Below are 133,957 nucleotides of genomic sequence, written 5' to 3' on the forward strand. Positions count from 1 at the left end.
TTGTAATAAATGAAAAATAAATATGACATCACCTTGTTTTGGTCTCGCTATCGGAGATTATACCATCAACTTCTCTTCATCCAAATAAAGGACAGAGTGAGACGGGGATGGGAATGAGAGGCCAGGGTTGTCAAATTTGTACATATTCAAAGTTAAACATGCTTTTTTTAAAGTATATATCAAAAGGTCAATAGTCATGAACATCTTTAATTTAATTAGAAACACTACTACTTCTTTACACCCCCTATTTAGCACTTACAATATATTTTATAATAATTTCATGAATTGTTTATAAGACACTAATTTGCGAATGTATTTGTCAACAATTACAACGTCTCCTTTGGGCACCAGTAAGTGGCCGGTGTACAGTTGGCTGGTGTGTAGGTAATGGCAACATCGTAAAACACAGTTGTGTAATAATATAAAATTTGTCTTCATAGGAGAAGTTAAAATCACTGGCAAATACTGAATACTAACAAACACTTAATTGTCCTTATATCTGCTTATAAATACAGTATAGGGTGTTAAAATCCATCAATTGAATATTATACTGTTTATAAATGCAAAAAAAGAGACTTTAAGTTCAAGCTTTTCAATGAAAAACACCAAACATGCACTTTTTCCTGTACAAAAGAAAAAGCATGCATTTCAGATGCAGGATGAGCTGCTGTATAATAATTTACAGTTATGATGCGAGTTTGCTCATCAAAGTAATTTTGCTGACCGAGTGAACACTTTTTTAAGTGGCTTTGAGAATGTCTCCCTCTGGTGGAGAACTGTCAACTATGATCCACACAGCCATCCAAAGTCTCTCTTTACCTACTCGTATGTACATAATAGTTCAATGTTTACGTCTTTGTTAGGCTTTTTTCTCCTTGTTTTTAGCTGCATGTCTATTTCTGTGTAAGTACATTGACAGCAACGAAATACCCGCATTCCTTATATGTGTACACGGAATTGGCCGACAAAGCTGATCCGGATTGTAAAATGAACCGTAGACACAAATAAACGAGTATTATTTTCCATAGTCTTGTAATTGTTACTACTTTGCTGCCACAGCAACTAAAAACTACAGCGATGTGTCTTATAAATGAGGATGAACGGCATTTAAATCACAGTTCAACATTCATGCTGTTTTAATCCCTCTTATGAATTTCTGTAGGACTGATTAATCAATTTGGTATTTGGTGGCTTCCTCTCTGGTACAATTTGTGTGAAACAGAATAATATACTGTTATTAAGTAAAGAGTTAAAAAGCTGCTTTCATGAGAGACTTGTTTAATGTGCCACGAAGGAACCATATGTTTATGAAAATATAGAATAAAAAAAAAAACGTGCATTTTCAAAAATGAACACAAACTCATATATCATACAAAAATAAACATCTGTGAATGACATGACAGGCATATAGTACATTTTGTTTAAATAAAAAAAGCGAACCCCTTCAATATTTACACCTGACAGTAAGTATTTAAACCCACCCCCTTAAATATTCCAGTCAAAGTCTGTTCTCTCTCGCGCTGGTTTCCTCTTCCTGTTCCTCTTGGATCCTCCGCCTGTTTGAGGTGGAGGTTCCTTATGGTGCTCACCTGAGCCTGTATCCAGACTGTCCTGGTCGTCCCGCCAGCTGTCAGGGACCGCAGGAAAGTCCCCTGGAGAGTGCATCGGTCGACCGTACACCTGGCTCTGCAGGTCAGCGATGTCGTTCCGGATGTCTGCCATCAGCAGAAGCAGGAAGTCAAAGGAGCCTGGAGGGCCCTGGGGGGGGGGGGGGGGGGGGGGGGGGGGGGTAAAAAAAAACAAAAAACACTGTAATTATTTACCAAATATTCAGTTTATTGTCTGACAAATTCTTTATGGAGATATAATTAAGGTTAGTCTACTTTTAAATGGACATAATACATTTCTTCTGTGTCTCTATATTCATTCCCAAACCACAGAGATCATCACAACAGAACACCAGCTGTCGGCTACTGGTCACTGGCTACTGAGCCGTTTCTCATGATCTGTTAACATTAGCACCATCAGTGTTTATCTAAGAGGACAATGCTTACTCTGTGCTGGATACTATTTAGCTTGAGTTTGACAGTTTCATTAACTGTGTTGTCTAATGTCCAGAGTCCCCAGTGGTCTGTTTCTCAGTCATGCTTTAGTTGAACTGTATTGTTCTGGATAATGGTGACAAGTTACACTAGTGTGGCATCAAAATAGAGAGAATCTTACTGGTGGTCCGACAGGCCCAGAAGCTCCTCTATTACCCTGGGGAAACAAAACAAATATTTATCTTATATGAATTACAGTTGTGAGGAAAGCACGAGAATAATTCCTATAGTTCTAGTTGGGGAACTTTTTTAAAGAGCAAGAGGAAGGGAGAGAAATCTGAGCTCAGGATGAGACTAACCACAAGTAAGCATATCATTTTAAGGACGTGTATTGTGGAAGAATAAATCATTTTAGATTTTGTATTAATGCTTCAGCAACTGCAAAATGGGAAAATGGTTCGACAGTGATGACACTCATGTCTGTGTGTTACGAATAGCACAAGCTGGTAGGTGATTATGTTAGCTTAGCATAAACACTGGGAGCAGGGGGAAACAGCTAGCCTGGCTCTCCCCAAATTCTAGAACTATTCCTGAAACTGTGCCCTGTTCTTATAGCACTAGATATACTGTACATGAGGCTCAACAAGTACCATGGCAGCCTGTTGGCCTACGGTAGCACACGCACAGACCCGACTACTGCGGGTGTTAGCCGGTCAGGGTCACACTGGGGCTGCGAGTGTTTTGGCAGATGGTTTGGATTTGTTACTCAGAGAGACAGATTACCATCAACCTCCAATCTATCCACACAAACATCCCAGCTGTAGTGAAAGAATACCAAGGTAATATGTCAATAAAGCGGATGCACCTAAGTTGTTCCATACGTGATCCACAAGTTAAGCAAACACTGGCTCTTGGATCTTGTTGTAACACTAACAGACAAAAATCTCTTCAGCTTTTATACCTCGTACGTCTCTCAGTCAGTGTGACATGGACGACTCACCTAAAAAGGGACGGTGATTTCAATTCTAGTGTTCTTACACCATCAAAACCAGATTCCTGTCTGACTACAATTACTAAGGCCTGATAATGTCTCATATATATATATATATATATATATATATATATATATATATATATATATATATATATATATATATATATATATATATATATATATATATATATATATATATATATATATATATATATATATATATATATATATATAGTGAGTGGTAAGGTTTCCCTTCTCTGTGCAGTGGTGAGTTGAAACTCAACTTAGACTGAGAGCAGCCAGTTGAGGTAGTTTGGGCTGCTAATAAATATATATATACACTGTGTGAATTGCGAGTGTATATATATATATATATATATATATATATATATATATATATTTATTTATTAGCAGCCCAAACTACCTCAACTGGCTGCTCTCAGTCTAAGTTGAGTTTCAACTCACCACTGCACAGAGAAGGGAAACCTTACCACTGTCACTGCACAACCAATCTACCGACAAAGATTTACAGGAAATTGACTTTTCATTTTTTTTAAAGTGGCTAACCTTTGTACCACTATCGTCTCTAATGATGTTCATGTTTGCTTTATCTATACTATCGACAATAACGGCTAAACTTCTCCATTTGGGAGAGCAACAAAGCACACTGCAGAAGTCTGAAGGCCAAAACATCATCACCTGCTAACAGCAAAGATGCCATTGTGTTTTCCTGACTGCAGCTGCTCTTTGATTTTCTTTTCTAGGAATCTCACAAAATGCAAAGACAAATCTCACCGTAACCAGGGTGGAATCTGCATTGTGCCTCTTTAATCTGAGGCTTAACCATCAGCGGAAGCCTCGTTCTTTAAACACTTTGCCTTGGGCTTCGTGGGGAGGCGAAGCAAAAAAAAACAAAAGCATTCCAGTTATCCTTTTGAAAGATGGTTACTACCTCTCGACAGCTGATCCAAAGGCACCGTTCACAAAATCCATGTGATATTCCAGACAACCGCAATAGCCCAGAGGTAGAGTCCTCACACCGGTGGTCAGGAGCAAGTTACTGGGTTGCCACTTGAACAGACTTGCTGTTGGCCTCGTGTGAATTGGGTCAAATCTTACTGAGAGACTTGTACGCAGGTGAGAGATTATATCACTTTAAACCAGTTTACCAAACTTTTTTCTTCTGTGGACCCAATTCACAACAGGCTTTATCTATAAATTCCGAACAGGATGTATGCGCAAGCCTTTCAAATTAGATTCAATGTTATAGGCAACAATTATCAGCACAAAACAAACATTCAGGGCCCCTCATGTGGCTCAAAGGTGTGCAAATATAAATGTTGAATAAAAGACCGGTCGTGACTGCTCTAAACAAACAGTGATCCTTTGATAATCTTAAATCCGATTAAGCAACTACAAATTGTCCGAGATGCTCGTGTGCCGGGGTACAATTATTTGAACACATACATGGCCACTCAGATACCAAGTAAAAACATTCTGCTTGTGTTCACATTGAGAAGCTTTCCCACCAAAGAAATGCTCCTTCCCAACAAGAGCATCACAATAGTGCCTATTGCCATTTGGCACACCAGTCTTCCTCTCTCAACTTGTAGCAACTTGTAGTGATCCTATCATCCGCACGGACAAACGCTGCCTGTGAAGCATTGAGCTGACGATTCGTGAGAATCCTGGCACACACACACCCCTCCCCCCTGTAGAAATTTGCATATTGAGAGACATTTTGGCTATTGAGAAATATCTTTTGATAGACAAGTAGTGTTGGCAGATGACCCAAATGTATCAAGTTGGTATTTGGGAACCTTCTGCAAGTCTTTCTCGTCTTTTCTTTGAGAGAGGCCAAGAGTCAAATTCTGCTGCCAACATGAATGACTCCTCTGCTTTAGGGGCAACATGCTAGACCCCTGTTCTACAATGTGCTCTCATCTAGAATAGTTGCCTCTTACAGCAAAGTTACGTTACACAGATGGGTCAAGATTATGTGACAAAATATTATCTGACCTCACCTTTGGGCCGTCTTTTCCCGGTGCTCCTGGAGGCCCCTGTTAAATGTAGAAAAAAAGCTTTTCATATCAGTTTGCTTTCACTCTCCAAAGACATACAACTGGATTCTGTGAGGGGAATTCGCATGCGACTATCTATCTGATCGTGTTTCCCACACTGAAATGTGTTCAAGTCAATATTTCCACAGAAAACTAATTAATTCTTAATCATTTTAAAGTCAAAACTGACAGCTTCATCGTGCTCCACCAACATTGATTATCTGAGATTAACTTTTTGAGTGAGATCAGCTCGATAGCAGTAAGAGCTTTGATCTCTTTCGTGCAATAACCGTCAATAAAGAAGTGTGGAGACATTGTATAGGGAGTAGGGCCAACATTCAGATCAGTACCAAGCCTGTGAGTTACACAATCTACCGCATTCATCATCTCTGAAATGCTGACATGCAGACACATGTGACCTGGTGGCCAAACCCCCTAACTGTGCTCAGAATCTAATCGAGGTTGTTTTTGTGGAGAGAAGAACGACTCTCTTTAATTCAGACCTCACCAGTGTGTGCACTGATTAAATGTATTAACAGGTCATGAATATAAAGAGATGTGAATTAAAACAGATCGAAATGTCAGACACACACACAAAGCAATAGATCACTTCCTACTATGAAAACAGTGTTCCAGACTTCTGAGCTTGGCATCATGCAACTCGTGTTATAACTAATTGCAAGTGTTTATGGTGTGATTTATCAATAATGAGATTGCATAAATACCCAAGCTTTAAAAACTAGAAATGTGTCTCTATGGCCACTTCCTGCACATTCTTGAATTCGATCCCACACTTTAACACCAAGGGTTCACACTTGCAGGCAAGACCGAGCGTTGCACAAAAACACCGTAAGCCAAAGAAAACAACCAACGCTGTAAATGGATTCAGACTTCTTTGTTGTTACTGCCATTAAGTGTTTCATCCTTTTCCACCTTGTGGGTTTCTTTAAGAGCGTGAGTAATGGGATGTTTTTTTGTGAAATGCGTCAGTTGAAACACAATAGATACTTGGTTGCACTCTACTTACGCTCCCTTTTTAAAAGACAAATTAATCCCAGCTCTCCTGGGGCTTGTCTCACGTTGCAGGATTACAAAATTACCTGGATAATTTTGGTGAAAAATTTCAATCTGCAACATAAATGAAATTAAAAAGAGCTTTTCATGGTTTTACTGCATTCATTGCTCTCATCCAGATTCATTTGGTAACTGTGAAGTGAGGAACTAAACCAACAGAACATGAGGACAATGGAAGAGACTGGTATCCAAGAAATACTCAGAGCAGTAGAGGCCACCGTCACACACACACATTCATAATGATTCAGAAGCCTATGTTGTTAAATCTGAGGAATAAAACCAATTATATTGTACATAACATGCTGAGTAAAGGAATCTATTGTATCTGCGATAAACCACTGTGTAGCAGAGTTGGTTAAAACACAATTATTTATAATAATTGAGAAGAAAAAGTATAGTAACTGACCACAGCTCCTCTGGGACCCCGTTTGATATGAGACAGGTCTGGTGTGGGTCCAATGGGTCCCATCAAGCCCCTGGGACCGGGAGACCCAGGGACCCCCAACAGCCCTGTGAGTCCTGGAGCGCCCTCTGGTCCTGGATCTCCTAAAACAATCCAGACTCATATTAGTGAACTAAAGACAACTGATCACAAGAAAAGGTCAGACATAGAGTAGATGCTTTTTAGCCAGGCAAGGGCTCTCGAAATGTTGGTCAGTCCTGCCATGAAATACCTGTAATTCAAACTAATGACATTCCCATCAGTCTCAGTTGTAGTTCATATTTATTTCTTATTAGCACATATTAGCATGCTCACATGGCAAACATAAAAAACGTTACGTCAATGTTAGCATGCTGATGTTAGCATTTATCTTAAAGCACAGCTGTGTCTCACAGAGCCGCTGTCATGGCCGTGGACTCATGGTCTTGCTTCAGACTGAACTGTCCCTGCTGGATTCAGGCCAGTTTCCTTATGCAGAGTCTGACATCGTTTTATTTTCTTTAGCTTTATGCGTTTACCTGGAGGACCGGGGAGACCTGGAGGCCCTGGCAAAAATATTGGCGACGTCAGGATTTTCTCGCTGGTCATCTGCTCGGGGACGTCTGCACTGTTTGACAGCATGGCCATCTTGAACAGAGATGAAGAAAATCATGACTTAATGGACGGGTCAATGACAAGTCAACTACAAATAACTGAATGAGTGACAAATGAAATAAAGAACATAGCCAACTGAAATACATATTCTTTTGTAGGATGAAAGTCTTTGTTTCCTCAATTTGAAAGTGATGTCAAACATCCAAATGTGTCATTTTCTACATATGATTCATAAAGTCATGCAGTGTCACACAAGACAGGGCAATTACACACTGAAGGACCAACTTCAAGTAAAATTACGTTAAAATGATACACCCAGCCAAAGATGAAAGCTGATATTCCATCTGCTACAAGCTGTAACCCAGACAGACAGAGGGCCAGGCAACCCCTCTGCATTATTCAGCAAGACCAGGAGAGTTCCTGGTCTGTATGCTAAGCGACGGACTCGGGAAAAGTTATCTTTGATCTCTGTAGAACATCATGTGGATATGGCAGTCCCAGAGGGACATACGCGAAAGACCTCGCTATGCAGCAAAGGGCCTACAAATCAGAAGTTATGCGCACAGACATATGTCTGTCTGTCCACACACACACACACAGGTCGTGGTTCACCTGCTGATCAGAGAGCATTATGCTGTGGTTTGGGCACAGGGGTTTGAACCACAGTGTGACCCTATATTCACCCTCTAACCTTCCTATGATACGAGTAAATGACAATATACGTTCTCATATACTGCAATAATATACCGTATTTTTGTTTAGTTGTCTTAATATATTAACATTAAGAAAGAAGAGGCTTATATTGTATAGCCAACACAGCTGGAAGTGATATATAGTGCGTTACAGCCGAAGGTGTTGAGTGCCACTGTCGACAGACTCGTGCTCAGATAGCTTCAGACGCCCGTGATTACAAACAGGGAAACGTAACCCAACTGTTGAGTTTCACACAAACTGTGTGAAATATTTCACACTTATGGAATAAATCTACCAGCTACAGTGAGGGAAGTTTGTTCAGACTTTTTTTTATTAGGAAATAAAGTGCTATAATAAATCTCAACAAAGTTGTAAAAATGTGCCTGCTGCTGTTTCTGAAATACTGTCCGATATGGATTCTTTAGAGTCAGGTGGTCATAAAGAAACAGAGCAGTTCTGCAGATATTTACATTCAGCTGAATATAGACGGTGAGTCTAATGCTCACTGGGGCCTTTTTGAGGTCAAGAATAGATTACTAAAAAAAAGCTGCAGGAGTATGATTTAAGATAAAAGTGGTGTAGCATTGCAGGTAAATTGCATAGATTCAATTTCATATTTGTAAGATGTATATTTTTCATTTTGTTTTCTGACCCTCTGTTTAAGCTGCAAGACAGACATCCTGATGTGGTGGAAATCGTCACATGTGGCTGAGCAAGTCCCAGCGTTCATCACGTTGTCAGACTTCTCAAAGAGATGCACCGCTGGGAATTGGGGGAAAAAAGGAATCCGTCACAAACGTTACCAGGAAATCAGCAGAAAAGGGAAAAACACTAAATATGTGGAAGAATTTAATATGATTTGAGCAAGTATGTCTTAACAATTTGAACAATTTGAAATGTGTTAAAGCAATCCAATTAGAAGAAAATTCAAAAACAGTAAGGTTGATGAGTCACACAGTGATAGTTTGATGGGTTGTTGCTAACTGTGTGAGCTAACTAGGGTGGTAAAACTGCTGGGGGTAAAACAATGCAATATAATTACATATTTGCATGTTTGAACATTTTGACAAAAAGATGGTGTTCCAAGGACATTTCTCTCTACGATCAACAACTCTTTATTCAGAAACCACCTAAAAAATAATAACAAATGTACAGAGCTATGGCGCCTGGTTTTGTCTCTGACCTGTAGGAAAATGGCCCCTTCTCTACAAATGTATATTTTATGGAAGAGTGAAAGTGTCTGGACACTATTTTCCCCGCTACGTTACGAAGCAGCAGGACATAAAGCAAGAGCAAGACTATATGAACCATCGCTTCTCACTCTCCAGCTTCTCCTTAAATATTGTAGTAGGTAATGGAAGATAAACTCATGGGAGGAAGTAGCAAATCTGCAGCGCCTGAACGCTTCATTTGCAACTGAATCTGGGGCAAAGAATACTTTATTATTGCCTGGACCTTTTGTCATGTTTTCCTTATATGCATCCAGCAAAAAGACCAGGAGTCACGGGGGCAGCGGTATGTTTGGGAGACAGAAAAATTCTGACATGCACATGCTGTGATGTGTAATGATTACCAGGTGTCCCCCCCCCCCCCCCCCCCATCATCTGCCTTTCTCCCACCAAATACTGTGTGGTCAACTCCACATCAGTCACATGTGCCCTTGAATAAAGAGAAAATGTCTGAGTAAAAATACTATTCTCACCTCTCTCCCCCTTGGTGCATGTTTTCCCATCTTCTTCCAGGAAATAGCCTTTCTCACACTCACACCTGTAGCCCCCCACAGAATTGACGCAGATCTGAGAGCATGTAGTCGTGTTTTTGTCTGCACATTCGTTGATGTCTATACGTTTTAGAGGCCGACAGAGAAAAGGAAAACGAGACAAAGAACATATATATTTTACATATACGACTATAATTGACAATGTGTAATAGGATACATAAAAAAACAATTTATCCATTCCTCAAAATCAATTCATCCATTTAACCTTTATGTGCACTTTGGTCCAATGACAGTTGTTAGGGTAATGAATTGTATGTGATCATGGATTAAAAGCCAAATAAAACCCAAATTAATTACAATCTCTTTCCAATTGCAGTGTGTTCGTATAACAGAGCACTTAATTCATATTTGAATTAAGTGCTCTTAACTTGTTGTACTTGTTGTACTTTAAAGATTGCTATTAGATAGAAGAGTTCAGGTTTGTACTAACTGACAGGTTACAAATATGAGAGTGTAAAGCATATCCTTGTTTTTAAAGAGGAATTATATTCATGAGTTGCTCTACAAGGTCTCACCCAGACAGTACGGCTTCTCTCGGTTTCTGTGACGCTCACGGTCGTAGCGATATCCGGGGTAACAGGTGCACACCACTCGACCAAAGTGGTCGGTACACTGTTGCTCACAGGGGGCGCCAGCACACACGTCATAGTCTACAGACATAAACGAGGCATTTCATCACACACAAGACAACACAAGGGGGGGATCTCTCAGTTTTAGGCAACATGCCTGTCATGGGTTAGTAAACACTCAGTGAGGTTAAACACATGAGAATGTTAAGTGGACATCAAACAATAAAGGACTAAAGACCTTATTGAACATGATAGGAGAGAATTCCAACAATAATCATAACAAAAAGTTTCCCCTACCTTCAGGAATGCACTGGCCCAACACAAACTTGAAGCCCGTGCAACATTTCTTTCTGTAAAACATCAAATGGACAAACATAAGCAGGCAGATCCAAAACACTTCTAACAATCACAGAACAGGTCCCATATTCCCATACGACGTGCATGTTTGACAAGTAACATCTGCAGAATGTGTTCTGATCCAGTGATTGTGTGTTTACATTTGTGTTCGTTAATGTGGGAAACATCTTCCTAAAGATTATGTGGCCAGACTACACACACACACACACACACACACTGAATTCCACTCGTCATCTTTTCTGTCACATCAATTTCTTTCTGCTCACTTGTACTTCTTTTCTTTCCGATTCTCATAAAGGCCGTGATGAATGAACAGATGAATTACTCTTTATCCAAACAGTGTTTGTGTGTAGGTGAGAACTAATGAGCTTTCCTTTAGCATCTTCTATGTTGCATCATTTCCTCATCCGTGTTAAGTTTTATTGATACCATCTCCATGATAACATATTGTTGCAATATCCTATCAGCACGATCCACATCATCATGAGGTAATATTCAGCCCCGACTCCCACTCAGCTCTAAGGAAAAGTGCAACCAGGTGTAAAAAAATCCAATTATAGCATGAAGTCATGGCAATATAGTGCAGTCACACTCACTTTGATAGTGGTCCTGAAAAACAATTACACTGTAATGCTTTACAGCTTTTATTCAGGAGCTGTTATGATAATGGAGCATTCCTATGGGCCTGTGTGGTTCTCCCTCCTCTGCTCAGCAGCATTAAAAAACAATTTAAGAAGTTTATTTGAGGTTGTTGCAATGACAACAAAATCAAAATGTTTTGGGAGAGTAAGAAATGATGTTGTCTGAAGACAGTTAAACAGATTTTAGATTGATTTCTGAGATCTCTGTAAAATGGCCTGTTAGAGACTTGGAACGGAGCATCACAGAGCCTCTTAATTTTAGTTTCTCATCTTATTAAAGTAAGATTTTCTATTTGCTAACTGTAATTTCATTCATGAATCAAATGACGCGTTAAAAAAAAAAAAAGTCATTCTTTTTGCAATAACACCATCACAGAAACATAATCCTGGTAAAACAAAGTATATGACTGACTCTCCACCACTGCAATCCAGTGGGTCTACCTTCTACAGTCGAGTGGATTTACAGTCATTTTCATGGGTACAGGATACAGAGCAGCCAAGCACTTATTTCACTCACACAATTGAATATTTACTACCTAAAGAGGGCAACTATTGCAACTCATGAGGCCCTCTATGAGGTGGGGGCAGGCCGCATCTAGTTTGTGCATCTACATGTACCGTCTGTGTGCAATTTTTCATTTAGTGCTAATGTGTTTATTGTGGGCTTGCGTTGTGTGATTGTACACATGACGGCAGGTATGGGGGAATCATAAATTGAAGGTTGATATTTAATCTGATTGATCAAATTGACATCCACTGGTGATTTACTGGCCTTATAAATATGTTAGCATACTATAAAGCGCAGTAGTTGCTGATGTGCAGTTACATTTTTGAGGCATGCATCAGCTATAGTGTAGCTTTGTGCAAATGCTCTGTAAATGTAACACGCACTTCTAGCCTCAGCTGTACTTTGTGTTTGCCAAACTGTGGAAAGTGTTGGTGTTGAGGAGAGAGAGAGCTCTGATCCGAGGATGGTTTCCTGTGTGACCCAATATTTCATGTCACAATAACATCCCCATGAAGACAGAAGGTACTTATAGCAAATAACCAGCTTAGCAAAATAACCAGGGTTGGTTGAACAACCATGTGAAAACAAACATCTATGTCCGTCTCCAGAAGAGCATGAGAAAGGCAACATCCCATGGAAACTGGGTTCATATCTGTGTTGAAGTTCATTTTCTACTGAACTGTATCTTTATTAAATTATCATTCAGGGAAATGCTCATTAGCCCAATAATATTCTACCTTATTGTACTTTATCTCATTATATCACCAAATCTGATATTTGGTTACTTTGCAGGTTGAAGCACTTTTAAAAACTAAATGAAAGTATTATCTGGAATTGTCCTTTCAGACAAATTGATTCAATTTAAAAATAGTTGAATTCTTGTGTTGTCCCTTTGATAACCTTTTTCTATTTTGACACTTGGACATGAAAACAGGCAGACCAGGGGAGAGGTTGACACGCAAAACCAAGATGGTAACGATGTGACCTGTCTGCAAGTTAAAACAACATGCCGAGCAAAGACACCGGCTGATAGATACTGGGCAGAAGGTCAATGCACTAAAGCAATAAAATAACCTCAAACCAACTACAGGATTTATAGTGTGGGGGGGGGGGGGGGGGGGGGGGATCTGTTAGGTCTCAGAGATAAACTGCTGATGCATACAAATAACATTCTCATCACATACCAGACGTATAGCTATGTTAGCGCTGACATTCACTTAAAAGTTGTTTTTAAGTGTTATTCTTTGCCAAACACACCTTTCCAAAATGGTAAGTGTTTAAGTAGCTTGAAGTAAAATTGTAATGTTTTCCCACAATGAGGGCCAGCTTAAGAAACACTTTCGATAAATGCAGTGTGTATGAAGGGTGTGGATGAACTCTTACCTCTTGCTACAGCACGCCAATACTAAATCAAAAAGGATATAAATATTTCCAAACAGCTTCGTCTAAAGCTGTTTTGGCATTGCTTTCTCAAAAGGCTGTAATAGTCCACCTCAGCTCCTCTCACTGTGTTTGAACAGCAGAAACCGCTCGGATCTAAATCACCGTCCACAGTGACACACTAGGGGACAGTCAAAGAGCGCGATATGAATGTGCCTTTGTTGTTTTGGCACCGAATAGAATAAATCCTATCCAAAAGATTAAGCACGGGTAATTAGAGATGAAGCTCTTCATTATATTCAGCACACGACAAGAGCATGCTGAGTATTATGCACGGAGCAGCTAAGAATACAATGCTGTGCAGACTTGTTCGGTGCTCATGTACGTTATGCAAAGCAGGAAACAAATTCAAAACACATGTGGATTTCATTCATATTCATGAGTGAGAGAACAAAGGGGGGGGGGGGGGGGGGGGGGGGGGGAGATATCCCCAAAGCATTCATGACACTTTTCTACAAGAATATCAATGAGTTTCCAGAGTCACATGCCCACACACACACATAACACCAGCTTTCTGTCTGACATTTAACTTCAGGCGCACTAGACCTGCACTTGTTCAGAATACGCACATCACAGACAATCGGATTGTTTTGCCACCTGTGCCTTTTTTTTTTTTTCATCAACAAGGTTATTTCATTTTACCAGTGATGCATATCATTTTACAGGGGCCTCCCTGAAATCTAGACAGAGATTAGTCTGACCTCAGTTACCCTGGTTGAACCACAAGCACTCTAATTACCTTATAAACAGCGGACCTCCCCTGAACCAACATGGTGGACTGACCTGGCCTGGCTTTGTCTTGTAATGAAACACACTAATTCACACCGACGTGTGTGAAACATGATCGCGTGAGCTAAAAATTGCACAAGCATACAGTACATGCACCGTCGCATGAGAGGCCCTCTTCATCGCATCCCAGCATGCTCTTCTTTCTTACAGGGATAACAATGACAAAACTAAAGGGTATCCCACATAAACACACACACAGCTGTGAGACAACACATGCAGTCCGCTCAGTGGAGGCTTGTTTGTCTAGCAGCGATATACGATAACATGTCTGCATTCCACTCGAGAAGATGTTTGTCAAAGTGGAGAGGACACAACCTCGACACTCATCCTTATTGGCCTGTTCATGCTGAATAGTGTGGATTAAGAAGAGGGATATAAAAGAAACACAAATCAACTAATAATTCAATAATTTTGTAAGTTGTGCTTTACATGTTTCACTACGTTTTGGACATTTTAGAGACATGATTTATATAAAAATATGAATCCTTAGTTGCAGCCCTAATTATTCTAGTTGTCCGTATACTGTAGACGTATATTTAGAAGTGTTGTTTAGCTTGTAAGAGTATTCCGCTTGATATACATATTTTGGGAATTATGAAAAAAGGCTTCTTACCTAAAATGTTTATTAAACTTTCAGTCTCCAGGTAAGTGTTTGGCCTTGTTATCGCATGCTAAAACTTGTTTTCATTGATTGCTATGCTCATTATAATCAACTCTTCTTTCGCGCTCTCACCTTCCTTTATTGTTACATCTTGCATCATTGCCACGTTACACTTCGTCCCAGATGAAGAAGCTTCACTTGTTTTCCAGGAAAATCGTAACCTCTAAAAGATGTCGATATTGTCAGGACACAGTAGCTCCTGTTTGCACTGCCAAACATTCGGTACGAGTGTTAGCCAATTGATTCTTCTGCAAAACATGCATCAAAGGCACAACCCATTCAGCATTTTGCAGACAACCATCTGTTAAATCAGACATTTCCTCAATAACTCAAAGACAGCAGCAGTTCCCTCCAGCCTCCGGTTCCTTCAGCTCCTCCAGATGCAGCCTCCTCCAGATGGATTCTTCCTCTCTTTTTAGCCGCTAATTTCACATCAAAAACCCGAACACTGGCATTCTAGACTGTAGAGTAATCCACAAGGCAACTGTTCATCCTTCAAGTATTTTTGCAGATACACTGCCTACTTAGTATTCAGTGCTTTACACGTATCACAACTCACTCTGCTGTCTAAAAAAGACTTTCCAAATAATCAAGTCATCATGGATAAACCAGTTTAACTGTGAACCCTCTCAGTTAGGGGCGCACGCGCACACACACACCTCCTGGTTTATGCGTTTGTTCTGGACATTATGTCATTTGGAAATAAAACTCCAGCATGTCAAAATGTGTTTTATTTCTGTGAGCACACACTGGTTGCCATGACAAACAGGAGATAAAGTTAAGCAATTCCAGAATAGACAAATACTGTATATTAAGAGGGACAGTTAACTTCTGCCAGTGTTCCTATAAAAACAACCCCCGAGGAGACGCATTAAAAAAACAAAGAACAGAGAGTCCATCCTCAGAGTTCATGGATACCTTTGTGTTTTCCAAAAATGTCCAAATTAAAAAAAAAAAAAAAAAACACTCTTGGAAAGGTTTTTTATTCTGCTAAAAAAAAAAAAAAAAAATACTACACCGAGAAGAAGGAAGGAATCAGACATCAGGGATTGTTGCAGACCATAATTCTTTCAATAGTGGCTGACTTTTAGTCATGATTGTTAATGCACCGACATTCCTCTTTTAAACGTGTTGCTGTTACTTCAGATATGCTGCATTATGTCCCATTATTGTCAGTAATTATAATGTAATTACAGGCGATTGTTTGGAGATGCCATAAAAGGTAAACGATGTTGGAGAAATATGTTTTTCCACAAAGCTGATACGAGTCTGTTGGAGGCAGCTGTAGAACGATAACCTCACAGCACTTCGTAGTATAACTCAGTGTAAAGACTAAAGGAACATTTCATAGACTGAAGGGTCCAACAATAACTCAGCTGTTTAAGAGCTTCATGCAAGCTCTGAAATTTACGAGGACGGAATAGAGACGGTTGTTACTGGCACAATACCTCGACAACAAAACATACGGGTCTAATATATAACAGTGTGTTGTACTTAGATAACACCAGACAGAATATGTGATAGAAGCTAAAAGGTAATTGTGCAAAGGTGATTATTGCAGAGAATATTATACCTACATACCTTACAACATAGCTCACATGCACCTTCCAGTTTTTCCAGTTGCTGTTAAAGAATTTACGAGGACAAACTCAATGTGTTTGTCAAGTTGAATTAAAACATTTCTAGCCAACAGTGGGCAGAAGAACTCCAAGACAAGCTGCCAGACACACAGCGCCGACATATTATCACGTTACACAACAACAGAGTACTACCACATCCAGCAGGCACACAGCAACAGCAACCTATTGGAGTCCACAAAACCCAAACTGGGAGTGTAATGAGGCTAAAAGGCTCAATAGAGCAGCACTATGTGAAACACCCCGTCATGAATCCTGTACTTACTGGATGGCCCAACTCTGCTGCAGTCCTGACCAACAAAGGGGGCAGTATCAAAAACTAAATGCTGTTGATTCGACAGAAATGTATCTAATTGATAGAATAGCCTGCAGAAAGTAATCCTCATGCAAATGTAGATAATAATACAGTAATTTAAATGCAATGAGGAAGCCACAAACAGAGCAACTGGAAAAGGAAAGGCATGATATTAGAAAGTGATATCTTGTGTCGGCCTTTTACATTACACATATCTTCTTAAATAAAACCCCCTCTCTTCCATTCAAAATGAATTGCTCTCTGCAATGCTGTTTCTTCTGTATGCAGCGGGGGAAGCGCATACGTCTGCCCGGAGAAATAATGGCGCCCCATTTGATCACTAACATGGTACATTAGCACAACCTATTGGTTAATGACTGTTTGAACTCTGTGTTCACGGCCCATGACAGTCACACTGCTTTGCTACAATAGCCCTGGGAAAGGCCCCTCGTTTTAAAACAAACCAGCAGTCCGTTCAGAAAATTGTCCAAAAGCGTCGCTCAATTTAATGTCACTAATTCAAAACTCTGCTTTTAATTCTTGCCCTTTTATTTTCATTTTCTCTCTTGTGACACAACTCTAACGGGAAGGCCTGGTAGTTGTAAAAAAAAGTCTGTCATTATAGTCTATTAAAGGAATAGTTCATATTTTGAGAAATACACTAATTTGCATTCTTGCAGAAACCTCAATGGAAAGATAGATTCCACTCTCACATCTGTACGTTCAATATGAAGCTGCAGCCAGCAGCCGGTTAGCTTAGCTTAGCATGAAGATAGGAAACCGGGCGAAACAACTTGTCTGGCTCCGTCCAAAGGTAACTAAATCCGTCTACCAGCACCCTGAAAGCTCACTACTAATTAACATGTTAAATCTCATTTGTTTAAAGCATACAAAGTGTAAAAAGAAGCTGCTCCAGCTTCATATATCGTATCCGTCAGAGTGGTAGCAATCTCATCTTACTCTTGGCAATAAAGCAAATAAGTGTATTTCGCAAAATGCATAACTATTCATTTAAAACAAATTTATACCTCATGAATCAGTTCTGACTCAGTGTCTGCATGTGCCAGCTTGGCTTGGATGTGTGGTTCACGACAGCCAACATTAACGTCCCAAATCGGAAAAAAACAGTGAACAAGTGTCCCTGGCTGCCTGACCAATATGCAGCCATAAATAGAATGAATCATTGTTATACATGGCAACTAAACAATAACTACTTTTTGTGTTGCAGAATCAGGGTCACTTGAAATAAGGACCTCTCTCTATATTAACTCTGCAATCCATCTGCTGTTAACAGACACTTTGGCCATGTACTGCACTCCTGCTGTGCTGGCATCTGCAGCATAATCCAACAAAACCGGCAGTTTTTCAATGAGACTTACTGCCGCAAAGCACTTCAGCTTGGCTCGGCTTCGGCGGACAGCTGGAGCCAAAATACAACCAGTCAGCTATAACAGAGGCAGCCTGAGCAACTGCCTTTCTTTGCTGCGTCTCCTCAGTGGCGTTCCAGGCTCAAAGAAATGAGATTTGACTCCGGCCACGCGTTATAAAATGAAATCTGTCTTCATTTACGTCACGTTGTTTTTAGTTGAGAAAGTCAAAGTTTAATTTATATCAACTTTCACTTAAAAAGCCGAGGTGTAGAGGTGTGTGTGTGATGTCTCTGATGCTGACACTTCAGGAAATTGTACATAGCACGGCTGTCTGTCGCCTGTTACCGTAAACCGTCATTAGCCTTTCCATGTGTTTCTAACTCAAACCCATTCTACTGGACACAAGCCAGATATCACCAATCCCCTTCAAACACTGATGCTACTGTGAAAGCGTGCAACCTACCACTTCAGGGAAATGTTAAAAGAATCTTGATGGGATTATTAGTAATTTAATTCATTTGACAGATTTAAGAGTGGGGAAAAAGAAGCCCTGGCTGCAATATGAATGGTGATACTATGCAAATGGATTTAAAGAAAACTGCTCCCTGAAGAAGTGGCCTCCTGAAAGCTAAACTTAAATCAACAATATCTTATGAGGGATTATTTGCCTTTTTAAAACTAATATCTTTCATCACAATATAGAAATGTTAGGTTCACTCCAACAATATCCAAAAAGATTAAGATGTAAAAAGCAGATGTGCTTCTTTTTTCTCTCAGCTAAGATCTTACAGTAGTTAGAGTTTATTATGTCACTTCCTCCTAATGATTCAACAAGAAACATATAAAGTACAAAAAAAAAAAAATCTATCAATCGATCAATATACAATCCATTCAAGCCACATAACAATGAGGCTTCAGCCAGTAGGTGAGAGAGAAATCAATAGTTATTTACTGAGGAGCTAGAAGAGGCTTAACAGCAATCACACTTGGGAGCTTACATTAAGGTTCACACAGCGATGCCAAGTGACTGGTGCCTCTCGGTGGCCAGAAGAACAGTTTTTGTCACGTGTTTGACCAGTAGTGTGCTCCGAGGTGATTCCCTGACGTTTGTATAAGTGCAATCAGCAGGTTAAAATGTTCACTTATCCTGTGAAATATCTCAACATCTACTCGATGGATTGGGACAACATTTTGTACAGAGAAGTTACAGAATTACTTGAAATGTCAACAATCATTTTCAACAGCTCCTCGATGGATTTCCATGAACATTGAAATGTAGGATATCTGCTAGAGGCCACTTGAGGCTTCGTGGTTTTCATGTTATTTTAATACTTGTGTGTAGTGAAACTTAATATTATGTCGAGGGATTGAGTTAGCTGGCATTGACCAACTCAGATTATGATTTAAAATATCGCTTATTAATGTGCATGTTTCCTTACAAATGAAACCTCTCCGGCCTTCTTAAATGTAGAGAGGAGGGCACATCAAGAGAGAAGATAAACGGTGTAGCTCTATAACTGCTCTGTAACATGGTCTCGACAGGTGGACGGACACACACACACACACGGACACACACACACACACGGACACACACACACACACGGACACACACACACGGTGGTGGTGAATATCACTCAATTAAAATACAAGCAAAACACTCAATGGAAGGGGCAACATCTGCGCGGTCAAAAGCCCCCAAACAAGAAGCCATTTTTCCAAAATGCGTTATTAACGTTGAATGGTGCAGCTGTTTACAATTTAACATGACTGGACTTGTGTGTGCGTGCGTGCGTGCGTGCGTTCACTGGTGCTGGCGGACATTTTCTTTGGCTAGCTGCTGTCCTTTAGGGCTGATAAATTAGCAGTTTATTCCTTTCACTTATGGGAGAATAAATTAAGGCTACACATGGCCCAACAATCTGCTATGATACAAATGCACATGAAGTTTAAACACACACCCACTTGCTTTCAATTAGCTGATTCAAGAGGATCCTGCTTCACAGTAGGGGGTGCACAAATACTGGTATTATGCAAAGTGATGCTATAACATTATTTGAATATATTTTCTCTGCGATAACACGTTGAATACAACTAGAGCAGTCTTGAATATACAGAGCGAAAGTCATGGAGGCAGTAAAACCCACAGCCTGTGGTTTCCATATCACCACATCTCCTAACCATCGCAGAACCACAGCGTGACCGAAGCGTGACCACGCTACAGTTCTCCGTGGAAAGAAACAGATGGGCGAGCGAGCAACAGCCAAAGGAAACAAGACTGTGATTTTAAAAAACCAAAATATCAGAAAAAATAAAAATAAAAGTTGCTACATGGGTTAAAGAGGGAAAAATGTCTGATCTGAAAATGTGAAGTTGACTCAAAGCTCACCACACAAAATAAATCCTGTAATTCATTTGGTTTAGGATCTAATACCATTTAGCATGTACTTAAAATGATACTTAAAGTCAGAACATGTAGAGAATAATAAAATGTGTGAACACCAGCAGTCATTCATAAATGAACACAGATTTTTCAGGTTTTTCATGTACTTTTGCCATATGAAATTACTCTGATTCAGAATTACACTATAGGTGCAAAGAGGCCAAATGGATGCCCGGTAGTTATATATACATTTGATATAAAGTAATTTATTTTCACATTTAGTCCTCATTTCCTTGTACAGTAGATTTCCAGCGAGCTGACCCCACACCCTGTCCATGAGAACATCCGTCTCCCTTTACAGCCTGTCCTCCACAGTACTGGTTCACTACTGTATAGTGCTGAAGAATGTGTACTCTGGGCAACAGGTCAAAAACCATCCAAAACAACAGTTGTCAAACTATCCGGATTAAACAACTCTTTAGGAGACATTATAAAGTAAGAGCTCTCAAAGTCATGGGCTTTCCAGTAAAGGCACGTTTCAGATTAGTTTCTTCTTTCAAATGAAAACAGATGGTAAAATACAAAGGAACCAAATCACTCCGACAGTAATACTGAAAATGTTTAAATGATACGTTTCAATAATTAGAAACGCATATTCCTTTCCAATTATAATGAAAGAAAGAAAAATTACACAAAGATATGAAGAAAGAAAGAAGGCAAAGAAATGTCTTATTTGTAAGTGAGAAATGTAACGATGTGGGATTATATTAGTTGTCCGGGTGTTTTTAATGGTCAAATAAATATGAATTAGTGAATCCAATAGCACATTTATGAACACCTGTTTATCCATCACACCACTTTAACTCATGAAGTGCAATGCAGCAGAGAAATAAGAGAGGAGATAGAGAGGATGTTTGCTGCTGCTGGTGCTGTACGTCCGTCACTAAGGAATGCTCCTTAACACCAACACGTCCTCCCCTGCTCCCACTATGATAACCTACACTTCACATCTTCCTCAGTGTTGTTAGGGAACAGGAAGGGGATTCATCCTTTCCCTTATAGGGAATATCACCACTTAAAACAGCTCGTTTACATCTCATCTAAAATGAAACAATAACTATATGCTTTTAATGTTTCGCAAAATATCACTCCTTACAGGCTCAAAGATGAAAGACGAATGTATGTCAGACTTGAAAAACCACAGTTAATTAATGACAGGACCTGCAGAAATGACTCACGACCAATTGGCTCGACGTCTATAACATTATTATTCATGATATGGTGCAAAGTGTGACACCATTAAAGTGACACACAACAATGGCTGGCTCCAGCGTATGTGCTCTTTGACACATGACAGATAATCATGTTATGATGTCAGTACAAAATATGAACTGCACCATGTTTTGTTAAAAAGGAAAATAAAATAATAATAAGCAAGGCCTGTTTCTGAATAATGATGCATTTCAAATGAGGTCTATAGGCCCAGAGCTGCACACGCAGGTGCAACTAACCTCACCTGTGCAGGGTATCTACTAAAGTGGGACATGAGCACACGGGCACACAATAAATCAAACGTGTGAATGAGAAATAATAACCAAACAATCAAGTAGTGTACACAATAACCCGGTTGTTACATTTCCCCCCTGTAGGCAACAACTGGCACAAGCCAAGTTATTTCCTGTGTGGAGCAGAAGACTTGAAATTATTTAAAACCCAATTAGTGGCTTTAAAGAAGGCTTGTTTTACAAGCACATACACCCTGGACTTGGTGGTTATTAGAGGGCTTTCATACAGCCTGTACATAGACCACAGGATCACCCACTCCTTTTAAAAGAACGTGATATGCTGGAAAAAGGGACACCGTCTTCCCAAGAAATATCACAGTATCAGTTATTTCAGAAGTTGTCCCGAAACCAAAAGACAAAACCCTCTGTCGGCCCGAGTATCAATTACGAGTCTTGCCCAAGTGGGTCAACAAAACACTTCGCTACAGGAGACCACAGAGTGTTTCCCATTTCCTACAGACAGTAAATTGTGTTTTTTTTAACAACAACAACAACAGCGGTCATTCCTCGACTTTGAACAAGACGACGGTACCCAAACTTAACAATGTAGTCATTTTAATCCAAACCATGCTGTTGCCTTAACTCTATTCAAGTTGTTTTCATTTCTAAACCAAATCCAACTCCAGGTCTAAAAAAAAAAAGGTAATGATTTTTGGAAGGCGCAGACGAATGCTGTTGTCCTGCCGAAAATGGCACCAGATCAGAAAACACTTATTACGCACATGTGTTGTTCTGGAGCGCAATTGCAACATATTTTGGGGACTTGTTGAAATAGAAAATGTGAAGATTTACCCCCCCCCACACTGACTCTATGCTCAATTTATTCTGCTCTCCATCTGGGAGAATTTGTCCATCACAGACATAAAGCACCGTTATCAGACTTTGCACCTGGTCGACACTAAGGGTAAAGTTACGGACATGTCTGTGAGTCAATCAAAGAAAATAATAATATTAAAGTAACAATAGAGTATTTAATTGCATTTTGTAATGTGTTTTATATCAGACAGACTAGGATCATCAGCTTAATCAGACAGCTGACCTCCTCCTGTGCGCCATTTAGATCTTCTTAACGTTCAACTGTGCAGAGCGATACCAAATGCTCATGTCAGCTCTTTGAATCCACAGTGCAGCCTCTGTAATACAGCAGTCTGCAGTCGACAGGCTACACATTCTCTTTCTGAAGAGTGATAGAAAACACATGTTGATGTCTTTTCTTTGACAGGACATTATGTATCATTTCAGGGCCTTGGGACACGGGATACATCAATCCCATCTTGTCATTTGTGTCGGTTATTTAGCACAAAGATTCAGCAAGAATAGCAATAAGAGTTTACTGCCTTTAATAAATAGACTTTATTGTGTAGATTATAGCAGCAGTTTTCACTCTAACCTTTTCTCTGATTACTCCGTAGTAATCAGAGATCACAATGCTGGGGAACAGTGCCAGGAACTGTATATCATTTCAGGCATTTTTGATTGGCATGATTTCCAGTGGTGTTATCTCATTCTGCATCTACTGAGGTTAATTCCAGTAAACTCAAAAGGCCTGTTGAGAAACAGCTTGGCCTTATTCCATGCTCCTTCCTCAGACAGCTTATTTACATGATTATGATGCATTTCGGTCTTCTAAACTGCAATAGCTCATAATGTTGTCATTCCTAAAAAATTATTTTCAGTTTCACATTGAAACATGTTTTTGTTCGTTATTCCAGATTTGGTTTCAATAAATCTGAACTATTCCTGCTTTGGCACTTAGCCTCTGTGTGTTTGGAAGCACTTAAACCATTAAAACATTGTTTACAACAGAATAACAGTTAGTGCATTATAGGTTTGCTGTTTTGCTTGAGAGTTATCTGCCAAAATCTTTTGACATGAACTGTGCTGCTCTTTTTTATCCTGTACAAACAAGAAGACAAGACAAGACAAGTATACTTATCGAGTCTACTAACTGGTTCTCTGACGCATATCCAGCAGCACACGAGGTAGCTGATAATTGGATTTGTAAGAAATAAAAGAGACATCAAACGCCTGAGAGTCATTTTAAATTACCTTATTTTTTCCATCCCCCTCAAGGGCAATCATCAGTTTTCATGCTTCCATTCTGGAATATTCTCTGTGCTTAGTGACTAATCATACTGTACCAGTTTATGTGTAATTGTATCAGCAACCTCAGTATGAGCAGAAATTTAAGATTGACAACGATTTTTTTAAAAAGGACTCCAAACTATACATACGTAACATTATAACATTTGGGGCTTAACTGAGTTACATGTTCTCCTGAAAGATGCTACAGTACCTGTTTATTGTCCATAAAATCTACACTCATTCTACTTTTTAAAGAGGAATATTTAGAGTAGTATCATAAATGTAGCAGCCCAAAAGGAGAAAACATGACTAACTGTGGTCTTCTGAACTCCTCCAGCTATGATCACTGGAGGGATGACAACATGGCAGCAGAAAACTCACAAGGGTATTTCTCTTGTTGAAAGCTATTTGAATTGGGAGAAGGAAAAACAGTCCAGCTGAGAGGATTATTCCAAGGTGTAGAACACATTTTAAAATTTGATGCGAAAACCAGATTTGAAAACTAAGGAAACAAGAGAGACTTGAAGCTTTGTAGCCAAGTTGAACAATCAGACTGTCTGGGAATCAAAATATAAATCAACTACTCAACGGAAAATCAACCCAATTTCTTTTTTTACACACAAAAAAAATTCAAGACACGAAATCAAATACCTCCGAAAAGATTCCAATGCATTTCATTGGAATGAATTGACGGGGAAGTTCACGAGACACAAACAATGCTGTTTGGATCAGCCAAGTGCAGGAGAAGTATCATGACTATCACGTCTCACAGGGGGGGGGAGCTGAAGAAATGTTATCTGCCGTTTCCATACTGCGTGAACCAGTTTCCCCTGAATTCCAGAGCAGAGGAGGACGGGAGCAGAGGACGAGGGGGGGAGAGAACGCAGCGAAACGCTTAGTACCACCAGAATTATTTGGAAAAATAACAAAGCAACAATTACAAATGCCACACATGAATTACGTGTAACTGTTACAGCTGTGGAGTGGAAAGACTCACTCTCACTGTGTTCTGCTTATTTTCCAGAGAAGCATTTCCTTTAGAGGGTAGGTAAGGCCGACATCCTCTGCACAATAAATCAAGCCAATGTAATCACGGTTTCATGTACCCTCTTGTCACCTAAGAGAAGTTATAAACAAAGATTATTAATGTGCCTCTACCCGCTATGATAGTTAACACATTGGATCTGGCTCTCATCGTGGATTGTCAGAGATGTCATACGATACTTAATCTCAGCAGCTGAAGAAACGTGGACATTCTGAGTAAACTACAATTACTATGTTCGATTGAACAGCATAAAAACAATCAATCTTTAGTGCGTAACCTTTCATAAATATCTGTCACTTTCTGCTGCCGACTGATAAAGTGAATCAGCTTTAAGTAGCTCACGAAAGCTCAAAAATGTGCTGTTTGCTAACAGCCGCCCTCAGGTATGTTTTCCCCGGGGGGGGTCCGTCTCACAGAGCAGGATTATGAAGTTAGCTGGATAACTGCTGAGTAAAACCTGGAAGGCCCTCAAATCTGCAACATGGACTCAAATAAAGACCTCCTCTGGGTTATGCTCAGCGCATTTGTCCAGCTGAGTCGGTAATCTTGCTTTGTGTGACACGAGGACACAGGAAGTGATCGGTTTCAGCAGCAACAACTGTGGTTTGGAAAGAATACACTGAGGATAAAGAGAACGAGTCACATGACCAATGATGACCACAACGGCTAGGCTAACAAACAACAACAACAACAACAAAAAAAGACAACCTAATAAAGATTTTAATACTACTGCTGTCAATGGAGGTACATTGAAAAAAGCAACAGTAGTGACCGCCGCCTCACACTAAAGTTGCTGCCATATTGGAACAAACAGCACACACCTTATCATTTTAATCAAACACTTTTTGGCCTTTAGTAAAGCATTTGTGCTGCAACCCAACGGCAGTCATGATTTAAGTGCAACTTCTGGAACAAAAAAAAAAAAACTCTGCACAACCTCTCACATCCTATTTTGAGCCAAGCATATTTAACCCTACACCTTGTAAAACTACAAATATAAGCATTTATATTAAAGCTTGAAGGTACTGAATCCTTGAGAGAAGAATGTGCCTGCACTGTCGGGCCGAGGCCCTGGTACTTCTCTTGCACTGTGACATGTGCTCATGGTGTCTCCTCTGAAGTCGTTTCACAATATGATGAACGCCCCAACGATGAATGTTTAACTGTGCACACGGTGGAATGCCGCAGTCAAAGGGGGACTGTTTAAAACCCTCTCCTCTCCACTAGACCTACACAGAAGACTTTAATTTCAATGGCTCTAAATACGCTCGTTTGCTTTCTTGCAGAGAGTTAGATGAGAAGAGCGATGGCACTCTCAAATTCTTCTGTTCGATATGATGCCAGCAGCTGATTATTTTTGCTTATCATAAACACTTAAAAACAGGGGTTAACAGCTAGCCTGGCTCAGTCCGAGCGCAACAAAATCCACCTCTAAAGCTCATTAATTTACGGCTTACATCTTCTTTGTTTATTTCGTCCAAAAAACTAAATGTGAAAACCAAAACTTGCTGTGTTCTTGAAGAAATCTGATATGCATTGAAGGGCTCTTTGAAGATTATTATAAAAATGCGGGGGCCTTTATTTGCCAATGCACTGAAAATTACCTTCGCAGTTTACCCCAAATGAGAACTCGTTTCATCCCATTTACTTTGTGAAATATGACGAAGCTGTTTGTGTCCTCGTAGTTCAGTATTTGTACGTTGTTGTTTTGTCTACTGCACTACCATTACATGACAGTGTCTCTCACAAGCTCTTCAACATTATGTATGTTTTGTATGAAAAATAAAGTTCAGCATTGTTGTTGTTACAGGGGGTTATAGATATGAGAGTGGCATTGATTTTCTCTGTCTGTAATGTACAGTGTTTCTATTCATTTTACAAACTGGGGAAAACTGCATCGTCAAATGCAACAAATTACCAAATAAGACAAAAAAAAAATCCAGGATGAAGATCAGTATGCAAACTGAAGCTAATCTGACGTCTGCAGTTCTACGGATAAGATAAAACTAAAGCTGAAGTATACAAAGTAAAATAAAAACGCGTGTCCCGTGGCCTTCTGGCCATCAAACTGCTATAGCACACCCGTGTGTACAAGCAACAACTTTTACATTAATAATATGACGGTGTTAAAAAACAACAAAAAAGACAGTGACTGAATGTTCCGGGATGTGCCGACACACTGATACTCTAGAGAGAGCCTAATGACTGCCATATTTTTCTTTGGCAACAGAGTCTTGCCAACTTAAATCACGCTTGGTTCTCTTTGAACTACATCTCAGTCACGCCAAGGCGCAATTGCAGTGGTGAGTGACGCAAAAATCCGCATTCATCTTATCAAATTGAGGTCATTAATCTGAATCTTTGGCACTACAAGAAGACTTCTTTATTAACCCTTCGAGGGCTGATGGGCAGTCATCGGCTCACTCCGTGCAGGTGAACTCAAATGCACCCAGGGCACAATATCTAGGCTTCTTAGCTGAAACACTTTTTTTCCTTCCTTAAATAAACATTGTGGGGAAACAACTGTGGCCGCAGCCAATAACCACAAACCAACATAATTATGTTAAGAATGTGTTTGGGATTTGAGGATCAAACAGGATGTCACTGAGTGCTGGTACAACGCCCAGCAGTTTTGTCACGTGACGCAGAGATGAAACCTTTCAAAGTCTACATTTGGAAAGGCTTCTCGGAGGAGACGTTCAACGATCTGGCGTTACTTTAGTTCTCGATACACTCCCAGATAAGGACGTACAGAAACAGATTTGCTATGAATCAAGATGATTGACAAAATGTTTGAAAGGAGTTCCCAAATGAACTTGTTTTGTCAAACTTTTTTGTTGTAAACTAAACCTATTCTATACCAAAATGAACGAATTGGCATCTAGGGAAGATGTTTGAATATTTGACTTGATTATTTTGACTTCTTTCAGTTTTTTCATTATGTCCGTGAGGTGGCCCCTCGCAATGAAGACAGATTAGGTTCTAACAACTTAATCCGTAGCATCTGACAGGAGTTTTGCTGCGAGTGGACGCTGTGTCCACAGTATCTGAACTGCAATAATTAAAGCCAGTGTCAAGAGTATAACAGTCCAATCCGGAGGCTTGTGGATATTTTAGATTGCTATGATCACTTAAATTCACAAAGAGATGATTAAGAGGAAGATCTACCCACGTCTCCCCAGAAATCCCTTGATTTCCACTTCATGATATAATATCTAAAAAGGTTCATGGAGTTTTGTAATATCTGTCGTGAGAGACTGCAGGAAGCAGACATTTTACAACTCACATAAACATACGACTGACAGTAGATTCATTGAAAATAAATAAATCACATGCATCGTCAGGAGGAACACTAGAGGATGTTTAACAGCCTGCTCATTTTTCTTTTAAAGCTATAAGCAGCCTCAGGCAACACAACGTTTCCATGCAATGTTACACAAAGTGCATACGAGTTTGCACTTACATTTAAAACAAGCACCATTTAAACAACATTATTGCTCTGAATAATGAAAGAAAGTCGGTTTGAGCTACATTTTGCAATCACTTCCATGGGAACAAAACCCACTGGACTGCAGCTTGATAATGTCACAATATTATTACTCAATTTCAAACAGAATCCAACCGCATGAATCTCTCCTACCTGTAACACGTTGTAACTTCTCCGGTCGACTTCATACAGGGGTACTTTGTTGTAGAAATGTTATTCTCTGAGCACTCTTCACTGCGAAACAAGAACATTTCAAAGTTTAGCATTTTTTCCCCCCCCCTTCATCTCATGCATGCGAGTCCTCGTGTCATTTTGTTGTTACAGAAGTCACACAGTTACCCGTGGCTGGCATCCTCTTCTTGGTAGGACCACAGCAAACCTCCCGAGAAGTACATGCAGGTGACGGCGAGCAGAAGAGGACTCCTGTGGTGCGTTAGTGTCATCTCATCGGTCCAGTCACCTGGGCGCTGACAGTAATGCACACGTGTAATGATTACCTCCACCTCACTGCTACAACTTCAGGGACTAAAGTGGTGGAGCCCAAACGTACAGACCCTCCCACTCTCCCCCCCCCCCCTCCTCTTGCTTCTGAGTAGTAAACTGAATGAACTGTCACTACGGCGGCTAACGTTAGCTTAATGGTAACTTTCCCTTGCTTACCCCATCCTTCACCCCCACACAGGCGCGAGCGCATGAGCACCTGAGGCACACGCGCACACACGCGTATACGCGCGCACACACGTTTCAGTAGCGCGCTCTCTGTGCGTCATGACGTCTGCTTCTTTGCTACCACCGCGTGGCTGTTTGTGAAATAACTACTGCTCAATAAGGGATTTAATAAGTGGGATGAGTTCGTCATCAATTAGACAGAATTATATTCAATTCTGTCTGACACTTGAGTGGATGCTCATTAAACCAACACATTGAAATGCATTAGAGACATCAGCACAAATACATTTCAAGTAATTCATTTATTGCACCTCTATTTGAAGTTGTAAGCATACATTATTCATTAATTGATTTACATTTAAAAGGGGCTTGCCAGACATGAAATTCAGCGAAATACAGAATGAGAAAACACAAGTTGCATTTCTTCTGTGGCCACTGAAGGAGCTTTCTGAAGTTTAAAAGATAACCCTGATTATGTCATCATCCTTACTGAAATGTTTAATGAAAGACTAATATATGTTTTTGGAGCTTGATATGAGGAGTTAAAGTCAGGATAGCTCTGCCTCTGTTGCTTCAATTTTTGACCAATAAAAAAAAAGTCTCAGCAAACTTCATGAAAGTGCAATACGAAATTGCTGGAGCATCCCATTCATAACTTAATTTAGATTTACTGAATCGGATCTGATGCATTTTAAATACATGAACTCCACCAAATATTTCAAAAATAATTTTGAAAGCAACCAATTATGTTTTTGGCATGTGATGTCCAAACAAACAATAGTAGGCTTTTATCTTGTTTGTTTTCTCAGCTAAACAAACACAGAATAAATTGTTTACAAGTTAGCATTATGTCAACAAGGAGAACTAAATATTCAACGAGAAAGTGTTGTATTTACTTATATTCACCTAGACCACTGAGTCAAATCCTCCATCACAAACCAGGGGGCATCTTTTCTGTAGTTTCTATAAACAAATCAGTTTAATGTCTGTATTTGTGTCAAAGCTCGGGATTTATGATGCAAAATATCAGCTATCGTCACAAAGCAGCTCGTTGAAAGACAGTTTGTGAATTAATTGAGCACCTAGAATAAAATATCAACTAGGATTGCAGGACAAACATTTACAGCCTGGAGTCCAGTGGCAAAATATGGGTTTTATTATTATGTCTAAACATTAAAACTCAAGCATTAAACCAAGACCACTAAGGAACTTGTAAAATTCAAATAAGAACTTATCATGGAAGAAGTATTCAGCTCCTCTACTTCAGTAAAGGAGCAATAATACAGCATTAAATAGCTCTATTACAAGTATTATCAACAAAATGTACCTAAAACTATATCAAAAGTGGAAAAAAAACATATTGAGACAGATCAGACTCATCAGCGTTTTACAATTGTTCATTACACTGTTGGCTCAGCAATGATGTATTAATATATGACCAGCACTGAGATTCATATGCTCATTTTGGGTTTTAAACTCTGCAATCAGTACTTGTCAGATAAAAGTATGGAAATAAAAAGTACAATATTTCCCTTTAAAACACGAGTGTATGACGAAGCATACAATTCAAACACTCAAATAAATTAACAGTAGTTATTACTGTTAATTAGTAGAATTGCACTTAAGCATTTACTCAGTACCACTGGATTCCAATCAGCACTATATATAACATGAAGCATGTCAACCATGGCCATCAGCAGGAATGCATTTCATGCTCCAGGCTCACCTCACTATCTTCACTCTTTGGGTCAAGTGATTCAAAGGGAGTTGATGACACGATGGTGACTTTAATTCCTCATGACCCTGACCTCTACCAGCAGGCCCGATCTGAGCACAAACGCTGTCCACCGGCATCTGCAGAACCCAAGAGGTCTTCAGTTTCTCAGCAATGCAGTGTGGCGTTACAGGGAGTTGGATAGCGGGGCTACTGAGGAGCCTGTAAGGGATATCCCAGTGAAAAGAGAGGACTGCGGTGTCACATACAGCCACTATATGGGAGCTTTTCAATCCGTGAGGTCAGACAGGTATGATTTAACTTTATTCAGAATATGACATTAGTCAGAATGTCTGTTCAGGTGAAACCTAATAAAATAGTTCCTATTACGATCATGTTTTTTTTCCCCAATTGAAAGGGAACCGTGCCTTTTACAGTATCACTGAGCAGAAAAATAGCACCTTGAGTCTGCTTCAAAGGGCCTGCTCAAGCATGCCCACTTCAGTTCAAGGGAAAGCAGTGGTCCACCTGCTTCATTACAACAGAGCCTCTATGGCTCACCAACCGCCTGACGGTGCAGTTCAATTTCCCACCACTTGATGGCCCTTTCAACCAAGAGATCCCACCCCCACCCCTCTTTCGCCACTATCGTCATCATTGCCCACAAAATGGATGACAGCTTTTAGAAATACCAGGGTGCGTCACGACTCTGAGGTGCACATGCTGTGCCATTTATGTTCCACCTGTTTTGATGCCTCAGCAGCCCCGAGAGGCAGAGAATGATCATGTCTGCAACAGCACAAGTAGCCAATTAATGTTGCAGCCTGATACTGAATCAAATCTACAGGGCCAATAACCTCACTATAATGTTTGGCAACATCCTCTGCCTTAGAGATATGAAATAATTATCTGTGACTTTTTTGCCTTGTCATTAATTTCCAGAAAACAATGCAGAACAACAAAGGAAGCATTACCCTTTAGTCTGTTTATGTACTTTATTGTCTCTTTCAAATAAACTACGTTTATTGTGTTGTTTTGGTTTCTGAGTTTAGTTAAAGCTGGTTTGCCGGGACTTTTGGCATCCTTGCTTTAATCAGTCCTCTCTCTCGGTTTGTGTTCATCTAGTTGCCACATTCCAAACTTACATTTTGAGATTATCTCACTATATATTTCCTGTTCCCACTGTTTACCAAATTACCATCAGTTTTGTATGTTTGAGCTGGGTTTTTCCTCAGCAGGAAAGATGATTTGGAGCACAGGTGGACTGTTTTTCCCCCCCAGTTAACAGTGCCACACAGGTAAAACTCTTATTCATACTGCTTCGACGGGGAAAGAATCCATACCACAAAGAGAACAAATGGACTAAAGATTAAATAGATTAAATCAGAGCAAAGCAAAGTGATCCAGGGAGAAAGGAAACAGTTGGAAGAGTTTATGTGGGAACAAACAGACAGGAAAGACTAAAAGCGTCTGTGATGGAACTTGTTCCCCTTGATTGAGGAGCTGTCCTTGAGATGTAAGAGGCTGTAACGGCCTGAGTTGAACTGGAGAAAGGTGGAGCAGAACTACACTGCTAATCCAAGGTTTAAAGGTTGCATTGCACCAAATTGACTTGGTTTGGTGGTTTGGCAAGACAAAATCTGAAAAGAAACAAGTTATAGCACGCAGACAAGCTGTCCAATGAGAGTATGTGCTGAGAAAAACCTATTCAGTGCCTTGAAAGTCACTGACATTGACATTAGCATTAACCTTCTCGTGCTTAATGGTTGCTTCATAATGCGGGGCTGCAGCAGTGGACTATACACACACCTCTTATCCTCTAAATGCTCTCAACACATGGGATAACAACGACAATATATTGCAGGGCACGAGCACCCCACTGTCAAAACTCCTCTCTCTCTCTCTCTGTCTTTCTCTCTTTCCACAGTGCAGCACTGCAGTGCCTCTCTGCACATGCCCAGACTGACTGGGAGAGAGCCACAGCAAGTTTGAGCGCACTAGAAATATTAACAGGCTGCCTCACAGACACATTCATGTACTCCTGCAAGCTGGGTTTGCATCGTGAACAAAAAGTCTCATTTGACACAACTGGAAATGAATCCCTCAACATTTTGAAAGGTTAATATGCATCGACGGGGACACATTTTGCTGTTACAAGAATTAAACCTGTGACTTCCTCTTTATAGAGATTTCTTTTGTCTCAAGGTCACTCTGCCTCCCACAAGCTTTTTATGCAAGCTGTTATATAGTCGGTGCAGCTTTAATATACAGTCTCACAGTACCTCTCTATATTGTCTGTTTCGTTCATTACAGTCATTTATTTTTACTACAATGCTTTAGCTTAATACTATATTTACCTTGTAACACTCTCTTTGCTAAGTATCTACTTAAATCTCAGCATGATTTCTTTATGTATATATATATTAAATTAATTGTTATAATAATGCCATAGCAAGCTACATCAAACCATTACTAATTCAATCAGAGAATAAATATTGCCAGTTGTCTAATTTTCAAACCGAGCGGTGGCTTAGTAACTTTGATGGTCAGACTTCTCACTTTTAGTAATCTTGGTGGTTGCATATTTTACTCTATTCTGCCTCTCTGCCATGGCAATAGATCATTATTCATTTTGCTTGTTGAAACAGAAATAGACCAATGATGCAGTCAGGGAGGATACAAAGATGTGATTCATAACTCACCAAAAGGCTTAATGAATGGGAGAATAGCAGAAGAAAGGGGAGCTCAAGTTAAAATAAAATAAAGGAGATGCTGGGTGTGTTGTTTGGGCTTGAAAATCATGGGAATATGTATCTTTTTTGCACTATTTTAAGATGCTTTTGCTGCATCGAACATAATGGAGTGGAGGCCAGGTAGTGGAGTCTGCATATGGTCTTAAAGGATAGGTTCACATATTTCCAAGTCAGTCTTAAAACAACATTCACAAGCACAAATAAACTGTGTTTGGTTGCTGTTATACTGTTCTTCCTCTCCATACTGACCATGAAGAGATCCCTTCCCAATGCAATTTCAAAATAAGATGGCGGATACTTCAATTCACAATCAAACCCAAAGTAAAAGCTGTTTAAGTCCATTATTAGTTCATTTTTGGAGGGTTTCCAATCATTTGCAAGTAAGCCAATCAGGAAAGCAAAGCAGAGCGAGCACAGCCATCATCACTTTGGCTCTCACTCCTCCACTATTGTGGCAGCAGGTTAATACAGAGTTTTCTTCCTGACGTGTCAGTGAGAGCGTCACTGTGACTCTATCTCTCCCTTCAAATGCACCAGCTGTTCAAAGGTTCACTGGTGACTCACATAAGGTGTAATGTGATGTGTCAGGAAGTCTTGCTTTTCAGTTGCTGTATACACGTACACACAGAAGTGCGGCATGGATATAAGGAAGATGACAAACATGATGATTGTCCTTAGCCACAAGTGCATCTTTAATAACTCATCCAAAAATGCTGTTTTATTTATTTATATTTCTTATAATCCTAAAAATTCAATCTTACAGATACCCTGTGGAAACAATCAAAATCTGGACTAAGCCGATTGAAAGCCCCCCCCCCCCCCTCCCGTTGATTAATACACAAAAAAACTGTAACAATAATGGTGAGATTGTCATTTACTTCTACTACAGTACATGTCACATACGTATGTCCCCTCAACGGTGCTGCGATCAATAAATCAACCTCAGTGTAGTGTCCTTGGGATGCTCACATTTCACTGCCCCTCCCTGCCATTATGTCTCTCCCTCCTCTGGATCTCCTGGCTCAGTTTTACTGCCCCTGATACACATGCACACACAGGCACACAGGCACACACGCACACACACACACACACACACACACACACACACACACACACACACACGTACAGCCCACTTGGTCCCTCCTTGAATTCATCCTTCCTCGTCTTCCTCCTCCCAGATCCAGATACTCATTGATAAAGAAACGTATTGGTCTGTTTCGACCGCCCTCTTTGACTATGGTGTGTGTGTGTGTGTGTGTGTGTGTGTGTGTGTGTGTGTGTGTGTGTGTGTGTGTGTGTGCGTGCGTGTGCAGCAAAAACAAGTTAGAAAACCTGTTAAGAGTGAAGTGGACATTGCTGATTGGCTTAACCTTCAGTAAAATGTGTGACAGGACTGTTGGATGGTTTATTTATTTACACATGGAGAATGTGCTGTAAATGTCTTGATCTGGATGCACTGAGACGTACAGCCAGCGAACACATGGTTGGACCCATGCAGAAAAAGAGGGTATCTAAAATAATGCATTAAGACTTCACCCAAAAATAGGAAAACATAGTATTTCTAAGCAAAGTTCTACAGTCACAACTTTTACTTAAGATGGTAACAAATTAGCTTCCTTCCTCATATCCTCTTCATGTCCTCCCATGCTTTTCTTTACCTCTTCCACTCATCTCTCCTGGCCTGCTTTTTCTCAACTCTTAGGATATTAGCTCCTCTGGGCTGTGGTGGTGATCAGGACTAGCACAGGTCTGGTTGTACGGCTCAACATCATTTAAATTAGTTCTGAAGCATTAGGCAGAATTGGTCCCGGGTATCAGCGAATTCATGGCCTGGTTGTGGCAACATGCACCAGTACACCGAGACATGCTATGTAGCTCGGGAAGCCATTATCATACCCATTTGTTTCCTTTCACTGTCACAGGATAGTGACACAGTTTTCAGCAGTGACAGTCATCATCGATTTTCCACTCTAGCAGTCGTTACTTTAGGATTAAACAACTATACATATATGTCAATTCAAGCTTTGCTTTTAGGCTTTACTGCTGAGATGCTTTGCATTTTCTGCTTTTTCCATCAAATGTTTGTAGGAGAGATGTTAATAAAACCACAAGCCATCACTGGTCTGCTTTTATAGAAAGCTTGAAATCTCAGCAGCAACTGGCAGATTTCGTCAATAACACTTCCAAACAATAATTAGATAATATAATATAAAAGATAATATAATTACTGCCAAAACCCTGTGACAGGTTTGCACTTTACAACATACTGAGTCAGATCGTTCCCCATTAGATATTGGTCTTTCTGTCCAACATTATTTATAGTCTCCTTTGGGCTAATAAAACACTCTCCGTCCTCCAGCTCATGCAGATTACTGCTACACCGTCCAAATGACGTGTCTCAGAGGTCATTAGCTGATTGTATCAGCTAATTGTATTTCATGTCAACTGTTCAAGGTGTCAATCATACAGGCCACAGCCAGCAAAAGTACTCACAGCTCTCTTATTCTAATTGATTTATCCTTTAGAAATGTCATAATTGGTTAGTCACATTTTAAATGTCGGTACGGTGGCAACAGTTGGGCGAGAAGTAAACAGAAAGTCAAACTGACTACGTAGGTGGTGGCCACAGCTCAAAATGACTGTGGGTCTCACACTGTGGGCTTCCGTCCAGCTATTCACAGTCTTGGGGCGCTCACGATCAGTACAAAAGCTGCTTGGATTCAAGTAGAGAGCATCCTCAAGTGCATAGCCTTTTTCATCAAATACGTACAACTGTATGCTGTTTTTATATGTTGCAACAAACAGCCCAAATTCAAAAGTTGTGATGATCTACCGTCTTTTCTTATACTATCTAGACACATAAACACACACACACACACACACACACACACACACACACACACACACACACACACACACACACACACACACACACACACACACACACACACACACACACACACACAAACCTCCCTGCGACATGCTGATAAGGTTTCCCCATCAGTCAGCTGCAGCACTTTCTCTACTGTGGGATGCAAAATGTCCATCCTTGAGGACACCTAAACTGTAAATAATCTCTGGCATACATAGCACATATGCACTGATATTTAAAGCAAAAGAAAGAAAGCTAACGTTGATCAGTTACGATATGTGGCCCCAATGCAGCTTTAATGTGTCCCAATGAGAAACGGGATGAAAATGAAAAGGCAAACTTGTTTCCTCATGCTCACACTGATTTCTCTCATTAAAATCCCGTCTTTCCCCATTTTAGCGGTTTATTATGTTCTTAACGCTTGAATCGTACCTGATCATTCTGTTTCTAAAATAGTATTCACATTTTTACAATTCATATGACTCTAAGAATTCATATAAGCATAGATATGCACACATATACTATATGGGGCTGATCTTCACCATAGCAAACTAACATGAAATCATAAATACTAAATCAAATTTAATAAATTAAGCAAATTTAGAAATCAAAGCCATTATAAATGCACATGGCATACAGGGAATACAGGGAATGAGCTTTGGGGCACACCTCTGGTCAACTAATAGATTGTTACAACAACTAGAGCATAATGACGAAAAGCAGTCTTATGAGTCACGGAGCGAAGACTTGGATCTACCACTTTACATTGCCATTGTTAAACTCCTCGGGATTGCATACAATTACTGTTGATACTTCGTCATCCGCAAAGGACAAACATTGCCTTTACACTTCAACTGTTTATGTGCAAATGAGTGTACTGTACACAGGCCACGAAAGTAAAATTAACCTTCTGAGTCTGATGTGCAGTGATGCATTGTGCTCCTGAGGAGACATGAACAACACCATTAGCAGAGAGGCACACAGCGTGACACATGGTTAACTAACTGGCTGCTTACTCAACGCGCATGAACATCATTCTGAAACGGTTTTCACACTTCACACATGGTTCTCCATGGATACTTGTATTGTACAATACGTGCCATTTCAGTAAGCGTTGGCACTCCCGGCATTCTGTCTCTCTACTGAATGAGCACCTGTAAAGAAAGGGTACCAGTGTTGACGAGCTAATAAATATGCGTGTAAATGCATGCATATACTGTAAGCATTGCATATCAAACTCCTCTCATACTCTATGTATTGCTCAGAACAGTTGAAGCCCTCAAGCCTTTTAAATAATGCATCAAACAGTGGCGTTCAGGTCAAAGCTGGGAGGCGGCGGTGGTAAATACAGCATCAATATGGATAAGTCTCATGCAGCCTCGTCACTGGAGTCTTGGCCACTTCGCTCCCTCTCTCTCACCTCAGCCACCTGGTCATCTCACTCTCTCTCTTTCTTTCTCTCACATATACTGTGCACGCACACACACACACACACACACACAGAAACACACTGACATACACACACATTACTTGTAGGGCGTGATTGCATAACACTGACGCTCACAGCTGCTGGTTTATCATTTATTAATACTTCTTTCAGTAGCATAATTTGCTGTGCTCTGCATAGGACAGTAATAATTCAGGTGATATGCTGAAAACTGCGAGATGAGATCAGGAAATGGATCTAACTGAATTTGGAGCGAGTAGGGTGTTTTTTCTCTCTCACTACACATCGAGGGGTCATTCAACAACCCAAATGCATCAGTATATGGTGAAATAATCTGCTGAAACCATGAGAGAAAGGTTACAAAAACATATTGAATATATGAGGACATGTTCAGCTTGTAAATTCATGAGTCTCTGACACTACTGTCGTATGTGTAATGTGCTGTTTACATGCACTGACGGCCAGGAAACACGCAACTACCATCGCCATGTAGACATGTGGGGCTGTGCATGTTCCAGGCCCTGTACAGAGTTGATGAGCAAAGAGTGTCGGTCAACTGGAGGGCTGTTAACTATATGAAATGAAATATATGAATTGGTTTAAGCACCTGCACATTTCATCCTGCTAATTAAATTACCAGGGAGCCAGGCTCAAGGACAGAGGATGGTGGGGGTGACAAACTTGAAATTCAGAACATGACAGAACGAGACAGAGAGGGGAGGGGCGCACTCTGAGACATGACAGAATGAGGGACGAATTTGTTCTTCTCAGTCCTTCATAGCACTAAAACACTGTTGCAGGTAGGAAACATAGTAGAAGTGCAAAATCAAAGCTCTACTGCAGCATTTTGCACAAACTGCAAGCACGCGCCTTGATTTTGACTGAGGCAACGGTACAGAGTGTTTCAGTAAATCAGCCGTTAAGAGATGAATGCACGAATGACTTTCACCAGGTCAGCAAAAAAAACTCTTTTCATCTGTTCATCAGAATTCAATTTGGCATCATACGTTGACTTATGGCGAGGATGAACTGAGGGCACATGCTCTCTTCATGGTACTATGGATGACTGATGTATGAAGGACAGGAGTTTATGGTCCAGAGTATTCAGCCTGAGGGGAGTTTCTCTTAGTGCAGCATTTTCCACATCATGATGGTGATAAACCCTCAGAATTTAGAAACTGTTCTCTTGATTCATAATACAACAAAAAAAAAAAAAAAAAAAAAAATATATATATATATATATATATATATATATATATATATATATATAATCTATTGTAAAATGAATTCCAAAATCAAAAAATAAAAGATTATAACTTCATATAAGAGATGGACTTATTTAATAGATGATGCAGATTTCTTCAACTTTTCTAGCTTTTTATGGTCTGATGAATTTAGGTCCTGGTTTGCCCCTTTTCTCTTTTTTGTGGGGCAATAGATTGGTGCACTATTGCACTTAACATACAGCACAGTAGTTGTAGCATTAACCTGGCATGATATCTGTCAGAATTACAACCAGGGTTGTGTGCTTCAAATAATATGCCTACAGTCTTTAGCGTGACAGAACAGTGCTGAGAAAAATCCAAATAGAGCATTTAAGTGCTCAAACGAAAGAAGCCTGCAGAGCAACATCAGCCTGACAACTTAAGTGGCTCTGTGTTTTGACCTGCCCGTGTCTTGGCTGAATTTGTGCAGCGCTATTATCAACTGGAAAGTCTATTTAAGGTGTCAAATAGACTTGCTCAATCTCTGCTGATGCCGCTTCCTGTGCAATCACACCGCAACAGCTTGCTGCCATCCACCTGTGGATGGATTCCCAGTCGGTGACTGCTGATTTTCTGCACGGCAGGGAAAAAGAGAATGATGCCAAAATTAAATCTGTATGTATTCTAAACGAGACACAACAACAACAACAAGGTTTCAAGCTAAAAAGGCAAATAAAAAATCTTCCTCGAGCCAGAAGTGATAATGTACCAGCATGTGACTTCATCCAGGAATCAATCAAGTCAAGTGAACCTGAAGGATTACAAAATTAAAGAATTGATGTGTGTGACTGCAGATACAGTAAGGGCGTATTATAAAGATGAGAATGGTGGGAAATGATAGATTAGGACCAATCACACTAGTGATCAAAGTTGGTCTTTTGCTCGAATTAGATATAAGTTAATTACATGGATAAGAGGCATTATAAACTCCGAGCTATACATACCACACTATCAATAATCCCATGCTCTGTCCAAGGACATATGTCGTATGTGTTGCCGCACACTTGCGACTTGCTGGACTCAGCATTACAGGACTAAAAGGCCTTAACAGACCTCAAGGGTCTTCAGTTTCCCCTGCAATGTTTCATAATGACCCATCTCCACCTCTGTACTCATTGGGCTCAGGGTTCTGTCCTGTCCACACTACTGTTTAATATCTACACGAGTTAATACAACATCAGGCAATTTCTTAAATTTGCAGGTGAGTTGTTGTCAATCTGCTTCAAGGGAATGAGTCAATACTTGAAGCCTGTGGGCAGTGATCTACCGATGTAATGTGATGAACACTCTCAAAGACACAGTTATTGACTTAACGCAAACATCACGTCCACCTTCTCAGACAAGTGTTACAATATATTGGAGTATTGATTGAAGTAATTGAGGCAACATGCAACGAGGTTGCAAGGGCAACGAACCCAGTGTTTTCTCCAGAGGTTACTATGTTTTATTGTGTCCTGGTATGGGGATTCAAAGGATTCTACTGGACAACAATAACAAGTTAAATAATTGGTCAGTAGCAGACTTCTTTGTCAGAGTTTTCTAGCGACCTAATACCACGAAAAGCTAAATAGCAAATCCAGACATTACTCTCTTTAAGGACTTTAACATCCCTTCCCATCTGGTTAGAGTTAAAAATTAGAAACCGTTATATATGTGCAGTAAATCAATTTTGATAGACCATAACCTGCCTCTTAGTTCACCGTACAGCTTAGCACTTTGTCTTCTAACTGCTCTCACTGTTTTTCTTTGCTTTTATCACCTAAGCCTTTGTTCTATTCTGCTTCGCGTGCCTATTGCATCGGTCCTTTTAATGTCTTCATTTCTCATTGCGTTCTCTTTTTTTTATTGTGTTTTTATGCTGCCGTGCTGCAAAAAGAATTTCCTCTTGAGGGACAATGAAGACCTGAACTAAGAGTCTTACACATGTTATAGTCACCACTTTGTCGGGCAGAGAATCAACAAAGAGAAGAAGAAAGTGATTGTCAGTGATTGAAGTGGAGCGATTTGAAATGTGCAGTGTCCTCTCAGAGGTCAGTCCTCAGTAAAGTCGAAACTAGACTTTATCCTTATTTCATCTGTACAAAACAAACCACTAAATCAGTGCAGTATGTTGGCTTTAAGTCAGGCAAATATGGAATAGAGATGGTTTACAAAAAGAATGAGACAATATATTATAAATAACATCATTTTCTCTGTTTATCTCCTTAAAAATAAGAATCTGCCGTCCGTGAAATGATTCGCATGTCTAATGATAATCGATGATGTTTTTCCTCTGCGATTGTTGTGTTCATGTCATTTGAGGTTTGGCCAGTGGTGTATGTCAAGTAACCCAACAGTTTCCCTCTCGTCAATAAAACCTCTGGGATGCTGCAACGGAGTCAAAAGTAAACACTGATCCAGAAATAGCTTTTCCTCCAATGTCAGGATGACAAATAGAAACTTTCCAGAGCAACATCTGAGCACAGAATACACAAAAACACACACAAAACAAACTCACATCGAAACAGAGAGAGAAAGCTCACCTGGTCTTTTAGTTATGTAAATCAATTGAATCAATATGACAAATGTACTGTAAAGGGAAAAAAATACAATGTGTTTCATCCCCACCGGCATTCACCCTCAGTCTTATCACCACTCCCAGACACAAGCAAATACCCGATTAATGGCTGCAACGTGTCGGCTACGTAAATCCTCATGGCACGCTTGGGTGCATATAAATGGACCAGTGTGTGAACAAGATGACAACACACAGAAACGAGAGCTCACAGTTTCCACTTTTGCATCCAAAGAAGCCCTGAGGCACCATCGCTGATGATTAATTAGTTTATCTTTTCACTTCACATAAATGGAACAAATTTAGTCTCAATTTAAAATTTAAAAAATCTAAAAGATGATTATGTTTCGTCAGTGTGACTGAAACAAGCACTTCACAAAGAAGAGACTAATATCAGTATGCTAACATGCTCTCATTGGGTTGATTGTGGTGAATTTCCATTATCGGGATAATCCTGAATATCTTAACAATTGACTTGTAAAAGCTGCCTATAAGTTTTATGATTATTATTGGGAAAATTAATACAAGACAGAAAGTGTTAGTTATCCAGGTATTTTGTCATAAAATAAAGTATTGGATAAGTTAAAATGTTTTGCCTGATGATGGTGTGAGATAAAATGTCAGGGGATCACTGAAGTGATTACAATTCATCTTGAGGGGAACATGAACTTCTGGAACAAATTTCTTGGCAAACATTCAATCGAGGTTGAAATATTTCCCTAAAATCCATTTATGTAAACCTCATGCTAGAGAAAAGGTCAAGGGGTCACCAAAGTAATTTCGGACACAACGTTGGTGAATGAAGAACGTCTGTCCAACATTTCATGGCGATCCATCTGATAGTTTTTGAGATATTGGATGGATTTGCATGATGCAAACAGACTGTCGCAGCCCTCTCAAGGTTGGTGATTGTGCAACCTTGCTGATGTGGCCTGACTGACTGCGTAACAGCCACATGGCCACTTATTACTTCAGGCTGATCATCAGTGCCTGGTTGGTCACTTTCACACCACATCTGTACATGTCCCATCATTCTGTGATGTAACACTTCCCCCTGATGACACAGGAAACCATTTGATTATTGCATAGCTTCTGTCGGAGCAGCGACGTCCTGAGGAGGGATGGCAGGTCACGCAGATGGCTTTTTGTTTTGTTTTTAATATATAGGGCTTTCCCTTCTATGGCGAGGATCCACTCATATTTTATGTAGTATTCATGATTCTCCCAAAAATGAAATGATACTCTTGACACCACAATTTCCTTGAACATTTGTTCTTGTTTGAAGAGTGCACTCTATTTGATTCGGGCATGCATATAGTCAGAAATCTCATGAATACGTAAAATGCTGCTTTGTGGCAGCAAGATTGTAGCATCTTCATGTGGGCCCAGAGAATACACTCTCATTCATATTGTTTCTTTATAAAATGTCAAAAATATGTCCCAGTGTTTTTATGAAATATGTATAACTATTATAAATGTGTGTAAGATCATTTGAAATAAAACTATAGACCTTAGAATGGACAGAAAAATAGTGTTGGTTGTATTTCAGCGTACGGCCATCTGAGGAATTGCACAGAACATCCAAATAAAACCATAGTTAAATAGTACTTTAAATGACATTAGAAGCAGTAGAATTACTAGTACTAGCCCTTGCAGAGGAAATAGCAGCAGTAGCAGTGCCATAATGGAATTACATCAGATCACTTTCATATTTTATTTTGGGAAAAAAAAGAAAGAAGCTTATGTCGTCTAACAGACGGTTCAGGATTCCACAGCTTAGACTTAACAGGCTGCAGAGGTCATTTACTTCTCAATCCATTAAATTACAAATGCATGTTTTGCACATCTGAACGTGCCAGCCTGAGTTTCATAAACTGAGGTTTTTCCCTGCGGTGCGACGGGCCTGACTCCGCTCTCTGTATGCACCGACCGCAACAGCTCTGAACAATCTGTTCACTTCCTTATTCGGAAGACGTACGGAAGAGAAAACGAAGGGGAGAATCACAATATTATCATTAATATGGTTATGAAAACTACGACAAAAAAATCAATTCATAAGGGATTTTCTTTAATCTTGGTGGGTTTAACGATGACAGGATTATTTACTGTTACGCAGGAGGCTTTAGGTGTCACATGTCCGTGGAGTCTGGGATAGGTCTCTACATCAGAGGGAAACCTCTTACATCCTTTTGCCCTCCAACTGACCAGATTACAGTTTATTTTGGTGATGACTAACTGATACTGAATGACCAGGCTTTGAGTCCATCTAGGCACACAACGTGCTCTTGCAAACCTACAGCAGCCATGCTCAGACTATGCATATATAAGCAGGTACAAAGTGCCCACGCTTTCACATTTTCTAATATGACATCACTTTGCTAACATAACGGCACTGCTATCTGCATGGAAATAAGACGAGCTGATCAGCACACCCTTGTGGAACAAAATGTCCAAAATAAGGTCTGCAGATTATTGTTTTATTAACCGTGTCATTATGTCTGGAAGAGACGCTGCTGTTGCATGTATCAAATACTCGACACACCAGGAAAATGTGTTTGGGTGATATGACTGGTGGTAAGTAAGACTAAACATTGACAGATTTTAAAAATATTTTGCTGAATAAGTTATTAAAATGAACGTGACCTTTCATCGGTACACAGCGTTAAAATTGGATGCCCTCGCATGTGAGATTTGTTCATTCTCAGTTCATTCATGCTCGAAAACAATGCAGACGTCATTCCCTCAGATCAAATTTAATCCAACGATATTGCACTGCAGTTGTTTATTATTGTTGGCAGTTCTCTGGAAGAAAAGATTTATCACAAAAGACCTTAACAACTGGCTGCTCCTTTCCTTTGTAAATTGATGATGTAACACAATGTCGTAATCTGTGGTGAATTTACGTAATCATATATCATCTGCTTTCACTACATTAGAATTTAATACGTGTATATTGTAAACATCAATGTGAGGATTCATGCCAGCGGTGTAAAGTATATTCACTCAGTTATTCAAGCAGTAACTGTAGAGACGCTTTTGAGATACTTACTTGAACATTTCCACTTAAAACTTCTGCACAACCACATTTCAGAGGCTGCGTCATACTTTTTACTCTTCTACTTTACCTGACAGCTACAGTAAATGTAATACAGATACAGACAGGTTTGTCTTGCACAAAAAATGAATTCATTAATTAATTTCAATTCACCTGCGTTGCTTGGAGGTACTTTGTTGCAGTAGATTTTGTTGACATATTCGTGCTCTGACGTCCCACCACACAGTTAGTTCCACTGCTCCACTCAGAAGAATCCTATAACAGCTGCTTCTTCGAGGGAGTCAGCATAGTTAGCGAGGTGTGTTATTACTGTGAGGAACGTGGTAAGAGCCAGAATAAATCCCTTCTGTGAGTCGGTTGACTGAAATATATTTACTTTTTCATACTTATACAAGAGGTACAGCTCCATTCTACTGTGCAGTGTAATCTACGCTGAAACCTTTTCAGAAATAAAAAGGCTATACGTATGTATCTATGTGCAAATATTAGTTTCTCATACAAATTCAACCTTTGAGCATCAAGGCATTAGTTGTTGGTCATTATTCTACCGATTATTCATTTGGTCTATAACACATAGTGAATAGTGAAAATAGACCATTACAACACCCTAAAGGGCAAGGGAATGTTCTGTATAGATACTCAGTTTATGATTACATAAGTCAAGAAAATTCTAGATTTATTGAAGAAGCTGGAACTATCTTTTTTCCCTTTTTGCTTGAAAATGTACTAGTTCATTTATCAAATAATGAATTCATTGATTAATCGACTAGTTAGCTTTGTTTGCTTATTTCACATGACAGATTTTTCTTTTTCACTATCAATCAAATCAGATCAAACTGCATTCTCACAGTCCTGATGAAGCATGTAAGCTGAGTTTTGTTTTACTTTTAAACTCCTAATAAATACAAATATAGCATCCACTTCAATAATATTCAGTGCTATAGAGAAGATTATGAATTGATTTTAAATCTCCCGACCTCTTTGGAATGTCTTTCTTAGTTTGATATGAAATCCTGTAGATTAGTTCAGTGTACGACGGATTCAGACTCGGTGCACATTTGTCAACAATATCTGTTGTGTGCGAGGCCTTGACCTTAAGTGGATCAGTAGGATGATGTCATTTCTCCCTTTGCCCCTTCACTTGTTCATATTCTAGGCTGCCATTCGGACAGATTAACGTTGGAGAGCGGAACAGTGGGTCTGGTAAGGGGATATTGTAAGTCGTCCTTGATGTAGTCATAAAATAATCTGCTGATCGAGACCCCTGAAGAGGACCCCTGCTACATGTGGGATCAAAGCCACGAGTCAGTTGGAGGGAGGGATTCACATGAGAGGCTGAAGATATAGAGCTACGCTTCCACATGTGTTTGATTGGAACTTTGGATGACATGTATAAATGTATGGCGTTCCAAAAACCAGCAGAAGAAGATGTCTAAATCGCATTTGCGCCTGCAAATGAAGATAAATGGTTATTAGAGGGAACACATAATGAACTTTTTTCAGTAGATTTAATAACATCCCACACTTAGTGTTTCTGATCTAATATCCTTCTCCCTGCAGTTAATCAGCAGTTGATACAGCCATTATCTCTAGATTGTGAAGCTCAATTGGATTGAGGTAAACCTGTGGTGCTCTGTGCCTTTCTAATCATTTTAGTCCTCTAATGTGTGCGTACTGGCACTTTAGATTGAGCAGATATTGGCAGAATTTAATTTTGTTGTTTATGTTGCTGTGTATAGTAATGCAAGCGAATAGATCCTACTGATAAACAAATCCGGGCTGTAAAATAATTATGGTCATTCTAAAGAGGTGGTCCCATTGGGATTTACATACAGTTTTTTACCATAGTTATAAAAGAACCTCTATTTTAACATTATTTGTCTCTCTGAAAAGATGTAATAATTTCCACATATGCAATGTTGTTTGTTATGGGCTGTCATCAATAAAATAAATCACACTTATAAAAGCTTCTTTACTCCACAGACTATTTTTTTCTGTTTTGATGGCAAATTTTGGGGGAAGAGAGGAGAAACTCGTTTAATGGGGAAAATCCTTTAGGTGTAACGGATGGAAAGATGTGTTCCATGAAGGAGATGACAAACACCATCTGCTGACAGTTCATCAATAGTTGTGTGAGTGGTAAAGGGCTGGTAGATAAAGAGACAAAGTGACTAATATTCACATTTAATTTTACCTCACGTCACCCTCATGTTGCTCAGTTTATCTTTCAGTTCTTTGTGTTTGCCCCCCCCCCTCGTTCCCGGTCACGTTTTCTTCTCAAAATGCTTTAGCTGATATTTTGATAATACAGGAAATAGAAAGGCTGTTGCTCAGTTAGAAACAGACTGTGTGAGTGTGTGTGTAGGAGACAGAGCAAGTGAGTAACGAGATAACAAGAAGCCTCTAACCTCTACCGTGAGGTCAGCGGAGAAGTCCAGCACTCATATCTAAGGTTAAATGTTATGTGACAGCAAGGTGCTTGGGAAAGGTTAAAGCGACTCACAGCACATCTGGGTACCACACGCAAGTAACAACACAGAAAAGTTCATGTTGCATGATGCAAAGATCAATTGATCAATCAACAGAAAATGATCAATGATTTAATGATTTAATAATTACCAATCACTTGCTGGTTACTGTATTTTCTTAAATGTGTGAAAGATTTTTTTCTGCTCCATGTCATCCAACTGAAGTTCAAATCTAAACTAACTTACCAGAAAATAGGCAAAATAAAATGCATATGAATGTGTGTTTATTTCCACTATGACGTTATATTAATATTAGAAGTTGTGTTCATCGAGATAAATAGCAAAATAAACAGTGGAGCTAATTCTTCAGTCAGAAGAAGATGCACCTAAGGTGGAAAACAATTCATTATGATGACTGATTATAGCTATTAAGGGTTGTCTGTTGTTCTGTGTTGTCCTTTTTGATGGATTGAAAAATTCAGAGCAGGCAGAAGTTTTGGGCTCTGGCAGATGCAAATGTTAGTTTAACAAATAAACGGCACAAAAAGAATTTAAATCTACCATGACACAAAACCTTATTTCAGTTTTTCACCACAAAATTTATTTTTCAGAATCGCAGGTTGCAGCCTCGTCAAGACTTCATTCATCATAGTGAGCGGCAAAATATGGCGGGTTGGGACGAGATCATGTTGAATGAGTACTACAGAGAGCACCTTATACAGAAAATATGTTTTTGAGAAGACACTATAGTGGAAGTGGAGTTGTATTCCCACCTAGTTCAAAGGTTTCAAAAGGTCATAAACCTGACCAACTGGTGTGTTTGTGTGTGTGTGTGTGTGTGTGTGTGTGTATAATCTTCAGGCGAATGAGTTGGGCAGGTGCAGACAAAGCAGCAGAGGAAGGCTACTCTTGCATTCTAATCAGAGTCCCCTGTTTTGGCTCCCAGGAGGCTCTCGGCCAAAAGGCCAGGACATTTGTGCATCTCATCAATGCTTGCACAGATATCAAACACATTCACACACACACACACACACACACACACACACACACACACACACACACACACACACACACACACACACACACACACACACTGTTCGAGGGAAATTAGTCTGACTCAGGACAGTGGGGGAACATTGGATGTGGAAGGAAGCGGTGGGCCGTGGGACAAACCAGAAAATGAGGTGACTTCTCTAAATTCCTCGACTCTCTGTATAAATATGACCAGATCAGGCCCCGTCAGAAATCACCTTGTGGATTACCACGGTCGTCTCTCCTGGTGGGTGTGACCTTACGCGAGCAAGGACAGCTGCTTAGTTCTTTGATGTTATAAATGTCTTGAGGCGATTGTTTAAATATGAATTGCGGCGGAGAGAAGGAAGTCACGCTGACACTGATTCGACTGGCCTGATGGAATTCGATCACGGGGACAAACAGGACAAAAACTGAAGGGGCTGCCTGCCTGTTTGTAAGCTGACAAGTGTTAATGTGCATGTAGTAATAAAATGCATGGAGAAGGATAACAGAGGAGCATTTGTGCAGTTTGTAACATTGTATTAACCTCTTAAAACCACAGAACTTTATTTTGATTTCTAGCGGTGATAACAAAGTTTGTAAACTGAATTTTGGGGAACGTCACATGTAGAATATTCTCACATTCATACTACAGTAGCTATACTTCTTTTTCTGTTATATTTGTAGGCTTTTTGCAGCATGATTTGGTTTTCCAAATCACTGAAATATGGTATCATAATGCACAGCACAGAGATGCCACCAAAGCCATTAAAATACTTGGTGTGGGGTAAGCACAGTAGCTCATTAAGCCCTTGATAAATGGTAAACCGCAGCCATATACATCGTACGTTATGACCGTTTGTTCTTCAGACTCAATAAAATATATCTGAATTGGAAAGTAATTCAATTTGAAATCATTATTTCTCAGGAGAAGGCTCTGCACTGTACATGGAAGTCTATGGCTGTTGGTCTCCAATGACATGCTTTAGCACACACTTCTGTGGTCTTTCCCCTACAGCGTACTGTACTATAATGTCCTTGGTGTGATTTAACTTACATGATTGTTGACCCCCAGTGCTGCAGGATTAATTAGATGCTTTGATATGCAATCCTAAGTAATTGAATATAGGCTAACATCATTCTAAAGTACAAGCTAATTCAGTTGGACGTTACAAGTCACTTCATGGTCATACCAAAGTTAAAGCGCATGTTCTGTCAGGTTAATGCTGAAAACATCACAGGACTGATGCACAGATGGTTTCACGCAGGGACCTCAACCTGAAAACATTTCAGCAGTCAATTTAGGTAATTTAAGTAGATACGATCAGTAGTGCAGCATTATTGATAGCTATTTCGTACAGAGATCATTTCTGGATACCGTAAAAACATGTGACGTTCTTGGTTACTTTCTAAGGGACTTCACATACTATATAATGATTGTAAAATTGTCTACATATTATTACCGTCTCTCAAACGCATGTCAACCTTAGGTTTCTGCTGGATCAGTGAGGGTCAAGCTTAAGCCCGTAACCTTATTTTAGTCTTATTTCAAAGGAGATAACCCCCACTAATCATCACGGTTTACGTACAGGCCTGGAAGAGAGGGCAACGATGTATGAAAGGGAGGGACAGGTGATGGGATGCTCCGGTGACAAACTTTTGGTTTTAACGATGTTGACAGGAGTAACCTGGGAGTTAAACCTAGTACTCATGTATGCATAACAACCTGGTTTGACGTCACAGTTCCCTGGAAAGAACCCAAACCAGCAATGAACTGACTAATGAAGCCTGCAATTAAGAACAAGACTGTACTGTTGCTAAAATAGTATACAAGTAAACGTTGTAGCCAACTATTGGCAGCTTTTTTCCACTTCCCTAAAATGAATATTAAACAAGAACAAAACAGAAATGATTGATGATTGTCTACATATCCAAAGTAACAACCAGCAAATAGATGATAGCTTGTTCTAGAGCACTAAGGAAGTGTTGTGTTATTGATTTCACTCACCCTGGTTGGCTCTTCTCTCATCCTCTCGGATGGACTTCGACAGCTTGGCGGTCCTGGATGTTTCATTCAGAGCAACCTCCCAACTCTTCTACCCCCTTAATTTCAAAATAGAAAAGGTTATTCCAGCCACGAATTGTCTCTTTCTTGGTGTCGCTCAGGACCAAAATAATGCCAATAGAAAGTCAAATAGGATCCATTTTTGTGGTGGACACATAAATGAAATGCATCCACGTTTCCAAGCAACAGTCAGAGATAGTGACGTAGTATTTGGTAGGCACTTCAATTACCTAAAGATATGTGCACAAGCACTGAAACGTTTTTTTTTTCACGATATGTCCCCTTTAAAAGAGTTAAACACAATGCAACATCTTGTTTTAAGGGTTCTCTGTAAAATCATGTCCATGTCACAAAAACAAATTCTGATAGAATAGAACCATAAACCTTGACTCTGGGTCAGTTTCTTTATTTTCTTTGTAAAGGGGGTAATGATGTTGGCTGAAGTTCTATTAGCAGCGTTTAAAGCATGCTAATCAGGCCATTCATTCATCCCATTAAGCCTGACTATCTCTATAATTAAACAGAAGTTGAACAGTTTTACCAGCTGAATGGAAGATGAGTGGTCGTGCTTTGTTCCTGGAACGCACTGTAACTCGCAGAGCGGTAACACAGATTTAGATTTGGGTCCACAGCTTTTTCCAGAGATTTCAACCAAATCCCATCAGCACATCTTTTAACAGATTTAAATACAAGTGTGAGACTTTAAGTTTCATATTTCAGTCAAGGTTGATACCTGAGGAAACTCCAATAGCTGAAGATGGAAAATGCCAGTAAATGGATAAAGGGACAAAAAAATAAATCATATCAATAAATTCTCAATTTCTATTCATATTACATTACTGTGAAGGGGCTCTGATCATTAACGATGCTCCTGTGATGATGGCTTTAGTAAACAAACTTTGGTTGTCACCTTAAGTCACATCACACAAGATGAAAAATTAATTTCCCCTGAACACAATTACTCACATTTAATGAAGCATAAATGCCTAATTGAGGGCAGCGTGTCTCTGATAACAGAGCTACTGATCAACTGAAGCATGCGTCACCCTGGTGTAACCCCTGTGAGCCCGGCTTTCAAAGGGTAACCGCAAACCACCTTTGCAATTTGAGCTGTGCTCAATTTCAAATTGGGAGAGAGGAAACCTACCACCTCACAGTTTACACAGATCTCATTCATGAGACTTTATTAAAAGCGTTAAAAAGCTACTGACAAATATTTGGAAATGTCACAGCCTTGGACATTAAAGCTGAAGAATAATCAGCTATTCGTTTTGACATTTCCGAGTTGACATCTTGAAGTGCATGTATGTATGAAAAGATATTCAGTTTACGAACATATATGACACAAGAAATAATCAAATCCAGATATCTGAGAGGTCAGAAAATGACTAAAACAATCATTCTATTCTCAAAATAGTTGCAGAATAATTGATTAATCGACTAATCTTTGCATCTCTATCTAGTTCTAAATCAATTTACCTTTAAAAAAGAAGGTTCAGCTAGTAATAGAAAGAGACAAATTAACATTTATTTTCTTGTCCCATCTATGAGAAACCTGTCTTTTGTATGACTTTAAGTGACCTTAAGTGATAACTGGACTTGAAGGTAATAAACAGAAATCCTCGCCATCACCTTGCCTGTAACTAACAGACACTATTCCTGAATACTCTTAAGATCTTCTCCATCTCGGCTTCCTCTCCGAAATCTTCTCCACTTTCTCCTTCTAACAAAATAAATGAGCAAAAAGTGCTTCCGTCTCCATCACAACACAAACTGTTCCACAATAGAATGACACACACGCGTTGTTTTTTAAATGACAATATGTCTTTTATTTTCTATATTTTAAAGGTTTATTATTTACAAACAAAATAAACAAAAAAAAAAAAAAATCAAAAAGATTTTTTGACAAACACTGTTTGTCTGCATATTGTTGTAAGAAAGTTTACATTTAATCTTTCTTTCATCTGTGTCAAGTAACCAACTGATATTTTCTTTTGTCTAAGCCTTGGATTACATTAATGAGCTGAACAATGACCATGTGAGTGGCGTTCAAGAGGACCGAGCAGCTCGTCTGCCTCTCTCTCTCTCTCTCCACTGCGCATATCATCAGTAAACATATGAAACTTGTGGTCATCAAAAACCAAATCAACATTTTGTCCTCTCTGGGCATTATTAGTCTCAGTTCCTTTTTGCATCTCTTCCTTTATTTTTCTCAAAACAAACAAACTAAAAAGAAATATACAAATATATGTGCTGGTTTGTTGAGAGTCTCTATACTGCTAATATGTAAGCTTGTTAGTTTGTGTTGTACATCACCATTAATGCCCATTCCGGTATGTTAGCTGTGATTGGAATAGTGAAAAAAGCACATAGATGGGAAGCTCTCCCTTCCAAAGGCAAGTATCAAAAACAGCACAAAGCAACAGTGCTGCTATCCATCTTGACTGTGTACTAGTTCCTATACACTATGGCATATTCACGATTAAGCGCTTTCCGTTGGATGTGGAACATCTCCCCCCCTCATTTAGAACCTCGTACAGGATCAGGGCAGCACAAATTCCCGGGGATACTGGTCCCTCACTAACTCATTCGACGCCGAACCTAGCTGAAAGAATCTGTACCTTGTTGTTTATTCGTAAATCAGAAAGTGCAATTCAAAACAAAGACAATGACTTAGAATGTTTCGCTTTGGCCAGTTTCCTTCCACGCATCAGTATTCAACCCAAACGTCAGTGGCTAGCTACAACGAAAGGTATAAAGGTGCTCCAAATGTCTCGTTGAGCGTGATATTACTGCTAAAGATTGCACTTTTTTTTTTTTTCATTTTAACTGTACATGACCTCTTTAAATATTCTATATAGCTTGACCGAGAATGTTAGAAAAAAAACCTGCCTCTAGGAGTTCACATTGTAAGTAAAGATACCAATTGGATAAACGGAGACATTTGGCCATCGTTGCTTACTCCTTTTCCTGTCTAAACACACTGAGACATAGAACACAGAGTATAGTAAGAATGAACACGCAGTTGTGTGCAGAAGTATCCCCTCCCCTCCCCTCCCGCGTACACACCGCGCTCATACTCTTAACAGAAAGGATGGAACATGGCTATAGTTTAGGGACAAATACTTAAGAATGTCCATGTGAAAAGTCAATGCTCCTGTTCACACACAGATAACGTCTAGGCAGACGGACAATGAACAAAACATAACATTACATTTAACGTCAACATTTTTGAGATAGTATCTTTTTAAGTATTTGTGACAGTGCATGCTTTCATGACATTGGTGGGTTGACTGCATTGGTACACTATCGACACAATCTGTAGCGAGGACTAGTAATCTTTTTTTTAAAACGGCATCTCGGAGGGCTTAGTCACTTTGAACTGATGGGATGTTTGGTGCCGTGAAAACTGTGACTCTAAATAGTGATTCTGCACGACTGACAGCAGAATGCATTTTACCCGCTGTTTGTGGAGACCATCTAATGTGCGTGTAGGGAAATGGCCTGTAAGCCGCAAAACGGCCGGCCTATTTTAGTTAAGTCATCAAATACTTTTTATTATTGCAAGATTAAAATAGCTCTTTTTTTTGATAGAGTCACAATATCCTGGCGTGACCTTGCTTCCCTGGCTCAGTTTAGAGTACCTAAGCCCACATAATGGATTTACATGAGAAAGAAACCTTAATGCAAACCAGCATTTCTATTCTCTGAATGTCTCCCCTTCACACTTGAGTCACTGGATCGCGTTGGATACGAGTTGAAAACGCCGGGCCAGGCTCTTGAACTACAGTTAGTGTGATACGACAGCGTACGGTACAGTTTTACTCAAGAAACAGATCAAATTTAAAAAAAATAAGTGTGATGAATACAAAAAAAGCTTAATTTCCGTCCCCGAACAATACATTTCATAAAATGATCAGTCTGACCGTAGTATAATAATCATTCTTAAAATGATCTTCTGCAGATTTTGGGAAATGAGGCGATAAGAAAAAGACACATTTACTTTCAATAGGATGACTTTCAAATGAAGTCGTGTATTGTAGGTAAATATATGTTCGCTTGATGTGAAAACAATACGAGTGCTACGAATAGAATACAGAGAAAACCCTCCTCGTCCTCGAACCGGCCGTTTCTCAGCGTCACGTCGTGCTAGCTTTTGCATTAAGGTTTGCTTATCTCTTATGAAACATGTATTTTGTCACTAAACCTTTTTCGCGTATAGATGATATCCAGGTTCCTGATAGAAGTAAGACATTGTTATGATAGAGAATGCACCACACAGTATCTGTAAATACTAGTTCTACAAAACTATGTACAGCACACATATAGGTAATCTTTATGTCACAGTCTATTGCATAATGGTGATAATCTTTAGTTTATAAATATTATAAATATACACAGAATTTTTAAGCAACAATACGTAACATCTCAGCCATCTGAAATTAGAAATAGAAAACAACAGCATCCATCCATGTCTTTCTCCACACTCCATTCTCCTCGAAAATAAACAAAGAAAGCAGCATTTCTATGATCTATTCCCTTTGGACCCATAACACTGTCATGGTTTGTACGTGAGCCGCTGTGGGGATATAGTGGCTCAGCATACAGTTATTTTGTCGCCGAGAGCGACATAACACTTAGTTCCGTATCTTGTGTTGGTTTCTGGAATGAGGGTTCAGGAAACTGGTATGAGATTCATTTCATGAGTGTGTGCTTTTTGAGATTATTTGTCAGAGTTGCTTGCATGTATTGTTCCACAGTGGTGCCTAAAGCTGCTTAATAGGAGAAGATATACAGTTTCTCTTCCTCGATGGTAAAAAAAAAAAAGCAAAAAGAAAGAAAAAGTCGTCAGAATTCACAATGCATTTCAGTTAAAAAAAAAAAAAAAGGACGCAAGAAGAAAATAAATTAAAAAAAAATAAACTTCATACATTGTATATAATTCTTTATATTTCTCAGAAAGGAAGACTCATGTTTATACTACAGCTTTTAAATTGCCATTGCCAAATATTCTAGTTGGATTTTACAGACACGGTCACATGCACGCACGCACACACTCTTACACACCCATACACACAGCGGTATATATACAGTATATATATGTATATATATATATATACACACACACATATACATATGTATATATATATATATATATATATATATATATATATATATGGCGTAAAAGAAAGGAGAGATGTATCTGTATAATATACATTCTTAAGTTAAGGGAGACAATGTGTCTAAAATATAATACAAGGGATTGTATGTACAGGGTTTCTATGAGGTTATCTTAGAAGAAAATAGGAGAGAAACAAAAACGCTGAAGTTCCTCATCTTTATCTCTTTTGTTGTATCTCCATTTTAAAAAATGAATTGAAACTTTAAAAAATGAAAAGGAAAAAATGGGATCATAAATTTGATGCGAAACGCATTTTGTCTTGCTCAGTCTCTGTACTGCTCAGGACAGAATCTCTCCTAGATCCGGGGGGTTCCCTGTGCTGGGTGGAGGATGATGATGATGATGCTGCTGCCGCCGCCGCTGCCGCTGCCGCTGCTGCTGCCGCCGCGGCCGAGCGCACCGGGGGCAAAGCTCCTGACGACATCTGCCGGAATAAATTGACTCGCTGGGGCACTGTGGTGCGGATGCCGCTCTGCAGACTCATTCCCTGGATCGCTGCCGCCGTCGGCACGATGGAGGCCAGAGAGTCTCCCGAGGCTGGGTGCACTCGGGGCCCCAGAGATGTGTCATGTGGCAATGACGGTTGGGAGGCCGATAAATGTCTGATGTCTCGACTCAAGCTGCCCGACTGCAGAGCCTGTGCGGTCTTGTGGATGTCTCCCCGCTGCGGTGAAGGGACCAGCTGCTGCTGAGCAGACGGCTGCTGCTGCTGCGCTGCAGAGGCTGCGGCCGCAGTCAACGCAGCGGGCAGCTGGGCGAGCTGCTGCTGCTGCTGTGTGGAGAGGGACGGCTGAGCGATGGGCTGCTGGATGAGCGACAGCTGGGAGGCTGTGCGCGAGCTGTACTGGAAGCTCCGGTTAGCCAGAGGGGTCTGCACGGGCGGACTACACATAGCAGCAGTGAAGGAGCAGGGCGACATGATCGCTCCTTGCTGCTGGAGTGGGACCTGTGCATTGATGGAGGGTGAATTCAGGCTGCCGTGGGAAAGACTGGGAACAGAATAGACCCCCTGCACCGCAGCAGCGGCAGCGGCTGGCAGCATGCGGGCAGCAGAGGCATTGGCAATAGCTGAAGCACTGTAGGTCAGGGGAACAGAGGACTGCTGGAGCTGACTGGTGCCGAAGGCACTGGGGAAGGGAGGCTGGGCAGGTGAGTTAATGATGGAGTTTCCTGACATTGGCGTTGAGTTCATCCCGGTGACTGACTGCTTGCGGTCCACCATCATCACCATCTCCCTGTCCTGACGGATAATCTGCTTCAATATCTCGTTCTCCTGCGTGTTGAAAACGCCGGCGTTCAGATCCTTCTGGAACTTCTGCAGCAGCAAGGAGTTCTTCTTCCCTGTTGGGGTGCAGTCAGGAGAGGTGAGCACATACAGCAGTGGCAAACTCTGGTTGCCCTAAACCACAGGAAGAGGGCAGGATACAGGACAGTAATAACAAAGATGCAGCTTGTATGTTTTAGTAAGAAAACACATTTGAAAGCGCATTTTGCATTTTTTTGTCACCACATCTTCAATAGAGGAGCTTCATCCACTAAATGTATGAATTCACTACTAATTTAAAGTCTTTCAATCTTACAAGCTGCATCTTTTCACGTCCACTAACTTTTCTCACATTAAATATAAAGTGTGAAGGACACACAATGGTAATGACTATGGGAAATATACAGTTTGAGAGGAATGAAGGACACATGAGGAGACAAAGATTACTGAAAGTGTGACGTGACAGCGTAGACTGTGAAGGTGCTGATGTTGACGATGAAACACAGAAGAATACTGATGAGTTGTACCCACACATCACGTCACTGGACAGTATTGTGTCGAAGCAAAGACAATAAGTCTAAACTAAGAATATTAAAAGCCACGTTCTATTTAAATCACAATAACAACTCTGCTAAAACACACCACAAGGACGATTAGAATAACCTTTAAAAAAATAAAAAAGTATAAACAAAGTGACAATAAAAACAAGCAAAGAAAGCGACACAGATCTATTCCTAACACACTACCACAGTGGGTACAGATTGTGAATATAATTATACATTAATTACATTTATGGAAAACTAAACTTTACTCATCTCACCACAGAATGCCATGTTATCTTGCATGGAATTGACTGAAGATTTAGATTAGTTTTCATGACTAAAAATGTTCAAAATACAGTTTTTTTTTATACTTTAGTATAAATTTGTATGCAAAATTAAATAATAATAAAACATTTCCCTTAATACAGTAAAAAAAAGTACTTAATTTCTGCTCTGTAAAGGCCATTTTGTGCCCACAGGCCTGGGAATCTTTCCCAGCCAGTCACAAATCACAGACCGAGATAATATAAACTTGACGGATGGCTTCTTTAAACACAGACCAACTTTTGGGGCTTTGGGAGCAACACTGTGGTAAAATGGTAAAGCATGAAGGATGTCTTGAAACTGGTCTTTTGTAGAAAGAATTGCCACATTTGACAATGATACTAATACAGATTTAACATCTTTACTTTGAATGACTGTGTACAAATGTGTTTAGAGGATGTTTTTCCTGCAATTACTGTTGACCTTGTGCATCGACAGGCTGTGAAGCGTTATTTGTCAGTAAAGAAGACAGAGTTGACTGAAGGCTTTAGCCACAGTCCATCAATCGTTAAGCCCCGTCCTTGAGGGCAGAAGACTTCTACACCGAGTTTACAGTTGAGCAGCATTTTCTGGACGGCTTTCTCCGCTCAAGGCTGCCAACAAGCCGTGCATTCGGCTATCAGACAGGATTGATGTTTTGTTTTGCAGCCATTGAACAGCCGCTATGGGTCGGGTTGAAGGCTAAAACTAGCACCACGTACTGACTATGACACTACTGTTCACTTACAAGGCTGCCGTCATTGCATTTTTAAAGGCGGCGCAGTTAAACTCTGTAGATTGGAAGGACAACACATATTTATTATTCCTGCAAAAATAGAACATGAGACGTTTGCTGGCAGTCAGACAAAAAGGGCTTCCGTTAGGATTTCAGGGCAACAAGCATCCGTGTCATCCCGCTGCCCCTTTTCTTCTTATTTCTCTCCTCCTCTAATCTCTCTTTGACATTTTATCCTGTTCTCTTTCAGTCAAAGGTGTGCAAAAGATAAATGGACACTTATCAAACAATATAACGGCCGTTTAAGTCAGTTATTTTAAGAAGATAATCATTTAATTTCACGTCTTCTCCAGAAAGCTGCTATTTCATACGCTACATTATAGCTCCAACAACGGAGAGAAAATGATCCGAATGGCTGAGGAAGTCTATTGTACCTTGGTAGAATAGGTTTATAGGCACTTTAAAAATTCTAAGTCAAGGTTAAACTTTAATACATTTCATTTTTATCAGCCCTGAACTAAAGAATGTGACGAACTAACCAGCTGCCAGGCTGGAAACATTTTAGTGCTACTTAAACTACATCACGGTAAATGTCAGAGTCCTTCTATGGAATATACTGTATACACTCAGACTTATAGTGATACCCGAGTTTGATTTGTACCTAATAAACACCTTATTTTTATAAAAAACACTGGCCTGCTCTGACCGTTAAAATATATTTGTTACAGTGCAAATGTCTACAGACAGATCTCCTAATAAACACTTTAAACTTGTACTGTATATTATCTCATTTCCAAAATATCCTGGACAGCGTTCCCAGTGAATGCCAGAACTCACTTATGAGCATGTCTGCAAAACGCACTTTACCTGATCTATGAACTGACTTTGAAACACTATCAGAAGATTGTAAAAAAAAAAAAAAAAAATGGTATCCTCAAAATGAAAACAAACAAACAAAAACGTAAACAAAACATTAACATCACTCATGGGTAAATAAATGTTTCTTTTTTTTTTTTTACATACAAAACTTTGAAACAGAAAATGTTTCAGCTATGGGTCAAGTCACCGTTTGAGAATAACATAATTACAGTATTGTGTTAGTGATTCTTCTTTTCTGGCACAATGGAACCAGTGATATTAGATCAATATACATCACCAATCAATGTGATCTCCATAAATAATAATAATGAGTAATTAACCCATATCTGACAACAAAAACATACTTGTGTAAAACTCTGAAAGCCAAACAAACAGATAAAAACGAGCAGAACACAAACATCGTAATGTCCACAAAAATCATATAAATAATGAAGGCTGTATTTGTTAAAAAATAAAATACACACATTTTGTGACGCATTCAAGGCTTTATAGAGACATTTTTCATTCTGACTCTTAAGGCAATTTGATAAATAATTTGTGATAAATTGTTCTTTTATGAGTCACTGCAGGAAATGTTTTTACTTTTTGTTGAGGGCTATTGATAGAACTTATTTTAGAGAGGCTAAGTGTCGTAAATGTGTGTGATTTAATGGATTACATAAACGTTTGCCCTCCACATGTAGTCAACATGACATTACTGTACCTCTGTCCAAATACTTTCTTTTGTTTAGTGTCAGAAAAGTTAAAATTTTCCCCCAAGTCATTTACACAAAAGACATAATTCATATTTCAAGCCAGACAATCAGAAACAAACGTTTTTATTATATTGGTGAAAACATGAATAGATAATGAAATGGGATATCTGCATGTAACAAAAGGTGTGTGTGGCATTGCATTAGTAAAGTGTTTACTAATCTGCAGACATGAGTTTGTTTGTGAATTTACTTTGAACAAAAGGTTCAAAGAATAAATACAAATGTCACACCAATAGAGCTGAGCATGTGGTCATAATTCAGTTAATTATTCTGTGAAGATCTCTTACAAAAATAAACATGGCATGTGACACTGAATGGGTTATCTTTTGTTTCATTGATTGTCTTAGTTGTTGACATTTTGAATGTGTCCATCAAAACATCTGCAGGACTGGTGTGGGTGGCTTGACTTATGTGTCACTGATGCAGGAACTAAACAGATGATGCAAACCTCCAGCAAGAGGTCAAACTCTTGGAGGATGAATTTGAGACCGGATCCATTTAGCAAGCCTTTATAGGTCAATTTGTCCCTGTTCGAATATTGGAATTGGAATAAAGTGTTTACCTGATGCCTACTCGTCGGCCAGGACACTCTTGAAAACGAGATGTGCTCGTCTCAAGACGGACTCCTGGTCAAATAATTTTTAGATAGATAAAAAATAATGTCAAATGTGCAACACGTTATTGGTTTCAAAGCATGGTTACTTTTCTTTCCTTTTTAGAGCAAGACAAGCATGTAACCAAATGCAGTTCATATATAGAAACGATACAACCAGCACGGATCATGACAGAGTATCTTCCCTCGTATGAGACAAAACCCCCTTGATGGTTAGTCTGAAAGGATGGGTCAAATCTATATCACTCTGAGCAGTGTCAGTCAGAGTGGGCAGCTTTTATTTTGTAACGTTTGGTGTGAAGCTAACTCAGCTGGTCATAAAAAGGGCAAATGTAGATTTAGACTGTTGAGGCCAAAAGGCATGTTGTGAAGGGACTTCACCACAGGGCAAATTAAGATTATTTTATTTTATGCTAGCCCAAAAAATAATGCAACCTTGTCTCCTGTGAATTACGTTCAAATGCAGCTTCTTCACAATTAGTTATTAGTGTTATAATGTGAGAAGGAGGTGGACATTCGTGTAGCACATGGGGGGGAAGTGCGGGCGTTGGCTTCCGGAATGGATTAAAGCACAAAGCTCGAGATGGAGGTTTGTGTCCCGTATTAAACCAAAAATCTGTGTGGTCATTTGAAAAATTGAAACATGACCACATTCTTTCTCGAAACTCTGCCATCTAGTCTCATTTGCGTCAGTTGTCATGAGCAGACATTGCAGGATGAACACTGATGGTGAACATTTAGCTCATTTGTTTGATGTAAATTTGCAGGTTAGTATGATTTAACAGATGTATTTGATATAATCCAGTCATCCAGGAGCCATCATGTTCCCCCCCCTAAAAACAGATTATATATGAACGTAATTCTGAGGAGAAAAGGTTGTCTCAACAGTAACAGTGGTTGTTTTTTCTTGATTGGCTCTGAGCGGCCTTGTTCATAATCTGTTGCTCATTGCTTGTTGCTGACTTGCCTGACACTACAGTATTTCAATGTTGAGTCAACACTAGGGTTGCAAAGCAATTCAATATTGACGTGCCTGTGTCCGGCAAAATAACACACAAATACAAAGCCATGGCAAAGAAAAACAACAATAACAGATAGAGAAGTAGATACAGACTGCAAGCTTTAACCACCGATATGAGACAACATTGGCACACTGCCACTATGCAAATTCAACTCTAGTTTTGTATTGAGGTGATATTGTTTTTCTGGTTAATGTAATTGGGAAACAAAGCACCAAACATTATGGCCTCTAGCGTTGGCGGCAGCCATAACAGTTTGTTTTTGTTTGTTTGATCATTTTTGATGATGAGCTGCTCGGGTTGTCCGCATAGCAGCAATCATATCATTTTTAAAAGTGGTCTACTTTCACAAATTCCGTTTCTTCCTGCATACGAAATAATATAGGCCATCAAATTCATTATCAAATTTTTATATTTCCGTGTTACAAAGGAGGAAGGTGGATCGAGGCATTGTATAAAACATAAAAATGTTTTATTTTATTCACCATCAGTAACCTTCTGCCTTACGAGCTAATATTCATTTACTTAGAGAGCATCCACCTGCAATTTTAATTTCAGTTTTGTTTTTAGTTGTAACAGGTGGACATACACTAGTCAAACTTCTACACTAATGGCAGATATTCGTAGCACGCCAACATTAGGATTGCCACACGCATTGCAGCCGTAATGTACAAACTCTACTGTAGCGCCTCGACTACAAAGAAAACCAAATTAAGAATCAAACACGCGCTATTCACACCGGCCTTTTTAAGGATTTGACAAATTGCCATTTTACTTTCTTATAAACAGGGGTTGGGTACCAGATCTTAAAATATGTGCAGTAGCATCTGAGATATCAACACACGATGCAAATAAGCCTCAAAGTATACTCGCTAAATCCTTCTTATCACTTAAATGTGACAGTGAAAACGTGCCGTTTTATTATTGTCAACTTATTCATATATCAAAAGTAATATAGGAGAAAAATTATATTTCAACAAATACATATTTCTAATGCAGCAAAACATAAGCGATGACAAAGACATACGTTCTACTACTTCCGTTGTGGACAACACTTTCACATTATCCTCCACAAGTTTGATTTGTCGGTGTCTTAGTTTCAATTAAAGTATTAGAGCAGACTGAACACATTTGACGAAGGAGTTGGAAAACATAAGGGTCAATGCAACCAATTATTGCCCTGTTTGTATTCCATACATGTGCCCCTTTTTTAACTGTAAGAAATATATGTGTGTCTGAACCATTATCACTTATCCTATTTCAACTCTAATCTGTCAAGGCCAGGTTCTTCTACCAATCAGACAGTGAATATAAGGAAGCATTGTTGACGAGGAGCTGAATGAATCCCTGATGTCACCTGGCCCTGCTCTTTGTTTTTACAGGGTCTGGTTGATTTGGAGAACTCTGATATGGGGTGGGGTGCTGCTCATACCCAGGAGTGCAGATGAGTGGAAAGAGGGCCAGACACGCATGCATGTGAGGTTAGCGTCCATCCACTCGCTGACATCCAGCGGGGGGGTCAACACCAAACCAACGAGGGGGCGAAGTGACTCCCTCCCGGACAGCGACATGCACTGCCTTCCAGTTAATCCAACCACAAAACTCTACTTTGGTTCGTTGGAAGGATTAATGCTGGTTACAACAAATTCTCTTTAATGTTATTTAAGACAAAGAAAGAGACGGAAGTAAAAAACAACAACAGGAAAAAAAACAAGATAGCATACAAGTCATGCAGCACAAGATGGCAGACACAATGCTGTGATGAAGAAAGAAGGCAAACAAATACTGATAAAGACAAGACAACAAGGCACGATGACAGGCAAGAGATTCGACCAATCAGACAGGACAGGAATTAGATGTAGGCAGGTCTTACCGATGCGGTCCAATCGGTCGATGGCGACCGTTTCGAAAGCGCGTCGCATCATGGGGTACTCCTCCAGCACCTCATTGAAATGATCGACAGAGAGGGAGAAGAGTCGACAGTAGGTGTCTGCACGCACGCTCGCCGTTCGTCTGCCCTTGGTGAGCAGACAGATCTCTGTGTGGCGGGAACACGGAGAGACAAGGGAGGACAGAGAGTGAGAGCAGGGAAACAAAACAAAAAAAAGAGTGCAGAGGGACAGAAAGGGAATCAGCCCAGCAATTGCAGCGCAGATTACCATACAGATGAATCTCGAGTACAAAAGGGTACAGGAGCAGAATGTGAATGTACATAAAAATGAGAAGCCCATCAGCGGTGCTGTCACCTGCATTATACTAAGATAATTCCTCATTCTGCAGAGAGCTAATGGTCCCATAACACCATACAGTAGTCAGCTTTACAAAAAATGAAAAGTCTGAGCATCACTGGTCGTTTAGCCCTGTGGTAATCAACCCTGGGGGCGTGCCCTTCCAAAGGGTCATGAGATGATTAATGGGGCTGAAAATCTGCCACGTAAATTTGTATGCATTCAAAAAATGCATTGTTTATGTGAAATATTGGATCATTTTACAAATAAATGAAACCACCTCAGAGCTCAGAGACATCTGAAACCGGAGGGGGTCCAATTAGAAACTGCTTTTCTCCGGGAGGTCACAATAAAAACAACTGGTGATTATAACTCTCAGATTTATGGAGTAAAAATTACACATTTTGCCTCTGAAATGTAGTGGAGTAGAAGTAAAAAGTAGGATGAAGTGGAAATACTAATACGTAAGGTACCTCAAAGCTGTAATTAAGTAGAGTGCTTGAGTAAATGTATAGTAGCTAATAAATCAAGAGTCACATCACTTTCACTTAGTAGGACGCTTATTATTGCTTGCAGTCGCTAAAGTACTAGAGAGCAATTGGACGATTGCATGAACTCATGTTAAGGGTGAATGTCATGCTGTTTGATACATTCTAAAGCAAAGGGACCGAAGAATAAAAATGACCAAAAGATATGTTTTACTTCTGATATCTGTGTTCTCTCTGTGCTGTTAAAGACGTGCAAACCAATCTGAACTTCCTCACCTAACTAGCAGTAAATACATGAATATGTGTGCTACTGTAGGTGATAGGGGGTTGGTAAAAACCTGACATTCACAGCGCCTTATCTCCTCCGTGTCTTCATGAATCATTGACACAAGGCAGAAAGTCTATCCAGCCACCCCCCCATTCCTTCAGCCTACATCTTCTCTTCTCTTTATAAGCTTGTAAAACAAAAGCCGTCTTCTAAGCATCGACTTCCCTTAGCTTTCGTTCAACCACCGACACCGCTCAACCTCCACCCACATTTGCCCTTCTTTTCCAATCTACAGCACAACTTCCATCTCGATTAAATGTTAACTTGTCGTGATGACTTGGCCGCGCCATGAGCTGTCGTGAAAATAGAGCGCAGAGCGTGTGCACAAGATGTGAGAGCAACACTCTCAAGCTGTGGGTGTAAATAAGGTGTTAGTGCTGTTATGGTGGGAAAGAAAAGCTCCCTTTAAGTGGTACCTCTGTTAACACAGGAAGATGCAAAAAAAAAAAGGAGACGGAGAGGGAGAAAGAAAAACCTTTGTCTTGTTAAATGTAATTTCACTAATGGTGGAGAAACAGAGGCAGACACAAAGGCAGGTAGCGAGGGGTTCGATTCACGAGCCTGCATAGTTACATCCAGAGGTAAAAGTATTACCTGACAATGGGATGTACGGTGATAATTAATTGGCTGGTAGGCAGCTTGTTTTTTAACGTTTGGATAGAGCCCGGCTAGCTGTTTCCTCCTGCTGCTAGTCTTTATGCTAAACTAACAAGTTGCATATTCGGCGTACACACTTCAGAGTGGTATCAATCTTCCCATCGACCTTTAACAAGAAGGAGAATAAGCGTGTTCTAAAAGTTTTATTGGCGGTAAACACGTCAAATTGGACAATAATACAGTAAAAAAATAACCACAATTCTATCCTTTGTCGCCTGTGAGGATATCACACAAAAATCACACAGTTTCTTTATTTTTTTTAGGAGAAACTATGTAGACTTTGTGTAACACCGTCTACGACAAATTCTTAATTATTCGTGCCTTGTTGTAAAATCGTCAAAGGAAACATTTAGGTATTTCCCAGACATCACAATATTGGGACTCAGACCACAGGCCAATGTGGTGGTGCCCTTCATTTATGTTCCGCTTATTCATCAGTGAGACGGACAACGTGCTAGCTAGCTCCGCTTTGATCCTGTTGTCAAGTAGCCACACCTCCCCCATAACTGCATTTTATAATGAAGCAGGCAACAGTGGGAGACAAAACTATTTTGCTCCTCCTCCCAGTTTTCCTCTGTTGGAGTAGCGCTTTCCAACTGTACTAATTCATTTTGTCAGACTACAATGAACTCCAGCTGTGAGTGACTGTTTGAGAACATGACAGTTGATAATCGGCTGACGGAGCGCAGGAAGAGTCTGTATTTTTAGACGGCGCTTATGTTCACTGTTTGAACACTGGTATATACATTCATCATACATCAAAATGTGCAGCTACACTCCAGACATCTCCCAAAACACAAACATCCATGTGTGCATATTTGTGTATTTAGGTGGGACTCAACTAAAGTAGTCGACTAGCCTCTCTTACTCAACTACTTTTGATGACTACTTGATCCATGTTTTAATACATTAACGGCCTTTAAGCACAACTTTTAGAGTAGACAAATATTTAAAAAGTCTTTTGAAGGGAAATATTCTCTCTGTCACCTGAAAGACATTTTGTCTGTGTACATGTGTATTCCAAGGTGTGTGTGGGTGTGTGTGTCTGTATGTTTGTGTGTGTGAGGCATGGCCCTGTTAACGCTTCACACGATGCACGTGTCCGTCACCTAGCAACAAATCATCACAGTTGACCCCAGGAGCATTTGTGGAAAGTTGCCATCACTTCATGTGTCACATACTCCAATGGCAACCCCCCCCCCCCCCCCCCCCTTACCCTTACCCTTCTCCTTAAACGGATGTGACCGAGGAGAGAGGGAGTCCCATGCGACTAAGACATTTAAGCCCAATAGGGAGTTCCATGCACTGTCTGTCTGTCAATGACTACATTACACTCTACTAGTCCCTTTGCCTCAGAGCGACTGTGGAGCTGTGTGCTACCAATATGTAATCCTATTCACAGAGGTCCAGGAGTGATTACTATGATACCTGTGCAGCACGCATTGACCGTTGCAGGGGGGGGGGGGGTGCTTTGTGACCTGCTGTCCTCATCGATGTCCTGCTCATTAGTATGCTAATAGTTTCCTGTGGCTGGGCCCGGTTTCGTTACTCGCTCTGCCTCCCTCTGTGTCTGTCTCAGTCCCCCCTTTACCGATTTCTCATTCTAGCCACGGTTCGGCCTGGTTTGTAAGGGGAGCGTGAATCCTCGGAGGAAAGGGGGAAGAGTGAGGTGCCCGGTACAGCCAGCTGCTCCCAGAGCAGGTGGGCTGGCACGGACTGAACACGGCAAAAAGAACAGTGGGCCCTTCATTATTTGGACAGATGCAACACATATATTTTAATTAAAAGATTAAATGGGAACATGGACTGCATGTTCTCCATGTTCTCTGTATGGTTTTTTCTCTTTTCACTTAACAGATTTTAGATGCTGATGTTTCACTGAACGGATTTTAGATGCTGATGTTTCACTGAACATTCTCCTTCAGCTTCCTGCACTACTTATTGCACTTAAAGTATGAACTCTTTTGCATTCTGCTGAATCAATCTGGACTGTTATTTGTGAGTCTCTGCACACCAGAAAGGAAGCACAACACAAGTAGAGTTAATACTTTAGTGGTACAAAATAATCTTCAAAATGTCCTGTATTTCAAAATTTGGTCTTTTTCAGCATCTAAAAAGTGAGGATTTTGCTGGATTTTGGGTTATATTATATATACCTGCGTTTTTTGGACACAACTTGAGGACATGACATTGACCTATCAAGACTTCTGAAGTTGATATGGGATGTTACTTGTAAGTCCAATATTATTCTTTCTTTCAGCTGTTTTTTTGTTTTCTAGCATCTCCTTGGTGAAATGCTAAATACTCCAACCGCTACCTGTGTGGTGCTGAGCAGGTAGCATACAGAGAGTGTTTTGAGCTTTTTGGCAGAAAACGGCCAAAAATGCCGGCATGAGAGCCGTGAGAGTGAACCAAAAGGATGCGGCTGGAAAACTATAAACAATAAACTGAAACTCACTGTAAAGCTGTTGAGGGGAGCTGCAGATTCAGGTGATAACTAATCACAATGAGCCATCCTCGTTCACATTGTCATTTGATACACGTTTAGCATAAGAATATTGATTGTAGCCGCTGTAAATTAATTATATGTTAGAGTCACCAGAGGGCCCAGCAGGGGATACACAAGACTGAACAGTTTTAGCTTCCTGGGTGTCACCAGGACATTATGCTCTGCAGAGCAAGCATAGTTGTTATAACACAGATCTTTAGAATTTAACTGATGATATGCGAGCGTCTAACCATCAAAGTATAGCATTGCCCGCCACTGTTCAGTCGACTTAGAACTACCATTATTACTTTTCATCCTCTGACTGGAAGCAGTGGCCAGTTAAGCTGCTGCAGTTTCATTGTTTTAATCTGAAGTTGTTTGATAAATGCCCTCCGCTCACCGCCATTACGATCCATTTGTCAGAGCCTTATTGGCTTAAGGTTTTATCCTGACATTTCAGCTTAGGTTCTTAATCAAGATCTTCTTGTTCTGTGCCACAATGATTCTTTAGCAGAATATCTCTTGAGCTGCAGCCCCAGAGGATTAACTGTATGAACTGCACTGCAACTGCCACGTATCTTACCGTATGTCCACTCTAAACGCACCCTCTCCTCTGGCAATCCCATATATACTGTGGAGTTTTGCACTCTTAGTGGCATGACAACAATCCTGTGGTTTGAACAAGCAGGGAAAAAAGACGACTCGTTTCTTTTTTTGATTCGCTGCCTTCCTTAGCTCGCCTGTGAGACATGAACGGCATGCAGCAAGACACACCAAAGCGAAGGTATTCTTAGACTCCTCAGCCTCCTTCCATAGTGGGGATGAACTCACGAGATAAAATATGCAAGATCCTCTAAAAACGGAAACTTTACTTTGCTTTCACATTGACAAAATCCGCAGGCAGATATTGTCGTGTTTGAGTAAACAACGTGCAATGAAATTACATTTGACATTTAAAAAATGAATGATAACTGTAATGTTTTGCAGAGGGGATAAGACTCGTGCCAAGAGAAAGAGAAAGGAAGACAGAGAACAGAACGAGGGAATAGCTCATGATTTTACACTGGCTGCTCTTGTTAGTGCCAAGTATATGCAGCAGGAACTTATGGAGGGGGAGAATAGTTATGCACATGTGTGTATGTGAGGGTTAGGGTGGGGGAGGAACCTCTGTGTGTCCTAAGGGAAACCTGATCCATGCTTTGGCCTACTCCAACAACCAGATGAGTGGTTACGTAACTGCAGAAGCTGACTAACGTCCAACACTGGTTAATGAGAATCTACATCTACAATAACTTAAAACAGCATCAAACGCAAGACCTCAGGCTAGAGTCGTGTCTCAATACATTACCGTATGAACATACTGTGGGAATGCATTCGTGACTGGTTTTCTTGCATGGCAGTACCCACGTATACAATTAATGTATGTATCCTCATGTGTCAATCTATGGAAGAAAGTATTTCAAAAACGGATTTCCATTTGTCACGATTTTGTTCTAACCTCCAAAGTAGGATCCGTCGGTCAGCTTCATCTCCTTGTTGAACTTGGTGATGACACTCGCAACACCATGCTGAATGAAGTACATCTTCTTCCCGACAGTGCCCTCTCGGATTATGTAGTCGTTGGGTTGAAAGACCTCAAACTTCAACTTGCTCAGCATCCCCGTCACGAAGTTGGGGTCCGCGTTGGCAAACAAAGGCATGGTGGCCACAAGCTTACGGCAATTGAAGTTGACAATTTCCTGGTGGAGAACAAGAAAAAGAAACAATTGAGATCATGTCATTATAATTTCCACCTACAACTTAAAAAAATGAGCATCAGTTGGGTCGTCTGACACACCACCACAAATCCTTCATTTCTGCTGCTTTTCTCTGCCGGCATAAATGATTTGGATGCGTATTGCTGCTTTATCCCTAATACTTCCAAAGCACTTCCCATCCCTCCTGAGAAGAAACTTTTTGGCACACGAGTCAGACCCTGATGAGTTTGCTCTCTGGTGCCGGCTGCAGGCCATCTCTCTGGTCTCATCCTGTCCCCTCAGACCCAGCAGGAGATTAGGAGCTTGTTGTCTGTTTACCCATACATCTTTGTCGCTGTGCAGACGGGAAGCCGTGGCACTTGGCATCTGCGTCGGTGTGTCGTTGACCCCCGGTGAGGGATAACTCTCCTCCAGTGACAACAGGACATTGACAGAGAGATAACCAATTTCTGGGACGCTCGCAAAGAGATGTAAGCTCAGCCTCAGATGCCGGTGTCAGCTAATGCCACGGGGCTCTGACCTCAATCATGCACCAGAACTAATGAATTAGATAGTAAGCAATTTTCATGCCCAGCCAGGAGTCTTCTTGGGGAAACAATCTTTGGCTATGCCTATTTAAAGATTTGTCATATGGCGGAGAATAAGAGACGAGTGTGAGACAGAGGAAAGGAAACAGGGTGGGAGGGGGGGGGGAATAGAGAGAACAGCGAAACAGTCTGACTGTTATGTTATATTTTTGACCATTAATGACAAACTGCATGGATTTCACATGGTTATATTTGACATTTTTTGTGTTACTAGTCTGAAAATCTTTCACTTTTTATGGCAGAACAGTTTGTTTGCACAATTATCTGTTGGTGCATTCATGGACATCTGAGACATCAGCATTTTTATACACACAGTAAAACTAAAATATATATTAAAAAAACATCAATGAGAAGTCTGACGTCTCAGCAGATGAATTTGAAATTTATTTTACCACTATCCATAGCTGCACACCAGGATGATTAACTGAAGGCTTTCCTTTAAGCATCATTACCTTTGACCTACACATCAAACCCAAAGCTATTTCATCCACTGAAAAAGAGTTGTCATGTGAGTCCCAGGTGGTCAGAATTGCTTGAGTAGCCTCAATCTGGCACACCTGGTTGGCAAGACTCATGAAAGACTTGTGATGAATGATGTGCCAGAATCAGTTAAAGTACACTTGGGCTGATTTCATGGCCCTCATTTGACCCAAAGCGAATTGGAGTGCTGCTAAGTGGAGCTGATTCTGATCCCAAATTGACCTATAAGTCAACACCCCCAAAATTGTGCTGGACACTCAGTGGCAATCAGCCCGACTCAGCTAGCTCAGTCTGAGTCAGTCTACCTGGAATGGGTCTGGCATGGAGCTGCATTGATGGATTCCTGGCTGCTAACTGGTTAGGGACCAGGGTACAGACGCAGAGATTGAAAAACAAACCACACTGTCCCTTTCCTTTATTACAGAAGCCAAGTAGTCCGAGCCTCGCAGAGAAGGCGCCATTAGTTGTAGCGCACTGACAAAACAAGATGCATCTACCTGAGAAAGCTGTAATTTATTACTGTCTGTAAAGTGTACAGCTGCTCTTAGTCTGATATGATTCAAATAGGAGATGGCAAAAGCAAGCTCATTTAGAAAAGTGGCATTGGCACTGGCATGAAGGGCGACATTACTCATCTCGCTTTTTAGAAGGATAGTCTAAGAGCAGAAGAGGTGGGATGCATTTGGGTAACTAAATACTAAATTATCAAGGTGGAACATGGCAGTAATTGATGATAACACAGCATGGATGCAGCATTCAGTAATCTTTCCATACTTTGTTTCACTCACTGTACTGTTCTGACACGTTCTGGGTTTTTGTTTTTATTGGAATTCTGATGATCAGACAAAGTTTTTCATTTTTACAGATTATGAATAAACAGGCCGCATACCTTTCATGAGGGGGAAAACAATCCATTGCACTCCATAGAGTTAGTAGTACAGTAGCAGCAGGAATCAAAAGATTACCCGTACAAACTCGTTTTTTATTTTCATGTCTTTCTGGGCAAAAAGACTGAGCGAATAAAGTAAATAAAGTGGACTAAAGCCAGAAAACATAGAGGGAAGGTATTGAAACTACAGGATCCTGAATCAGAAACACAACAGAAGACTAATCAAATCTTTACTTTCACCTGCAACAACATTGCAATTAGAGTCTGATCTCTCTGGAAATTACTTTTCATACAGAAGAGAGCGCTCGCTTATTGGAAAATAATGATGTGAGTGTAGAAAATGAACAACACAGAAAACACTTTGATGAGTTTTTTCTGAATGAGTTGAAATAATCCATAACTGAAATAGCTTAACTGGAACAGTTATTCACTGAAATGGCCAACGTAAGCTCGTCCACGTGCCCTGTTTCGCTCTGCCGATTTGTTGTTACCCGTCTGTCCCATGGGCATAGCTTTCACTGTGCGACGCTGTCTCTATGCAGGTTTTAACTTTGCTTGCTTTGCACGGTGGACTAAGCCTGTAGGATTTTCTGTGTAGTAAGTCATACCTCCAAAAAAAAAGAAAAAAGGATGGGTGCAGCAGCTCCCCAACACCCCTGCATGGTGACTTAATGGGGCTACATGAAAGATGGTCACGATCCCTACGCTTGCTTTGCTTTTCAGTGCTCTCCTCTCTCATCCACCTCTGCTTAATTACCCATGTAATCTGCTGCTATGAGGGGGTCAGCCAGGGACTTCAAAACTGTTCTCCGACTCCACGATAATCTTTAATATTCCTTCTCATTTCCTCCCTTTGTGAATAATATATAGTACTCTTGATCCTCAGGCTGTGTGGCTGTGTATCTGTGCTACACTGATGACTTGTGAATATTGTATATAAAACAAACAGCTCTGGAGCTCAGGTTGTTTGCTGAAATTGAGGCTCAGGTAATGTTTCTGTGCAGATCATTTTCATATCTCTGATGGATGCTCACTCCGGGTTCACCCAGGATACTGAGGAGAATCTGTTTTGCCGTTTTTTTTCTCCTTTAACATTCGGAGATGAGATGACAAGTGTTGGTATTTCAGTTTCAGGTGCAGCACACATGAAGGTGCCAAATGAAGATTCACTCTTCATCTTGAGGGAATAAACTCATTCATGTTCCCAAACTAAAACCACCGTGTGACAGCTTACCTGTCAAGAACTTTTCTTTTTTTTACCTGTTCCAAAAATAAACCTTCAAATGAACACTCTCAAAAAGATTTCTAAATGTTGCTAAGTGAAAGAACCAGTGCTTCGATTCAGTTTAGGGTCTTAAGAGAGAAGTTGTCTCACCTCTTTGAGAGGGTCGTTGAGTTCACTCAGGATGTTGTCCTCGTCAAAGATTTTGCCTTGGTAGCGATGCTCGTAGTAGTCGTGGATTTTCTGCCGCATGTCTGCTGGAAGCTTGTGGAAGGACATGTATTGCTCCACTTGCTTGTACTGGGAAGACAAAGAAAGCAGACGATCATCAGTTGCTGCATGTTTATGTGTACACCAAACATTCTAATAGCAGTGCTGCACCTTGGATAAACACACAAAGGTCTTCACCGAGTGTGTATTTGTGTCTCTGTATTGAGGACAAGCCATGCTCTCACACAGTCACAGTGCCATGTCCTGGTTCTGTGTGTGTGTGTGGGGAGGGAGAGACAGAACGAGGGAGGCAGGTAGTGAAGGAAAGTAGGAACAAGTACAGGCCCGCGGCTATGTCAGACCAAGGTAGCAGTTCCGATTATCTCATCCATGCAGGAAGCCCAGTCCTATTGGGCAACCAAGCTATGATCTAATGTGAACTAGCAAGGTATACCTGATAACCTGGAGAGATTTTGAGGCTGCATGACAACAAACCAGATGGCACAGATTGCATGGCTGATAATTACTTGCATGATTTCTCTTGAATATTTTGCTGTGATTTCTTTAATTCTGAGTGCATGAGCTGTGCCGAGTACAGTATTGATTTTAGCGTCAAGGTTGACGCCAAAGGGATTCTCTCTCTCTCTCTCTATTCTGTTGTTACCTGTTTAAGTTCAAATGTAATGTATGGATTGTGCTATATAGGTAAACTTGCCTTGCCCATAAGCTGTTAATGTATCATCATTACAGTGTATTCATCAGAAATGTTTTACCTAACTTCCCGATCAGAGATTATTAATTTAAAATAAAATAAAAGTGCATTTGAAAATTACTAACTTCCTTTAAAAAAAGTATTTTAGTTATAAACCTTTGTAATTTCCCATTTCAATTCATACGACAAGGAGACATAACTAACTTGCCATTTTGTGTTAAAATCAATTTAGGAGGTATTTACAGCTAGTACCACTAGCATCAATGATTTAGGCAAAATGAACAGTTATTTGTTCTTCAGATTTGACTACTTTTGAATACATAGAAATGCAACTAAAATCTAATTTAGGGTATTGTTACTGTGAATTAAATCACTGGTTAAATAGTTACTAGTTGTGCTATTCATACAATTTGTACCAAGCGCAATGTGTTTCAGTTCTCTGGATTTAGAGGGATGTATCTCCCAAAGAGTTGATGGTGATTTGAAATGAAAACATAATGCTATTAAAAATTGCTGTTATTATTATTACTGTGATGGAGGGAGAAGGATGGATGAAATGGAAAGGATAAAACCATTTTGTGGCCTCACTATCAGAAAGCCAGATGGCTCTACTTATTTATTTTTTTCTGTGCAACACTGCCAGTAATGAGATGTGGGAACTGTCCTGTTTGTGGTCATTCATTTCATCCTTGTGGAAGTTCAAATTCTATCCACATTAACCTGAAGGCATGTATTGACCCAAAGAAGAGGGGAAAAGAGAGAACACGTCAGCTAATCTATTTTGTTCAGTCGGTTTCCTCCCACAGGCCTTTCCGCAGACAGAGCCAGGGTCGTGAAAACAATCTTCCCAGACAGTCCAAGGCCCTGACACCTGAAAATAAACACTGTCTCCCACACTGCCTCTGGGAATTACAACAGAACAGTGGGTGAGAGCCAACAGTAGCTGTGTGGTTGGGAGTCTAGTCCAGTGGCAGGCTCTAATGATACAAACATGGCCCACAAAATGAGATTTGTCAGTGAGAGAGAAGACACTTAAGTCACAATGCCTCCTTCATTAACTCCCTTCGCTGCTGCAGAAAGATGATACTGATACTGTGAATGAGTTTACAGTCGAAGCTGAGTGTTGCACCTATCTAGACACCGAGCATGGTATAACAGCCCCGATACTTCAGGTGTGATATGTGGCCTCCAGCTTTAGGCCTTGTTGTCATAATGATGACTTAATTTGTAATTGTATTGGTTATCCCTTCTAATGGAGCAATTTAGATAAATGCTGACTACACTCCTCCTCATCCATCCTCTCTTTCTCTCTCTAAAGATAGTCAGTCCTGAGCTCACATGGGAATGAACCCTTTGGTACGAAATTAACCCACTTCTGTTCTTGCCAGTGGCACCGTCAGGCCTTCCTGTGGATTTTATACAGCCCGAGGGGCTTCTGTTGTCTGCAAAACAATACCCCATAAATAATGTCTTCATGTACTGTAAAATGTGGTAAATCCCAATTAATTATCACTTGCTTACGAAAAAAATCTGCTGCTGGTGAATGTGTTCTAAGATGAGAAACGACAATTTAGTGAGACAAGATAGAGAGGTTTCATGTGCTCAAATGGATCGTTCACAAATGGATTTGATACCTATGTGTGTCATCTGGCAGAGACAATCAAATGTCTTTATTTCTCTCTTTGAGGGAATACCCATTTTATATTCTACAAAGCTGTTGAAAACACGAAAGTAACATGTTTTCAGAAATGTTATTGGCACAAAATAGTAGTCCAATTTTAAAATCACTAGTTTAGCTTAGCATTAAGACTGGAAACAGGTGGTAGCAGCTAGCTTCCTGACAAACAATTTGTTTTTACATTTCGATTTTTATACAGATTATATAAACAAGTTATAACGTGTTAAACAGTGAGCTTTAAAGTTGCTGATGAGTGGATTTTGTTACCTTTAGAGAGAGCCAGGCTACCTCTTTCCCCCTGTTTCCTGTCTTTATGCTAAGCTAACCTAACAGCTACTGCTGTAGCTCCATAAAGCACGGACATGAGAGTGATAGCAATCTTTTTTTCATCTAACTCTCGGCAAGACAGTGAACAAGCAAATTTCCCCAACATCTTGAACGCAGATGTTCAAGATGCATGTTTTTGCATCTTCTATAATGCAAAAATGACTTTTTTTTATTGGCACACAAGTAGTTGAGGTAGATTTACATCACACTCTAAACCCAGTATATGAATAAGGCACAGATTATATACGTCTTAAAGCAGAGCTGCTGGATGACACACAGCTGTGTGCTGGTTTACAGTGATTCAGCACCAGGGCATCACAGCAGGCATGTCGTGAGACTATCCACGTTTTACACCGTCATTTCCTTTCACCCCCTCCTGCTCTCTTCCTCTATATCTTTCTCTAAATCTGTTTCCTTCCATCTCTTCAAATGATGGCCTCGGTCTTGAGAGCATGAAAAAGGCTTTTGTAATTTAAGTATAACATTTCTTCAAGAATGATTACTTGCATCTTTTGTTCTCTTCCCTCCTCAGCTTTTCATAAACATTCTCTGTCCTTAGCCGACGTCTATAACCTCACACCAACGTTCATCGCTCCATGTTTCCAACCCCCCGGCTGCGACAGTTGATAGATGTAATGACTACAGGCTGAGCACCCTGAACCCATCCCTGCTGCTCCTCAGCCTGCTCCATTGATATGCACAGCCATGCAGCAAATCTGCCCTAGCTGAATCTGGCTACACACTGGGGCTCTGTTACCGCAGACATGGCATTTACAGCCTTAAAGTTGTCAGTTCGATGCCCGGGAGGGATGTCGAACGGCTAAAGAGGGATGTAGATAAAGCAGATTTGCTGTGAAGCAGATGTACCGGTACAACATATACTGAGCAAGACACATGTCACTAATTCAAACAGTGGCTGCGAATGGCTGACTTGTTTGCTGTCGTGTGCTGTCTGCTGTGACATCTGCGTATCTGTCCATGATCTATCATATCATCATGTTTTCAATTATGATAAATTCAAGCTTATTTAAAAAATAGCTCCATGCTGTGAATGAAATACCCATTCCACTGACTTGTTTTATTTTTTACTTATTATTATCTCTGCCAGGAGGATCATGCGAGTAAGTAAGTGAGTGTGCACCTCTGTGTCTGTCCATGACTACTCTAGCGTTCGGCTGCACCAAACTGCATATTATTTTGAGTGCCCAGTTATCGGCTGCATGCTCAAGGACTTCGGATGGTTGCGGGGACTTACACCTTTTCAAAACACCTTGCCTGTTTTATACTGCCATCGCCAGCCTGCTGACTCCCCACTCACATCAATGGTCAGTTGGCTCACTTTTATTGTTTTGTATGGTGGTTTACTAACTGCTAACGGAACTACCAGTATCACTGCTGTATCAGCTTGCTTATATAGTTTAAGATGGTGTGTTTGGCTAACCGCTAACTATTACAGTTAGTGTTACTACAGCTAACAGCAAACAGCTAAAGGAACTACCAGTACACGGGCTGTTGTACCTGTCCGCAACTCAGCAGCTGCTACTCTGGCAGACAGTTTAGTGAGTTGAATTTTGTTTTTGGCAAGATTATATGACGTGTTTTATACAACACCTTCAAGCCAATTGCCAACATTTCTAGTTCTGATCTGTTATTCTGTCAATCAAAACCTGAATTAATGGCTAAACCTGGTGATTATTACTTTCTTTTTCTCAATCTATTACAGGATGATGAAACTTAAAACTTAAAATTCATAATTCTACTGACTAGATTTGGCCTCTTTTACACCATTTTTTTTATTTTTGAAAATACGAGGCGTGGTTGACTTTGTACTATAATGATACTGTAGCAATTAATATTGTATTTTACATAAAGGCATACAAGCTTGTGCTCCTAATGATGAATTTTAAGTGCCATGTATAACAACACTGCACCAAAAACCACAGACCAACAACAGGGGGGTTGTTTCTCTATATTCACATTGATCACGGAAGCGTCTGGCAAGGTCGGGACATCGTTTTAGAATGAATTGATAACAGCTAAATGCTTTTATGTGCAAGGTGTAAATTAATGAACTGGTATTTTAGCATGTCTTGTTATAGTCAGAGCCAAGGTGACTCTGCCGATAATTGAAGTGTGCTTTGTATATCAGTCCAGTCCTGCCTAAGTGTGTGTCTGTGAATATGCTCACATAAATACAGCCGGGCTGCTACAAGAGATTCGATTCTCTGTCCGAACCTGATTGGGCCCGTCACTGACAATTTCCTCAGCAGTGTCCCAACTCCTGCTTCTCATTAATGGGGAGAATGTCATACAATGTCCATTTAATATATATGGCAATGGCACATGACAGTTTTTGGGCTGTGCTGATCATTCGGCAGGAGAACTACAACACCAGATCCTTACCAATTTGTGTCTATTGCTCTTTCACTTAAATTAAGAACTGTTTCAGTTGACACATCATGTATATTGAAAGATAACTACATACTGTACCAGTTGGATAAATCAGTCTGTCTGTGATTACGTCATCTATGTTACCACATAAGTTAAAGATCGACTCTTCACTTTAATCATATCTATGTCCTTCAGCGGATCAAAGCACACAGAAGAGGACTGAAATCCCCTGCGCTACTATAGTGTATGTGTGTACATGGAATTCTGCAAGCTCAGACAAAGTTTGGGAGTTAAAGTCAGTTCCTTGCGTGCGAGCACAGATCGCAGTCATGGCCATGTGGTCTGGGAGTTGCCCAGGCCCCTCAGCGGGATCACAGATGGTGGCTCGGCCGAAATGCTGGATAATCACCCTCAATGCAAAAAAAAAGAAAAAAAGTGATGTAAGAGGGACTGAAATGAAACGGAAGAATAAAATGTGTTCACTGGTAGCATATAGACATTGAGGTGGTTAGTCATGTCACGGACCTCCTCACCCCATTGGTCTTATGTGATCTGCTTGGGGAAATAAAATCCTCTTTCCTAGTCATCGCCCCGGATATTGTGATCTGCGAGAGCTCAAGCCATTGGTCCATGGGGCCACTGAGAGAAGGCCTAATTTAGTTAAGCCTAGCTCCAATGAGCAGGATTTTATTCAGTCGGAAGGAGCAAAACCCTGAGATTAATATTTAAGACCATCCCACTGGTTATTAGCATTACTTACCTTGAAAACAACAAAACATGAAAGATTTGTACTTCATACCAAGCAGTTAGTATAACCTAATCTCCATCATCTCAGGTGTTTCATATTGTAATGTCACTGTTTGGTGCTTACCTTCTCTTGGTATTGCCTGCGCGAGGAGTCCAGAGATTGAATTAGAGCTGTAGCGTGGCCCACAAACATGGCGTAGCACGTGGCTCCTACAATCATACTCAGCATGGTGATCCACAGGTCAGACATGCTGACGGGGGCCCGGGCACCATACCCGATGCACAGCATGTGGCTCATGGCTTTGAAGAGGGCATAAGAGTACTGCTTACCCCAGGAAACATTCTGCAGGGGCAAAGGGAGAAAGAGAGAGACAGAGAGGGGTTGGGGGGGAGTTACTGCAAGGCAAGGCAGGGCGAGAAGGCTCTCCAGCAGGCAGAATATAAAGACAGGCTTTCCTTTGATGGATCACTGAATCTTTACCAAAGAATCTGCCAGCACACTCTTCATGCCTCACAGCCTAATGCCCTCACTGAGGAGCTGAACTTTCTACCCAACTCTTTTTCTTTCCCCTCCTTCACTCAGTATTTCAACACTTTCAACACCCTCTCTGCTGGGACCTACCTGGTTTTATTCATTTTTACCATTTGCCAAGCGGAGCAAAACAGCTCATGTTTGCAAGTACTGAAAAAAGCCCCAAACTTGCATTATTTACAAAAGCCAGAGGAATTGTTTTCCTTAAAGCCCTGTGCCCCTTTCTCTCTCTCTCAGGTCTGGTTTGAGTTGCAATGGGATTCAGCATGTTGGATGCAGGGGACCAGAAATACAGAGCTGCAGTGTCCACGCAGACATGCGGCTGACAGTCATGTAACATATCAGCTTAACATATCATAGCGGTCTCCCTGGTTGAAAATGTAAGGAGCCAGTTATGAACGACTTTCTTGAACTCTCGCCCCTTGTTATAAACGAAAGGGGAGTAATTTGCGCTAAGTGAGAGTCATTCCCTTTATCGTTCACGGCATGCTCTCTCCTCACAAAGTGACTTTGTCTTGTGTGTCTACTACACGATAGTCTCTCGAGTCGGGTTTGTGAGGCCCTTATTATCCAATAATGTGTCCAGCTGGGTTAATGGTGTTTCACTGTAATACCGTCATTACTCAGAATAAGTTGTTTGAAAAGAAACTGATTGGTCGCTGCCGACGTGGAAACACGCAGGCAGGAAGAAGTGTAATTCTGCCGCTCAACAACAGCTTCTATGTCTCCTCTTGTCAATAATTAGCATTTGACAATATGCACTGTGAGATTAAGGTATTATGAGGCACGAATGTATCACGACAAGAGGGACCCGTGGGCACAGACGCCTTAAAGGCCTTCCCCACAATCTTTGGTGGTCAAGTGACCCACACAGTGGTAGAGTTGTAGGATTTCTTCCAACAGATTTTGAGGGCCCTTAATGTGTTATTGTATCCTGCATGAGGGAATAAACACTCCCTATGAAGTTGTCATGAAGTTGCTTTCTTGTAACAACCTCAAAGTGAATGTTTTAGGTCAGTGTGCTTCAAGCTTCAATTGCTTGTCGGATCATCGAACAGCGTCTGAAACCCTCTCCTTCCACACGTTTCTGACATCAGAATTAAGGGTGAATGCGTTCGAAAGGTTCCTTAACTTTCCGAAACCAACTATGAGAGAATAGCGCCCACTTTTCGCAGCGATTAGCCCGGCGTGGTGAGGTGAGAAAGTAGGGAGGATTTGAACATCTCCCCGCAGCTCTCCTTTATATTCTCTACACAACTACTTCTGTCACTTTTCAAATGCACAAACGTGTGACACTATGAATGCCTTGCAGCAGCAGAGACATGGAGAGTAGCAGTACAGAGCAGACTTTGCTATCAGACCTGTTCGCATGATGTGTCGTACAAACTGGTTTGTTTCCAGCACACTGTGGCCTTCGGGGAACTCTTCGAACAGAAGCTCTTAGTGGGGCCGCTGGGGGACCTGGCCCTACACCAATTTTATAATCCACATCAGACATAGAAGACTTGAAAATGTGCTACCTTTATAGTTGCAATCCATAGTTTCTTTTATCTACACTTTTTGTTGATGTCAGCCTCTGGAGAAGTCATGTCTTCTGGTGCAAAATCTCTAGTGAGCAAACCCGAAACCGGCCCATCGAGGCTACATTTGTGAAACCCAGTGGGTTCCTATCTGGAGACAAATGCGACAGCTCTCCGCTACGGGCCTCGTAGCCACGGCCAAATTGCTGACTCCTCCAATAGCTTCACCTCTTGTGAACAAGAAATGCTGAGAAAGCGCTCCATATAGAATGTCTATCTCACCCAAAACAGAATAGCTAATGAAAGAAATATAAAACCTCCAGAAAATGTATTAAATCTGGCAAATGCCACACTGTAATATAGCACACCCCATCATGTTCACATGCTGATCATGTTCACATGCTGATGCCTCCTTTTGTCACGCCATTTTGCTCGACTCCATGCTGTTCATCAAGTGGGATTTAGTAAATGAGTGAATTTCCAGCTAATCATGTGCCCTGGATGACTCACCAGTTCCCATCTCCATGCTGATTAGTTTACTCTTTCAGAGATTGATTAGAAACTGTGTCGTAATTACACTTGCCAGTTTTAATAACAAATAGGGTCCAGTTTGTTTGTACTGGCAGCTTTGATTTCTTTCTCTCTAAACTGTCTTCAGACAAATAACCACTGTTTTTTATAATATTCATAACTGCACCCTGAGATCCTTGGCTGCGTCCTTCCTTGTTATTCCAGGGTCCAGACTCATACGTGAAGGCGATAGAGCCATTGCAGCTCCCAGACTGTGGGATGACGTGTTTGAGGAGATCAGGGCCGCAAACTCTGTCTCATCTTTTAAATCACTTTCAAAAACCCACATTTATAGACTTGCTTTTCTGGGATTTTATTTGTGTTTCATGACATTTTTTTTATTTTACTTCACTCTTTCACCTTGTTCTGTTTTAAATGTGTTCTGTTTTTATTGTAAAGCAATTTGTACCAGTGTTTTGAAATGTGTTAGTTTTTCTATTATAATTATCTTTCTTTTTTTTTAATCATTATACACATTATAATCTATTTACACACACACACACATCCAGAACAATCCCACCCAACCATGCAACTGGCACAAATACCATTTGTAAGGTCATGAGCCTTAGGTGTCATTTCACATGTGTACATTTAGCATGTGGTTGAAATGGGGGCAACACAGCAGAATGTTTGTGCTGTTCGTGTGCATGGAAAAGCACAGACTTGTAGTTCAGCTGGATGAAAACAGATAAGCTGGGGTGACTCACCGCACCTTTTGCTATTTGTCCTTGTATGCGTTTGGTGCAAAGATAAACAGACTGCATGAGGGTGCCATCTAATCCTATTGTAGTACAGGTTATAGGGCTTGGGATTTTATGTCGCATCTTATTGCACTGTATGTCATATTTCTAATGTTTGCTTATACGTATATAGAGCATATGATGCAGGTGCTATTTTGGGGCACACTTCAGTACATATTTTTGAAGGAAGATCTAAAAGGAGCCGGTAAAATCCCCAAGCGAATGTTGAGGATGTTTTCATCTGCCCACAGTAACTACCCCACATAAAGTAGATGCATGTTGAAGTATTAACTCTTTTGCAAATTGAATGCAGAATTCACAGGACGTCAGTAAGAATTTGGCGTGTTGTAGAGGCTTCTTGTAAGACGAAAACATGGGAGGAGGGGATGGAAATACATACGGCCGCTGAAACTAATTGACCTCTGTGGCAGAGAAACCCTGTCTGTGATTTTAAAAGACATGAAATGCAGATATCAAGCAAAAAAAAAAAAAAAAAAAGACACAAAAAACTATCAACAAAAGCAAGTCCACAGTGTCCATAGATCTTAAGTCCAATTGGAGAGAGTTTCAAAGTGTAGGAGCTACAACACTGGTGACCTCAGAGACCTGCTGCTGATGAAGGGCTACACAGCCTCTTAAATGTAGGCAGGCTAGACCTTTTGGGGGACTTGTTCGAAAGCATTATTGCTGGTTTGATTTTGTCTGTTTAAAGCAGTAATCAAAGAACAGACATAAACGTGTATTTTCCTGCATTATGTAAAAAGCGACAGTTATTTATTTATTACTTTCTTGCCGTGTTCTTTGGGAAGAATGAGTCATTGCAGTATTACCACCAGAAAAGGCAGCTTCTACTTTTTTCTCCCTATTCTCTACAATCCCCTTGAGAGTTCTACATTCATTTAGGCTCTGGAGGCAGCAAAACAAGTGACATCAGCTACTGCATATTCATCTCTCTGTAGCTCTGCCTTTTGTTTACAAGTACATGAGTAAAATGAATTCAAAGAATTCATTATTTACAGCTCATTTCAAATATAATTTAAAGGTTTCTATAAAACAGTCCTGTTACACAAGATGGGTCTGGTTATGTGAGCGGAAGACATTTGAATCTTCACCACCGGCCCGGTGTTGAGTGTGACCCAGAGGTGCTGGTTGTTGTTGACACCATTGAGTAATTATGAGACTGACAGGACGTGACGCACAGATGTAAACAACAGGATATGACCCCTCGACAGCATCTGTGCTCATAGGACAAATAACAAAAAATAGAGTGGTCACTGATCTGTGCTATCAGCACACTGGTGAATAAGTAAAAACCAAGGAAAATACATTTCCTTTCATATTATCGTGAACATTTGAATCTTTGGAGTGCGTGTGCATGTGTAGATTGTCCTATTTGGGTACGTTTTCATGCCAAATGTATGATTTATTTTCATGTTTAATTCCAGGTAAACGCTGCCCTTTAAGCAGAAACATCCGCATTAACTGGTTTTAATTACTCAATCATATAACTCTCTAAAACCCGGCAAGCTGTCCCACGCATGTGATGCACAATGTTCATTTTCAATTACGTAATCCAACTACAAGCTGTTCTCCCTGGGAGTGCACAGAAGGCACAACAGTCTTTGAACCCATAAGAGAGCAAGTGCAGGGATCTGCTGGCCTGCATGAGTACCAAACTGTACGTTGGCAAGAAAAGTATCTCACAGTGGTGTATCTCAGTGTGAAGGTTGGGCTTCTTTTTGTACGTTTTTCAGCCGTCCTCATGAAGGATCCTTGTTGCCCTGCTCAAGCTTTGTATTTGCTGTTGTATTTTTTATTTGTTTTTGGCTTCCCTTGCTTTCCTCACGAAACTAATGACTTTTTTCATTAACAATTATTCTGCAAATTATTTTCTTGATTGATCGTTTCGTATAGACAATGCCAGAATATTTATTTTTTTAATAATATATAACTAAACTGTGTCACCTTGGTAAAAGCCCCATCTAATTTATCTCAGGGTTAATGAATACATGCAACAACAAGTGTGACATTGTGAGGAGTGCGGTGACTTATTCTTTTTCTTTTAGTGTCCAATCAAGTGCAACCAGCGGCCACTGCCACCCTGAATCAGAAGGGTTAAATGAAAGAAGGCATGTCTGGTATCTGCACTCTCCAGATGATTATTGCCTTTTAACAAAAGTGATCTTGACATATTTGAAACTCCACTGTTATTAAGTGCTGTCCTTAACAACCATGCTCCATGCTTGACATTTTGACAACTGAGGTGGAAATACTCCCACATTTCTGAGTAAACAAAGAGATTCCCGGAGGGGTGATTGAAATCTCCTACTGTATTATCAGCAAAGAACAACACACCCAACAACGTCAACCAACAACATGTACTCTTCAACCAAGTAATTAACAAGAGGAGCCACAGCTGCTCGCTTCAGGACAAAAGCAGCCTACTCGGATGGAACCAATGCGTTGCCATGTTGTGGAAAAAGCCATGAGAGAGGAGAGAAGTATGAAAGAAGTTTGATTAATTCATAAACTCCGGACTGAGCCCTGCTGTTAGAAGTGACTCATTCAGAGGTTTGGGGAGAAATAAATGGAAAAGTAGTGCATAACTAGCCTTCAACCTCTGCTGAAGGCTAGTTATGCATGGTTAGGCCCTTCTGTTTTGCTTTCCACTGTCTACTGCTATCAGTCTATCTGTCAGCCACCAACATCTCTCTGAGACTTCAATCCTCAGCAGGCTGCTGCTCAGCCGTCTGTCTCTTTAATACGAGAACTGGACAGGAACAGTGAGCACTCACAAAACACACATGGTCCTCCATGCTACCAAACACATACTGTATCTTTACCCCTGCACATGCAGACAAAAGTAACATCCCATCACCCTCTCACCTGAGCCAACGCAGCGACGGCAGCATTATCTCGTCTGGTGATTGAGTAAATGCAGCCTCTAAAGAGAAAGAAGCTACTCTCAGGCCATTAGTCAAGAAGATAACGGCCCTACACCCGGTGCTGCACCACTCAGCAGTATCTGCAGTCCTCGTTGGCCCCACTCTTCCTCTCACAGCTGGAGACAGAAAGTGCCGATCCAACAACAGAAACTACACATGACGCAATCTGAATTTAAAGCAGTCATTCTTTGGCAGCTGAAAGACACAACCTTTGAAGGCAACATTCACCTGTCAGGCCGGAGAATCGCATTATGTATGCAAACAAAATATATAATGGGACATATCTTATCTTATCAAGATTGTGAGCTTATGAACACTAATGCATTGCGATGGTGTGAGAAGAGGAATCCCACATGTGGGCCAGGCTTTTCACTTCGGATTTGCCAGAGCGCAGTCAGCACACGGGGCCTCTACTTCTGCGAGGATCCACAGGGATGAGATTCCACAAATTGCTCATTCTACCCCATCACAGTCAGTGACATTATGTCAGCTGCTGACATCCCACAGTACAGAGATTTTGCTTCCAATATGTCTCATTTAGGGCTGCAACTAACATGTGATTTCATCAATTGTTTTTGGGATCGTTACTTGTGTTCTGCACACTTAGGTCCGATGCAAGTATTCAGTCATAACAACAGAGAAGAAATGAAAACAGAAAGCAAGTTGGATATGAATATGTATCAAAATTAAGTTACTGATTGCTTTCTGTATTGTTTTTTTTAGTAATATGTTGAATCAAGAAGTACAATTGTGAACTGTATTTCCCATGTGTACGTGCATTATAGTTGTTCACTTGAGGATTGGATTTAATTTGTGTGAGGTTGGAGACTTTTTTGCACAGGAAGCTTTCCACAGGCATTTAAAAGTTATTATTTTTTTGCATTTGTTTAAATTGGTTGGTGAACTGGAAAGTGTATTTGTGAACATCATGGATTACTCACAAATCATCGTACACATTTTTAAATCTTATTTCAATTAAAAGAACACTTGTCGCTGCCATTAAAACTAATTTCTTTCTTTATTCTTGTTTCTTAGAAAAGGGTTGTGAAGACATTGATTCTCTAAAAATGATTGATTTTTATAAAATGTCCGTAATTGCCTGTAGTCCGAGGTAACTATTCAAAATGCTTATTTTGTCTGACCGACAGTCCGAGACCTGAAGATGTTCCGTCTTAATAGTGAAAGACAACAAGCAAACATTTCATCTGAGAAGCTGGAACCAGAGAATGTTTGGCTTTTCAAAATGGTTGCAGATTCATTGTCTGTCTATCGACTAATCAATAAATCGACTAATCCTTTCAGCAGCCTCAACTCCGCCACAGTCTGTGTTTTCATACCTGAACATCAGAAGCAAAAATGGACCAGATTCATTAAATGTATGGTAATCCTAATCCAAGAAGTTGTGAAACTGCTGAGATTTGAAAGCATTATTGTCCCTTCAGGCACACTCTGTGAGGTTCTATATATAGGTCTGCTAGTCTCAGCTGCAGTCTGAACATGTCACTAGAAACTTTATATCTGCGAGGAGCTGGGAGACATCTTTGTAATGTTGTTTCGACACACTGCATACAAATTATTCCAGTTTAATTTTACCAACGTCACAGTCACAGCTGCTTTAAGTCGCCTATAAGCATCCAGCACACAGCTATCCTACAGTATATCAGCTGTTTCCTTCAGAGGCCCTTTTTGCGAATCCCCAACTACGGCTATAGATTTTGACAGTGCGAATGATCCCGCCACACAGGGGGCAGCCAATTAGCCTTCTACATGATCCCCATTTTGTATCGATTTGCATACAAGAGAGGGAATATAGCTGATTCATTCTGAGCAAGAGGGGCAACACGCAGCACAAGTGCAAAGAGACGATTAAGCTCAGTTATTACAAGTTATTATGTATCCAGAGTAATGTTGATCAGTGGAAAGTCTGAAAAACATCTGCGGTGCTGCAGCACATGAAGGAACAGTTTGCCCATGTTTGCGTACGTAACCTTGAGCAAGGAGGAATTGTGAGTGATGTGGGAAATTATATCGCTGCAAATAGATTTTGGTTTCAAACACAGATGGATGATGTCTGTTTGGGATTAATAACACAGCTGGCAGTGGGCTCAGTTGGGCATCTCATTTCCTTAAAGTACAAATAAGCGTTGGATACAGGGTGGTGATGTTGAGGAAAGCTGGCATTTTGCACCTCCAGCCCGATGCCTCCGAGCAGCCAGTGTGCATGTGGAGTACAGAGATGTTCGTCAGAGAGAGAGCGAGAGATGAGAGGGCAGGAGAGTTTCCCCGAGCGAGCAGTTACAATCAGCATTACCCAGGAGGCCCGCGTACACTCCTACACTATCACATTGCTCGGAGATGAGCAACCACAGTCCGTTTGACCCCAACTCAGAGAGCAAGAGAGAGAGAGAGAGAGAGAGAGAGAGAGGTGGAAGAAGCTGAAAACACAGTTACAGGAAAAGCACAGAGAGGAGAGACAATCCCCAAAGACCTCAAACAAGGCAATTTTGCGTTTGGAGATCCACATGGATTTCGGGAAGGCCAGACAATGGACAAAAAAATGCTGCACATTGCTGTTACAGTAGCATTGGTATTCATGCACTGTACAGTAGTATTATAAGTAGTCTCACTGCCTCTTTAAGCTATGTTTCTTTGTGGCTCAATATTGTACCTGATAAAATGTACCTGAGCTAACATATCCGTTCATCCTTCATCTTACCTTAGAATTAATTAACCTTACATTTATCTCATCATACTGTACTGTAATGCTATGACTGACTAGTCCTACACTGCAGTTCAAGAACCACGCCTGTTATTTCCATGTCTTATAATTGAGTGCAGCTTCAGCCTCAGTCTTTAGCACAATATCATGTATGTAGCCATGAAATGCAAAGGCCAAATGCCAAAAATAACAAACAAAAGAGAAGAGTGTGTAATACTTACAACCATACCGTTTAGGGACACCCAACAGTCAGGGGGGAAGTCTTGGAGGAGAGGCACCAGATACTGGAGGCAGCCATCCCAGTGACACAGAAGCAGCATCATCCCTATCAAATTAAATATTCTTACCACTGCACTAGCCAGGTCATAGGTCATATGGAAAATCTGCCAGAGAGAGAGAAAGAGAGAAGGAGAGAGATCTCAGTTAGGCATCTTTATTGTCTCAATCTTTGTTGTCTGAAAATGTACATTCAAATTCTATCATACAAGTACATAAACAACGCAGGTGGTCCGTATTTAGATCTGGTGTCCCTGAAACATCACATGCGTTGGTATTTTAGAGATACAAAAAAGATTTTTTTCTTTTCAAAAGATTAAAAAGATACTTAAAACGATCACAAAAGTACAAAGTCACCTTTGAAGTGGAGGGCATGGTGTGCCTGTTTGGCCACCAGAGAATTTGGTCGCCGCCAATGTGTGTGTGTGTGTGTGCGCATCTCACAAAGCTGCATTATTCAACATGGCTGCTTTCCAAAACAAACTGAGCAATGAGAGAAATACACACGTACAGCACAGAGAAGGTAATGCAGAGCGAGTGAAGGGAACGAAATACTGAATGATAAAGGGAGTCCACACACACCTGGAATAATCTGCCGGGGCGTGTGTTTAAATACCACGACTGCTGGTGTGGTTATTCCATCAGAGCGGGACATTTCAGAATAGAAAGCCATCAGCAGGGTGAGTAAGCATATGTGTAATGTGAAGCGGCTTCATTCACGTTCGATCTGGGCGAAGAGAATTGACTCACGCCCCGTTGGCTGTAGCACTAATTCAGAGTTTCTCATTAGCGTGAGAAACCCATTACTTCTTCCCAGGTTAGTTATTCCATAATCACCTCGACACTGAAGCTCAATTTCTCCTTCTAAAAAATTTAAATATGAAAAAAAAAAGAAAAAAGATTGCTGATTTCTGGTTGGTGGGTTTTGCATAATAAACCTGCGCAATTTGCCAATTTGTTGAATGGAAGACTTCAAGTAATTAGGATCTATTTTTAAGTTTATGGCTCTCCAATCTCTGTAAACTGCTCATTCTACTTATCATAACAGTAATGGCAATTTAATTGGGCCTCCGGGTATGTTTTCCTACACTAGTGGTAAAAAGTTAGAAGAGTTTCAAAGTTGTGAATTAAAAAAAAGTAAGTAGTAAAGTGAAGTAAAATGATGCCGGACTGTAATAGAGAGGTAAAGAAGGTTACACAATATGCGTGTATGTACAGTACATCTATTTCCAATCTATTCAAATGAATAAGAGCAGTACTTTGTTACATAGACCAGTTCTATTTTCTAATAAAGCATCTTTTACTCTATAAAAGATGCTTTTACTCTATATCTAACTCCAATTGATTTCCAATCTATTCAAATGAATAAGAGCAGTACTTTGTTACATAGACCAGTTCTATTTTCTAATAAAGCATCTTTTACTCTATATCTAACTGCAGTTCCAATCTTTATTTTGGTGTTAGCTGCCTGTTATGCTTCTCTTCAGTTCTATTTCTGGCTTACATATACTTCAGAATTTGGAAAAAAATACTGTCCACTTTTGACCAAATTGCTACTTACGTCCTCCTCTCATAGAGTGCAATCACTCCAGAAAAGAAAGAGAGCCTGAGCATGAAATTCATGTTTTGCTGACATGTAATCTGGCATAATTCTGCCCACCCTTCCTAAATCCAGGTGCTTTAAAAGCTCTTTGAATCTGCATCGCTCCACGCCGGTCTATTGTGTCTGTCCTCTAACCTTCCTGCACAAAGGACAGTGTCCACACACAGAACAGATGAGAGAACAAGAGGCTGAGCTGATGCTCAGATCCCTCTATGGTTCAACTCAACCACAGGGAGGTACAGTGCACTGCCCTCACAGGCTAAAATTAGCCACTAGTTTACAGGACGGCTGTCTCAATGCACCCAACATCTCTTTGGCTGCCTACGTCTTTATTCTTAATATAGCAGAACTCTCTCTCCCTCTGTTGGGTGTGTGTGTGTGTGTGTGTGTGTGTGTGTGTGTGTGTGTGTGTGTGTGTGTGTGTGTGTGTGTGTGTGTGTGTGTCTTCACAGTCATTATAGTTTGGTGACATAATAGGAAAGAACAGGCACAGGGCAAGACAAAGAGAGCAACGGGGGAGAGGAAAAACAAAGACAGAAAGGTGACTAATAAAGGTATACTTTCTTGGATGAGACTGGTAAACAGGAAGTAGCTCTTTGCTCACCCTTTGAATTGCAAATGATTCACACCAGGCAGAAATCAAAAAAGGTCGACTGACTAACTAACGCATAACAACAAAAGAGACTCTGAAAGAAAATGGGGGGGGGGGGGGTAAGGTGATAAAGTGACGTGTGCGAAGGTTGTGGTGAGGTTTAAATTCCCAGGCACCATTTTACTTTGCCGGGGAGCGTCTGCAACCTCTGAGTCACGCTGAGTCACCGAGGGCAGAGAGGAAACATGTAGAAACTCATTAACTTTGTTTGGGTTTGTATTTCATGGGCACCCGGCATGAAAAGTCTGCTAGTGGCAGCAGGTAGCCACAAGGTATTAGTCTATTAATATAGGTCTTAATAATAGAGGCTCCCGGTGTAGATCACTGGTCAGGTCACAGGATTATACAGGTTGACCTTCTTTGTGAAGCGGGGTGGATACATGGGGGTGAATTTAAACTATTTTGAAGCTGTTATGTGCTGCAGTTGTTACCCACTGCTGAAATAACACTCAATTAGGACAAAAACTGTGTCTCCATATAACACTTTATTTGTAATATTTTAAAGATTATAATCAATATGTGACACTTTTATGAGCATCCTACATCTTTCTTACGCTAATAAATCGCACAGTGAGGATAGAAACAAGAAAGTTAGACAGGGTGTTGAAGAGTGAGGTAGTGGAGTCCTATCAGGATATGTCCCAGAACTAAAGATGCTCAACAGTCCTCAGTCCTCAACAACTTTCAAACATGCACATATTTGATCAGATCTATGACGGAGTGTTTATAAGTTGTGCTGACCGAGTCTTTCTGTGTGGCACACAATGGGCCTGCCTCTGTTTTGTTTAATGTAAAAGCCCCACAGCACTGACGATATCTGAAGTAAAAGAAACGTTTGAGGAAGTTACTTAAACTAGCTAGCGACTTATAAACTAATAGCTTGAATGAAGTCAACTTCTGAACTCTGGCCCTGGAAATACACTGCAACTTACACTTATTGTCATTATTAATTCATCTGGTAAATGAATTTCATGATTCCATGTGCCACAGGTTGAGAGGGGGTCTTGTGAAATCTTTAACCACCTGCTCACATTACAATTACACAGGAGACGAGGGGCAGTGACAATTTCAGAACGACGTCCCTAAAGTTAGGCACGACAATTGACCAAGCCGCGCGTCCACCCGAACGTTTCTCAGCCACTATAAGCTCTCAGTAACTGCATGACAAGAGGAAATAGGTAGCACTGACTGAGAGCCAAAAGCCATTACTCTTGGTTGGCATCGGCAAAATATAGGCTTAGAATTAAGTGCATTAAGCTTAAATTTGACCGGGGACAGGGCAGGGGCATAGGTCAGCATAATCCTCTAATGCAGAAGAGCCGGACGGCCAAGATGTGATGTGATAGCCGCACAAGGTTACACGCTGGTCGTATCCAGCCAGGAACGGCGCTCATTCACATTTGGCACGTCCCCCATCTTTTCATCGGTGCAGTACGGTAGAGTGGATGTCAACCTGTGAGGTGTGTTTACACACACAAATACACTTCTGTAAACTGGTTTCATAATACCGTGGGGGAAACAAAACTTAGTCCGGTGGTCCGACATGTGTTTCACCTAAACTTTCACAGGATTTACTCCACGGCAATCCGTCAGGTTCATGTCTGCACTGTAGGCCGAATCACGCATGTACTTTTGAATCTGATATGCAGCGAAAAAGAGCATGCAGGAGAATTACCGATCGCCAAGCTGTGGGCCTTGAACACGCAATTAGAAAGTGTTCTTTATGCATCTTCAAATTGGACATGAGTGACCTCTGTTTGAGGTTACTGAGGATTAGCGAGGGACTAATTTGAGGGGATTAAAGCCACCACTGGCCATTACATTGAGGGATGACAAAACTGCTTCCAGGCAAATCTGGAATTCTCCTGCTTAACATCGTCTTGTAAATCTCCTTTTGGATCTCTCTTGGTGTTGCTTAATCACAAAATTACAGTGGAACTTGGATTTGAAAAATCATATTATCATGTAATGGGAATTCACTGGGATTTAGCAAGTCTCACGTTTTCCTCCTTCTTCTTCTGTATATCAGGAAAGCTGTTGCCATTAAAAAGTTGATTTCTAAAAAAACAACAACTAAAAAACTCCTGAAGACAAAGTCCTAGCAGACAAAGCTGGATACGGAACATTTTATACTTCCAGTGCCGTTTTCTCCCCTTAAGAAAAGCAGCTTACTGGAAATAATTACAGTTCACATGCCTGTAATGCCCTATGCACAATGTCCATATATGTATAGCTCAGCAATATATAGACATAAATAGAGTTGGCATTATTTCAGTGCCTCGGGCTGCATGCTGTATACTCTGAGAAGCTAATCAGTCTGCAAATCTGTCTACAATGCAGACTAGAATAGACCAGACTACAGATGGAGAGCAGAGAAGATGGAAAATCTTTTCAGCAACTTGATACACAAAACTCTTCGTGCCACAATACTGCTGTGTGAAAACTGTTGTTTTCTCTGCAGAAAAAGCTTTGGATCTGCAGCGGTAGCACGTAGTACATTTAGGTAATGAGGCCCAACAGTAATTTGTAGCCAGAGACTTAATTAAAAGGCAGTTGGTGATCAATGGGATCTTTAAAAAAAGGCAGAAAACAAGTAGTGAGCTATTAATGTAACAGGGGACTGGTCATTATTTCTTTACTGCATACACTTCTGCTGCCCATGCAGAGTTGAAGCGATAACACCTCACATTACAGCGAAATCTAATTGCAAATAACACACTGAAGTGTCATTTAATATCCAGCCCGCAAAACAAATGTATCAATAAAAAGGTGAGGTGTTGCAGACTAGGATATGGTGATACTGTTCTTTACTGGATTGGCCCATACCAACCATCAATCAATGCATTCGCTTAACTGGGAAAAGTCAGCCCTTGGTCATGTGTCGATCACAAGTTCAAATAAAGACTCCTTCCGCCCAAGTATAGCTCTTTCCTGCGGGAGTTCATCCGCTCTGTTCTCCACCGTTTTCTGGGTCCGTCAGCAGTATTCTCCGGTTCCTCCGCTAATCACATCACACTGTACTGCGAGCGTAGCTGCCTTGCCCGCTGTCTCACTCTGCGTCTATTTCGGTCGTGTGAGCGTGATAACCTCAACACTACTGTTCTGCCTTAATCTGCGCTCAACCATTCAGAGCTGCACTGGCAGAGGCAGCATGCTCTGGGGCAGAAGCTCGCACAACTACAGGGGTCACGTTCATGTGGTTTTCTGCATGGAATTCATCAGTGGATTGTGTAACAACACTGCGTCTCCTCTATCGGTATTTATATATACTGTGACCCACACAGCGTGCTAAGCCTTCATTTTTTGAAACAAAATAATGTTCCCACGTGGGGGATTAATGTATGCGGTTAATTTATGCACGTTCTTTAGACATTTCTTTCAACACTTATAAAAGTCCGCTCTGTGCAAGGAACGGCTCAGTGTGCATCGGGGGAACAGGCACATGTATTTATGGCTGAGGAGGAGTTTGAATGTTCTATTGATTTGTACCTATAACCTGAGCAGCGGTAACAACACATCAACATCAGCTAAGCTCTGACAAACATGTACACATGGCTAATAACCCCAAACACAAGCACCGATGCTTATGTTGGGACATATTGTTCAAAAACTTGCCAGTAAGCTCAACAACAACTGTTTCCAAACATGACCTATTTTCTCTCCAACTGCCTGGTTATGCAAGTCTGTTTCAGTCGGAAAGTTGGACTGAGGACACTGATTTTATTCCTGGAATGATGTTGTCAGTCGGTCTATGATGGAGGAAAGAAAAAAAAGGGACAAGGAGCCGAGGTAACAGAGAGGCATGCTATATCGATCCAAGGTGCTGCTGCCCGCTATCCAAAAACAGATTAACTCGTAAATATATTCAGACGGATACACAATAACAGTGTGTTTGAATTCAGTGACCTTCCAGTTTGTTACACAGAACCGTCTGAGAAGCCGTCATTAGAAAAAAGGTTTGTAAAAAGGCAGGCACTTTCAAAAATCACCTGGCAGGTGATTGGATGAACCATACGTCAATCAAAAGAACGTGAACACAACACTGACATGTCGTCACCCTTTGAGTCGATATGGTGAACTTGCAAATTTTTCAAATCAAGCAGTTATGGAGAAACTTCATCTTTCCTTTGGAGTTGTGTTTCTGGTCCCCCGATGAATGCAAGTCCAACATTCACTCTCTTTTAGCTCTGTTTCTGGTCTCTACCATCTCCTGAGGAAAATATCTGACTCTTTAGCAGATAAATGCTCCACTTTGTTCACCGGCTACGTAGTCACCAACCGTGTCCGTCTCACGTCTGGTGCAGCCGCAGTAAGAGCGGTGAGAGTGAACCAAAACAGTAGTTATCAGACAGCTAAACGATGAGCTGAAACTCACTATAAAGCTCCGTTAAGATGAGGGGAGCGCCATATTCAGGGGATAATTCTCTGTAGGTTCATCACTGTGAGTTACCCCTTTCATATTATGCTAAGGTAAGCTAATTGACTCCCGGCTCTCTTATGATGGCTAGAAGCCATGTTTCTTCTTAGCATAATGTGGAAAAAAAAACTGTACAATCAGCAAAACATTAAGTGCTATACAACGATAGCAATGTAATACTGTAAATACACAGCCATATGGGGCTGGTAGGATATTATGAGCAGTCATGTAACCCAGAGTGGAGATACAACGCATTATCTAGTCTCACATACCTCTGACTCTGTTGGCTGCAGCGTCATGAGTAGCCACACTTGATACGCTACATCTAATCTGTGCCGTTGTCACAAATGGACATCCATAACAGCACGTCCCTATGACGTAATAACAGCTCATTGCTATACGAGACGATACAAATGGTTCACATTAACAGCTAGACTTCCATAGATGAGCACAGCTGTTACGACAGATGGATTAAGGGTGCTTCGGTAAATCCATCCGCTACAACATTAGCTCTCGGGAAGTGAGAGTAGACGAACCCCCGAAATGCTTCACTGGTTGCAAATTAATAATTTTTTTCACAAGACATCATTACAGGGATATGCCTGCCATGATGCTCCCCCTGTAAGTAACCAAGGGATCATTATGTGCCTCATGGAGAGTCAGTCAAGTGTGGAGAGTCTGTAGTACGCGGATCATAAGAGCTTTTCTTCTCAGCTAACTACCAGGGATCACCAATGGTTTTCTTCCCAACATACCTCACACACACAGCAACCAGTAACAACAGCCCAGCGCACAAAAATAACCAGAGATTAGCCTAATCGCCCCACTTATCACTTCAGCCCCCTCCCAAGACTATATCTGTCGTCCGTCTGCTTACTGTACTGTGCACACTATGCAGAAGGAAACTTGTGTTCACAGGGGGATATCCCGAGTGGATGGACGGATCATCAAAGCCGCTTTCTTTTCACTTACTGTTTTTTTACCCAGCACTCTCTGGAGAAGGATAATACAAACCCTGAGAAGTATATATTTATATTTTTGCTGAATATCAAAATAAAAAAAAACATGTTGAAAAATAAGCAGCAGATGTTGATTTAGTTTGACTGCTGTGGGGATGCTGAAACAGTTATACCTCTGGCTCAATAAAAGAAGATGGCAGTGCGTCAGTCGCTTACTACTCTGGTTCAGTCATTTGTATCGCGTAAGACCTGGCTCCATTTACCTTTTAGAGAATATTCATGATTAAATACTATTATAACGATGCTTTACTGGAACTAAAACTATTCGTTCTTCTTCTCAGTCCGCCTCTCGGTGTCACTGTCTGTCTGTCGTTACTGTGCAGACACGTCTGTTTATATCTTAAATCAAATAACGGGCCGAACTGAGAGACAGACTGACCGTGACAGTAAGAGATGAGAGGACAGAGACAGAGACACAGAGGTACTCCCAGTGGAGGAGTTTACATTTCAAATATCATACGTCAGCTTACAGTGACAGTACGACACAAAGTGATCTTTTTTTATTTAATCACATAGATGTATTAATTTACTTAACTTCCTCAGTAGACAGGACGGACATAGCACTAACAGCATGTCTCCCATATTTTTCATTAACAATATGCGTCAAGTTCTGTCTAGTATCAAGTATAATAGTTATGTATGTCTCGACAAACGTTGAATCAGCAGATTCAAAATATGTTTGACTGCTAGAGGCGTGTAAACGATTAAAAAAAGGATGTATATTGAGGTAGGCATGGTTTGGTTAATCTAAATTTGTCGCTGTCCAAATCATGCATCTCCAAAAATTTCAAGTTTTTCATGAAATAATCAGCTTTGTGAAATTTTTTTCTTTAAGACATAGGAAAAAGAAATGGAGCTTTACTGGATCCTTCATCAAAATTACCCAACATGGACACATCAAAGGGATTTATTTCATTATTTTAAGCTTGAAACATATGGGTGTTGACAATCTAGCCTATTTTTAACCTATATTTCCTCTCACTCGAAGGCTTTCTCGCCTCCCTCTCCCTCATCCTGTTTGATCTAGTCATGAAGGTATCTACAAGACACACTTTGCTTGTTTTTTTGAGTGAATCCAATATTTTATACATCAAGAGCAACACCTGCACACCTCCCCCAATCCACACGTTTACTCAGTTAACCAACACGTTTGAATATAATAGTGTATTGGAGCTGCTGTGCAGGCAATACTGTTGACATAATAGTTTTATAATCACTTTGTATTTATAGTATGTGTAAAACCACTTCCAGTCTCTGATTTGACAAAACAGAAATAAAGCGGAGCTGTGTCAGTATAATCAGTGTGTTTAAAGCTACTACTTTTCGCGCCACTTAAACAGTATGGTTCTGACAATTAACTCTGTCGTCTAAAACATATGGTCAAGCAATTAACACTCTCTACCGCAGTTAACAAGACCAGCTATAGCAACAGAAGGAGCGCTGAGTGGCATGGCAAGAGGAACATGGGTTAAATCTCCAGGGGATGAGGAGGACTCTTTCTTCCAGGCGGTGGAGTCTGGGATTTTCCACCCCGCGGGCCAAGAGTGAGCTTCCCTCAGAGAGCTGAGCAAGAACACGATTCAAGGCACATTATGTTCATCGTCAGAGACCTCGTCTTAAAACAGAGACGACAACGCAGGCAGCATGAGAGGGGGGGAAAAGCATTGTCTCTCATTTTTGTCTGCGAGACAAAATTGGACTGGAGGAGTCCATTAGGCTGCTGTTGTGCGTGTGTGTGTGTGTGTGTCTGTGTGTGTGTGTGACAGGGTGAAAAGACAGCAATGGACGGAGGCTGTTGGTTTCATTTGTCTTTCCAATGCAACTTTGCGATTGGATGTACCAGATCAAAACTCAGCTGCGTCTGCAAATGTCCACACTTGACACTTCAATGCGCCCTGCCTGATCGGATAGATTTCGTGGTAAAAAGGAGTGGCTGTAAAACGGCGGATAAAGACATTTCATTTCCTTTGAATTTTTCACAATAAAAATTCCCCCAATACTTTTGCTGCTTACTCTTCTTCCTTGCAGTATTTGTGGAGTTGTTTTTATAGAAGGGATCCCATCGTGGAGCGTACAGACTTGACGGTTAAAGTTGCAGTGAATATACAAACGTAACCACGGTTAGAGAAGAAGAGAGATAATGCTCGTCTTTGGAAAAGACTCATCTTTAGGCCCAACTGCACCCTCAACAAATGTGTCACTGTGTAAATCTGAAAACAGTGCTAAATTAATATCTATGGGGGAGAAAGATAACGCACCATCTAAAGCTCAAATAAATCAAGTCGACGACTACAGTACAGTAACAGAAATGATGTGAATTATCTTACACAAATGATCGCATTGACAAAATAGCAGATTCTTGTCCAGTGTGTTTACCAGTGATGCTGGTGCTGTGACACCGTGGGTGCCTAATTCACAGCGGAAGGTCCCCCCCCCCCTCCTCACAGCATGTCAAATGTGCGACGGGCAGATTGTCACACATGAAGACATGTGACGGAGCTCTTCAGCCCCCCCCGAGGTACAACAAAAGGTCTGCTTCGCCTCCAGCAGCCTGCACGGTCAAGAGCTTGTTTTAGCCATTGATCGACTCAGATTGTTATTTAAAGGTGTCTGACATTGTGGAAAGGACCCTTTAGATAAATAAAATATGTTATTATATGTTATCTAATCTGTAATCTTACTGTGGAAACATGAGTGAAGAGTTGCAGCGAGGGATACGGAACGCGTAGATGAGTGTTAGATAAAAGATTTTCAGTGTCACGGCTGAATATTTAACTGATCTCGACAATGTGGATGTGAAGCAAGATTTCAAGACGTCTCTTGCGAGACACACAAGAGCGAGACTCACAATGTCACTCGTGAAAACACAATAACCAACAGTCTGGATCGAGCAACAGGTAAGAAAAACGTTTTATTTCTCTGTGGGGTCCTTTTCCATAATGTTATCAGACACAATCTGAGCCCGTCAGTGGGAAAAACAAGCACTTATAGTGGACATACATCGACTGTGAGGACTCGCCCTCAGTGAATACATTACAGCCCGCCTTACAGCTGACATCTGAAGCGTTTTTCACGCTCAATTAAAAAAGATTGCTGTCCCCATTAGTAACTTAGACACATAACCATGGGAAATAGGGTCCTGGTTGAAAAAACCCAAACCGTCTAACATGAAAATGCTAATTTGTTAGCTTTTTCCTTTAAGGGGGCTGCTGTTTTGAGACTTTCTTATCCAAATTGGACAAAGCATTCATAAACACAAACACCACTATGGAGCCGGAAGGCTGATGAAAAATTCAAGAGTGAAGAAGAGGAAACAGTGAATTCACTGTTCCGTAGCCGATTGCCTAGAGGAACTGGACAGCACACATTTGCTTCTATGTGTTTGTCCAATTATGGATACGAGTGCAGTGCCCGTTCAACACACGTCTGTTTTTTGTTGGGGGGGGGGGGAGATGACGCACAATCTAAAGCTCAATCATCTTAAACTGTAGCTTAATTTATTTGCATTATGTTTGTCACTGTTACTGTTTTGTCAGGTGTTCCTACTGATATTTGTTTATGTGTATGTGAGCACAGGTCAAATATGTACTGCACCTTTTATTTAATAAAAAAATAATGTTCTGAAAGTCAGCAGTGGTATTAAAGAAGCATTGAAGAAATCGTTGGCATCCATTCCCAATATATTAATAATCTGTATTTATACATGTATTAGTAACATTTTTCAGTCATTCAACTTTTAAAGAGTCTTTTACGATGGAGGGGCATGATCTGAAATACTGAACAAAACCGCCAGAATAAAACAACCAAAAGTCACTTCAAACGTTGGAGAAGCACCAAAGCAGAGGCAGGTGACTCAGACAGAAGCTCAGATCACAGCTGCATGGAGGACGTAGGTGGAACTGATAGGATTGATGTCTCCCTAGACTCCCGCGTAACAGTATCCTGATGCACACTAGAAATGTCTCATGAAAATATCACGGTGAATTGGATATCAAGTTTATAGCAGCGGCAACATTTGGACCTTCTCAGTAAAAGTGGAGAAAATCTAATTAAACCTGTGTATTCATTCATGCAATCTGCTGAGCTCCTTCCTTCCTTCTTTAATGAATATGCATACACGATGAAACGTAAACTCCACCCATGACGCACAGGCTGCTGCCTCTGCTTGATAAATGACACGAACGTCTGCAGGCACAGAAAAGGTGTTCCTTTAGTGTCCTCAACACGCCCCCGAGTGAAACCGGACCTTTGTGTGCTTTGCAAAACCACGTTGAATGTCCCAGGCTCGCCCTGTTGGGGACATTAATAATATCCAACCAGCTGTGCAGCCTTGGTGTGCCTCGTGCGGCAGCAACACAGAATCTGGGCTAACCAACACCTGCTCCGAAGTTGCGACATGTTCTGGGGTTGTTCAACTTTCCCAGCAGAGTCACTGTAAAGCAGTGTGTGATTTCTTGTCTTTCAAGGAGTGTTAAAACTGCACTTAGAAGATAATCTGATTAATATTTGCTTTACGTTTAAGAGTTGAAATACTCATTTTGTCTGATTATTCTCTTTTTTTTTTGGCTTTGCTGCAGTGAACCCACCCCACATTGTCTTGGCAGATTGATATTTACAGTAATTTCAGGAGGGGAAAAGATCGGTTGTGCTTCCAAGCTGCTATATGTCACCTCTAGGCTACAGGTTATGAAATATCCAGACACACACACATATTTAGACACGACACATTCCCGCAAAAATCCCCAGCCTCGCACATCACATCACACCAGATCAAATCACAGTACTTCACATCAAATCACATCACATAAGAGAGGAAACAGCTCTGCTCCAACGCAGCACAGAGTCCTGCAGCCGGTCTCCTCCTCACTACTGTATGTGTGTCCTACAACTAAATGCCATTTGAGAGAACATGGTAACGAGGCCAGTTATCCTCCTATGAATGTCGTAGGCTGTATTCTGTGATGGATGCACCGTAGACTTACAGATTCATGTCGCCTTTGTGTGAGGTAGCGCTGCAGTCACTGTGAGAAAATCGCATGTAGGCAAACGGACAAAAAAACCAAGACACTACCGGGTCACATTTTAAAAACCTTTGTCGTCATTTCAACAACAGGCTGTAATCACAGAGAGAAAAGAGGCTCAACACAGTAGAAAATAAATCAGGGTAACGTAGTACAGGAATCACTGCTGCTGCTGTGTGATACACACACGGATCAAATGTAACACACACTGCCCTCCGCTGTTTGTTTCTTCTCTTTCTCTCCATCTCCATCTGTCTTTCCAGCACTCCCTTTCAACCTGACGCATGATTCAGCACATCAAGATTCAGCACACCTTCTGTCTGTCTGTGTGTGTGTGTGTGTGTGTGTGTGTGTGTGTGTGCGCACGTATGCACCTGTGTCCCTGCATGGGACCAGGGCTGGAGGCCTGAAGGCACCCAGGACTTGGCGTACCCTGTTCAGAGACAGGTGAATGATGTCCACAGGAGTCTATAAACCAAAGCCGCCTAATCTCCTTTTACATCACACTATCTGTTTCTAAGGTGGCAAATTACAGTACAGTCGCTTAATCATGATCTCCTTAGATGCCTGTGCTTTTTTTAGTTTTTGTAGTCTAACATAACTGCTAATCTTTGCCTTGCAACTTAAAGGCATCACATGGGTATTTGCCAAAGAATAAATATACACATGAAGATAGTAATCCTTACTCGTAGTCCCTATTATCAACCTTCCCCTGTGTTGTCACCATGATTTTAAATGTTTTTCTCTACATGAATGTCTCTAATTTTGTATCTGCCCTGTACATAATAAGAAGTGCTAAATGCAACAGGTAAACAGAAGCTATCTTTATAAAAATGTATATTAAGAAACACCTTTGAAGTTCGGTCTTGGCTGTAATTCAACATGGTGATTAAAAAAGAAACACAAGACGCTGTGAAAAGGTGCAGACAAACATTCACACCTCCAATGTCAGTCTGCTGACATACTGTGTCTGAAGACAGGTCTGCTGTCGGACTGTCACGCAGTCGTGTGGGTTATTTCCTCTCCTGCACAGTGAATTAGACACCCAGGTCATTTGGTTCACATCTTCCCTCCTTTCAGATTAATTTACCGCCTGAGCTGTGAATCAACCCTGCACCTTTGCTTTGGACAAGGTATCCCTACAGAAGCTATAATTAACAGATTACTTGCAGATACTATCGATCTCTTGTAAAAAAAAACTAAAAAAAAGGCGGCTTGACAGAAATATAATGAACTAGCATCTTTTCCAGGCATTAGCGGTGAATTATCAGAACAATCTGATATTAAAGGAGTGATTCAGTCTCTCACATTGATGTTGATGTTGCATGACAGCCCTTTGATTGTTATGATGTTGACAAAGCGGAGCTGCACATAGGAGGCTAGTGCTTGCTACAGGCAGTTGCAATGTGCCTCACGCACATTCAGTTCATTTTCTCATAAAAAAAGAAGAAAAAAAAGAAGAAAAAAAAGAAATACTTGTTATTGCATGCCAGAGATTATGAAATAAACAAACTACACTGATTCAGGGAAGCCTCTGCCCCACATCTAGACTGTGTGCCGAGCATCTGATTGGCAGAGGCCCTTGAACAATGACGCTTCAGGGCATATTTCTGTCACAAACCCGTCTCTGGTGGGGACACGATGGCATGAGATGATGACACGGTTTCATCACCACGAACACAGGGTGACATGCAAAATAGAAAACGTGCACCACTCAGGAACTACACTGTATGCTTTATCAATGTAGTGGCTCGGCACTTTTGGTATAATCATACGGTGAATCTGGTGACGTCGCCTCATTTCCTGCTACTCTAGTATGTCTATACTGACTACAGGGGGTGTCAATCATTATCAAAATACAGCTGACTCTGCAACCTGATCAGACAACATGTATTGTGATACACCTCAATATCTGTTTAAATAAACAAGAAAGCAACACACAAATTGGAGGGGAAATGTGTTAACATGCATCCACCATATGCTATTCAATGTTTTATGAGTAGGTATTTCATAGTTATGGTTAAGTTAGGTTACAGTGTGTAATACAGTGGGGTTGGTTTAACACACACACACACACACACACACACACACACACACGCACACACACACACACACCATTCAAATGCAATCAGTGGCATTATTCCAATGCAGCACCACAGAGAGAGACAATAATTAAGTCCCAACAGAAGTCTTAGCAATTACTGATGATGCCTCTGTGGAAAAATACTTGATATAATAAAAGAAATGGTAAAGTAGAATTCAAATCAATTTTTGTATTTTTGTCAGTTAAAGACATCTACTCAAACGGAGAATGTTTCGACTTAATTGGAATATATTGCACCTTATATAGACCATAGCACAGTAACAGAAATAGTGGCGTACTGCTAGATAATAATACATTATCAAATGTGCTAATATTTACAATGAGACATAACATAAGTCAAGTAATACAGTTACTGTTAAGTTTTTAACCGTGGTAGAGTAACAGATAAATTCTGCCTGGGGCCTCAGAAAAGGTTGCAAACCCTACCTGGGGGGCTGGTATGCTGCCACAAGCCCAACCTGAGCCCTATTGCTGGGGCTGGGATCTGGCGGGAGGCCCGGTGGCTGTGATGAGCCAGATGTGGCAGTGGGAGCTGTGGGGATTCTCTGCAGGGGCTTAAAAGTGCTTTTCCATAGTCTGCTTTTGCATGTTTTTATTTATTACATAATGAAACTAAACCAGCACTGGACGGTGTGGTGCCTAAATCTATTCCTGGAAGATCTCTCCAACATTAGCACATATCTAAAGGTAACAGCAGAGGTTGGAGAAAAAACAACAACTGTTAAGGTCATTGGGATAATTATCTCTGTATCTGTGAGGACATGAAAGAATAAGAAAAACACAAGGGAAGCAGGGTTAAATATGAACAGTAGCAGGGGGCAGAAATGCCCTTGAAAGAAGAGTTAAAGATGAAAGGGCAAGAAATGCCACTGATAACTGGTCTCATTATCTCATTGAATTATTAAATACACAGTGAATTGCAAGAACCTATGGCGAGAGGATACATGCACACTCAGCGTACGCGTAGCAACATAAGCGTTTCATTTGAAGTCGTGTTTTTGGCCACCTGATGCAGATGAGTCACTGCTGTGTAGCGTGAAGGTCTTACATGTCTTTGAGTGGAGCTACACATACAATACGGTGAAAACATGCTGCTGCCACTAAGAATCACTTCAAATGTGCAGTTCAAGTGATTACATGAAGAGTTACTTCCAGATGTGCACACAGTGCAGCAGCCTCTGTTTTGGGTTGTAGCTCGATGAAATTGTGGCGTTTGAGTACAAAAGCATATTTACTGCTCTGCGTGACCTTCACACTGGATGCTGCAATTTACCGAAGCACCGTGCGTTGCAATAATTATGTGTGAGCAAACAAATGAATAAATGACAGAACAAACACACAGAGAAACATGCATAAATAGAAATAAGGCTGAGGTCAGAGCCTGTATAACAAAAAACAACGAATCCCATCTTAGATAGTACTCATGCTTATTCAAACTACTACGTCGAATATAGCCCTTTTTGCCATCATTATTTTTCTGACTAATTGGTACGGCCAGATGGAGTCGTCTACTACTCCTCTCTAATGAGTGACAATCGGAGTGAGTTGCTTAAATAAGACGCATCAGTTCCTTTGTGGGTACTAATACTGTTGCCACTCAGCTGTTACACTTGGACACCCAGCAGCCACTTCCCAGCACTACCGTCAGCACATTGAGAGAACTCTTTGGAATATTCTTAACAACTATAACTCCGGTATCTATCGCACCACGCAGGAGTATTCTGCTCCTGTGAGGTCAAAATGAAGCTAAAAAGGAGCATGTGTGAAGAAGAAGACGCCACAGAATGAGACCAAGAGATAGTGTTGGCGAAACAACAAATCTGACTTAGCCCAGTTCTAACGGGCCAGCCTGCGCTGATGAAATAACGGCCCTCTTTACTTCGCAGATGGAGGGAAAAGATGGTGACAAAGTGAAAAAAGGGGGGGGGGGGGGGGCAGGGAGCACACGACAGATGAAGGAATGACGGACATACAGGCTGCAAGATGATTTATTGTCAAAACTCACTGTCTGAATAACTAACTGGGTCCATTTTAAGGCTGATATAATGATGGTTCACTCCTTGAAACCCATTAAGACGGCAGGAGACTGCATTTGTCCCTCCATTAAAGCGCTAATCCTGCATCCTAAACCTAACATGTTACGACAGCTTGGAACATTTCCACCGAGTGCCTTTTCTTTCCTCTCACGTCTCTTGTGGACGTGTCTGATTCGCTGTTCTACTATTAATCAGTGTGTCAATTTACTGCGGGCACACCAAAATAACTATTTCATTTCTATGCTGGATTTTTCAGAGAGGGTGCTAAAGGAGGACGATGTGCCGTGAGTGGAAAGGGTGAGGAAAGGCAGGCGAGGGGAGAGAGAGAGAGAGAGAGAGAGAGAGAGAGAGAGAGAGGGGAGAACCAGAGAGGAAGAAATAGGCAAGCAGAGTTTGATAAGCAGAAAGACAATTTGAGACAAAAGAGGAATGACCGGGTGAGCATGAGAGAGACCAAGTGAGAGTGCGGGGCTGTGAGCTCTGCTGTTTTATCCGAGCAGTATGACACATCTCTATATACTGCACTGCCCTGCCTCCCTGCATGCTCACTGCAGATTTTCATTAACCTTGCGGCACAGTCTATATGTGTTTTTTTTTTTTAACCTGTTCCATACCATCTCATCCTCCCACTGCATGCAGCTCTGCAAGCTAATATACATCATATACAGCACGGCCCCCCATCTGAAAATTCACAATCAACTTCCCACATAGTGTGCATGCCAAGATAACACCCTGCAACTGCAATCCATATGGTGCTCACTTTCAGAATATGGTTCGTGATTGTGCGTGTGTTTAGGAGTAAATCCACATTTGGAGCTAGAATAATGCTTCGCTGAAACATGAATAATGCTTTTGTTTTTCAAGCGCCACATTATGCAGTGAGGGGTAATATAACGGAGTTTAAAACATACCCTGACAGAAAAATATAAGCTACCATAAACACTGTAAAAGTATCCTGCCGTTATTGGTACACAACCAAGAGGATGCTCTTTCCCTGCTCCATAAATGTGCACTGATCCATAGCATGGTTGGCTGGGAATCGGCTGTACTATTTACGCTGAGGTCTGATCCTGTTCATGGCTTTCGCTGATAGTGTGCTTGTGAAAGCCTATGTTTTCCAAATGCATCTAGTAAATAATCGATTTCCTCACTGCCATTGTTACTGATATGTCATTGAACTATACATTGTGTGTGTGTGTGTGTGTGTGTGTGTGTGTGGGTGAATGCAAGCTCAGATTGAGCTCTGACAACGACACAATTTGCTTCACCCAGAGTAACAAACAGCATGGATAACGGCAGCGATAACAACAGGGGAGTCAGACAATACGGGAGGGGCAAGGGCGCTGTGGGGCAAGGACGTTGAGGACGAGGTGAGACAGAGCGGCGGGCTCATTTTAAATGGTCAGCCACTTACATCACATGTAAAACTACATTTCAAATCAAACATAATGTCGGTGCTTTTTGGCCATGATGTCTAAAAATGTATTCATCTGCCGGACTGGTTCGGTCATGATATGGAGCAGCACGATCTTTCGGTGTGTAATGAAATGATTACCAGGAGACGGAGAAGACCAGAGCTCGTTTAAACAGTCTGAGTCAGGGAGTGCGATGACTCGATGGAGGGTAATAACGTGTCACTCTCCGTTATGTCCAGCGGGGTCTAACCTTGTGATTGTTCACACAAAATCCACCTGGGTCATCTAGCAAAAACCACACCAACAAAACATGAAGAGAGAAGTTCATTGACCCTCTAATATACTTTACCTTTCTGAAAGAATGGAGGCAATTATTTTTGGATTTTTAAATTAATTTCACTTCATCAATAAGCTAAAAACTGACATTAACACTCGTTTCCCATGGATGAGCCGTCTGACCAGTGGTGATTGACAGCACCTATTACTGTTTAACGTGCACAATTACATCTGAGCGCTAATCTTTGTTAATGTGCTGTTGGGTAAAGAACCCTGCCAGAGAACCACCATAATTACTGATGTACACATGACAAACATCCACATACGCACCTCCTCCCACTGATGTATGTATCTGATGAGTCGGGACAGTCTCAACAGACGCAGAAGACTGAGGATCTTGGTGAAACGGACGATTCGCAGGGCACGAGCTGTTTTATATACCTCCGAGTCAAAGCCTTTCTCCACTATTAAAAAGATATAATCCACTGGAATGGAGGAGAGGAAGTCCACCACGAACCAGCTCTTCAGGTAATTCATCTTGATGATCTTGGGGTCGAGGATGATCTCGGAGCTCTCCTCGTTGACGATCCCCGTTCTGAAGTTCATGACCAGGTCCACCAGGAAGATGGTGTCCGAGGCCACATTGAAGACCAGCCAGGTGGTGGTAGTCTGCTCTGAGAAGAAGGTTATTCCCACAGGAATGATGATTAGATTCCCCATCATCATGATGAGCATTATCAAGTCCCAGTAGAACCTGCAAAGCGACACACATGAATCAGTTATGCATGGTAGACAACATGTTGTAGACAGTTAATGCAGACAGTGTGTATTCACGTAGATGTTGATGTATTCACTTTTCCACTTTGTCTGACAGTATAAAGCTGTCTAATGTGTCCATTAAAATCCTCCATTAAGGCTCTAAGCATAAGACTGAGTCTAGAAAGCCTCAAAGTGAAAGTAATAAAAGAATACACAGATCTACAGCGGCTCTGCAAGGCAGTACTTAAACACGAAATGACACGAGTGGAGGACAGCAGAACAGTGAATAACACATTTTTAGGTAATTGAATGTTCAAATTAACTTTCACGACCTGAAAACACACCGTGAAAGGGTGAAAGCTGTAAATCAAAAGGTAGCCACACCCTAAAGCATACCCTGCTTTATCGTCTATTTTACTCTGAATGGGACCATAATTTACTAAATTAACGTCATGCTGTTTTGAAGAAGACTTGAAACTAGCGATTGGGGTCCATAAACTCATGTTACAATGTTAACTGAGGTAATAAAGAAGCAGCGTCATTTTCTCACAGACTTCTATACAATCTGACTTCTCTATGCAACCAGAGGAGTCGCCCCCTGATGGCTATTAGAAAGAATGCTTACGCATTGGCTTCCCTTTTCAGAACCAGCTACTACCAATAATCACCAATCACCAAAACTAACAATAGTCAGTGGGAAATACTTCAAGACTGAGATCTGTACATGTGCAGAGGCTCTTAAGTCCTCACTTGCTTTAACAGCTACACGTGCTTGCGTTGTTACCTAAAGCTCTTATGTAATATTTTCTATCCCACTATGATTCAAGGACATCGAGACATGTGCTGCCGACACTTGCTGTATGTATCCAGGGCCCTGTTAGAAGAAGACCCTCTCCTAATGTCCCTGCCCTCTGTCTTGTGACGAACAGAGCCAGAAGTGATTCATCAGCACCCTGCTCTTTTCACCAAGTGTCCTGGGCCTCGATAGAGGCCGAGCAACCGTGAATGAAAATAGATGCTTTCAGGAATCCTATCTCTCGTGCTAAAAACGCTCCACTGACGCCATCCCTGCCTGCCTGTGCCCTGCCCTGCTGCCTATCCATTGCTGCTGTTGAGGATGGAAATGGACTCGCTGGCTGGTTGGCAGGCTGCCTGTCTGGCTGGGAACCCAGTAATGGATCTGTTTGAATGAATTAAGACTGGGCCTTGGTCTTATAAATATCCACAGATCATGTGTCTGATAATTGTCTTTACGTAAACTAAACAGCGGTCATCGAGGTGGTTCATTGTATTCACCGGAGGTATTTTTACTGGTGTTAAACTGGGGCCTATGGAGTGGACTCTTCATATATGGAGAGCCTTGACTCAACACCTTGAGTGGGACATTAAAGCACAGAACATGATGCACTTTGGATTAATTGATGCTAGTCATTCGTTTAGTTATATTGGTAGAAACATACTTATACAACAATGACACTGGGCATGAGATTTGTGTTTACCTTAGCTTTCGACAAACACACATATTCATACCATACCGAATACACACACACACACACTATTGTCAACCTTTCAGTCTATTGCTACCCCTTCAGCAGACGTGCCAGGATAATGTGCATACAGTACATGTGTGTGTGGCATGACTTAGTCTTTTTATTCATATTTAAGAATAAGAGGCTACAGTGACGACATCCGCTATGATTCATCTTTTCAAATGCTTCATAAAAAGATCAAAAACAAAAGATTAAACCGTGATTATAAAGACCTTTTTTGGGGTCATTGATATTAAAAAAGAGTTTTAACAAAACAGCATCAAATTAATTGTTGGAAAAAAAAATGCAAAATGAGGGTTCAAAAAGGAAAAATCGGAAATATTCGTACAGCACTCAAGAACATCTGTTAAATTGCTATTTTTCAAATAATAGAAAATGATTTCTTTCCACTAATATTAATATAATCAAAAACCCACTCAGTGCCCACATCTTGACGATAATTCTGTTTCTCTCGTGACTTGTGTAGGTGGCATTTATACTGCACATGACCTCTAAGACACCCACTTACCTAATGAATAAAACATTGTGTTTCAATTCTTGAATTAGAAACTATAAAACAGGAAACGGCAAAATGTACTGCAACAGAGAGAGAAGTTGTTCACAAAGTCAGAAGAATCCCTGAAAAACAGAGCACTGCAGACGTTTGAATACTAAGTGAGTTGCCCCCTTTCATTTTAAAGATCCAGTCGCAAAGTGTCAGCTCCAACGGCAGCTCGAAAACTGCACCCAGCTCTTGCTACATCATTGTATTAAAGCTCTTGCTTCAATGCTCCAACTCTGAGAATGCACGCAGCCCCGGTTACACCAGTAGCTGAGAGCATGTGCATCCAGCTGTAAATGCAGCTCCTACTCCGGCAATGCACTAAAGTCACCAGTCAAACTCCTGCTTCAGGTGCGGTAGCTCCACTGGTGCACCTACTTTACGTCCACATTCACCCAGAGCTCTCGCAGTACACTCACCTTTAGCCTTTTTAGTTTTGTGCCCCAGCCATATGCATTAACATCCAGATAAACCCAGCGCCCTGCACTGCTGCTAGTCATTTGTTGTGCCGAGTTCTTCTTCGATTTGTCAAGCCGCTCTTTAACACACCAACGAGCTGCTGTTCTGATTGATTAAAGTGGCTCTGCAGCAATGCTGCAAAGACATATTGGTTTATTCTGCCAGATGTATGCACCCTGTAGAAACTAATACAAAATGAGTGTTTCCTAATATGTCACAGAAAGAAAACTTTAAGACAAAACAAACCCACCAGAAAGCCATATAAGTTATTTGCCAAATGTTGACACTCGGCTATTATAGCCTGATGGACCTCCCGAAAACAGGAGCCTGGAGCTGTAGAACCTACAAAGTGTATACTGATGTATACAATGATAAAAATGGGATTTCAGATCAAATAGATGGAGGTCAAAGTCATCTATATGACTGACAATGAGCTTATTGAAATGTATTTTAAACTATGGTCATCAGATGCTTTGGCTAAAACACACTCATCTGCCTTGGCCAAACAGGCACCCTCTTTAGAACACACTCTGAAAGTAAACATCACTGAGAGTCTTTTAAACTACGACAAAGGCCTCTCCTTAGCATAACCCGAGGTGTATGAGGCCATGCATGAGGCCTCTCTGAAAATCTATGAATAATGAATATTACTAATCTACCATTAATCTTTAAGCAGCCACTGTGTACAAAGAATATCTTGGATATTGAGTTTCAAAACACTCTCACAAAGCGATATACAGCCTGTGTGACGGGTGGGGCCATTCATGGACCCTACTTACGTAAGAGTTTCATTAAAAGACCATACAGGCTTTGCTTTTTGGTCATACAAAGTGCTGCCACAGTATAGAAATATATTACAGTTATATACAAAAAAATATAAACAAACTTAGAGATCAACTTCAGACAGGATCACACCAGCTTCCCCACTTACTATCCCCCTATTTACGGCACCCTTGCTCAGACTACAACCATCTTTAAAGTTGGCCTTCATTTTGTTCCCAACTACACACCAGTAAAGTTTCGTGAATGCATCTTGCACGGTCTGTGTGGCTACTAGGGTGACAAAATCAGACATATAAACACCTACAAAGTACTGAAAACCTCTGTGGTAATTCCTGCTACAGGAGCCACATTTTGCCATGATCACACACACACACACACACACACACACACACACACACACACACACACACACACACAGACTCACAAGGTGAAAACAAAACCAGGCACACACTGTCGCAGCTGGTAATAATTAAGAGGATGAATTGAGCCCCAGAGTAGAGGACTAGATTACCATTTAAGCTACAGTACAAGGGGACCTGCCAAACAAAGTGTACCCTTGCACCTCCATCATTTATGCACCAGCATGGTAGCTTGAAGCGCTGGGGATATATAACTTCACAGAACCATCCACGAGGCAATCTCACTGGCATGAAGGGGTTGTGTCGTTAAACTGGCTAGAGGACAAGGACTTCAAACACCCTTTGGAAAATGTCAGGAGGAAGGAACCTTAGGGAGCCTTCAGCAGCCTGAGTTAGTGGAATATAAGGGCCAATCTCCTTGAGCAGAGGTTAAAGAGCAAACACCCCCACTGATGGCCCAATATGTCTCATATTAAGAACATGCTCTGACATACATACTGTATGTGATCTACAGTGACAAAAATCAATTATTTCCCATCATGGAGCTTTTTCACTACATGTTCCATCTCTTTCAAAAAGGTTTAGCATAAAGTAGATCACAAATACAGCCAAAGATAGCTCAGCAATTGTCAACTGTGAAAGGAGGGTATGCATATCACTTGGATTGTTCAGGTCTACGAACCCTTTGGCCATCTTGTAGAGAGACAGGGGGGGGGGGGGGGGGGGGGTCGTTCTCCTTACATAATTGTTTACAGAGATTGCTAAGCTCAGTGACTGTTGTGTTGTGCTACTAATCCTTGCCCACCGTCATTGTACATCTGTGTGAGCGCATGGGCATGTGCATATGGCCGTGTCCTTGTGTGGGTGAGTGCAGGATATCCTGGTTAGCGTTATATGTGTATACAAATACAAATCAAGCAGAAGCTACACAGTTATAAGTGCAATTGCAGCTTTCAGTTGTCTAGGTTAGAATTCAGCTTGCAGACTCCAGCAGCTCTGAGCGAGCAGCAGCATAAACGCTGCAGAGCGGAGGACGGCGCTGCATACTCAGGCCTGCTCTGGGTTCAGGACCACGGACAGCTCCGTGTTAGAGCGGAGGGATCAACGTGTCCCGGCACGTCACGTAGCCTACAGCTTCAATGGAAAACGGGGATGATTGTCACCATCAAGCTGTGTGCCAGGGGACACCGGTGCAGAGACGGGGCTGGATGACATGCTTAATTGGTTGAGTGGTGAACTGTAAACATGCAGCCGGTGGAGAACCCGTCCTGCCTGTACCTGATCTCATTTGTTTACCATCCGAACGCACTGTCTCACAGATACATTACACACATGAAAGCACATTAGAAGCATGTTTGTCTCAACTCATTTGCACCACTTATCACACGTGGGGATGCATCTATCATCAGGCAGTTTTTAATGCAGTTTTCACTTGCAGCCGCACTCTTTTTAATAGGACAATAGGATATCTGCTTGTGCAGGTGAGAGAATGACATGCCGAAGAAGAAATAAATAACAATCCTGTCACTGTGGCATTTCGTGCACAACACGGGAGGAAGTGTGGCATGATCGGCTCCTTTGAAACAAACACATTCCACCACATTCCCCCCCCCCCCCCTCAACGAACACCCCGCTCATTCATTAGTGCTGTCAAATGTTTGCAAGACTGATCGATTCAAAACACGGCCATTTTCCTCCTAAATCGTTTCGCTGCACGATTTCTTTTACCGCATTCTGTGCATTTTTTTTTTTTTTTTTTTTTGCACACAGGCCCGTCGTCCGGTACCGCCGCCTACAATGTTTACAACCGGGATGGTGCAATGGCATTGTCACGTTGTGTCCAGGTACCGTCGCCCCTACAGTAGCCTACACGGGAAGATGTCGTAATGATGAGGACCAATGCTAATGTGCAGTTAATGGTGAAACAATCAGAAAAGGTGCGCGTGTCTGTGGCTGTCTGCGTCTGCGTGTGTGTGTGTGTGTGTGTGTGTGTGCGTTTTGAAATTGACATTCACCGTCCGTTTTCCAAGGACATCTCACGGATACACCTTTGTAGCATAAACGCGTCCTTCTCTGTTATAATAAAAATGCCGCAATGAAACACACACACTCACTGAGCACATTTAAGTCAGTAAAGCCTTCAGCCTGCGAAAGCCCGGTTGCCTAAATACAGAGGTAGATTAGCGTATGCGCCTCGGGGCAGGCTGTGCGTGTGCCGATGACAGCGCGTTATGTGTGAGAGTGTATAGCTTGCAGACCCTCGGGTGACGGGAGGGGTGGATAAGAAAGGGAGGAGGAGAAGTGGGGGTGAGCAGGTGTCTTTTCCAGCCCTTACCTAAAATCGCTATATGGATGAATGATCCAGTATCCGGCCGTTTGAACCCTCTCTTGCTCTTTCTCCACGGCTTTCTGACTGCCGAACATACGCAAGGAGAACTTATTGACTCCGGGCTGCATCATGGCCCCAAATTGTCTCTGCATAAAACCATGTTGCCTGGCTTCCGCGTCCAGATCGTCAAAACCGACCATGGCCTCTTCCCGCTCCCCCTTGAAGCCCACCGAGTTGCCGTGCTCCTTCTGGCTCCCCGTGTTGTTCTTCTGTATCGAGTCTTGCCTCTGAAATACATTATTCCCGTCCGCCTTTTCCTCCTTGTTGCTGGAGAAGGAATTCGATTTGTCTTCCATGGTGTCTTTAGTTTTCCCGTTTTTCTTTGTGGCAAAGCGTCTCCGTCTCCGGCTCCGGGAGGGCTGCGCGCAAAACTCGAGAGGGACCCGCTGTGAGCTCTCCTGGTATTTTTTCCCCTTCTTCTTTTGCTGCTTTTAATTATGTCCTTCAAACTGTTCAGCTCCTCTGCCTTCGGTGGGAGTGCTGCAAACTGAGACAGAGTCGCCGACAGCCCTGTGGATCAGGTTTCTTGGGTTACCGCCATCTACCGACGGCCCCGGCTTCTACCGTCCAAAGCCTCTCTGCTTCTGTCTCACTTCGCACGGCACTGCGGTTTAACTGGCACATGCCCCTGCACCTTATTTACATAATGTGGCTCATGATACCTCTTCCCTCCCCTGTCACCAGGATCCGGCATGGCGGCAGGAAGCCCATATCTTAGGAGCAGAGCATATATTTGAACTTAATAAAGACGTTGTATATATGTTTTATAATTCGTTTGACAAGACATGTGTGCCTCCTGTGGCTCGGCTGGCGGCAGGTTTGTTTCCTACTGAGGAGTGATAATAGAAGACAACACAGTGAAACAGATTGGGATCATAGTTGGAGCCTCTTGGTGATATGAGAAAACTAGTTGAACATCTTGTGGAAGTCACACCTTACAAGGTGTTGCAGATATGATCCAACATTTAGAGCGTGAACGCACCGAATGCATTGCATCGACTATATAGTTGCAATATATACAAGCAACCTATAAACTTCATTTGTGCATGGCAAGGAGATAACATGGTGCACTTCAATTAAAACAGTTAAATACTGTATAGAGTTAGGGATGACAAACTCAATACATCTCCTAAAACATCCCAAAACTTTGTTTTAAATCAACACATCTCAAAAAAAATGAATTGAGCTCACTGTTGTTTAGATAACCCAGCCACCTGTAGGGGCACCAGTCAGAATGGATTGAGGTGATTCAAGTGAAAGTAAAGTAAAAGTGCTAATAGCACTTTAAAAATTCCAAGTTAATGACCTGCATTCAAAATGCTCCCCAAGTAAAAGTATAAGTATTGTACTTAAAAGTAAAGTAGAAAAATGTCCCCTTTGACTGTTACTATCATATAATATCATCGTTCTATTATCATCACTCATGCATTAAGGTAAACAAAGGCTTTTACTGTTGTAGTTTATTGAGGTTTACTATTGATTAATCTCCTAATTACTTTCTCAATTGATCTATTGATTCTTTGGTTTGTAAAACTTCAACAAAAGAGAAATCCCACCACAAATACCCAATTTGACACCTTCACTATGCTTGTTTTTATCCAACCAACAGTCCAAACGTGGCCCCAGTGTTTGGCATTTTGAATAAAAAGTCACTGAAATGATTATCAAAATTGTTTCAAATTGATTTATTTCTCAGTCGTCTAATTGATAAATCGACTATCGTTTCAAGCTAAATATATATTGGGTACTTTTATTCATGACAAAGCATGATCACTTTGTTGGATTCTTTTCACATAAACAAATTCAAAAGTAAAGTAACTATTGTAACTTCAAACAAATGCAGTGCAGTAAACCGTACAATATTTCCCTCTGAATTGTAGTGGAGAAGAAGTAAAAATGTGACGTGAAAAGAAAATACACAAATAAAGTACAAGTACTTCAATACAATTATTGAGGAAATGCACTTACTTACATCCCACTACTGAAAAAAAATCAGAACGCGAAAAAAACCAAAAAGAGAAAAAGTCAAAGAGTACAAACAGCAGAAGAATGAAGTGATCATGAGGAAGGGATATGTTTTACAGAGAAAGGAGCGAGTATACAAAACATTTGATCCATTTATAAAATACAACGCATAGTTGTAGATTAAACTTCCCAACAGCATACAAATTAGTACATTTAGCTCCATCTTGACAAACTAAAATGAAATGCTACTTACAAATGAACGCACCAGTGATGATACAATAATAACATTTGAATATGAATGAGCATTGTTTTAAATAAACTCATTTTATTACTTCTGTACTTTTCCATTGCTATACTAAATAATCTGAATACTTTTTCAACCACTGTCGGAGGGTATACACTGATACTTTTACTTTATCGGTGTATATTTGTATTTCATTAACATACCAGCTTGCTTTTAAATAATTGTACATTGAACCATTTAGAAGCTGCTTTTATCAAATCCTCGTCTGTCAGAGAGCACCGTTCAGTTAGGCCGGCATTACCACACTGATCCCACATGTTCAGTCTTTTCATGGCGACACAAAACCACAAAACCTACATCACGAGAGAGGACATTAGCTCAGATATGGTACATGTTTGGTAGTGGATTATTATGTAATGATCCAAATGGTATCGTAATTGAAACAGACGTTTTTTTTTTTTTATCTCAGCTGGGTTTGTTGGGTTGGGTTGGATTACAATTCCCACGACACAATGCTTGTGTAACTTCAGTTACACAGTTAATGGGGCAGGGAGAGGTACTGACAGCAAAGAAGAAAAAAAAAACATTGCATAAGATTTATGGCTTAAAGTAATACTGATATTGAACAAAGTCCCAGATGTCAGGCAATAAATACAACAAGAATGCATTTACCAGAAGGGGAACATGTGTCAGGCAGATTAATGTCGGGCAACCCTTTATTTTAGGTTTGGTCAAATATCATCACTGAAGTGGAAGGTGTGATGCTCTATAGTTAAACATGTCAGATATGGGGTTTTCATTTTGACATTTTTGCATTAAATTTATAGTGGAAATTGCAGAAAATAAAGTATATCGCGATATAAGTACTGAAATTTCAAAGCTCATTTTGGAAATTCACAATACACAGTTGAATATACGTTATGTTGTATCACGTTTAAGCTGATCCCAGTGGAGGTTAATCCTGCTTCATATTATAGTTCAGCATAATGGTGAGCCAAATGCATCCTGCATGATAAAATGTGTCCCTGATTCCTTATGATGGTCTCATTGGTCCTGCTGAAAATTGCATTGTGTCTCTAAGATCACATCCAGTCATCTCTGCTTACAGTCAATACCTCATCTGGACATGAGGCATTACATACCCCCGCTCTGCCAGCCATTGCTTATGCCACAAATAGCATCAGCCAGGATGGCAGCATTGTGTTACAATGCCCCCCTTGGCCCCTTTTCATTTTCTGCAAGTCATTCAATGTATAGTGAGTTTTTCCATCAGAGGCTTTGTTTCTTTTCACAGTATTTTGATGCAACATTGAGAGTAATGTTTACCAAAAAAATGGGGGGAAAAATCTTTTGTTTACTTTTTATACTATAATAAGTATACTGGAATACATCCTCTGTGGTGTCCAATGTTTAAGAAGTCTTATGATATCCATCACAGACTACATTTTTGGAGGTAAAAGTTGTAAATCACCTCCCGTGTCACTGAAACATCCTAGAGACCGAGCTCAATAACTGACACAAATTAAAAAGACAAATCTTCCACCTCCTGGGCCAGACATGACTACTAATTCACTTGTCCTCTTTGGACTCTTGTCCCATGACTGACTGCTTTAATTAAACCGTGATTGGGGCTGGGAAGATGGTAGTGTTGTAATAGGATTGAAAGCTTTGGTCCGTTTCCAGCTGAGACCATCAGGGTATCATGGACCTCAGGGATGAGGCTGAGGCATTGGATGGGAACCAGCCGAGTGCCAAGGTTGACTTAATCAGCAAACTGACTGGTATAAAAAAAAAGAAAAAATGAGAACGTTACCAAGCTTAGTCAACAAGATGATTATGATAATAATAAAAAACATCAAAACAAGCATCCTAATTTATGGAGTGTACAAAAACACAACATCCCATTGTTGCTCTTCCTCACCAGTGAGACATTTTACCCATCTATGAACCCCAACTACCAACCAATGTGTCAACTAGCGCTACCATTACGATATAAAAACAATTTGCAATATTTCATGGAAAGTCTAAAGTTGGAATGAAACATTTGCAGATCAACCCCCTGTCCTTAACTTGCTGTCAGTTGCAACAGGATAGCGGGGACGAGACTTAAGGCATCAATCAAATTAGTAAACCACTTCCATGTCAGTGGGGTTAATGTGACAGTTTCATTACCATATCATAATTAGATCCACACAGCTGAGCTCTTGTTTAACCTCTAACAGATTATTCAGCCGCGAGGCTACAGCTGCACTTAACCTTTAAACTTGTATCATGCATTACTGGTCATCTACTGCTTATCAACACTTGCATAAGAGAGTTTGTGTTCCTCAAAGCTAACGAGGTATTGTCACATAGTCGGTGGCTGAAGTTGCTTAGTGTAGGACCAGCAAGCAACAGGGCTGACGTGGTCAGCTCTGTACGTACAGACGGCCATAAGACTTCTTTTAAACACAGAATTGCCATATTAGACTATTCCCTAACTATAATATTTGTTACCAGACCTAGTTATGATGTTCATGATGATGAAACAGCTCCAGGAAAAAATAAACCGGATGAATTTAATTGAACTAATTGGATAATCAGGTTGAATTTCTGTTTGTGCACTTTGATTGTCTTTGAGGGCGCAGGTTAATTGATATCCATTGGGGAAAGTCTCATAGAAATGTGTAAAATACTGCATAGTGTTAGTACCATGTAGAATGGAATTGAGACACAATAGGAGTTAGTTCCTAACACCATAGTGGGCTGCTGATGAGACCCAGCTTTTTCAGACAATAGAGTGGCCAAATACCTGATCCTCATTACCTTAGAGGACTAATAAGTGTCGGCTATTACAAGTAAATCATTTAGGAGCTCAGTGACAATACCCTGCAATCTGGACCCCATCTCATGATGAAGATGTAGCCCAATTAGAAACACTGTTGCATGATCCAAAAACATAGTAATATATATTGGAGAAGCTGCCAGATTTGTTGGAGTAAGTCCTCTGACAAAACACTGCACATAATGTTGCCTATTAAATTTCAAATAAAAGTATACGTATGCAGTAACTCTTATAATAGATTCTAGTGCAACATATGCTGCGACAGGCACCTTCGCCCCGAGGACACATATGCCTAGACAGTGGATCAGGTGTTGATGCCCCATTGACAGCCTTTCACTGCCTAATTCCAGATTTGTGGCATACACAGCGTGCACTACGCGTAGTAATCCCAAAGGATTGGCAAGTATTTTTAGTGATGGATTTACTGACGTCCGTTGATCCCTTGATGGGTGACGTCTTTCAGAACAGTCATGGACCAACCCAGCCTTGCTGAACATATTTACCAGTATGCACGTGTGTGTGTGTGTGTGTGTGTGTGTGTGTGTGTGCGCGCGCAGGCGTCTTAAAGGCCCAAGCAGTGCTTAAATAATGGAGTAAACCCTCTGGAGAAATGCAATCAGGTTTTGTTCCATTCTAGGCTAAGAAAGTTGCCGTTATCCGATACTCATCATAATGAAAACCACAAAAGAATCTGATGAGGACCTCCTCACACTGACCATAGGTTATTCCCTTTTGTGTTCAGCGATGTTTGTTTGTTAGACAGTCGTTTCCTCTTCCCAGTTTGCTTTCCTGCTGCATTTCTCATGTTCACAATGCTGTAGGAAACGGATTTTAGACCAAGGTTTGTCAGGTCTGCTAGGTTGATCAACTTGCTAAATTGAGGAAATCACAATTTGAAAAGGGAAGAAACTCTCATTTGACTTACACATTAAAGACATTACGAGATATTCCACCTTTAACATATCTGAAAACAGGCTACGGTACACTTACCTATTTCGAGACAGATCTGTCTTCAAAGTGCTAATGCATCAGTACTAGCTCGCACCATCACCCTTTTGTGTTTCTGCCCAGAAAATCAAGATCCACCTCTGTGGACATCTTTGGAAACAATTTTGTAGAGCAATTACAGAGACATAAAAAGAAAAAAAGCTTTTATGTTCTCGCTATTATACGACCACGCAGCTCTGTGTAGTTTATTACTGAGAGTGTCTTTTACTTTAAACAATAATAATATGAGAACAAACTTATTATTTAAATCTTATAATGTTCCTCCATTTTATTTATTTTGATGTCATCATCTGTGTCCTAATGACTTCTTGGTATAAATGAGACTTTAATATGTAAGCACTAAGCGGTGACTTGTATCGCATCCATAAGTAGTGACAACTGCCGAACTTCATTTCAATAGTGTGACTTTTCTGTTTTTAGGATACATACGATATATGTGGTTCGGCTTTTCAACCCTATCATGTCTGAAATGTTGCGTATACATGTCTGCCATGCTATGAGCGAGTTGAAACCCCGGAGTAAAACAATGGCTACGTCATGGCTGGCCGAGTATGAGAGAATCGAAATGTTAATTATGGCTCCGAAAAGTCAAATCGCTTAAACGTTGAAAGCCAGAGATTTTAGAGGCTGTAGGGAAAATCCCACAGTAATCCACAGTGATCTGAAGTACTCTAGCTTCCAGACCGCGGCCAGCTGCAGACAGACAAGTGTCCGTCTGTGTGTGGACGTGCTTGCATGTGTGTCTGTCTGCATTTGGGGCAGGGAACGAGGGGAGGGAATTACTTTGGATGAATACAGAGCGTTTTAGGGTAAGAGGATACGAGGCTGAGGAAATGAAGTGAAGGGTACTCTACAGGCGCAAATATGTAACCGGTGACGTCACCTCTTCCCTCATCCATCCTCTTGCCTTATCCCCCTTTTTCCTGTTCAAACACTGAGCCTCCCTGTCGACTACTCCTCCCGACCCATATTTTCAGTCCTGACACTCTAGCCCTCCCCTAGTCCCACCTGCTTTATCCTAGCGTCACCTCGTTCCTCGTCATCTGTCCTTCCTAAACCCCGGCCCTTCACTCAGCGCTCTATATTTTTTCCCCGTTTTGTCATGGCGGTGAGGCATCCCGGTGTTTAGGTCTGCTGCCTCAGCAGCATAGCAAGGTTAAATCCCTGCAGATCCATCCACTACCACATATGGTGCTCTCAGCTTGATTATACATATCACACACAAAGAGGAGGCATTGAAAATAAAAAAAATACACATCAATATAAAATGAACGCGGTTAGTTGAGATTAAATCAAAAAGATGTCTCATGAGGGCACAAACCAGAGATAAATGCACTGCAGCAGATCAGCGTGGTGTGATAAGGGTGAAGGTGTTCAGCTCAGTGGCGGTCAAGGAGGAGCCACGGTCATCTCACAGTGACAAAGTCTCTTCATCTGTGAAATGTCTCGCCTTGAATCCAGTTTTTAATCCCTAACTGCCCCTCAACGAGCATCGCCAATGAAATGATGGCGTTTTAGGGTAAACACTCGTGGAAAACCGGGATTTGTGAGCTCAACTTGTGACAAGAAAGTCACAATATCCTGATTGTCTTCATCTTAAATGCTTAACTATATTTGGGCTCATTGATATGTTCTATCAACAATTAATAAACATATAACGGCTCAGCGTTTGATAAATATGAGTGACCCCCACCCTCACTGTTCCTTTTATACATTTACGAGTCAGCCTCCATGTAGCAGAGCCAAAATAAATGTATTTGATTTTCTCTCACAAACACAGGCCTCGATGCTGTCTATCAAAGTTACATTTACAAGTTGCACAGTGTGTATTGCACTAAACGTTCTACACATTTTCATTTTTATGGAAAACCGAGTGACAGACCTGAACGTGCAATGTGTCTTTGCGTGCCTTGAATCGATGATGAGCTGCCTCAGGAGCAGAGTAACCACAATGTTCTACGTGACACACATGCTGCTGCCGCATTGAAACATGACTTGACTTTATTTTGGTTTAATATCTCTCATGTCCCAGGATTTGAAAAGAGAAATGCTGCATGCTATCAGGGGGCTTAATACGGAAGAAAAGTTGCATTTTGCTGTAACGCGTCGGTCCAGAGAACATCCTGAAGCAGAAGTACAGAGAATTCCATTTATTTTGCTTTTTACCACGATACAAAATCTGTTACTGACGCATTCAATTGGTTTGGATTGCCGTCCAGCAGTGTTACTTAGCAGTCTAAACCGATGCAATATTTATTGTGTTCTCTGTTGGCCAGGATCAGAAAGTGTGATAGTAACCTGCTGGTCACAGCCATACCGTAATGTTTAATTGATCATTAGGAGTCAAGTTCACTCCGGGTTTCTTTGTGAGGGATTTATCTGATTCGTTATTAACTCAATAGTGATAAGAAGATGTCTCTAATGTGGCTCCAGTGGAGGTTAGACAGGTGAAATTGTGACCACATGGTTGCTGTTTTCATCCGCTGGACGAGCAAAATGTTCTTTTACATTGTTTCTCTGTATCTTGTCAGCATTCATTAGAACCAAAAGAGGCTCAGGACAACGCTTTGAATCCAGGTTTAAGACCTTTGAGCTCACCCTTATGAATAATTAAGAAGGCCACGATGGCAAGGTGCCCCAGTTCGATCTCAGGCTAATGAATCTGTCACTAATGACTCACTTAGCTCATCGGGCTCGATTTCAGGAGACGCAACATTTAACCAACAACACTTCAGACTCTGTTAACTTGAACTGTTGAGCTGGAGCTGTCAAAGCTGCTTTTGGGGTCTCATCTCCAGAAACTTTCCCCAGAGGAAGAACCGTTCCTGTTTGTCTCATTCCGGGGATAAAAAAGTTGCGACTTTAACAGGCTGGAGGTTAGATTGACTGACCTAATCTTGTTTTTACTGCTTTTTAATCCCCGTTCTCTCTGGGTGGATTCATCTATATGTGTCATTATTAGTCGAGTGTAATTTGCCGGTGCCTAATGCCGACTCTGTTTTTAGCCGTTTCTCTGTCTGTCATGTTTTTCTGCACCAGAGTGAGTTTTCAACTACATACGTGCCACCCAATACATCGGCTGCTGGGAAGTCAAAGAAGCAGCCAAATAAGTCTTTATACAAGATAAAAAATGTAATTGCGGAAGAAATTAAAGTTCCTATTTTCACATTATTATCTCAAAATGACACAAGCCATTGATACAGTGTCAGTGAAAACTGCCTTACATTCTCATAATGACAATGCTAACATGTTGATGTTTAACAGGTATGCGTCTTAGTTTAAAACATGACGGAAATATTATTAGCGTCGCAGGAATTGTTAAGTTATTTACAGCTATTCATCCTGAGGGGAACATGAATGTCTGCACCAAATATCACTGTGATCCCTACAATAGTTCAGTCTCGCCCAAAAGTGGTGGACCGACCCAACAGAACGACACAAACATCCAGAGCCATGCAGCATGGCTGAAAAAGGCTAAACACCTGAGACTGTCATTGTCACAAGCCTGCACGCCGACAGTTATTAATATCACGAGCGGGTTATAAGCAGATTAATGAGCCAACACACAGTGGAGCTGGAGAAGCAGGCAGCAGGATATGATATATATTAAAATGAGCTACATTACTTCCCGCGTTAGGCCTACTAAGGTCATGTGATGATTGTAGAATTAATTGTAGAATAAATGCAGCACGCAGAGAAGTGCCAGCTACTTCTAGAGATGTTCTTTTTTTCACCCCCTAAATGAGAGCTCACAGTGTAAATATTAGTTTGTGGTAAACCAAAACAATGTTTCATAAAGCTGTGGGCAGTAACTCTCAGCTCTCAAGCTCATACAAGCTGATTATACTCTACCTGTGCAGCACGAAATGGCAGAGCGCCAAGATAAACACGTGGCTGGTGAAGATAGTCGAATATCAAGCCAGGCGAAAGACTCTCAGGAGTTGGCAGACAAAACCAGAGATGAATTGTCAGTAAGAGAAAGAGAATTCCAATGCTCTTTTTGTGCTTTTAGATTATTTTGGGGGGTCTTATTTAAATCATTTAAGACCTTGTTAATCATTCTTACTGATACTTTCAGCTCCTCTGTCCAGGAACTGTGCTTCTTTTTTATTTGCAGAAAAAAAAAGTTCATTCTCCCACGTCATATCATCTCTACTATAACCTCCACCTGCTCTGTACGGCACCGGAAATTGTGAGTGTTCTCGCCAATTCAGTGTCTGAAGATATTCCGTAGTCAAAATATTCTGCCATCTAAAAATGTGCAGAGGTATTAAGAAGTGTTGGCCACCAGTCTAACATCATTTAAAAAAACAATGCAGTTCTGGTCAAATGTCCTTGAACTCCTGGAAGTAATAAAACAGAACATGTCATTTTAGGAAAGTCAACCAGCTTTCAGTTTCACCACTGTGCCAAACTGTTACAATAATAATTAATAATACATCAGTTTATTAAGGACAGTGGCTGCTCCTTTTTTTTTACCATTATCTATTGCTTTCTCTCCCAAGCGTGCAATAAATCTGCTTCGGCGAGACAGACTATGGATGACTCAGTCCAGTACATCACACAGCCATGCATCATATTAAAAAAATAAAATAAAAAAACCGTCGGCTCTGCAGCTGTAACCTCATTGACAGAAAGCCACTAAGAAATACAGGAAGGCTCCAGCTGAGTGGATACAAACTGTCACTGTGTTTCAGAGGCGGTGGTTGCGGGAAGCTGGCAGCGTCCCACAGTTAACTGATGTTATAACCACGAGGAGGCTTTCAAGAAAATGAGCTTTCAGAGCATCGCCACTGATGGATTGCTCTCAACTTTCCACCTTTATGGACATCAGGGCGGAGGGTTCCTTCCTGTTCCTTGTCCTTGTCACGCAATGCAGGAGATGGTCCAACAGAAGGTCAGTCCGAAGTAACATCAATCAGGAGCGGCACGCGTCTCGTGCCGTGTGCGCCTGCGCCCAATTGTCTACAGATATGTGCATTATACAGCTGCACATTTGGATCCCAGGGCAAAATGATGGGTTCTAAAGTGATGATATCAACTCGCCCGACATGATGTTATGCAGAGCAGCAGCAAAAGAAGTAAACAGCAGCTGTCTGGAGCATACATGAGCGGCCACCACACAGGGAACGAGCTATATTCGTGATTGAAAAGCCCAAACGATGGCGTATAAAAGATGTTTCATGCTAATCTAACTCAGTTGCTATGTGTATTTAATATGATGCTACGATGTATTATTATCATTTGTATATATAGGGACTTCTTTAAGATATATGCATTCATACAAACATGATATAGTCTCATATAAAGTAGATACTGAATCATCATCATAACAAGGTTATAAGGTAAGGCCATATAGTGCATCTTCTGTCATTTTAATGCACACACACCATCTCTTCATTGTGGGAGTTCAGCTTAAGGCTTCTGTGTATACACGATACATCAGAGATTTATGTATGGTGTATGACTTTTTGGCCACTTGGAGGCCACATTATTATTCTTGTCACATTATTTTCATTTCACTGTCATTCTAAAAAATAATATGGATCATAGCCACGTTAAGGTAGCAGTGTAAACCCATGATAAGTAAAATACTGGCATCCAACACACTGAATATAAATCATTCACACAGCGGTGGCACAGTCTTCGGGAATAATTTGGGATTTGGTCATTTGCCAAAGGACACTTCTCCATGGAGACTGGAGGAGCCGAACTGCTAATCTTAAGAATGCCGGACAACCCGCTCTACCTCTGAGCCACAGCTGCCGCTCAGTAAACATGCTATAAGGCATGGAAAGGCAGTATCTTAGCATATAGGCACGAATATTAGCCTAACGACAAAATGTGGATGGAGGAATATGTTCTATGTGCACATGTTGAGCAAGTGTCCATTTTAATTAACAGTTTAAGTTGTACTGCACCTTATGACAGTAAAGACATGCTAGTTACAGCACAGTAAAAACACTTTTTACTAATGAATGAGGGCGCTAATGAGCACAAGTGTTTCCTAGTTATTTCCCGTCTCCACGGACACGCTGGACCTTTGTGTGAATGTGCATCAGTGGACTCTTATTCTCTACATTACATACAGTGTGACATCTCAGCTTTAAAGTATAAAACTACACATTTTACATGATGCGTTAATGTCCGTCTTGTTTAGAATTCATTTTTAAAACAGGGAGACATTTGTGTGCAAGCTTAAAGCTGGAGTGGGGAACTTTTGTCTCCCCCTCTGGGTGTGAGAGTAACTACACAAACACTGTTGAAGCCGCGTATGACATACGCCTGCAGGTAAACTAGCCGCATCTCCAATGTAAACCCATCCGTATCATTATTAGACGCCAATAGTAACGGACAAAATATTAAGAGTGACACGTCTTCAAAGGGCGGAAAGGAGGGATGGTGTTTGGCAGCGATAGGCATAATCAGCATTGTGTGAGCTTGTAGGATGTTAATGTATTTGTAAAAGTCCCGCACTCCAGCTTTAACTCTGTGAGCTAGAATCGTTCGCGACTCTTCTGGGAAGGTGGGCAGAACCAGCTCTCGAGTTTCCCACTGCCACTAGTCTTTGGGGATGCGTTTACAAGTGCAACCAGGGCACCTGACACTTTGTGTGTAACACTAGAACAGCACCCACAACACTCACACCAGCTCTGCAGGATAAGATTTGATCACAGACAACTCAAGTGCAAAGATAGGACAATCCATCCGAGACTAAATGTCTGGGATTATGATGTTTATTTTAGCATTTATATTTCCTCTAATCTAGAGTTGGTCTATTTGTCCCAGAAGAGCAAAAGGCGCCAAATGCTTAAAAAAAAAATTGTACCTTGAAGAATTCCAGTAACATCAGCTGTAAATGCAACGTGAGAATTCTTCACTGTATTTGTCTTTATCTTGCCGAACAAAAACAAGAACGTCACAGGCATGGGGACAGTTGGTTACATTTGCCGGTTTTAGATAATACACAGGCACAGTTCGCTGTATGATTAATATTGCATTCAACCAAGAAGCTGAAGATAAATCACAGGCGCTTCTTAAAATATAATCTTCAAGGCTTTGATGTTAGCACAACTGTACACAAGGACGTGCATGTAGGTCACGTTAACAAATTGTATTTTCATGGATATCTAACATGCAGCAGAAGATCAGATCTGGAGGAATAAAGTGGATGATGTGATGATTGAAGCGTGATGATTCATCACATAATGATTCATCACATCATGATTCATCACTTGACACGACTGTCTGAGGCTCACTCCACTTGACCATGGAATATGCAGGTTGTGCAACAAACTGGCAACCATTTGTTGTGGAGCCAATGCAGTGGAGCGGGGGGGGGGGGGGGGGGGGGGGAGTGCAACATGTCGTGGCTGGTTGCAGCTTTAGGTAGTTACGTTTTAAGTTCACAACATTCAAAGTTGTAAGATTGCTGTTCACACTACACAAATTGCTGTTTTGAAGTCTGTGGTTTTCACTCCACATGACCGGCGTACACACACACACACACACACACACACACACACACACACACAAACAAGATCCTTCATCTGGAAACCCCCGATGAGATCTCCAAACTATGTACTATGTAAACTGTGTTGGACGTGTGTGTCAATTGGCATTAAGTACTAATGCAGAGCTGCCATCACATTTGTTCTACCTACAGTACGTTGCTCCAACCACATTTACTTCTCATACGTCCTCTGTGCTGCACACACACACACACACACACACACACACACACACACACACACACACACACACACACACACACACACACACACACACACATGCAGTTGTGTTGGTAATATTTGGTTGGCGCACATTCAAGTGAATATACAGCCCATCTCGAGCCCTCTTGACAATCACTGCTTTCCTGCACTTCAGGCTAATGGCCCGATGCAGCAGCCACTTGTGTGTTCTGCACCAATACTCAGTGCGGACCCATTCATCTGCCTGAGACGCTCTGTGTGCAGGAGACATGTACATTTCAGCCTTTTCATGAAGCCATTAGCCTAAAATATTTCACAAAGAATGTGTGACAACATTCATACACACAGACCATCACTGCTACTAACATTGTCGTTCTGAGATCCCGAGGTATTTTCACAGCACAGAGGAGGCTGCATCTCGCCTGCAGTGACGGATGTATTCATGCAGTATATACTGTACGGTCTGTGTGTTAGCCACACAGACCGTACAGGTGCTGCATGTGTGCACATAGACGGGCTGCATTGCAACACTCTGCCGTCTCCTCCCCATCGAAGCCTTTGATATTCACTTCATGAAAGAGGTTCATTGCTTCATTTGTGATTAGACTTTGTCCTTTTCCTTTTGATCGCCACTCTTGTTTGCTAATTTATGTTCATGAGGAAGTACAAATTCATGGATCAAGTAGTGTGCTCACAGAGACAGAAGAGAAAAGGTGTCTTTGAGGTAATAAACCTGACAGAAAAGTCACTGCTGTAGATTGTAAAGGAATATAAATGATGAGAAAGGTTGCCACAGCTATTTTGGTCTGTGTGATCGGCCTGCGTGGTGCACACTGCTTGACAGTTGATTGTACTGTATGTTTATGAATGTTAGTTTGTAGCACACTGTTGGGTCTGTGCTACACGTGCATTACCCCAGGTGTCAGGTTAGTACTGTATGATACAGCCCTACCTTTTTTTGGGTATTTTAAGGAGTCTAACTAGGTCCCCCATCAACATCTGACCTTTCCCTTTCTCCTGCGTCATCATCTCTCTTTCCCGAACCTATACCATGTGTGAGCTTTTGGCTTGTATGTGTTATGACGGAGATGCATGGCCTGGTGTTGTCCAAGAATATGTATCCATGAGGGTCGTTAAACCCACAGCAGGTAATAATCAGACACATTAAAGCATTTATTTCTGCTGCCAAACTAAACTTTTTGAAATATCCAAACCACCAAACAAAAGTACAAAATGTATTCATTCATTCATAGAACACGCCACCTCCTGTGCTTGGAGATATTAGTACATCACTAATCTTGCAAAAATAGCTCAGGCTAAACCAGCTTGTACATTTATATGTCTCTTTTTTTTCTTTTTAGAGTAATAATCATGGTCAAGCTCATCAGACAACAACATGGACAGATGGCATACACCAGATGTTCATGATTACTGAGTATACAAAATGATTCCCGATTTCAACAACATTAGCAAATAAAAAAATGAGAGAAATGTGGGGGGGGGGGGGAAATCCCCTTTTCTGAATCAGCAAAGCAAACAGGAATACCCTTCATGTTTTGATCCCATAAGGGGGGGGGGGTATTGATGTAATCACCCCTGCTTTAGATGGGCTGGTCTCGCAAGGTCCCTTGCCCAGATGCTGTTGCGTAATAGCTCATTGGAAATTAAAGCCCTGTTGTTTAGCATTGGCTTCCAACCTCTGGGAGCAGCCGGCCAGCTTTGGCTGCAGGAAGCTGAGCCGATGCCCATTGCCAGCCTCGGAGGTAAAGCCGCAGCCATTGATGATGTACTGTCTGTAAGCCGGAGGGCGGAAGGACACTCTGCTGTGCAACATTTGTAAGCTCCGAGATATTAATATAGCTTCAGCATCATATACATTTAGCTGATGATGCATGATAAGCAAAGTATGTAAGAGCTGATGCGTTCAAGTGTATTTGAGAAAATACACAACAAATACATAAAAATATTTAAAAAAACCTAACCTAATAAATGAAACAGGTGGACCTGATACAAGTGTTTTAGAGTCTCTTTTAATTCATCCCAGAAAGGTGCAGTAGTATGAGGAGATTGTGTTGCCCCTTCAGACACTGTTGCATTATTAATCAGAGCAGTCTCACCAGGTTAAGTCCTGTGACACAACTCAGCTTCTTACTGCACAGGCCGTCGGAGGGGAACCACAACATCTACTCATCTACTCATACTAAAACAGTCTGTAAATGTTTTCTTATAAGCTGTGCAGGATGTGACTGTGAGTCCTCGTACCTCCAAGAACTCACATTTAGCAAACCGCACATGAGACTTAAAGCCTTTCACCACGTCCCCGGCTCCTTCCTGACGTCTACCTGGCACATTACAACAGCCTGAATGCCTGTTGGCAGGCAGGCAAACACGTCCATATCACATCACCGACTGAAGCTGCACCAGAGTCTTCGGTGTCTCCGAGGTACACGGGTCACACACTGCCAGTCCTGTCCCGGCCCGTAATAAGAGAAGCGAAGGTGCCACCCAGACACTCAAACAAGCCTTTAGCAGCTCGGACACGCATCACATCACCGTGTCACCTCAGTGATCCACTGACCCGCGCCCAAGTGCCCGTGTTTTTCACGGGAACCCTCATCCATTCATTGCCTGGATGAAATGAGCTCCTCCGATTTTGGACGGGGGGGTTGAGATCAGGTGACCAGTCACATTCCTGTGTTGCCTCAGTGGGACTATGTAGGTCACACCCTCTTTGACCAATTAAAAATTCAGGATGGCGAGACCTGCTCCTTTCTCCGGAAGGCATGGAAAATGATTTATACTACAAATAAAAAAAATATTATCTTTTTTTTGTAAAAGTTCAGGTCCACAATCTGCACTAAACACAACAGGTGACCACATTTGTCAAACTGAGGAGCTCAGTTACCTTTTACGGTTCTCCATAATAATCTTTCATTGTACCAGCACGTTGTTACATTCTATAGTTTTCCTCTTCGGTTTCCACATTATTACAGTTAAAAGGACTGTTTAACCTTTGTTTCATAATAAAACTGTTGCTTTTAGTCGAGTCTATAGAAGAATGCAAAGAAATGATCTGTCTTCCTGCGTCGTTCTCTCTCCATAACAATCCTCTGGGGAGAGCTGAAGAACAATAGAGTGCGGGGGGGAGAAAAGAGAGATAGAAATGTATTATTCGGGTGCATTTCCTCTGGCGATAGCGTAATTTCTTCTGGACATCTAAAAGATAATAGAAGCCTCAGTGAAGCAAGCTCAATTCTGTTTTTTTAAGCCCGGGGCTATTTTTCATAGCAAACAGTCGAAGATTTCAGATGTTTACGAAATAGAAGAGAGTAACTGTGAACATGTGATATTCTCTTGTGTTAATGCATGACTGTGTTCATCAGACAACTAAAACACAGGAGAAAGAGGGGAAACTGTTAAATGCAAAAACATTCAAATATATATTGAGTACAGTCACATTTTAAGAAATACAAACTGTGGGATGGATTTAATTAGTACGGATTCTTGTACAAGCCATGTGTTCTGTGTGACATTATTTTTGTGAGATTGTGACACAGTGAGCAAATACTCAGTTGATTAAACCACAGTTACATGTATTGAAGAACTGTGTTACTGTGTGAGCTGTTGTAGGAGTAACACATTCTATAGCATAGCCCTCGCTGATGCCATTTGAAGGAATAGTTCAGTATTTTGGGAAATAATCTTATTTCTGCTAGCTTAGCATAAAGATGAAAAGCGGCGGGAAACAGCTAGCTCCCGGCCAAGAAATAGTGCAACAGATAACCCAATTTAAAACCACAACTTTGAATTTTTACAATTCGCCGATTGTACAGATTCAACAAATGTAGATACAGCGTGTTAATTAGTGACCTTTAGCTGTGCTAAGATTTTGTTACTTTTGGACAAAAGCAAGCTGGCCATTTCCCCGTTTCCAGTCTTTATGCTATGAGCTAAGCTAGTCGCCTTCTGGCTGAAGCTTCACATACAAATTTGAGAGTGGAAACAATCTTCTCATCAAATTTTTGGCAAAGACGCGTATTTCCTAAAATGTCAAACTAATCCTTTAACATGGGAACACCACAGTATCATGCTGTTTGCCTAATGATGACATTGTGGTAGATGTTGGGTAGAAATATGCAGGTTTAGGAATATCTGCATGGCAAATGAGGAAAGACTCATGAATTGCATGAAATTAATTTTCACATAATGCTAGTGTAACAGCAGAGCTCATACTCACTCTCATTGAGTCCGTATGCCGAATTGCTTCCACGCAGCACGCTCAAATATCATTATGGATGAATTAGGCGATGCCCATGTGCCTCTTTGAAACTGCCCAAACACGTTTTTTTTGTGAATTGCACCTGGGTTGAAAGAAACCTAGGTGGCCTAGTTAGAGTGGTGCCACGCGAGCAGTTCTTGCTTCTTCTTTTTTAAAGTTCATGATGCAAACTAAAGCCAGCTGCACATATTTGACCATAACTAGAACATCTCAATCCAGAGAGACGCATGCGTCGATGCACTCGGGTTTTAAGGAGGTGTAACATTGGAGTCATTTGACTACATGCTGTGCTGTTTGCCATCCAGTATGTTGACATCCATTTACACAGATCAAATTAGCTGATTGGGAGAAACAGGGTGACAGAGATTAGCTGACAGTGATGTGCATCATCAGCAATACAGGATCTGTGTGTGTGTGTGTGTGTGTGGTCTCTGCCTATATTCTCAATGTTCTCTTGAACTTGCTTTGTGCAGCGGCACATCTAAGTGCAACGACCTGACTGCCCTCCTGTGGCAATAGGAAGTATTGCATAAACATAACCGGGTCTGTTCCCACTTTGACAATCAAATCTAAAGCCAGTCCTACAGTACATCAACAGTGTTGATATGATCCTCATAGACACAGTAAAGGTTTGCAGCAGCAGAAATATTGCATGCGTCTATGGAAAATATGAATAGTAAGGCCTTGGCTTATATGATGGGCTACCACTTGTTTATAAGATTTTTCCATGTCAGTGCTTTTGTTCAGTGAATCTGAATGAGGAATAAAAACGTTTGGATACCACTGGCAGAGAATTTGTCAGGAGAGGAATGATTTTGTTTATTTTCAAAGTAAGCTACAGTTTATTCCCAGCAATCCAAACCATATCTGCTTTTTTTGTAATGTCTTACTCTCCTTTTACCCACAATTAGTGCTGTAGACAAAAATCCCAAAGAGGTCTAAATCAGACAAAAATAATGCATTTTTCAATCGTATAATTCTAGCCAGGGGTTTTGTTTGTGGTTGCATGTGTGTGTGGCTGGATATCCATTTTAACTTGGTGTGGTAATGTCCTCTCCAGTCTCCCTAAATCATGTGTCGACACACATTTGCAATTGGATTTATTATAATACACCTGAATTCACACACTTTCAGCAAAAACTTCAGTTTACTACAGCCGTACAAAATATTTGAAACAAATTCTTAACATCATTTTTTTCTGACGTGGCCCATTTCTAAACTATGTGTACCTGTTAAGTTGTTGGATGCTATATGTATACATGGCGAGGACTCTAATGAAAGAGCCCCCACTCTCTCAGCTGCAGGGCTGCTGACTGCGGGTTGAATTCTGCCACACTGCTCACAGGGAAACAGATGGGTAATAAGGTCACAGCAGACGTACCTCGCACTAGCACAGACAAATTGCAGACGCACCAGCTGTGCTGACTCAGGACAACATTAGACTCAGGGGAATCAAATTAAGATCTCATTTTGTAATAAGGGAAGTTGTTGCTTTGTGAGTTATTTGCCTTCCATTTGGAGGCTGTCAGTGAATGGGAATGTAATGAACAGGCCTCTGAATGTTTGTTTTCTACATAAACAAACTATATTCTGCCAAAGTTGCAAGCCAATGTGGTCTACTGACTTTGGTGAGTCCCTGACTTTCCTACTACTTTTTTTCGTACAGACATGCACACGAGGATTTGTAATTTATACACAATTGTTCTATCCCACTGGATGAACATATAGGCTAGTATGAGCAGTGGTGTTTTTGTTGGAAAACAAGTTAGGACCGGGGCAACAACTACTTTGGACCGTGGATGCTTTGGACGGATGCAAAACCAAAATATTACAGAGTTTGATGTAAATCACTATTTCCTACTTCCCACCAGTTTACAGATGACATACCGGTTCTCCTGCTCCAGTCCCCGTCTGTGTGCGCGCTGCAGTTTGCGTCGATTTCACCGCCCTGCATGGCCTGCTGCTCTCAAATTCTCAAATCCTTTCCAAATGAAATGTGGAAAGTCTGTTCTTGACCAAGTATCTCCTACAGAGCCTCTTAAATCTACACAAAGTATATCTCCGAATAACACGCACAGAAAGCGTCTTCTCTGACATGCTAGTAGTTAGACATGTTTCATCACCACTGCACGTTAAATGTGGTTATTGTTTTTACAACATTTCGCGTCTTGATAAGTAAGCAACTTCTGACAACTTCGAGCAAATGACAAGAGCACTTGGCAAACGGCCAATCAAATGGCAGCGTTCTGCTTTGGGCATGCGCATTGTTGTTTTTACGCGTTCCGGCCGTTTGGCATTGCGCGTGAGGCTACCACATGTTTGGTATGACAAACTATGTGCTCATGGCTGCCTCTCCAGCCAAGTTTATTCAGCC

The 133,957-nt window shown here is 41.0% G+C and overlaps 2 protein-coding genes across 2 annotated transcripts; both read right to left on the reverse strand.

The window, feature by feature from the left end:
* Nucleotides 1-553: 553 nt before the first annotated feature.
* Nucleotides 554-28,951, reverse strand: ccbe1 (collagen and calcium binding EGF domains 1). The gene is made up of 11 exons (XM_076101683.1): nt 28,848-28,951; nt 28,662-28,742; nt 10,546-10,598; nt 10,195-10,329; nt 9,602-9,739; nt 8,552-8,661; nt 7,131-7,239; nt 6,577-6,716; nt 5,061-5,096; nt 2,224-2,259; nt 554-1,758 (listed from the first exon to the last, which is right to left on the reverse strand). Exons 1-11 carry the CDS (start codon nt 28,949-28,951, stop codon nt 1,486-1,488), a joined length of 1,215 nt encoding a protein of 404 aa, XP_075957798.1. The 3' UTR covers nt 554-1,485.
* Nucleotides 28,952-55,663: 26,712 nt separating this feature from the next.
* On the reverse strand, nt 55,664-113,847 carry hcn1 (hyperpolarization activated cyclic nucleotide-gated potassium channel 1). The gene is made up of 9 exons (XM_076087619.1): nt 113,498-113,847; nt 107,042-107,465; nt 88,114-88,275; nt 78,991-79,209; nt 72,955-73,101; nt 69,365-69,605; nt 63,551-63,715; nt 56,786-56,907; nt 55,664-56,668 (listed from the first exon to the last, which is right to left on the reverse strand). The coding sequence occupies exons 1-9, from the start codon at nt 113,845-113,847 to the stop codon at nt 55,796-55,798; spliced, it is 2,703 nt and encodes a 900-aa protein (XP_075943734.1). The 3' UTR covers nt 55,664-55,795.
* Between the last annotated feature and the right edge of the window lie 20,110 nt (nt 113,848-133,957).

The sequence above is a fragment of the Anarhichas minor genome, unplaced genomic scaffold (assembly GCF_050575085.1).
Source record: "Anarhichas minor isolate MPS153535 unplaced genomic scaffold, ASM5057508v1 ptg000002l, whole genome shotgun sequence".
Classification (NCBI taxonomy): Eukaryota; Metazoa; Chordata; class Actinopteri; order Perciformes; family Anarhichadidae; genus Anarhichas; species Anarhichas minor.

Coding starts and splice junctions, on each gene's coding strand:
- ccbe1 (XM_076101683.1), bottom strand. CDS start 28,951: ATGACACTAACGCACCACAGGAGTCCTCTTCTGCTCGCCGTCACCTGC. Junction 7,240..8,551: donor TCTTGCAGCTTAAACAGAGG/GTCAGAAAACAA, acceptor TCTCTGTTCAAG/ATGGCCATGCTGTCAAACAG. Junction 5,097..6,576: donor GGGGTCCCAGAGGAGCTGTG/GTCAGTTACTAT, acceptor TACATTTAACAG/GGGCCTCCAGGAGCACCGGG.
- hcn1 (XM_076087619.1), bottom strand. CDS start 113,847: ATGGAAGACAAATCGAATTCCTTCTCCAGCAACAAGGAGGAAAAGGCG. Junction 69,606..72,954: donor TCAACGACCCTCTCAAAGAG/GTGAGACAACTT, acceptor GTTCTCCACCAG/GAAATTGTCAACTTCAATTG. Junction 63,716..69,364: donor CGACGGATCCTACTTTGGAG/GTTAGAACAAAA, acceptor CCCGCCACACAG/AGATCTGTCTGCTCACCAAG.